This window comes from Pyrgilauda ruficollis, unplaced genomic scaffold (assembly GCF_017590135.1).
Source record: "Pyrgilauda ruficollis isolate IOZ18807 unplaced genomic scaffold, ASM1759013v1 scaffold38, whole genome shotgun sequence".
Classification (NCBI taxonomy): domain Eukaryota; kingdom Metazoa; phylum Chordata; class Aves; order Passeriformes; family Passeridae; genus Pyrgilauda; species Pyrgilauda ruficollis.
This window is the reverse complement of record NW_024525267.1, coordinates 4,668,785-4,812,596: the sequence shown is the minus strand read 5'-3', so window position 1 is coordinate 4,812,596 and position 143,812 is coordinate 4,668,785. Positions and strand designations below refer to the sequence as shown.

The 143,812-nt window shown below is 42.9% G+C and overlaps 2 protein-coding genes across 10 annotated transcripts in view; one reads left to right on the top strand and one right to left on the bottom strand.

Moving 5' to 3' along the window:
* The first annotated feature begins 29,782 nt into the window (after positions 1–29,782).
* Positions 29,783–120,122, top strand: CDC42BPB (CDC42 binding protein kinase beta). Of its 8 annotated transcripts, none has more exons than XM_041476168.1 (38): positions 29,783–30,236; positions 58,409–58,500; positions 70,182–70,265; positions 73,838–73,933; positions 78,225–78,373; positions 80,324–80,417; positions 81,724–81,924; positions 82,804–83,052; positions 83,989–84,068; positions 85,062–85,228; positions 85,317–85,436; positions 87,260–87,393; positions 89,068–89,310; positions 90,839–90,949; positions 91,403–91,647; positions 91,850–91,955; positions 92,459–92,583; positions 93,332–93,437; positions 95,009–95,157; positions 95,810–95,904; positions 95,992–96,071; positions 98,626–98,715; positions 99,153–99,227; positions 99,626–99,731; positions 102,160–102,296; positions 102,885–103,024; positions 104,586–104,667; positions 107,800–108,016; positions 108,410–108,472; positions 110,714–111,310; positions 114,271–114,368; positions 114,480–114,564; positions 114,711–114,831; positions 114,916–115,033; positions 115,958–115,996; positions 116,126–116,234; positions 116,325–116,395; positions 118,395–120,122. In XM_041476168.1, the coding sequence occupies exons 1-38, from the start codon at positions 30,059–30,061 to the stop codon at positions 118,524–118,526; spliced, it is 5,184 nt and encodes a 1,727-aa protein (XP_041332102.1). In that variant the 5' UTR covers positions 29,783–30,058; the 3' UTR covers positions 118,527–120,122. The 8 variants fall into 8 exon arrangements, 7 of the variants coding, with proteins under 7 accessions (XP_041332102.1, XP_041332101.1, XP_041332105.1 ...); XM_041476167.1 differs by having other exon boundaries at positions 99,138–99,227; XM_041476171.1 differs by lacking the exon at positions 99,153–99,227.
* Positions 120,123–126,065: 5,943 nt separating this feature from the next.
* The window catches only part of AMN (amnion associated transmembrane protein), a 20,807-nt gene continuing 3,060 nt past the window's right edge, over positions 126,066–143,812 (bottom strand). Inside the window, exons 4-13 of one of the 2 annotated variants that reach the window (XM_041476381.1) lie at positions 135,165–135,252; positions 133,475–133,710; positions 131,849–131,986; positions 131,649–131,757; positions 130,533–130,615; positions 129,426–129,612; positions 128,498–128,672; positions 126,830–126,831; positions 126,419–126,531; positions 126,066–126,161 (exon numbers count right to left, since the gene is read on the bottom strand). In XM_041476381.1, coding sequence (XP_041332315.1) covers positions 126,066–126,161; positions 126,419–126,531; positions 126,830–126,831; positions 128,498–128,672; positions 129,426–129,612; positions 130,533–130,615; positions 131,649–131,757; positions 131,849–131,986; positions 133,475–133,710; positions 135,165–135,252 — 1,227 coding nt within the window. The remainder of the gene's footprint in view (positions 126,162–126,418; positions 126,532–126,829; positions 126,832–128,497; positions 128,673–129,425; positions 129,613–130,532; positions 130,616–131,648; positions 131,758–131,848; positions 131,987–133,474; positions 133,711–135,164; positions 135,253–143,812) is intronic. The other variant, XM_041476380.1, reaches the window with a different exon arrangement.

Sequence of the window (143,812 nt, the reverse complement as noted above, 5' to 3'; positions counted from 1 at the left end):
CCCTGTGGCTAAATTAATTGGGTCTTACTCCTGCCGTCTGTATGCCGGCAGTACTCCCACAGCACTGACTTTAATAGGAGTGCAGATTGCAGGATCAGGCCCACGGTGTCTTGGAAAAGATGAATAATAATCACTACGTGGAGAAATACTGCAGTTTGCAACTCAAAGAACACTTTAAATCTGCTTAGCAATTTGTAACGCCCACAGTAGCACACTGTGTAAAGCTGCAGTTATGAGACAAATCACTTTTCCATTAAGCACGGCTCCAGGACGTGCCTTATGGCAGCACACAGGGAGCAGGCAGAGATGGAGGGGAGGGGAACGCTGTGTATGAGGTGGTGCAAGAAGCCAAGAGGTTTGCTTTTTCCAGCAGCAGCTGTGTTATCCCTTTACGGTTATTTTCTGTGCTCTCAGCAATTAATCCCCACACAGCCTGATTCCAATGTCCATCCATCTGCAGACCGTTGTGCTGCCTCTCACATCTAACCATCTCTCAGTACTGATGACTTTCCTTCAACAGCAAGCCTGGAAACAGCAAATTATATTAATTTTTTCAAATTACAGTATTTTTCCCGGTTCCAGATCTCAGTGTTGTTTGATGAAGTCTGACCTGGCCACGCAATGTTCTGCCAGCAGTTATCTGACCTCACCTCTGCCTGAAACATCACTCTGCCAAGCCAAAACAAAACAGTGGAGCTATGAAAGCTCATTTTAAGGGCCTTCCTCTTTCTTAAGCCTTTGAAATCCTGCTGATCTTCTGGAGGCAGAGAACATCTCCAGATGCAATGTGTCCTCATTTGACTCGGGGATGTTTCACACTAGCAAGAGGCACTGAGCTGCTTGGGGCAGGTCCCAGTCTTGGCCACCACAAATTGGTTTAACTGGTAGATATAACCCACACTTGCCAGCTCTCACCCTTTTGTCCCCAGCCTCCCTCACTGTCCAATTATAATTCAATTAGTACCAGATGATGACAAAAAGCACCAGCAGAGACAGCACCTGAACCACAACCATCAGTGGCAGGAGGTCACTTGCAACAAATTCCTCACCAAAGGCTTGGACATGGCTGGCTCTGAAGTGCCATGAGAGCAGAGATGCCTGCTGAGCACAGATCTCTACTGAGAAAAAAGACCTTGGACACACTGGAAATAAAAGTGTGGTTTGAAATGCAGGGAGAAGGAGGACAATGAGCTATCTTGAAGCATCTTCACAAAAGTATAATGACATTTAAGCCTGTCTAGGCCAGTGAGGAGATCCAGGCAGACTGGGAAATTAGACAAAACAGCCAGGGTCTCAGTGCAAGCTTTTATCTCATTCTTAGAGAAGGTGTTTGGAGACCTTGAATGAGAAAAAAGGGTAGCAAGATAAACAGAGCAGGCAGCTGAATCCCTCAAGATTTTAAAACAATGATCAAAGGAAAATGCAAATGAGGAACCTGCCCCCAGAAAGTCAGAGGAAAACGATTCACAGCTCAGTGGTGGGAATCAGGTATTAGAAGAGGTATTTCAGCTCCTCCAGGGAATCCAGCCTGTCCCACACCCAGAAAGCATCTTTGTGCTGTAGGAAGAACACAGGCAAGGCTTAACAGATTAGCCAAGTTTCCTTCTGCCTGGATTATGGGAAATCCCAAGTGGTGGATGTAGGATGGCATGGAAGATATGTGAAAAGTAAGATATTATATGTAAAGGAAAAATTATTCTTGACAAGGATAATTAAATGATGAAACAGGAGTCAAACTTCCCCAGTTTTCTCTCAGACTGGGGTCTGTGCTGCCACTGTGAATGCAAGGGATCCCAGCAGCCACTGAGCAATGCATCTCCACTTCCAACAGAGCAAAAGAACCTCTCTACTCTTGCAAGTAGTCAGATATTTTTAGTTTACATCCTAGCTGAAGACAAGTTTTACTGCTGGGTTTGGGTAGTGATGGGGAAAAGCAAGAAGGTTTCATATACTCAAGGTCTCTTTGCAGACTTCATCCTGCCAGCCTCAGGAGTGTTTGGCCATAATGGGTTTCAAGGGTAAGCCCTAAGTCATGAACCCTGTAGCCCTGACTCAGAGCAGAAGGTAGAGAAATAAAAATTAAAATAAACCCCCAAAAATAAAAGTGGAAAAGAAAAATCACACACAGAATCACAGAATCACTAGGTTGGAAGAGAACTTCAAGATCATCAAGTCAAACCCATCCCTAGCACCTCAACTAAACCATGGCACCAAGTGCCACATCCAGGCTTTTCTTAAACACATCCAGGGATGGTGACTCCACCACCTCCCCGGGCAGATAATTCCAGCACTAATTCCAGTAATCCCATGACACAGGCTAGTCCTCAGCGACACCAGTGGCAACATCTGATTTCAAGCTGGTCATGCCTTGGTTATTGAAGCACGGCCAGGGTGCCTTACCTTGCAGCTGGCAGTCACTCAGGGCTAAATACTCCAAACACATTATTACATCTGATCATTATTTCTTCAGAAGTACCTTGAGGTTTCCCTATAGGACAAAGAGTCTACAGAACTGAATATCATGTACACAAAATACACCGTCCCCTCCATCATCATCGTGAAATCTCCCATCTCTTTTCCCCCTTGACCCACATTTTTGTAGCAGAGAGAGTGCTTTTAAATGAAGGAAACAAAATGAGGAGCAGCTGTTTGATGGCTACTGAACAGCCTGGGATGGCAGTAGCAGCCCGAGCTGAGAAGAATTAATGGGCAGCATGCACATGAGGAGGTCAGAGGTGGCAAATAAATGACATTTATCAGAGAGTTACAGAAATAAAGGAATGAATCACATTGCTCGCATCACTATAGATGAGGTATAAATAGAGTTAATCAGCACTGAAAGCATATTAACTCAAGGAGAATTATTCATGCACTGCAGGTGTTTTCCCAATCTCTGTCCATGGAAGTAATAAGTGGGAGAAGTAATTGGTGTCCAGCCCATCTCTAGCCAGCAGCTATTGCCCCTTCTGGACTGAATTAATCTTCCAAATTGCTATGCTGCTTTACAACACATATTTCAACATAATGGTCTTTTACTTATTATTATTTTTGGTAGCTTGTGAGTTATAGAGATTGATAGCATCCTTTGCAAAAGAAATAATGAACCCAAGGGGAACTGATAATTCATTGAACTTTTGAACTGCCTCCGAGTCACCTCTCTGGGACTTGAAAATTATGATGTATTATTTATTCAGCCCTGACTGTGCCTCTCTCAGTGTGGTAGGAAGCTTTGGGAGAGTAATAACATCACAGGCCTGTACACTTTCCCTCAACACTTGCTAGACAGAGCCTGCTACTAATTTGCCTTTCAATAGGGGCTGTATTTTACCTTTGTAGCCACTTTTTAAAATTACAATTTCTGTGTGTCGGTTTCAGTGCAGACTCAAGAGTCTCCCTCACCGTGGTCAGCTGAGCTGCTGCTCCCCAGCTGCGGCACAGGAGGTGTTCCAGAGCCCTCACCGGGAGGTTCACAGGCACTGCTGTCCTCCCCGCTCCCTGGGCCAGCACCACCTCTTCCCACAGACTTCAGCAATACAGGAACAGATCCCCGAATAATTGGATGTACCTCCTCTGGGCCCAGATCTCCCCCTGAAAGGTGCTCAGCTCTGTAACCAGACTCACAAACAGGCTTAAACAGAGGCTTAACACAAGCACGTGCTCACCTTTCTTGGGAGCTTAGAGCTCAAAGGATCATCCCTGGGCAATTCCAAGCCCCATTAATTTCCCAGTGAAGTTAAGAGGTGAAGATTTCAGTGGGTGCTGAGACACTGCTGAGTTTTCTCACCCTCCTCCTCATCCTCCCTCCATGGTGTCAGGGAAGATGCCGGCTTTAGGAAGGCTGACAGGACCATCCCCAGCCCTTTAGCCCCTAAGGGAGCGTGGCCATGGCGACGGGGCTGACATGGAGCCTCTTTGCGATGCCAAAGGCCCGTTTCTCTGAACACCTGAAGCACAGCAGGAGGCGGAAGAGGGGCGAGCACCAGAGGCATCCACCTGTGCCCCTTGTGCCAGGTTTAGCCTTTGACGGCAAAGGTTACCTACAAAATCTCTGCCTGGGCTATTCAGGTGTGTAAAGGCGTTGTTAACCCTTCGAGGGACACCCTCAGCCGCGCAGGCCGTGGTGGGGCCGCGGGGTGCGAGGGTCCGGATCCCCGCGGAGCCTCCGCGCCCCCTCCCCGCGCTCCCCGGGCGGGCTCGGGGCTCGGCGGCGGAGGAGAGGCCTTTGCTTTTCTCCTGGCTCCCTCTCGTGGGCCTTCCCGAGCAGCACAGCCCCGGCCGCCTCGCAGGCCCTGCCTCGGGAACCCCCGGGCCCCGCTGGCCTCCCGGCCATCCTGCAGCCCCGGGTGCATGGGGTGCACAACCGGAGTTTGGGCTGCGGCCCCCGGCAGTAATTTGGGTTTTCCAGGGTGTGTTGGTTTCACAGCTGTGTTTTTGTTTCCAGCAAGAGGGGTTTAATGCTCCTGCCTTCGTGACTTAGCACCAGTTTTAGGGACAGATGTGCTTTCTCCCAAGCAAAAAGATCATTCATAGTCATCACTTCTGTGCCCTTTGCTGCTTTTCCTCAAGCTGAAGGCTGCAGTAGCTGTATTGCTGGATGTGTTGCTGCAATTCCTTTTGTTGCTGCTACCCATGGGATTGCTTGTCTCACGGGATCCTCCATCTACCCTGCAACCTGGTTTAAACCTTCATCTAAGTCTTCAGCTTGCAGCACTTTCAGAGAACTGTCACCTTCCTCCTTGTTCCCAGCCTGTCTGCAAGCTCCTCTGGCCCTTCTTCACCCCAGTTTTCACCTCCCTTTTCACCAGCCATGACCCTATGCCTGCTTGGCAGCTTTTTCCCGTCTCTTGCTTCTCTCTAGACACCTTCCAAACTGTTCTCTGCCAGGGCACTGTCAGCACTGCTGTCTGCTTCTGCCAGCTGACCTCTTCCTTTCACCCCTGTGAAACCAAAACACCTGAAAATGTGCTCATTGTCATTTCCTCCTCTCTTTTATTCTTTCCCCTCGTGTTTCAGTCCCAGCTGTATCCCTTACTCCATAACTCATTTTGAGGCACAAAGAGTGACAAGCCATGCCACCAAAAGCATGGATGAGGATCAGGATATCCCTGCAGCTCCAGGGCTGTGAATTAGGATCTGATTCTCTGTTGCATGATCTCAGGCAGGTTACTGAACCTTCCCATGGCTTTCTTTCCCTTTTCATCTGTTCTCTGTACTTCAAACATCAGCTGCCCAGTGCAGGACAATTTCTTAATCTCTAAGGTGTTAGATTCAAAGAAGTCCTGTTTTTATAAAATTGAAATCTAAGGCCTGATAAAATTTGAATCTAAGGCCTGATAACAAAACAAATAATAATACAGCATATAGCACTTCTGAAATGGTTCTTTGCCAAATTGATATTGTGGAATTGAAGTGATGCTTTCTAGTCTTTCAAACACCCACAAGCCTGCAGCTGCCTCCAGGGCAATTTATTTCAATTCCACCTCATTTTCCTGTGAGATACTCCATGAGATTTAGTGACAGTATGTTACAAAGGAGCTAGAAAACGTTTTGGTGTAGAACAGCCACTGGGCCATCCAATATGCTTGATGTGCTTTATTCAGAGACATGCCACTAGGTATTGAAAATTTATGGAGAATTATACCATTTGGTGATGTGTCTGCCTTTCCCTTCTCACTGGTTGGGTTCCTTTGGGCTTACTGGAGCATTCAGCAAGGAGGAGCATGCGCTGCCAATCGATCCAAGAGCTCCTCTGCCTCATGGCACAAAGAGTGTAAGTGAAGTGGAAAGCACATGTTCTTTCTCTGTGAGAATCACTGTTTACTTGTCACTTTCTCAGAAAATTTTGCAAGGATTACATGTGTTAGAAATGTCTGAAGGCTTTGGAAAACAAAGCAAAGCTATTTTGAAATGGTATCATTCAGACTGGAGGGTTTCTCCATCATGATGGAACTTCACTACTAGATAGCAATGTAGTTCACAGCTGACAGAGAAAATAAAGTTTAGTGTCCCTTTGGTCTGGTCATCCAGGTCTCAGTAACATCAACTGCACATGAGCTGTCCAGTATCATTCAATATTTTGGGTTGGGACTGTTAAAGGTCATCTAGTCCTAGCCCCTGCAATGAGCAGGGACACCTTCAACTGGATCAGGCTGCTCAGAGCCCTGTCCAGCCTGACCTTGAATGTTTCCAGGGATGGGGCATCTACCACCTTTCTGGGCTACCTGTTCCATTGTTTCACCAACCTCACTGTCAAAAAGGAGACAATACAAGGTGCTGGACAGAGGGCAGCATAAACATGCCTTTCCAACCACCCCAATGAACAATCAAGGATGTGCAGGAGGTAAGAGAGGTGAACAGAAAGACCCAGCTTTCTTTTTTAGTCCCTCGGTGCTAGGCCTTTTTCTCCAGCAGATCCTTCCAAAGCACCACTGGCACCACAGAGGAGAGCTGACCTCAGGCAGCACTAGCCACTGCCACTGCCCAGCCACTGCTATGTGCAAACCCTTTCCACTTGAAGCAGAGCTGGGATGCCTCCATCTCTCATGAGATGCCATCATGAGGTGGGAAAGAAGACCCTGCTCCTGCTGTCAGTGCCACCTCTGTGAGGCATGTCCTCAGTGCTGATGGCATGGGGTCCAGCACAGAGCTGGCCATGTCAGGGGGCTCAGCACTACCTTAAAGCAGCAGCTAGGCTCCCATGGAGTCCAGCTGCCAGATTCCCACTGCAGTCTGCAGACACTGGATTTGACCCTTGCTGGAACAAATGCACTGAGGCACAGCCCCTTGCAAGGCCAGCAGCTGCCAAACCCCTTTCCTTGTCCTTGTTCCCGATGCTGACCATCCCCTCTCAGAGCCCTGTGTGGCTCTTACATTACAGAAGTCTTGTGACATTTGTTTGCCATCATTTTCCAGAGACAGCAGCTACTCATGTGGCTGCCGTCTCCATCCTGGCAGCCTGCAAGCCCCTCCTGACACATTCTCTTATCAGAAGGTTAAATGCTGGTCAGTGCAGTTAAAATTTAGGATGTGCTGCTAAATGAAGCAGCATGTGTTCTCTGTCTGCCACTCCCCATCTCCTTTGTCTTCAGTAGGAACTATTTACTGCCCAGGAACAGCAATGAGGGGCTGGGTGTTGGTCTCACAGCTGGAGAAAGGCTGCTGCCTAGGCTGAGCTGTCTTTTGATTCCCTTGCTGTTGGATCTATTTTTATTCCAGATGAGCAGATATTCTCTTGATGTATAATAGAAATGAGTGAACGCATAGTTCTTACCTAGAATCAGTCTCTATGAATTCAGGTTTTTGATCAGCAGATGAAGGGGCAGACGGGAGGTGAAGAAGGGGACATCACAGGACCTATAAGGGTCCTGAGGAAGCACACCCATCGTTGTGCTGTTTCCATGGGAAGGGCAGGGATTTTGATTCTGCTCATCAAAGGTGAAGGCAAGTAAATGAAATTCATTCACTTCTAATTTGGGCAGTAAGTTTACTCATTCCCACCAGGAGCCTGGAGCCCCAGGCAGGGTAAAGTGCTTACTTTTATTCACCACTCTAGTACTGATCCTGGTTCAAAGACAACTTCCTTTTAGTTTTTTTCTCTTCATTTTTCAACTTAATATTACATAAAATGTCTGAACAAAGTCCTGTCTAGCCAGTACCCTGGAGAGGAAACCAGCTGTACTTCAGGGATACACAAGCACATCCTTTCCTTGCCCTGCAGCTGTGGGACTTTGTCTATGTGCACTGAGACCCCCTTGGTGGCACCTCTGAACCTACTGTGTGTGCATGCCACCTTCACTCCACCTTGGGGGCCCCCTGGGAGCTCCTTGGTGGGTCATGGGGGTGAAGTGCTGTGCAAACACCCTCCAAGGGACAGTCCCCTCCCACCCCAATGGGACAGTGGACTTCAATAGGAAACAAAAGCAGAAGACAGCAGCAAAACCATCCCCTTTGCTGCCCATGGTTAACCTCCTCTCCATTCATCCTCTTCACCATAAAACCTGTTAGAAAATTTTGGAGATTACTTAAGAGAGACCTCTGCATTCAATAGGCAGATTTGGGAAGGGATTCCTAGTAGCTGCTAAGGGGGAAAAAGCAAAGTGTAACTACAAGCAGCAGGAGACCACAAATCCATATTGCCTACCCAGGTGAAGCAAAGTGGCGGGGGGGGACAAGGCAGGGTGAATGACTTAAAGACAGAGCCTGGGGTCTGGCTGGAGGAAGGCTTCTGAACCGAGAGGGAAAATGGCATGACCTTGGTGTTATGCCAATCTTATGATGCAACAAAAAAGTTACCTTTCTTTCCTTTTGAAACTTACTTTTTTAAAATTATTTGCAAGGGGGAGGTAGAGAAAGTAAACTGTTTTGGCCTACATCTGGCAAGCTGCAAAGCTGAACCATTAAATCTATAAATGCAGATTACTTAGGGGAGCTGGTGGCTGCAAGCTCGGTGCCCTGCTCATCCCCACAGCCAGGCTTGTGCTCACACGTCAGCTTGCACAAAACCAGGAGTGGCATGGTGACTTGGTCTGCAGCAAACCTGAGTGCTGGAAGCTCTGGCACTCCCCAGGGACTCAGGGCTGCTGACTTAGAGGAGCGTCTGCTGTTAGTCAGAATGGAGAAGTCCAGTCACAGGCAGCAATGTGGCATCTTATTGCTCAATTAATTCATCTTGTTTGTTAATTCTCACAGAGGGAGAGAGATCCTGGAAGGACATAGCCTCTGACAGGCAGGGAGCAGCCAGAAGCCCTGCCAACACAGTTCCTGCTGCTGCAGTTACAGCACAGGGCTGTGGTTAACATCCCCATCACAGTTAGAGGGCATGGTTATGGTCTTCTGCTGCAGCAATCAGGACCTTCAGCACTAAATTTGGATTTAAGGGAGGGGAAAATGGCACTTTGGAAAGAGGGTTCTGGCTGGAAATGATGGAGAAATACTATCACAAGCTCCTGTCCCCTCCCTGGGCTGCTGCTGCTGGGGTGATTTATGAGCTGGTTTATGGACTGAGACATGCAGGAGTGATTGCCTGTTCCTCTGCAATGCAACACAGGCTGCAGCCAGCATCAGCAAAAGCACTGCTGTGCAGTCCCCATGGCTGGGAAGAGACAGGCCCCCACTCCTGACCCCCAAGAGACCCACCCTGAGGTCCTCCTCCAGGATAACATCCAGCCCAGCAGGCACAGCAGTCATACCCTGGCTTCTCACAGCTAGTCAGGGCTTGAAAAATCATATTCACAAGGCATCTGCAATATTCAAGGGGTCAGAACTGTTCCTTTATAAATCAAGTGCAGCTACTAGCTACATCTTCCCAATCAGAGTTCCCAGGGAAAAAAAAAGCTTTTTGCCTGGAATTAATGTTTGAGAGTTTGCTTTATAGTTCTAAGTCAATATCTTTAAATGCTTTGCAAAAGAGCAATGGAAGAGAAAAGCTCTGCAAACTGGCCATGCATATTAAAAGCCTCATCCTTCAGCAGTCTAAAACCAAGTAATAATCCACTCAGCTCTCACTTATTTCAAGCTTCCATTGCTTTTAAAACAAAATCATCAGAATATTTGGAGGCATTAGACAGTCCAGTATCTCTGAACAGGTCACAACCTGCAAACTTTCCTAAGGGCCCGTGTGTGGCTGATGTGATCATTCCCCACCTCCTGTCACTGTGCAGGGCTGTGTGTTGGGATTGGAGCCTGTGTGAGCCAAGGACAGCTTATGGGATCAGATCAGTGGCGTTTTGTTCTGGTCTTGCTTTGCCACAATAAACGCAATCATTATCACCCTAGCGTTATCACCCTAGCTATTTATTATTGTTATTTGATTTACAATTACTATTTGCATTTTTGCATGAGAGCTTCTTTCTATTCCAAGCAGCCACATTGGATCAGGAAGATATATTGGCAATCAGGCTGTCCAAATGAACCAACTCCCTGTGCCTAGCAATGGCAGTGACAGTCCAGCTGCCTCCCTGCTGAAGACACCAGCAATTTCCTCAGCTGTGTGTTTCTTCACTTCACTTAGCCAGTAAATGGATTTTCACCAGGAAGGCAAGGAACAGGTAGGCTCCCACCTGAGCCTGCTGCAGTTGCACAAATGTGAATGGACAGACACAGCAATGCCACGACAAAAACCAGGGAGTTGTCTGGGACAGGCACAAGTCCCCAGGCAGGGGAGAGCTGGAGGAACAGAGATTTCTTCACCCTGGCTGTGTGCAGGGCTGAAAGGAGGGAGGGAGAGGAGAGAAGCCTGGCTCAGGGCAGTGAGCTTTGGCTCAGAGCCCTGCTGCTGTAGGGGCAAGGGGAGAGGGCTCAGGTAAGACGTCACCATCCCCTCGCTTGCCTCATTTCTTTGAAAGGGCAGCTGATGATAGCACTTAGATGAACATTTGTCTGTAACTCCATCACTGGTTTCCATGGAAAATATTGTGTCACAGGGGAGTTTGTGAATTCAAGGCAGGAAGAAGCTGAAGAACCAGAGAACCTGGGTAACAGGACTGGGAAAAGGCAGGTCAGGGACTGTGCCTGTTACTCTGTGGGCTGTGCACACGGTCAGCATGCTTGTACACTCATACCCCAGGCTGCACGGCTGCCACAGACGAACAGGGTTTCCAGCAGCCTACAATGACAAGGCCACGAGTTATTTTCATAAATCCTCACCCTTGCAAGGGTCTCTCCCCCAGATCACCCTGTGGGCTCCCAGCACCTCCCTCGGCAGCCCCGTGCCCGGCAGCCCGGCACGGCTCCGGTCCCTGTGTCACTAGAGGGCACTCGGGTTATTTTTTCCACCAAGCCTTGACTATTAACATTCATAACATGCGCCGCGCTCTAGGCGCGGGTTGGCAATATTCTCTTACGGCAGCGCAGGGTTTTTTTCAGCTGTTTTGCAGGGAGCGGGAGCGATCACAAAGGCAGCTGCTGTTTTCCGAGGGGATGCCACAGGGGCTGCGGGCAGCGCCGGGAGTGGGGCGTGCGCGGCGTGGGCTGCTGCGGCCGCCACGCGTGGGAGCGCGTCCTGCCACACTGCCAGGTGGTGCTGGGGGAAAGATGGGTCGTGGACTGCGTCCTGCCACACTGCCAGGTGGTGCTGGGGGAAAGATGGGTCCTGGACTGCGTCCTGCCACACTTCCAGGTGGTGCTGGGGAGAGATGGGTCCTGGGAGCGCGTCCTGCCGCACTATCAGGTGGTGCTGGGGGAGAGATGAGTCCTGGCCCCACAGGGTGTTCCATAAAGTGTGCACTCCCAGTCTTCCGAGCTCCAAATAAAATAAGAGCACTGACACATCTGAAGCCAGATGCCCAGTGAAGGATGAACTGGCATCGTGGCTTTTGTTTTCAGCCTCTGCAGCAGATTGCTAATGGAGGAGTGAATACACTTCTGTAGGGGCCTAGAAAGGATCCTTCAGAAAGAGATGAGTGGTGATCTGCCTGGACCAAGGGGTTGCACTGCATGTCATGTTTGGATGGGCTTTTTTCCTCTATTTTGACCTGACACGAAGGCTCCTGAAGTCCTGTCCTGACTGGTGTCCCCAGCAGAGCAGAGGACCCAGCCACAGCCCACACACGGGCATGGGGCACAGCTCCAGGGATCAAGGCTGAGAGAGAGGGCCACGGAGGGTCACGGCTCCTGGGTTCCCCCAGCTGATCAGATCCTCCCTGACACAGGGATACACAACCTGTGGCAAATCCCCTGGTGCCTCTGCCACCCACGGCTGGAAACAAAGCTTTTGCTTCCCACGGGATGCTGGAGCTGACACACTGCTGTCACAGGAGGGTGAGGCTCACTGCGACCCTCGAGCCTTCCCCAGCAGCAAAGCACACGCCTTGCCTCTGATTAAGCACATTTCTCTCTCACAAACCACATCTCATTAACAGTAATTCTTTCTAAGCTGTAGCTGGCATTCAAATCGAAGTAGAGTATTTTCCTTTATTTACTGCCACTTTATTTGTGCTGGAGTAGCAGCTAGAGGCTCTGATTGGGACCCCCTCGTGCAAGACATAATGAAAAGATGGTCCCTGCCCCAAAGAGCTTCCGGTTTAATTACAGAATGAGCGACAACAGATGGATGCCCCATACAGACAGGGAGGAGCACAAGGTAACAGGGAGACAATTATGATTAGCTTAATAACCCATGGTCACAGTACAGCAGCTGCCTGCCATTGTCACTAATTGTCACTTCAATTGTTACGAAACAACTCTTGCAGTTTAATCTCAAATTGTTCTCTGTCTCCCAGGGGGAGAAAACCCAGATATTTTCCAACACCTTGTGCCTCACCTCTTTACAAAAACGTCCCACCAACCTTGAGAATGCAGGACATGTTGCCCCAGCATTGGTGCTTTTACAGGTCCCTCCCTGCCCCTCTTTGTTTCCCACATGGCCCTGAGACATGACAGCTGTTTCTGTCCCCTCCACTCCTGTCCCTGCCTGGTCTTACCATAAAATGGGTGGAGGAGTACAAAGAACAGCACCAGCAGGAGTGCAGACAGGGCACCATGCACCCAGCTCACACAGGAGCGAGCAGCAGGAGGAAATCTTGCTGCTGGAGGTCTGGCACTGTCCAACCACAGCCTGAGGGTCTAGCCCACCTTTCTATTTTCCTGTCTTTCTCACCACTGTGACGTGTAAGTCCTCACTCCCAGCATCCCTCCTGTGTTCTAACACTGTGACTGTTGCAGTGTAAGACCAAATTGCTGGCCCTTTTGTGACTGAAGTAATCATCACAATTTAAGTGGTATATAATTGAAAACTACTCCCCTCTGTATCTGTCTTGACTAGGTATTTTCTGTGTATTTCTGTATATTTTCTTCTGTGTGTTTTTGTGTCTGCTTCCAGATTTTGACTGTCTGGATTAATGTTTGAAATATTTCCAGGAATCTGGCTTGTCCATGTCACACACAAATACATGTGCACATATTGCAGGACTTCTCCATGACCAAAGAGGAGGAGAAGTAGGGGGTACATCTGGCCACCCAGATTGGATTTCTGCTCTGACTGAGCCCTAGTCAAGCAGAGAGAGTCTCAGGAGACTGAGGCTGCTCCTAAGCCCAGGCCCCACCAGGCACAGCTGCCCTGCCTCCCCCATTTCTGCAGCCACCAACCATCATCCTTCGTGTGCACAGGCAGGAATTCTTGCAAGGTGAGCTGGCCATGAGGTGACTTGGATCATCCCATCTCCTTGTTCCACATCTGCACATCTTACCTCAGACCAGAGAAAACAGCCTGTAGTGCCTGCTGGGTTACACCCTGGCCCTCAAGGATCTCCACTGAAGTGGGGTCATGAGCTCATGTGGCCATGCCAGCTCTCAGCAGTGTCTCCTAGGAAGGAGCAGAGCTGTGAGCATTGCCTTTGCTGGCTGCAGTGGTCACTGTGTTACAGGGACCTCAACCCATGCTCTCTCCCTTCCAGGGGCTTGCTTTAAGCTTCTTGCTTTAAGCTGAGTTTCCTTTGCAGCTCTCCTCAGGCTGAAGGAGAAGACACCTGTGTAGAAAGCACGGCCCTGGGAGGGAGGATGCACTGGTCTGCACCACAGAGGGCATGGCCCCGGGCTCTCCAGGGCTCAGGGGATTCCTGCAGCATCAAACTTGCTGCTGCAGTGTGGCAAAGTGACAGCCAGCAGTGAGGAACACAGGCTGGGCTGGCATCTCCTGTTTGTGCTCAAAGACTTCTCCAAGAAAAGCTCTTCCTTGGCTCTTCCGTTAGGCTCTTCCAGCCAACAGAGCCCATGGGGAGCCAGGAGAGGCTCTGCTGGCCGGGCCAGCCTGGGCTCAGCCAGGTGAGCAGTGGGCTGCAGCCCAGCCCCGTGTGCCAGCACAGTGTGGCAGACACACACACACCAAAACTGCTGGTTGCCAACACTCTGCTGTGGCTTGCTGTGCCACAGGCCTGCAGATAAGGGGGTTGACAATTTACCAGGTATGATGGAGCCTGGCCAGCTTTGAGGGAACTAAGTGGGAGCACTTGCACCAAAGCAAAGGTTAAGCTCACAAGTGCTGTGGGAAGCTGCTGGGCAGGCCTGGCTGTGTTCTGCCTGTAAAAGTCATTTCAGGGTACTCTGTCCACTTTGTAGTGTTCTAAAAGCAAAATATGAGTTGCTTGAGCCTTCAAGTAACTCAGATCACTCTGTGTCCTTGGATTCTCACATCAGGTAAAGCGTGAATAAATTGTACTTGCTGCTTTCCTAGATATATTGCTTTTGTTGGAACAGCAAACTGCCAGGTTTACTAGCAAGCTGAAGAAAATCTCTGAGGTTTGGTTTATATTTTTATCCTGAGCATTAATAACTTGTTATTTATTCCACTATTATTAAAAAAATATATTAAAATATGTGAAGATTTTATGGCAGCTCCTGCTGAGTCATTTCAAAGTGGAAAAACTCCTTCAGTAAAAATTAGCCCATGACATTTGTTAGCAAGGTTATCTGGGGTTGCATTCCTTTCCTTTTCCTACCTGGTAACTATTGACATGACAAGTACAAGCAAGGTACAAGATAAAGGGTAAATGTAAATTTAAAATAAAGCCTTCTGTGTTGAAAGGTGGGAACTGTGTTCCAATCAATCTGCTGCTACTGTTTTCCTTCTGTTGAAGTGGGTATAAGTCAGGGAAAAGGAAGATGCCACAGAATGTGGTGATGTGCTTGCTGCAGCCCAGGCTGCTGAATGAGGTATCTCAGGGCCTTAAAGACCATGAGAGTTGCAAATGATTTGCTGGCTCATATTTTGCACCATATGTCCCAGCAGTTGAAGTACCTACAAAGTGTGCTTGAGCAATGATATGCTGCCAGGATGAAGGCTGGTGTTCCTCAGCCTTTCAGCAACTCTGCTGAGGGAAATGATGACAGAACCTGCAGAATCTGTTGTTATTTCTTTGTGTTGGGAATGCTGGTTGAACTTGCCAGCCAGCCCAGCAAAAAAGGTGAAAGGCACCAGAGGCAATGAAAGGCAAGTCAGTGTAGAACTTGCAGAGTCCAAAAATACTTGAACCAACCCTGTCAGTGAGACAATATTCCATAAATTGCAGTCAAAAAAAAAAAAAAAAAAAAAAAAAAAGACAAACAAACAAACAAAAAACCCCAGTCAAATAGAGCTGGGGGCCGGGGGGGGGGAACCCAACATAAACATGTATTAGGAAGAAAATACTGTTATTTCTGAAGGATGCAGTAATCTATTTGAGACAGGTCTTGGTAAATCAGTGCTTCAGTGCCTTATTTGCAATGATGAGACAGATGATGTGAAATGATAAGAAGTCTTGCATAACTAATTCACTGCAATACTTCAGAGCTGTTAGTGGGATGATAGCAAGAGAAAATAGAGAAGACATTTTGTGCCAAGATTTTTAAAAGCACTTCATAAAGAGAAAAGTTAAAGATTAATTGACTACTGGCTGTGGTATGATAATGCAGTAAAGCATTGAGTTAGACAGACAACTGGCTTAAAAGCAGCTTATGATGGGAGGCTAGGACTTGAGCACCAGAAAGCATTTGATTTTAAGACTTTAATTATCTGTAATGTCTTGTATTTTTAAATGGCTAGGTTGGGATATTGAAATATTAGTTACAAAATTTGCAGGTTAAGACAACAGTCGGATTTAATAAGCAGGAAGGGAGCTGGTATGTGTGCAATACAGCTCTGCTCTGAAAGGTGACTGTGAAAATGACATACTAGAATTTTTTTAACATGGTTATATTTCAGGGAAAAGCAAATGATTGTTTCATAACCACCTGCTCTGCAAACTGATTGGGAGATCCTTGAACATCAGTAGGAATATTTGGAATATTTGCAGAGTTGGGTGCTTCTCAAAGTGAATCAGGGCATTGGTCTCTGACCTGAAGCCAATAAAGGAGAGATGGGTTTTAAAGCTGATGACTAATGTGAAACAATACATCAGGGAGACGTGCCAAGTTGCAAACAGCACTGTCATGCAATACACTGCCAAATATTTCTGAGTCCTATTCAGAAAAGTTTTGAGCTCATCAGCGTTGTGTGTCACTGCAATAAAACTGGGAGAAATAATGCTGTTGCTGGGGGTACAGAATGCAGAATCTGTGCCATATGGCCTGTGGTAGGTGCATTTTGATGAGACTACAGCACAAACCAAGTGCAGTAGTTCCACAAATGCTGGTTTAGGACTTGTGTTAAATCTCATGAGCTATGATAGGTTTCAATTCTGCTTTTCCATTTAAGGAATCTTTAAGATGAAGTAAACATATGCTTCATATAGGGGAGGCTGCTCAGGAATTCAGCTGTTCTGGGTAGTGTGGTTTTGTCTGGGTAGTGTTTGAGGCTGAGTGACAAGTGTTGAGAGACAAAGAAATTCACAGGCTATCCAGAAACAGACACAAGAAGATATATTAATAGCATAGCCTCAGCAGTCAGGAAGAGAATACCTGCCTTGTGTGTCCCTGTGTCTGTCCAGCCTGAATCCAGAGAGCTGCTCATTTGGATCAGGGCACTGACTGAAAGGCCTTCAGGGATGTCAGCAGCAGCACTGACTCGGACTGTCTTGAGTCCTGTGTTTGGGAAGACCTGGCTAGCTCCCTGCCATGAGGGGTCTGAGTCTCTTGAGCATCACAGTTACATTTTACAAGCCTTAAAGAGCAGCTCATTCTTGTTTTCCTCCCTTCTCCAAACTGGGCATGCAATTCAGGTCACAGTCAACCCTTCTATTATTGTTTCAATCCCCCAAGCCAGTAAAAATAGCTTGTAAAGGCTTTCATGTTATCTCTACCACCCATTTTTTAGTAATTCTGCAGGAACACTGCGCGCTGCTCCCTTGCTGAGCCTGAGCCTTCCAAGTAAATGTCTTTTGCATCTTTTCTTTTTTCTTTTTTCTTTTTTTTTTTTTTTAAATCCTGCTGCAAACAGCTCAGCTATCTGGAAAATGGCCACTTACTCTTCACCTTTGCCCACTTCTCTGTTAAGAACCTCATTAAAGTGTTCCTCTGCCTTCCTGCAGTTGAATTCTTTAGAACTAAAAGCTTCCATTTTTCTTTTTTATCGGACTCACTCCCACTTCCTATCTTCCCTTCACTGCCACTTTTGTAAAATGCTCACATGCTGTTAGGACTCCTACTCTGCCCCATCATGTCCAGAAAGCCACAAAAGAAATATATTTTGCTTCATCCTGTCAGCTTTTTGTACCCACTTTCAGCAATATCATATGGCTCTGCAAGAGGTTGAGCTGGAATTTGAATGCAAACAATCAGTCACACAGCACATTAATCCTCAGATGCTTTTGTGTCATCCTCCCCAAGTTGGGTGTATCTTGTAGAGACCAGGATCTTTCACAACTCTCATACAGCACTCTATCAAACCCTCAAATTCTTAGCATTTCTGTGATGTCCCTTTCTAGATTTGTGTTTCTCAAAGCCTCTGGGGTATTTCTGTGGCTGTTCTGCATCTACTTCTTCATCATGCAGGTATTTATGCTATCAGCATTCTTACCAGTCACAGTCAGAACTCCTCAGGAGCCTGGTGTTCCGGGTTTCTGATTTCCTTAGCAACTGTCTCCTGGTTATGTGTCTGGTGCTCTCCCTGCACCAGTACCTATGGAACCTGATTTCTACCAAATCTGGCAAAAGCATAGAAATGGTTAAGATATTGTCATCCTGCAAGTTCTGTGTAAATGGGTGATTTAAAGAGGAGGGTGAGAAACTGAACTTTTACCCTCCCAGGCAAGACTACCTCGAGGCCTTATCTATTGGGTCTGGCAACCAGCACAGCCAGGATCCTTGTGGCACTCTGTTGAGAGCCCACAGGAGGTAGGTGGAAACAGAAAGGGAACTGGAAATATTGACAGGAATCAGAAGGAAGTGGTAAACACTTTGGCATACTACAGGGCTGGAGGGCAGAGGCATGGGAAGCATGGGTGGGAAAGGCAGGTACAGGTCTGAGTGCTAGACACAGAGCTGTTCTGGGGTGCTGCTATGGAAACGACAAAGAGAATGAGTAGAAGAATGATGGTTAGTGCACAGGGCACAGATCCACTGGAGAAAGGTCCCTTAGTTCTGCAGTTTGTGAACACTCTCCATCCTGGGTCACTACTGACAAATGCAATGACAAGATAAACAGTGACCTGATCTCTGGAGTTCTGCATCATATCTCTAGGTGTGGCACACTTAGCAGATCTCATCCCTTGTAACTATTCACAGCCCCAGGACTCTTTCAACATGTGATTGGTTTCTTCCTCTATTTTAGCACTTAGTTCTCTTGTCCATTTCTTATGACAACTTGAGAAAACCAGCATGTTCTGGTAGTTCCTCTACCAGAACTGGGCAGTTCTTCATAGACTATTCCTGGTTTTTCATCATTCACTTCTGCAGTGACTACTGATAAAGCAGATACCATGCTCCCTTTTTTATCCTGAAACAGCAAATTTATTCACTGAGGGCTTTGAAACTGGTGACTGCTAATAACCCAAGCTCATCATAATACATGCTCACACTGCATATCCAGCTGGCTTGCTTCTCCTACAAAACAGTGGCTTTGCTCATTTTTAAATGAGGGTGTTCCAGCTCTCTGAACTTTTGCATGGCTGTGATACTCCTCTGGTTGCAATGTTGTATTTTGGGGGGTGGCCTAACTGCACAGGATCAAAACATTCCACATTCCAAGATCCACTTGGACGTATTGTTGTTAGGTGATTTCCCAATGTGTATTTGAGTTTCATACAAATTAGGGCTTTTATAGGAGAAATGTTCAGCATGTGCTCAACCTGCACTCTAAAGAACCAGGCTTCTTCACCTGAGCCCTCTGATTCAGTGTGACGAGGAAAGGAGCCTGCAAACAAAAACTACTGAAGGATTAGCTGTGTGCCCATGGGAATACTGAAATCCTTCTGCAGGGTCATACACTAGGTAGAAAGGGCCATTAAAACACCATTAGAGCTCATACTTTGTGCTGAATGAGCCCCACAGCACTGCCTCGGGGTAGTGAAAATGAAGCAAACCTTCCCTGGAGCCTCAGGAGTTTTCTCAAGGGGAAAGGCTGCAGGCAGAAGGAGGTGCAGGCAGAACAGGACAAGCTGTAAACTTGCAGTGCATGTGGGTCTAACCTGAGCTGCAGCCTGGTGGCTGCATGCCAACTGCATTAAAATCAGAAGGATGTAGGCTGAAAAAGATCTTTCAGTTCATCAAGCCCAGCTGTAAACCTCACACTGCCATGTCCACCAGCAATGCCATGGCCTGTCCCACACAGACAGGACAGCTACTCACAGCTAGGAGGAGATGGCCACTCTGACCAGGCTGTGTCCCACCAGCCAGGCACCTTAGATACATGAACCTGCCTAAATGCCATCAGGGACAAAATCCTGGAATAGCTGTCCACCCAGGGCTCAGAGTGGCTCAGACCTTGGGTTGCTGCCCCAAATTCCTGTGTGTGCCTCCAGCCAGTGCTATCCTCTTGCTTTGCTAGGGGTCCAGCAGGACCCCGCAACAGGAGCTGCACACCACCTTGCTCAGTGGTGGCTGCTCGTGGAGGAGGTTTTCCTGCTAGTAACACACCAGATGATTTTGGGGCAAGATGGATGGGTTGACATGACTAGTGAGAACCTGGAAAGGTAAATCCATCAGTTAGCTTAGTGCACTCTTTGTCACTTTCAGAGAGACCCTGTCAGCCCTGCTGAGCAGTGTCTCTGCAGGTTCCCTAACTGTGAGGCCTGGCTGATATCACCTCCCTTCTGCCCAAAGCCCATTTGCCCCAGAAAAAAAGGCAATTACATAAATCAGCAATGCTTCCCTGTGGCACAGCAGGCTGAAGGTATCCTGGGCTGTGTTGGGAGGAATGTTGCCAGCAGGGAGAGGGAGGTGATCCCCTCTGCTCAGCCCTGGTGAGGCCCAGCTGGAGCACTGTGTCTAGCTCTGGGCTCCCCAGGACAAGGCAGACATGGACACAGTGGAGAGAGTTCAGGGAGGGAACACTACAACAATTAAGAGACTGGACCACCTCTCTTATGGGGAAAGGCTGAGAGCCTGTTCAACCTGGAAAAGAGAATGCTCAAGGGGATCTTAGCAATGTGTAATAAAATAAATACCTGAAGTGAGAGTGTAAAGAGAATGGAGCCAGACTGTTTTCAGTGGTGCCCACTGACGAGGCAGGGGGCAGTGGGAAACCTGGGACTTTCTATCTGAACATCCAGAAACACTTTTTTCTCCCTGAGGGTGACTGAGAACTGGCACAGGTTGCCCAGGGAGATTGAGGAGTCTCCACCCCGGAAATATTCTCTCACCCCTATAGATACTGCCCTGGGTCTCTAGGTAGCCCTGCTTGAGCAGGGGGAGTGGGATCAGATGACCTCCAGAAGTCCCTTCCAACCCCAACCACTCTGTGATTCTGTAACAGAAGCAGTGAAGAGCATGTGTAACACCTGGACTTTTAAAAAAAGGTGACTTCAACTTTCTACTATGACAATGAGTGATTACATTTGGAAGCTGTCCCTGAGATTCTGCTTGAGCTGAAGCCTGCTGTGAGTGCTTTGCATTTACTGGTAGAAACTACACCCAGGTGGATGGTTCAGAGACCAAATGTATTTAAATTAGGCATGTGGATTTGCATCTTAATCATGTTATCATGATTAAGTAGTACCTCAGCGTTACCTGAGGCAACCATAGACTACACACCTAAATGAAACCTGAAATAGTCAAAGCCCTTCTGCTTTACATATGTCAGTGCAGCTTTTCACATCTGCAGGGCAAATCATAGATTGGCAAGCAGCATTTTAATGATTGAAAGAGACAGCCTTGTCCGGGACAGGCCCCAATTAACTTCAGTAACGATGAATGCTTTGAAATAATGTATCCTGTTCCTGGACCATCACAAAATTAAATTTAGGTCTTGTCCTCCTCCTAACATAATCAATAACAAAACCTCAGGATCAGATGGACCATCAGTGGATTTCCATGAAGTTATGACTGATTCTATCAGCCCTGAGGAATTTAGTTATTGACAGAGTGAGTCTGTGCAATTTGCTATCAACTGCAATGAAGTCATGGCAATTTACTGTAGCTGAGGATCTACCACCCCCCACCTCCTGCTTAGCAGCAAGAACAAAAGCAGTATCCATTTAGAATGGAATGGAATGGAATGGAATAGGTTTGTTAGGAAGGGACCTATAGTGATCATGCAGTCCAAGCCCTTTCCAGTGTTTGACTACCCTCTCAGTAAAGAAATGCTTCCCAATGTCCAGTCTAAACCTCTCTGATGTAGCACTGAACCATGTGTTATATTACTGGATCTCAAAGAGAAGAGACCAGCATCTCCTTCTCCACTTCCCCTTCTCAGGAAGCTTTGGAAAGCAATGAGATCACCCCACAGCCTCCTTTTCTGCAAACTAGACGGGTCGAAAGTTCTTAGCCACTCCTCACGGCACATTCCTTCCAGCCCTTTCACCAGTTTTGTTGCCTTCCTCTGGATGCAGTCAAGGTCCTCACACCCTACTTAAATTGTGGGGACCAGGATGGCACACAGTATTCAAGATTCTCTCAGAAAGAGAGATCACAACTTCATACACTTCTGCATTGCCTAGCCTGAGCTCTTCAACCTGTGACAATGGCCACCTCAATTTTAGAAAAGTCCCCATTTCTCCATCAGAGCTAGGACTCTGAACAAGTGCTAACCACAGCAGCTGCCTCCTCACACACCATACACCTGCTCTTATATCTCATGTCAGGGAAGCAGCTCTCAAACCCCAGGCTCCTTGGGGAATCCTTCCTTGCTGTTTCTCCCACGGTGTTTGCCGGTCAGACCTCCTCACATGGGACTATGGACTCCTAGCACCATGTGGTAATCACTGCCTGGTCTTTTACCTCTGAAAACAGGGCTTTGATAAGACATTTGTGATGCCATTACATGGATTTTTGACACTGTCACACACTAGCAGATGCAGCCTCTACCCCCATGTTAGTGGGAATTGCACCCACACCTGCAACATGGTGTTTGGTCTTGTCTGGGAAGCTGAAATCCCAACTGAAGCAGCTCATCACAGATTGAATTTTCAGAAATTCAGGTTGCTCTAAAATGTGGGGAACATTTCAACACTATATGGAGAAAGCTAAAAAGAGAATAAGATTAAAGAGCTGGAGCTGCAGATAACTCTATACTGCCAGGAGTGGTTCAGGGCTGGCAATTACAGAGCTGGCTGGAGACCTGTGTGGGACCAGCAGCTGTCCTCTCCTTCACTGAAGCTGGAGAGCCAGCCTTCTGAAGCCATGGGAATGCCCTACTAGGGGCATTGCCAATCACCATACAGCCCCCATCCTCAAATTAGCTGATGCATGTCCAGCTCTTCAGGATCCTCCCAGGCTTTTTGTATGCTCTTCTCCTTGATTCCTCCACAGACTTCTGAAAAGTCCAGGTGTGTGCCACCAGAGGATAACTCATCACTCTTCTCAACCAGAAGGGGATCAACATGGGGAATGACAGAGAGCCAGCCCTCAGCAGGGAGGTGGGAAGTGAGCAGATCAAATATTTCTGGTGGGTGGTGGACTGGCAGTGTCTGGGAGCAGGGGAGCCAGGCAGGGGTAGCATTCACCCTTGCTTGCAGTGCTGTGAAGTCCAGGTCTCTTCTGAAGTGCTGTCAATGTTGTTACAATTCTCTGTAATTGCTAACACGTGAGATGAGACAGAGGCCTTTGGCAAAGCTCCGTGCTGTGGAGGGGTAACTGCAAATCCACACTGAGTGCCTCTGAATGTGCAATGGTGCAGTCAAGATCAGCCTGAAGCTTGGCTGAAATCTTTATTCAGAGCAAATGAATAGGAGCAAAATGTCTTCTTTGCACATTGTCAGAACAATCACTTTGTTTTTGGAAGAGGTTTTATCGAACAGAAAAGTGAGAATTATCAGGAGCAGTATTTCAGGATATTTGATGCTGATGCTGGTACAGTTATTTTTTCACTGTCCCAGGATACTGTGAATTGAAGCCATTTTGGTCCCACCTGTGCCTCTCTGAACAGTGCTCAGAAATTTATAATAAAGCCAATCCCATCAGCTGGGAATGGCTTGCCAGGTCATCATTACTGAAGGAGTAAAAGCATTTTTCTGCACAGTGTCTCCTGCTGCTTTTAGGGCAGTGTACAACTGCATTTTTCCTGCATGCTATTTAGGTTCTGCCTGCATCTTAGAAAGAGATTGGAATATTTTCTGATTTCAACTTCTCATTACCACAAAATTATTATCTATGGATTGTTCATTGTGGAGAGGGAACCAGGGAAGAGAGTACAATAGAACTTGCTCCTTATTTTGATTACACATTTTCTGAAAAATCAAAGAGCACTTTGTCAGAGAAGAATGAAGTATGTATTAAAGTAACATTACTTAAAATGCAAAAATATTTCATTCAAAGCAGATTAGTTCTATTCCTTTTAGAGAGACTTAGTTGTGCTTATCTCCATGGGAACACTACTATTAAAGTCAGTGACAGATTTTTAAAGGTTCAAGAGAGAAGACGGAATAAGTTTTATTTTTCATCTCCTATCATTCCTCTCAAGACATAAAAAAATTAATAAAATGCAGTATTAATTTAAAATGTGGTATGAATAACACTGCTACTCTTAGCAACCCAGGAGAACTAATCCTACAGATTAGTTAAGAAACATATTTCCTATATATTTATTGCACATATCACCTAAAACTCCCCTTATTCTCTACAACGAACAGTACAACTGTCAGCTTGGCTGAACCACGGTGCCAGAGCATCTAGCAAAAAACAAAAAAGCCCACAAAACAAAATCAGATAATCTTAGTCTAGAATCAACCCAGGCGCAAAAAATCGCCTCTAGCAACAATGCTTTTCACACTTTGTACAAAGATTGATCTGACCAAGTCTGGCAGATGTGAAGTTGCAATAACAAACACTATTAAATGACAAAATGGCAGCTGTACAAAGAGCAAGACATGGTACTGTGACTTGCAAGACATCATAATTGTTGAGAAGTATTAGGGGGTTTTAACATCATCTCTGTGCCACTGCGTCCACCTTCTTGGCAGATCCATGAAGAACTATGAGCCTAAGGAGGGTTTTATGTTTTGTTTTGTCACTCTTTCAACACTGCCATGTGCCTAAACAGATTGGAGCATTGAGCCAGTGTTTTCCTTAGGATACTGTGGACTTGAAATCAGAACTGAAATAAAAATGAGCTGTTGTGTTGCCTAAACGTGGTGATGACATTCTGCTCCAGATGTCCACGACAATGACCTCATCTAAACCCATAGCTCTCTACACTTCAGTCTTTTTCAGACAAATGCTGGGAGGGGGGAAAAAAACAAGAAAGAAAAGAACAAGTGATCTCATAATGATTTTGATGAAAGCAGCTGCCCACTTCAGTTAATGCTGCACTCAAAGCATAAATGGAATGGGAAGCTTTTTAATTTGATGGGATCCATTTCAGGCTCCTCAAATGAAACTGCCCATAAGGAGGAAATGTAGATTAGTAAGACCAATGGCTTCCTGAAACACCAGCAGACAGGCAAGATCCCTTCTTTCAGGTGAACTTACGTGGGCATAAATTATTGAATAAGACAACTGGATGAGCATGAAAAAATAGATAAAATGATGTGTTTGGGAACCTGCTGCAGCTAGACTGGGGGAAGTGAGGGGTTAGCATGGCTCCTTTGCTTATTAAGCCACTCTGCTCCCTAAGTCCTGCAAAGGAAACCAGTCAGAAGTGACAGTGTCCCCAAAAGTCTCTACTAATACACCTAATAAATTTTTGCTTCTTTGTTTTTTGTTCTCTTTAAGGAAGCATATAGCAAGTACAAAATCTTTTCACATCCTAGTTTGCTTCACCTTCAGTCAAAATGTTGGATTATGCCATCACTAAAATCTAGATGCTTACAAGAGCAAAACAGAAGCACTGCCAACAAATGCACCCAATGGCAGCAGAACACACTTAACAGGAGGTAACTTGAAAAAAACCCAAAACCAAAAAACAAAACAAAAAAAAAAGGGCAAAAAAACCCCACCCCAACTTAAGTTGATTGAGTTGATTGGATTCAAAAAAACTTTTCAACAGCCACAAGGACTTTGTGCCTTCAGTTCTGCAGATCTACAATGATTCCAGATAAGTGAGAAAACTGAGAACTTGTTCACTTGCCAAAAAACCAGAAAAAACCTAAACAAACAAACAAACAAGCAAGCCCTTAAAAATTTTTTTTTTTTCCTCTCTAACTTATGTTATGGGAAAGCATTTTAGTGAGAATTGGAAATGACCAGACTTTCAGCCTTTCCCAGCACTTTCCTGTGAACAACTGCCCGTTCTTTCCTCCCACTTCATTCATCATCATGTGCAAAGGGAAGAGCATTAGTGAAACTCCCTTGCTCAGATATTGCATTACCAGAGCTGAAGCAGATAGAGCTCCCTGTAAGCTGAAGCACAGTTCTAGCACTCACCAACAAAGGGGCAGAGACTTTGTCTTCTTTGAGAAATTTCCTATGTACTTGCCATCGTGGCTAACAAACCAGTGGCGAGTTTGCTGTTGTTTTTAATATTGACTGCATTAGCCCAATGTTCAGGCTTACATGGTGCAATGTCATCAAAGACAGCCCCCACTGATAGATTATTTTGGCTCCCAGTATAGATGACAGCTGTATATTTACACTGTGTTTGGCAAGAAAGGATTTTTTAGGATATTGCCAAATACAAACAGAGCTGGAAAGGTGACAGTTTCCTAAAAAATAATTCCAGGAAGGAAAGTCATGATAACAACAAGATACAAAGCAGTCGTGTGACTTTTAGACATGCTTAACTCTTTTTTATATTCTACTTTGGAACTCATTACTATGAGCTTTCTCTGATTTCAATTTAATTATCTTTTGCATTCTAGATCCTTAGAATACTCCTCCCTTGTCGCACATTAGTAATTTTCTCTCTCAGTTAAACATTTTAGCTAATTTTCTTAATAAATAGAATATATTTAGGTCTTCTAGCTAGGTTTTTTAGCCGTTTACACTCCCCTTTGTTTAATACCATAAAAACAATTTAGGCAAAAAACAAATAAAATATTGCAACCTGATGCTTTTTTTCTCTTTTTCTAGAATTATCTGTCTAAATGTAACAAAGGAGATGGTTGCAACGCCTTCACTTTTTATTTTTAGCATGGTGTTTCCCTTGTTCATGAGCTATACTTGCAATTTCTGTCCATACTCTATATTTCTTAATTTTCCTTAATTCCAAAATGATCTGTGGGTGGATTTTCCTGAAGTCATAAAGCAGTGACACAGCTATTTCCTGTTGCCATCAAAATTCTGCAACAGAATTTCTCCCTTTACAAGTTACTTGGAGTACAGCCACCAAAAAAAACCCAAAAAAACCAAAACAAACAAACAAACAAGCAAGCCCTTAAAAAATTTAAAATCAGATCTGCTCCAGAAAAAGGGGCTGTATTTTTCCACTTAAATATGCCATAGGAAAAAGGAACTGGTAAGATGGATCATTTAGTTCACTTTAGCCAGATCACATTTATTTTTAGCCTATGGAATTGGCACAGATGAGTAACAGAAGCAGAATACCTTCAGCTACATTTCCAAGTTTACAGACAATTCCTAGTAGGAATACCAAATGTCACCTTTTAGCTCAGTAGAGGGTTTTTTTGTAGCTGAAACCCTTGCTGTAAAAACCCAGAATTACTTACAATGCAGACGGCTTTTAACTCTTTGCAAGGGTTTTTTAAAACAAAAATTTCAACTAACTCTGGAATACCTACAGTATGGCTCATGAATAATCCTGCACGTGCTGCTCTGATGCACTAAAGCTTCCATAGCTGTTAAAGCCGGATTCAATATCATCTGTCACCCATCTGTCGTTCTCCCAGCACCGGACCCGGCTCTTCCCTGCTACTGGCGCAAGTCAGGAGTAGCTCCCGAAATCCCTGAATTCTGCTAATGCAAAACAGACTGAGGAGACTGGAAACAACAGAGCGATTGGTAGGTAGAGATGGCTATTTCTTCACCAGCTGCAATCTCCTTTTATCTTTTCCTTGCTGAAGGAGGTGATGATTATCATCACCTGTAAGGACAGATAAGAAGGGCAAAGACAGATATTGTAACAGGATCTTTAGACCTTTGTTCTCGCTGGCCATCACTCTGATCATCTGCGTGAAAATTACTCTCCAAAGTGGTAATAAGCTGAAAATGTTAGGTTCTCCTTTTAAATAAAGCAACGGCACCAGAAGAACAATTGTGATTGTTAAAATACCAAGGCTCCTCTAAATGAATGTATCTGTGATATGACACAGTATGAGGTCAGATGAAGCAACTGTAACCAAGGAGGAACACCTCGAGAGAACAATGAAAACTTCGAGATCTGCTGCAAAATATTTTTTTTCAAGTGGATGTTTGCAGGAGGAAGTACAAAGAGATAGAAGTTATTCAGGAAAAACAAAACTATTTTAGTCTACTGTGGGTTTTCTTTGTTTTAAAATTATAGCTTCTCTGTGTGATTCATAGGATCTTCTATCAACTTGCATTTTTCAGAATTAACAGGTCCCAACACGCCTGTATCTTCTTGACCCTGGTACTAGGTCCAAATGCACAGGATGGTATTATCACGAACTGAATAGCTTTCAAATGTAACAGGTATCTGCTATCAAAGAGGCCTGAGGGCCAAGGGATCCTACAAACAGGTATTTCTGTGTCCCATGGTCTGCTCCACAATAAATATCCCATCCTCTGCCTGGGTGTGCTCCGGCCCTTGGGAAAGGGCAGCTCCCCGTGTGCAGCCCTGGTCGGGTTTGGCCTCGCCTTTGGCCCTGGAGGTGACAGATGGGCCCGTTCAGGTCTTTCAGCAGTGACTGACATGTCACGTCTGACCGTGAACAAAGCCCAGGCTGGCTCCTGCTGCCCGAGGCAGGCTGTTCCCCGGGCAGACACAGCCAGCTCGGCCGCCTCCTTTCCGGTGCGACGCTTTTGAACGCACAGCACTTCATCTACCTGCCGGGGGAGACAGGCGAGGAAGCAGCATCCTTGCCAGTTCAGCTTTGCATCAGGACCTGACTGGCTGCATTCCTGCAGGAGTAAACTCCCATCCCAAGCTACTCAGCATCTTGCCTTGAGGTGCTGCAGCTTCCAGAGAGAACAGTTCTCAGAATAAGCTGTGATGGGAAAAAAAGCAGTGCTGAGGAAAGGTTTGAGTGCCTTACACCCAGCTCCCTGCTCCTTCAAGGGACCAAGGGCAGCAGCTGTGAACACACAGGGCTCTTTTTGCCCAGGCTAGCTGCTGCTGGGAAATAAAGTCCTGTCACCAGGGAGGTTCTAAAAGGCATAAAAAGCCACAGCTTCCAGACACCATGTCCTGCTGCAAAGCCATGCCTACCCTGCCAGCCCCATTGAGGCAAGTCACAGGGCAGGGAATCATGACCTAGGCTGGGAAAGAGAAGGCCCCACTCCAGGTGTGATGGGAGAATTCTCCCAATGGCCACAGCACCCAGTGAAGACCCGTGGGGATGGTGGCCCTGGGGTCACCACATCCTTCATGGGAACCCATGGCCTGGCACGGCCAGGTGTGGGGCTGGCTGCTCAGGCAGGAGCTGGGTGGCTTGGGCAGGCTGCCCAGTCCCCAGGGCATCTGCCTGACCAGTGGGGAGGGGACTTTGCCCTGGAGCCCTGTCGGGATGGCACAGGCCAGGGCACACACACTGGACACACACGTTGTCCATGAAATGGGAATCATTATCTGGTGTGCAACAAGCCAAGAATTGCACACTCGAGAGAGACATTGATTATTTATCCCAGCGTTGTGCAAGCCTGGGTGCTCAGTGGTATTGCACAAATCAAGCACAAGCCACCGGAGTTTCTGCGCCATTATTCATAAACAGAAATTCAGAGTTAGCAACTTCCCAAGCTCGGCCTCTCTACAAGTTGTATAACCCCAGTGACTTCTACACGTGCTCAGAGAAAGGGCTTTCATCTGGGCAGGGGTCTTTCTGACCTGTAGGTGTGATCTTTAGTATTACACTTAAGATGGTTCAGCAATAGGATACTTGGACCTTGTGTATTTTACCCAAGTTAGCAATGGAGCCCCTGGAGCAGGTCCAGTGGAAAACAGGAAGGATAACTGGGGAACTGGAGCATCTCTCTTCTGAGGAAAGGCTGAGGGAGCAGGTCCTGTTCAGCCCCAAGAAAACACAACTGAGAGGGGACCCCATCAATGTCTACAAGGATCTGAAGGGAGGGTGGCAAGAGGATGGAACCAGGCTCTTCTCAGCGGTGCCGAGCAATAGAACAGGAAGCAATGGGCAGAAGCTGATGCACAGCTGAACAGGAAGAACTTCGCTGTGCAGTGACCACACACTGGAACAGGCTGCCCGGAGATATTAAAGAATTATCTGGATGCAATCCTGTGCCACGTGCTCTGGGATGACCCTGCTAGAGCAGGGAAGTTGGACAAGGCTCCGTTGTGGTCCCGGACCCATTCCGGGAGCCTGTGGCTCTGTGCACATAGGCAGACACCAGCACCGCCATGTGCTGCCTGCCTGAAGCCCCTTAGTGCCAGCGGGTCCGTGCGTGAGGGACCCTGCCTGGCCCTCTCACTAGGGCTCCTCCGTCGTGCTTGAAGGCACACACAGATCTGACACCAAAGAACCTCCTGACTGGGGATAACACATAGACAGACAGACACACAGACACATAGACAGACACACACACACGCGCGAAAGTGCCGACGCGGACACGCAGGTCACGCCACCCCTTGCGCCTCCGTGGCGAATCTGCCGCTACGGGGCGCCGCCCGGCCCAAGCTTCCTGCGCGGCTTCGCGCCGCCCTGCCCACGTCGGAGCGCGCGGGCGCCGCGCGGTGGGCGTGGCCGGAGGCGCTCCGAGGGACGCGCCGGGCCCGGGGAGGAGGAGCGGGATCGGCAGCGGCATCGGCCCTTCCCCGCCGCCGGGGCGAGGCCGCAGCGGAGTGGGGCGGAGGGTGGCCGGGTCCGGCCCATGGACCGTCCGTGCCCGACGCGGAGCCCGTGGAAGGAGCCGCTCGGCCGCGGGAGGCGGCGCGGAGCGGCTGAGAGCGGCTGAGCCCCGCTGAGCCCCGGGGCCTTCGCTTCGCCCCGTCCCGTCCGCGCCCTGCGCCCGCCGCCCGAGCGGCACCATGTCGGCCAAGGTGCGGCTGAAGCGGCTGGAGCAGCTGGTGCTGGACGGGCCGCAGCGGCACGACAGCGTGCTGAGCGTGGAGACCCTGCTCGACCTCCTGGTCGGCGTCTACGCCGAGTGCAGCCGCGACTCGCCGCTCCGCCGCGACCGATACGTGTCCGACTTCCTCGAGTGGGGTGAGCCCGGGCGGGGGCCGGGTGGCGGGGGCCGCGCGCGGTGCCCGCGGAGGGGCGGCGGGCCGGCCGGGGGCGGCCCGGCCCCGCAGTGCGCTCCCTCCGCCGCTCCCGGCAGCGGCCGGAGACGCCGCCCCTGGATGCGGCGCCTCCCTGGGGAACACCCCTGCCGCCGGCCGGGCCTTGACCCTCCAGGTCTCCTCCCTCGGTCCCAGGCGAACCGCTTGGCAGCAGGAGCGGCAGCGGAGTGTCCTTGGCCTGAAACCGTGCTCGGCTTAGCCCGAAACGTCAGGCTAATCCAGTGCTCCTCGGAGGGTTTCCTACCTGGGGGAGGGGAGGAGGGAAGAGCACCAGGCTCAGGCTTTGAAATGTTGCTCTGGTGCCGGCTCCTTGCTTTAGAGAGGGCGTGTGTGTGTGGCTCGAAGAAACAACAGTTCCCGTTCATCATGCTGTCTTTTTTAATTTGGGCATGTCCCCCCCCAAGGACAGAGTATTTCTAGGCAGCCTTTCTAAGAGCTTTGTTTAATGGTTCCCTACTGTTAAGCAGCCTGATAACGAGGGACCTCCAATAGTCGGGAGCATGCTGACAAAAGAAGATGTGGATACTTTTGATGGCACTTAGGATAAAAGTTTTCCATCCAATGTTGGTTAGTTAAGGCTATTGACTAGAGGTATGTGGAGAGCAGAGATCCTTCCCTGCTGCATGTCTAAATGAATTTATGTTAAAACGGCCGTGGTGGCTGACTGGTTTATTCAGCTGAGTAAGTTATGAATAATAATGTATGAGGAAGGTGACTTAACTTCTCCATGGAATAAGAATTGAAGGGGAGGGAGAAGTGATCACTGCTCACGAGAACGTTGCCCCGTTTATCAGCTGTTCCATGCATGTACAGTTAATTAAGCTTTAAAAGAGCACTCTTAAAATATCAAAAAACAACAAAAACCCCCAACCAACAAAACAAAGGATTTCCTAAGGGAGAGGGAGGGGCAGATTTACTTCAGTAAATGCAAATGTGTGTCTTTAGCACTAGAGACCAGAGCACTAACATGAAGGGACAGCTGGTTCTCCTTAATTTCAGTGGGGACCACCACTCTTTGTCATACACTAACAAACTAAGAGGATTCACTTCCTGGACTCTTCTATTGACGTCAGTAATGCGATTGCCAACTGAATAATTAACCACTTTATCACATCTGCCCCGCAAGGCTGCAGCCTGGGGAACATTGATTATTTGTTTTGTCATGGGAGCTTTGGATGTCTTCTGCAAAGAGCAATCAGTGTTTTTTGTTTTCAAGCTGATGGCTTGAAGGAGTGAGCACCAGCAAATTGTTAAGTGTGATAGATCAGAGTGCAGCATACTTTGAAAACTGAAGTTGCAAGGATTTGGGGCAGGCCAGAGAATGATATGCTTTTTCTATAGCACTGCTGGTGGTTGTGTCTTACTCACTGATCCCAGCGTTGTCATTTTTTGTGTGATGGAGAGGCCGATTATCCAATTGTTTATAAAATTGCTTCTTTTAATTCTATTTATTGTGTTCACTGAATGTGAAAAGGTTACTGACTTGATGAAAAGTATAGCTCGCAATAAAAACAGTGTGTAGGTTTTACTGCAGTGTGGGATTACCCTGGTATAACAAAGTGCCTATTCAATAAATAATTGAAATGTATGTGAGCTACCATCTGGTGCTGCAGAGTAGGGATAAAAGTTTGTAATCCAGGCTCTTGATGGTAAGGGGGTGGACCTAAGTCTGGACTGTATATTTGTGTTCCATCAACAAGGGATACCCTTAAAACCAATTACAGTTAATACTGTGAGTTCCTTCCTTTCCTTCAAGCTGCTAAAAACAAGTAAGTGCCAGCAATGAGCCACCTTTTATCTGTGTCCTAATGCCCTCACAGTGTGTTTCCACTGACAAGGAACTTGTTTCTGCCTCCAGCTAATAAGGAAAATATCATGCCAAACATGCTAATCTTCCTTATGTCATGATGTGTCTTAATTACAGCCTGATTTGCTGCTAGAAGATATTCTGGATTAATGTGCAGAAGTTTTCTGTGCTGTTATGTGTCTGTAGAAGCATGAGAGTGTAGTTAAATATTTGGGATATACTTTGAAGATCAGAGTTTCTTTATCAACTGGAGACAGAAGGAATTTCCTTTTGACGAAATGGAGACTTACCACTGACAATGGAAATAAGCTGCATAGGTATTAAATTTGAATTAACATGAGCTATATAACAAACATTTTTTTTACAATTGTGATTTTAAAACTGGGTGTGAGGTATCACACATGTAAAATTCCCTTGAAATGATTCAGGGTGGCTAATGGACTTGCTTGCCTTCTTCATTGGCTAGAGAAAATAGAGTTCAGGCGTGGTAGTTGAGGCTGGGCTTTTTCCTGGCTGTGGGGTGCGGAGAAGATTGTGAGTTGTGTGGTGTAGTTGCTGGATATGGATATCTCTGCTTTCTGACAGAGCATGGTGCTGCTCATACTCTGTAGCTGGTGGATGCTGGAGAAATGGGGAGTCCAGAAAACTCCCCATTTAAAAATTAAGTTCCATGTTCATGTTGTGAGACTTAGGCCACCTCCTCTCTCAACATCTGCAGAGGCCTTGCACCTTACTTGTGCAGGCTGATGAACTCCAAATGGTGCATCCCATTGCTTCTGTCCTATTAATTCCTCTGCTGCTTCCTGGTAGGCCTGCCACAGGCTTAAATCTTCTTCCTATTTGCTAACCATAGAAGAGTGCAGGGTGTGGTCCTTTGCCTTGAGGCAGCTTGTGGCTTCCATTGCTTTACAAATCTTGTAAGAATCTGCCATTTTAACCTTGTCAATTATAGCTTTCCCATGGTGAATGGAGCTTTCAAAAAGGCTGTTCTTTCCCTATACTGGATGTATAATACACATTTCTTTATGCCAAGTGTCTTTGGAGAAGAGCTAGCTGAACTGCAAGTGAGGAGTCCAAATTCCTTTTCTTTTAGTTATTTTTATTTATAACTTCCGTTGAATAAGCTCGCACCCAGTTGGTTATCACTGTTATATTGTTTATACAATAGATATTGAAATAATGCTCAGTATTCTTAGTGGGAATTGAATCCAAGTCTGTTAGGTAACAGACCCATGTCTGCGTGTTCAGAAAGAACTTCCCAAGTCTGTGCTTAGTGTCTTTTAAACTGTTGCTGCATCTGCTGCTCCTAGAGTGAGAAATAGTGAGGAGTCCTGTTTATTCTAGTTGGCTTTTCTCATTCCTCTCTGAAAGTGGGACTGCCTGAAGCTGTCTGCATGGACTTTGGACTTACCTGATGGACTATGGGTGCTGCAGTGTGTATTGTCCATACACTGCAGAGGGATGTCCCAAGAGACTTTTCCTGCAGAAGATGCTGTTCCTTGTTTACCCTGATAAGGAGAGAACTGCAAGAGTGCTGGAGCAGCACAGTCACAGCTCAGGTGTCTGCACCACCTGTCCTTTAGCTTTCAGGTACAGCATGTTCCTCCCCATGGAGCCTCTTGTTCTCTCACACTGAGACATCCAAGTCTTGCATAACCCTGTGCTAGAGTGGCTGCTTGCAGGGCACCTTGCTGGCTGGCATCACTTCTGTGCTGGTTTGACATCACCTTGTTTTTCAGGAGTTATCTTAGCAGGCTTTGGCTGGTGCTCACTGCCCCTTCCTTCCAGTCACCAGGGACTGGCGCAACCGGCTGCTCCATTTTTGGACAGCTGCTTTGTCACAGTTTACAGCCAGTAGTTGAACATGTTCAGAGGAGAGTCTCAGGAGTGGGCCTTATTGGTATTCAAAATGATCCTGGTCCTGCACAGCCTCTCTTGCTTCAGCCTTTTGTTTCCTCTGACCCTGTTTCATACTGCTGGTCTGCTACAGAAGGCAGGGTGGCACGTGTCCCCATACACTTCATTCAGTGTTGTCTCACTCCCAGACTATGTAGTGGCTGGTTCTCTCTGTGGCAGCACCTCAAACCCCATGTCAGAGTAGTTCAGTAGTTTGTTGTTTTTGTTTGACGCAGGCTCACAAGATACTTCTGTGGACTGTTTCTCCTTATTTTTTGTGAGCTGTCAGTTTGAATGCTGACTTACCTTCCGTGTTCTCAGTTTGTACAAGGTCTGCTACCCACCTAGAGTGGTGTTCTGCTTTTGGATGGTGATGGTGGAGTTTTTTGTCTCTGTGTTTGTTTTGCTTTTTTACTGAAAGGAACTCTAAGGATGGTGAAGCTGTGGGGAGCATGAAGAAGATGCACATGATTAGCACAAGTAGGCCAGCTTGACACCTGCTGCTGAGCTCTTGAAGATAGTCTGGCATAGTAGACAGTGGATGCTGGTGTAGTAACATCAATATATTCCCAGTCTGGACTAGAGGAGAGAAAAAATTTACACACAGAATGCTCAAAGCAACCTCTAGCCTAGCCCTGAATTGCCACTTTCAGGTACATATTTGTTACACTTGAGTGTGGACCACAGATGGAAAAAATCATACACAAGAGCATTGACCAGGAAGGGCTGCTGTGCTGGTAAAGTGATTCACAACTTTAGGTCACTGTTGGGACTGGTGCTTCAAGTTTGGATCTTGCCATTTGGAGGGGCTCTGTGAGCTCTGTAAGTTGACTCCGAGTCCTCATCTCTCCTCCTTTCAGTTCTGCTTAAAGAGACACCTTAACCTTTCAGATAAAAAAAATACCTAATTAGGGAAGGGATAACCTTGCAGGGTGGCCTTACTGTCAGAACAGTGTAGAGCCTGTTCTCTCAGCCTGAGAGCAGTTGTGTTCAGAAGTGTACATGTGAGGCTGAGAAAGGGTCTTTCCAGCCTGCACTGGAGCATCTTCTAAACTAGCTGCAGGGTTGACCTAGTCCTGTGTCACAGGTACTGCTGTACTAGAAAAAGTACTGGGTAAGAGCAGGGGCACAACGTGTGGCAAGTGTGCTGCTAGCATAGGAGGCAGAACTGTCCTCAAGTATTTTTGAGATGACCTCAGAGCTGATGGACTTTAGACTTTTAGGGTTGCTTATGAGGATTTCTTGGTCTTTTGGGGTTATACCAGGAAAAACTGTCACTTGATAACATGTCATATCTCTTGACTTGAGGGCTTAAATTCCTCTCTTCCTTCCCTTTGGCATTCCTCTCCCTCCCCTGCTTGCAGAAATACACGTAAAAATCCAGGAAGGGGCCTCAGGCTCTGCCAGCTCATATAATGTCCTTCTCTGTGCAGGCAGAAGCTGTGCAGGGAGTGATAAGCCTGTTGGGCATGAGTGTGAAGTGACAGTAGTTGGATAATGAAGACGGCTGATGAACAAGAAAACTGAATTTCAGATTTTGGCTTAGTTTCCTCTACATCATCCTCTATCCACCAAAGCCTGTTATGTTCCCTTATACCAGAGCTAGTGGCAGGAGGGTGTGGACTGAGGGCCCACTGGGGCAAGGTACAGCTACAGGTGCCTTGCAGATGTTCTGGAAAGGTGAGTGGTGGTGACCATGGGGTTTTTTTGTGCAGTGTGGATGCAGCTAGAACTCTTCCCTGCTTCTGAAGGCTTTCCTGTGGTCATAGATGGGGCACCATAGCTTGGATCACCTTCTGTAACAAGGCCATGATGGTCATCTGGCAGAATAGTGTGACCCTGGCTGCTGAATCCCAGTTTCCTGCATTTTCTGATGAAACTGGTTTTGTTCTTTTTAAAGATGTATGTTAGGGTTAATTCATGTTGAAGTAGCCCAAACTTCCATGTTAGCTTTGACAGCATTGTAGTCAGGGCTAGTGACATGAGGGCAGGTTAAAATCCTGCTGCTGTATGATGCTGGACTCTTTACAGGACATCTGTTTTAATCTGTTGTTTTTAGAATGAGACAGAATCTTTTAATGACTTTTTTCTGTAAAACTTCATGCTGTGAAGCATTGGGACTGAATGTTGTAGTCATGTTTTAGTAGTGGCAAAGTAACAGGGTCTGGAGGATGAGAGGCCCATTGGCATGTGCTGTTAAGGTGACAGATGGCCTGGGTGAAGATTGTCTTTTGTCCCATAGAATGAACTCAGTATTGCTTTTCTCCTGTGGATGAAGGTGCTAATAAAGAGCACCAGTCTTTAGTTAGGGCTTGAGGAATTATGTGGTATGTTGAAGGCTGTGATCTATATTTTGCATTTAAATTTTGTTTATCTATGAAAACTCAGAAGGGGGTAAATAAGCCACTGATAAGTTTGTCTTCATACAGGAAAATATGCGTGCAGCTAGTAGCTTCTAGATGGTACATGATAAAGTGTAACATTATAATGCAGAAGATTTCATAAGCATCCATAAATCTAACTTTTTTCTGTCTTGTTTCACTTGCAAATCTAAATTATTTTCATATTGATTTTTCACAGATAATATTAAGATATAATATTTTGCAAAAAAATCACTCAATTTGCATCCTTAAAACTTGCACGATCATCAGAGTTACACATTATCAGTGGAAATGTCTGGAAAGTCAGTTTAGTCAACAGATCTAGTATAATGAATTTTTTTATCAAATTAAGTTGAGCTAATCTATTTTTGCAAACAATTAATGTGTGGGAATGAGTCAGTTTCTTCCACACCTACTAGGACAAATGATTTTAATTGTGGGAATCAGAACTGCAAATACTTGTTTCATTAGCTGTTTTTAGCAAGTTACTTCTACTTTATGGTTGTATATTAATATTTTAGGTTTTAGGAGTGTTGATCTGTAGTTGAGATTAGCTGGGAATGTTAAACTACAGATTCTTTAAATTTATAGAAAGTTACGCTTTTTCTCTTGCATGTAATTTGAGGCAATTCATGCAAGCTGGTTTAAGATGGGTATTACAAAAAGGAAGAATTATAATACTTAAAAATTGCAAATTTATCTGTGCCATTAACAGAATGCAGTGCCTAGGATTATGAAAAATTTTATGGGTTCATCATTTTCATTACCAAAGTCTGAAAAAATTAATAGGACAATGGACCACAAATAAACTGTTTAGAAAACTAGAAGGGACTTGTTAAAGCTGTTTAATATAATTTTGCTTTTGATAATACTTTAAATAGAGTTGACATTTGTTTCCTAAGTCTCATGAGGTAAGCTTGAGGGTTCCAGTGTATTCTTGATGTTACCAAAGGGCTTGTGTCATGCTCGCTGTTATATCCCACTGAAGTGCTAGGGGGTTTTGCATTTTATTTTATTTATTTATTTATTTATTTTAAAAAGGGATTTAATTTAAAATATTCTCCAGGTCTGAGAATTTTTATGTACATTTGCTCTGTGGTTCAATGTGATCTGTTAATTTTTTGGCTGTCTCCTAACACTAAAAGCTTCCTGCCTATTTTTCGCATCAGCATATGCAGATTGCCAGAATGTAGGCTTTCATTTATAAAGATCTTGTTCACTATAATGAATGTAGCTTTCTTCAGTAGGAAACTACACACTGTTTTCTTAAGCCCTGATTTTGCATAGACCTCAGTAATCATGTCTGGAGATATACTTAGAGTGCATTCAGATTAAGTGTGTGCATCCATCATTTCCAGCTGAGGCCTTAGGCATCCTGAAGTGCCTGAGATCTTAATTTCTATCATTCATGTCATCAGGGTCTTAACACTGAAAAGTGTTATTACTTAACCATGGCCTAAAGCTTCAAATGTGATTAGTTCCTCTGGATACCCAACCTAAGACATCTATAAAGGAGTCTGAGCTTTAGAAAATGGTGGGGATATCTTTACCAAGTATTAAATCATTGAAATTGTATGGAATTTATTAATCAGATGTGCCTTAGTGAAGTCTGAGGTATAGTTTTTAATTTTGTTAAATGCAGTGCCATTGAAGGGTGAATATGTATGGGTGCCTTTCCCCAAAGGGCCGAGAAGAGGTCAGAAGCAGCACCAATTTCAAATATATCCCAAATTATTTTCATAATTTGTAATTGTTCTCCAACGTAAAAATAAACATGGATAATTGCTTTGTGAAGTCCTGCTTGGAATGTTTATGCCAGTTTAGTGAGATATGCGTGCTCAGAGTTTTGGAAAAGTCAATACAAAAATCTGTCTGGATTTTTAATTCAGTTTAAATCTGAGTTGTGTTGTTCTAATTGTCATCAAAATATTTGATGAAAGGTGGAATAACAAGTAAAATGACAGCTGTTTTAAACTCATTTGAGTAGGTATATGGAAGTCAGTCTTGAAGAAGTGTTGCAGCTGTTCTGGCAATATTGTACTTTTATTTGGGACTGTGTAATTCATGAGATGTAGATTAATTCTTTTTACAGGAGGTATAACTTTGCCCAAAGCACAGCAACCACTATAGAAATATGTGGGGTTGTATATTATGATTTCCCTGTCAGTAATGGTCCCTTAGCCTAAGAACTAAACTGTATGCCTTTGAAATCTCTGTCCTCATCTGAGGAAGGACAAGGTTTCTAATAATTGCATGGTAATACTTATGGGACATCTGGAATCTTTTTCCTACTCTTGAGGAATTCCTCTGTCCCTGGTTCCCCCCTCTACTTACAGAGATTTGACATGTACCTTGGGAGTGGATGGGCATTGTCTCCATTTGCCTTGTACACCTCAGGATTTCTGATGTTTTTATAACATGGCTTCTCTGATCTTCACTTTGCACATCCTTCCTCAAAAGTTGGCTTCTTCATGGAGCTTTTCAATGTGCTGCCAGCCTTATTGCTGCCCGTGTGACTTGGATTATCAATACAGGAAGCTGGAATGTTTGGAGTGCCTTTTATTTTACTGTAATTAAGGCACAGCAGGAGGGTGACTCCAGGCATGAAGATCCTATTATATAATTTTGAAATATGTTCCCAAAGGTTTGCTTTTTAAGATGCGTGTTTAGTCTTTAGATTTAGCCCTTTTTCTGATAGGATTAGTTAGGTTGTCATGTGTTGTTCCTTCTACCCCCATTTCTGTATATCATGACTGCATGGCTGTGGTCTGTCTCTTATGAGCCCTGAGAGATGGACACCCAGTGTGCAAGCTCTGCAGGCTTTGTTCTACAGGCTTCTAGTTTTTGGACTCTGGATTCTAAGAAGAATAAGCAAATTTTTCCTGTTGTTAGGTGTTTTTCCTATAGTTAGGTGTACTTGAGTAAGACGTTTGTACTGACACTTTTAAATTAAGGATTTATGTTTCTGGGTCTAGACTGTGATTGCTTGCATTATGTCAGCATGAAATGGGAACGTAATATCTGACCACGTTTTCTTTCTTTTTAGTTTGTATGCTCTTGAAGCCAAGGAGGGAATCTCATTCTCCCTATCAGTGGCTACTTTTAGGGTGGCATTGTTGCCCTGGAATGCTCTCAAGTTACACATTTTGAAGGAAAAGACATTTTTGTGATTTAGAATCATGGGACTTCTTCCAGGAGGCTGTGAGAAGAAAAGTTTTATATGTACAAGAGGCTAAAAGTGATCTAGACTTCATAGTGGAGTAACTGGTAGGTGTTGGGTTGTAAGTGCAGAGTGAAGACTGGAGCCTGTGGTATTTAATATTTATGCCTTTATTGGGTAAAGGTATTTTTCCTAAACTCACAGCACTTTGTCTGTCAGAGCAGACTTTCTGAGAACTTGCAGGTCAGCTGTGTCACAGGGAAGATGCACACACATTTTCCTTCCAGACCAGCTTTAACTAGTTGTAGCAAAACACCTTAGGTCATGTGGCATCATATCAGTGCATAGAGTTAAGTTTGACTGTGTTAACTTACTCTGGTATGTAATTGAAGATTTCCATTACTAGTTAGTTCAGCCTTTGGTTTCCTGAACAGTTGATATTTAAGTTGGGAATAATTGTCAATATACACACAGCTGTTTTTAAACTGTGGTTCTTCTGGCCTGGTACTCCAGATAACGTGGGACAACAGTGTGGGGATGCCTAACTGGAGGCTGTATCAGACCCACAGACTGTCTTTATCTTACCCTAGAAGTATTTACTGGTTATTAAGGCAACTGAACTCTGGTTATCAGTGTGTATTTACTACTGTGGGCCAGCAGGATTTACTGGACTGGATGTAGTGCTGTACCAACAGGGCTATACTGGGCTGGCTTGACCCTGGTAGGCATGACCTAGACAGGTTTACATCTGTGGCTAGAAATTATCAATCTTTGTGCATCCTGAAGTTTGACTTTGATGTGAATTGTGAAGATAAAAGCCCTGACATTTTGTGAAGGAGGGAAGTGGGAGATTTTTAATTAAGAAAATTAGAAGCTATTTGTGAAGAAGCTTTTACTGCCCTTAGGAAAGGGCTTTGCAGTAATTTTCATCAGTGTTAAAGGTATGCATGCATTTGAGTGGCTCAGACCAGGAGAAGTTGCCCTGGTTTATCCTGACAGAACCAAAGCTGTAGGTTGTCTAGGTACAGACTTCCTGTTCTTGTGGGTAGTGTTAAACATCATAAAGATTGTGTTTAATGTTTGAGGCATGTTTTGAAGGTGGGGATAGCAGATACTACATTCCTCTACCTTTTGTATACAGCATTATACTTCCCTCACACTGTGAAACATGACAAAATTCAGCATGACAAATGCAAAGTCTTGCTATGTGGAGCTGTAAAAGTTGGGGAATGACCATCTAGACAGCAGCCTTACAAAAAAGGATTTGTGGATCCTGGTATACAATTAGTTAAAATAGTCAGTGATGCATCATTATAGAAATGGAAGTCCTATGTGCAGGACTGCATCTGGAGAATATAGCCAGCAGGCTGAGGGAAGTGGTTGTTATTCTCTTTACACCGCTCTTCCAAGGCCATTTCTCTTGTACTGTCTAGTTCAGGGCTTCCCAGTACAGAAAAAACACTGGGCAACTGAAGTGAGTCTAGGAGTAAACCACTGGTGTGGCTGAGGACCTGAAGTACGTGAGATGCAGCAAAAGCCTGACATGCGTGGAGAAGGGGAACCTCATCGTTATCCTCCACTGCCACACGTGTGGTTAGGGAGAACAGAGAGAGGCAGATGCTTCCTGGGTGCGCTGCCAAGAAGGACAAACAGAGGACACAGGCTATGGCAAGGAGGATTCTGACTCTGTGAGAGAAAAATTAAAGCACTCCTCCTGACAGTGGTCTTGCACTGGAAGAGTCACCCAGAAAGATGAAAGGCTCTTTATCCTGGCAACAAACATCAGTTGGACAAGGCCTTTGTCACCTGATTGAACTTTGATGTTATCTCAGCTTTGACTAATTTGGATGGATTCTGATGTCCAGAAGTCTTTTCCAACGTGTGTTTACTCTGCGGTTCAGTATATTTTTTTTCAAGTTAGCAAATATATTTAACATCATGGCTGCTCTAAGAGTAAATAGTTCTTCATACTTCTCAGAATTAAAAGCAGTATGTAAAATAGCATCTTGTTGCTGTAGCTAAAGTAGCTAACACAACTTGGTTTTTTGGTAGTCTAAGGTGGTCACCTTGGTTGGCTGGCATTTTACCACAGTCTGAACATAAGTATTGACAAGCTTTTAACTAGGCTTGTTAAATTAAGGGAATTTTGTTCATGTTGTTCTTCCATGTAGTTAAAGAAAGCACCAATTTCCTTGTTCCAGTGAATTTGCCAGAACAGGTTTTAAGAACTTTGAACCTATATTTTATGTTTAGTGCCGTCTCTCAAGTGTGGTTTCCTTATGTCTAGTTAGCCTTGATAGCACTTGGATATTTTAAAGCATTCCTCTGGGGAGCTGTCAGAAGAGCCTGCCCTTCCTGCATGACTGTGAGCCTGAATCATCCTTCATGAAAAGTACAGGTTTAATTGTTGTACTAGATATGTTCTCATATCACAAAGGATCTCTATCTAGTAGGGCTCCTAATATGCGTTTATATCTGACACTACACGGAGTCTGGCTAAGCAGTTGCTAACAGCAAGGTGAAACAAGTGTTCCTCATAAGAGGAAGATGTAATGGGAGATACTAGCTGGGGTTTTTTGTTTCCTCTGTAAACTGAGAACTTGTATGGCTTACATGGCTTACTCTTATGGCAACATGGTTTTAATGCTGATATTCTTGATTGATCATAGTAGACTCAGCTAACCAAAATGCACAGCAAATTCGGTGTTTCAAAATCATGTTGGTATATGATAGTACTCATATCATGAGTACTATCAGTGATGAGGATAACAATGTACAAATGGGACAAAACTTAAGAAATGAATCCTTTTTTAGTGCTGTTTTGTACTTAGAAGGTATCCAAAGTGGCACTTGACTTTCCATACAATGAATTTATATCTGTGTCATTAAGTATTTTGCTTACAGCAAAACCCTGGCAAAATAATAACATTCTTCAAAATTCTTACATTCCTAAATGCCTGGAAGACTGGTAGATACCCTTCTCAGAGAACATACATTGCCAGCTATGTCATGAAGGCATTCATTGAGAGCACTATGTAATGCAATGGTCCACTGCCCTTCTGGGGCAAGGACTGTGTCTGTGTCTGAGCAGTTTATAATGTGTGTTCATTTTACAGAATAAACTTTTCTCAAAGTGTTGTGTAGTTGTTACAGATGCTTTGGTGCTTGCACACTGTGGAGGTACCGTGGGGGAAAAAGAAGACAGTGAAATAATGGCAGTAACTTTTTTTGTGGACTGAGTCTTGCTGCTTAAAACTACTGAGAAATACCATTCCCCTCCTCTTATGCCTGAATTTCCTCTTTCATTTAATTGTTCAGACTCTTCACTTTTCGTTTCTTAGTTCTATTTAGAGAAGGCACTTTGCAGTGATGTCTTTAAAACAGCAGTGCACACTTGTGCACACAGGGCAGCAATGATCTTTTGTGTCAGTGGCTGTAATATGTCCTTGTGCATGTTGGTAATGATAGCTCGCTCTTCAAGTATATGCTTGATAACTGCAGAATAAATAATACAGACCTCACTGGAAAATGTGCTCCAGTAATTCACCTTTAGAGCTCTGTGGGTGACAGCTGGTGAAAGATAATGGATTATCTTTCTGCAAGAGGAAAGCATGGGCAAGACCTACTTCTTACATCAATCTCCTTGCCCTCATCTCTTCCTCCCCCCTCATGTCCCATATAACACTTAAGAACCTGTCCTCTCCATTTTCTGAGGGACTTGGGTGGAGATGGCTTGTTATCACTTTTGTGTTTAAAAAATAATAAAAAAAATTAATTGGCAAGGAAATAAATTTAGTTGTGCATAACAATTCATGGAAGAGGAAATCAACACTGTCTGCTTGTAATCTTTTAACACATATCCAGAAATAGATTGTTGGAGAGTCACAGTATTTGTTTTAAAATTTATAGTATTGCAATAAAAAATAAGCAGGTCTGTGAGTTAGAAACAAGTGGAAAAAACATTATTTAAAGCCCAAGATACTGGTCAATATACTGCAAACATTGGTCATGCCAGATGTCTTTACCTGGTGCTTCCAGAAGTTCCTGTACGTTTAAGTAAACTTTGAGATTTTTTACTAAAATGTCTGTTAAGAAAGTTTTGAAGGAGAAATGGAACTGATGGTACTCAAAGAAGAACTTCTCACATGAGATAACAAAGATTCTTACTAAACTTGCGGTTTTGAGTTGTTAAAGTTTGTTCCCACAAGAAAGGTGAGATTCCAAAGTGACTTCTTGGTTCCTTAAAAATGCATTCCTTAGAGAGTGGCTCTTCAGAAGAGTAATTCCTTAAATTCTGATTTCGTGTAATACAGTTCTAAGTGCTCCTGTTTTCTTTCCTTCCTTTAAAATACTGAGTAGTCAGTTAGGGGTGAGTTTTGACCAACAACTACATAAACTACTCTGGTATTGTAAAATTTCTTTAAACAATTAGGTACATTTTTGTTCCTGTGTAAGAGTAGTGAGTGGTGCAGTCTGAGCATAGTAACAGACATAGTTGCAGCTGCTCATGCAGATAATGCAGTGGAGTAGTTTAACACATGACTGTTCCTTCTTTTTTGTCATGGCTGATACTTGTTTTGAAAGATTTTACGGAGCTAGGTTTTAGTTATTTTGTCTTTTTTGTTTTAATGATGCTTCTGTGGGCTTGTTTTAAAATTCAGATTATATAGGAAACAAGAGTTAAAGATCAAGAAATTATTGTAAAAGTGAAATATTGGGGCTATTAAAGTATAAACAGTAGAACAGTTGCCAGAAGCACAGTCTTCAAGGCTTTTTAACTCCTTTACAGACAATTTGATGAACTAAAAAGCAAGTTTTATAAGCAGTCATCTTTCCCCCAATGCTGTGGGATGTTTGTGTCCTGCAGACCATTGCCACAGATCTGCACTGTGTGTACCTGCTCATGAGAATCAGAGTGAAGCTGTATGTTAAAGACCATGAAACTACCAAGAGATTAAAAACATTTTTGGTAAATGTCATGTCCTTCCTTGCTTGATTCACAGTGGCAGTCTAAAGAAGGAATAATGTATTACTGAGCACGTTTTTCTTGACGCTTGGGGAAAAAAAAAAAAAAACCCTAAGTGACATGTATATTGAGTATCTTATGTAAAGGGGAAAAAAATAGACAGCTCTTCCAGACTTTTACATTAGAGAATTCCAAAGAAGTTTATGGAAGAAAAGGATTACATAGCCTCAGCTCCACAATACTAGTATCAAAATTGAACCTAGCTTGTCTGAACTACAGTATCAACGATGAAGAGTTTGACAGTCTTTATAAGATTGTGGTTTGGGACTGAAGGTGTTTTTAAAGTGAGTCGATGCAAGTGGAAAATATTGCTGAAGAGCTAAAACAATCATGAAATGGGCAAAGTACCCAAGGTTTACTTAGATGACACTGGAGACAAATTAGTAAAGGAAAATACTAAATTCTATATGGAAAAAGAAAAAGGAATGGGGTATAACTAAAATGATGTGTAAGAAACTAGAAGGGCATCCATTTGGCTTTTATCTGTGTAAATATTGGCTCAATGTCTATAGTAGTTTGCAGTTGCATTGAAGTAGATTGAAATATTTTGTAGATTGACTGAAATTCCTTGGTTTTCTGTTTGTGGTCACCTCTTCTGCTTGCAGTCTCCTCAGAGGTTGAGTGCTATGTTGGAATATTTCTGGAAAGAAGTTAATGCATCTTTACTGATTCCTACTCTGGAAATGGGAACTTGTAAAAGCACATCTACACCAGTAGGGTTTCCCAGCTGCATCTGTACTGGCATGCAGGTGCTCACCCTGGTGTTGCATAGGAGCTTCCAAATGTTTGGTTGCTATTTCCAAGTATGAGTAAAGACAAGGGTTGGAAGCCAACAGAATGGAGCCTGAGGTATAGATGAAGATTTGAGATTGCCAGCCTACTACAAGCTTGTTCTGAATGTCTTAGTACTTGATTTTCTGTTTTGAAATCAACACACCTGTCTAGGTGGACTGTAAATGAGGAAGAATAAAGGAATTCTCCACTTAAATGCGTGGAAATAAATCTTAAAGCAAAAGACTCATGGATGTAGTGTTTATTAAACATAGATGGCATGTGGATAATGTTATACCTTAAGTAAGAGGGAGTGTACAAAACTGAAAACTTATGTTCAAAATGACAAGCTTAAAACCAGAATGCTTTAAGATACTGCACCTGATATAAAAACTTTCTGGGATGATCCTCTCTTGATATGCCTATCTTGAAAAGCTGAGGAACAAGACGCAGAGGTTAGACATGGTATGTGCAATTGTGAGTGCAGCAATTGCACAGATTTTTGTTCCCTACTGGCTTTAGGAATATGTAAGAAAGAGGAAGCAGCTAGAACCCAGGGATCTTGGCCTGCTGCTGATCATGCTGAAGTGTGCAGTAACAGGAGCTATGATCTGGACTGGAATGGAGGATATAAGATTCCAGGAGCCTACAGGAGGTTTGGGAATGCCTAGAGTCATGTCCATTAAACAGTGTGTCATGTGGGCTGGCAGTCTGTTGAGAGCTTTTCTAAAATCATGATCCAGAAGCTGATTTAAGAATTTCTGAAAGATATCATGGCAAAGATGTTAAGAAAAGAAGGGCTATAAATACTAAATAAAACCAAAACTGTTCTTTGGTACACAGAATACTGAGATAAGGGGAAAGAGCTTATTCAGTGTACTGTACATAAATTACCAAAAATTTGGATAGGAAAGCATGATAAAAATACAGAATGAGGGGGAGGGAAGAAGGAAGATCTTCATCCTGCCTGTACTAGAGAAAGCAGAATTTATAATGCTTGGAGACTTGGAAATGTCTCTAGGAAGAGGCTTGGGGTTCTATTTTTAGTTTCCTGGTCCGTATGCTTTGCATACCCATGCGATGTTAAAGCTCTTTAGTCATCTCCTAATTCAGTTAAATTTTAAAAATTCACTCTTAACTGTTCCAAGATTTGCCTCCCCTAACAATGACTTTTTGATTTGAAGGAGAGTTTAAAAATTTGATTCTGTATAAACTGTCATATGTCTAAAATTCTAGGTTATCATTTATCCAAAATGTTTTGTTTCATGGATATTCACTGTGTGTTTAAAAACCAAACCCTGTTTTAAATGGATTTTTTTTTTTTTTAATTGCAGATGTATTGTCCTGGTCAGGCTGAAACTTCAGAACAATTAGCTGATGCTAGCAAGCTAATAACTGATAGCTGGTAAATCGGCAGTATTCTAAAACAGAATTCTGCAGGTTCTTGGTTTATTTCATTGGTAATTAAATTCTTTTGCTTTTTTTTAGCCATAAGCACTTTAAAAAAAAATCTGTACTGCTAATGATCTGTTATCATACAGTTTGACTCCATTTTTTGAAAGCTGCATCTAAGGCCAGGGGTAGGATTTTCTCAGCTTTCCAGTAGATTCTCGTCACTCTTGGTAAAAATGTAGACCTTTCTTTTATCCATTTAAAATTTTAACTGTATTATATGGAAAGCCTGGAAATAGATAGACAGATTTTAAAATATGCTGAGGCAATGTCACATGTTAAGGAAAAGTTGCACAGTGAAATTAGAAGCATGTTGCCTTATCTGCGTGAAGTTTTCATCATGCATCGGAAGGCTGAGAGATGTATTTCTCTCCCCTTTCGACTTTCTTTCCATACTGTCTGAGCAAATAATTTGTCAGGAAGCATCCTGATCTGCCCTCTGGAGATGTGCTTACCTTCTGAGTACCCCAAACCTCAGTGATTTTTCTGTTGCAGGCAGCTGGCCATGCTCCTGATGCCCTGCTTGCCCTGAATTTTGTTGGGAGTGCCCTTTGGCACTTGAAGTCAGTGAAAATAGTGTTGCTGTAAATGGTCTTCCCCTTGCTTGTTGCCAGCCAGTGGTATTGGAATGAGTAGTGGAAGACGGAATACATTTGGCTATAGATTCCTGGTTTAGAGGGGGAAGTGAACAAGAGTTATAAATCCTGAGAATATTTATAATAATAAAAGTGGCACTCTGAGCCATCCAGTGTAATGTGTAGCAAATCTTAGCATGGGGCTTGTTAGTATTCTATGCAGATTTAATAGTATTCTCTGCAGATTTAAAGACAGTTCCCCTCTTCTCTGCTTCTGAGTAGCTTGAGCTACTCAAAGATTCTTGTGCCTGGTTACAGTAATTGCTTGTCGCATGTCTTCATGGCCTTTTCCTACGGCAAAGATCTGACTTTCAGTGACCTTTTAATTAGATCTCAAGCTCCAGGCAAGTTTTGAAACAGGGTGAGTAATGTCTGAGAAAATGTCCTCCTGCCCGCTGCCATTTAGAAGGAAGTGAAGAGAAAGATGTGCCACACCTGTTCTTAAAGTAGCTGTTGCTACCTGAGCTCTTAAAATTGAAAAACAGCTCAGGGTGTTTATATGTGTAGTGTTGCAGCCTTGAGTTGTTAAAAAAAAAAAAGTCAGGTGCAGTTCTGTAGCACTGGTAGCTCACCTAATTGTCCCATCCCCTTAGTCTTGTATTTCCTAGTTGATGGTGTTGATCTGGTTGGGAGCTGAAGTGTCAGGCAAAAGGTAATTGTCATTTGGCTGTGCTTCCTTACCAGCTTTCCATGGAGCTCCCTGTTAGCAGCAAGGCAGGCCAGCTCTGCAGCAGCTGGATGCGGTGCGAGGCCGCGGGCAGCTCACCACAGCCTGTGCCCCGCCGGCAGCGGCTTCGGGAGAAACGCTCCGCTCCTTTACCCTCCGTGCTTCTGCTGCCATAGCAGCCTCTCCCGACCCTTGTTGATTCAATTTCTTCAACTACAGGGTGATAAATGTGTTATGTGTCTTGGGATCCTGCTGGTTTAGTGAGTAGGATCAGGTCAGTGAGGTGAGACCAGCTGGGTTTGTTGGAGCTGATGGGAGAGAGCAGATCTGTGGAGCTGCCGCTCTGGTCACAGCGATCCACTGCAGTTGTGTCATTGAACTACTTTACTCTAAATTTATAAGCAGAGAAAAGGGATGCATCATAAGGTGGATTTCACTCCTGTTACTGTCATTTGTGTAGGGTGCTTTGGCAAGAAGGATTTACTGGAAACCTCTAAGCTCTAGAAATAAAGGAGGTGGTGTGTGGTAAATACAGCACCAGCGTGAAGTGTAAATTGTCTTATTACATAATGCACATATTGTGTTTATAGTAACTTGAGAGAAAAGTTTGTGTATCTGGAGAAAAAAACCCACCATGCATTTACAGTAAGTGATTGGTAAAACAGCTATACAGCTTTCCTGTTAAGTTTTACTTCTAAGATGAAATAAAGCATGCAGTCAGGAACTAGAACTTTGCTCATACATTGATGATGTAAGTGGTGGCTTAATTAATGTAAGTATATGTATGCTTATATCAGCACAATGTGGTCATCAGATTGGAATTGTTTTATTTCTTAGGATGTGCAAGAGGTGCTGGGTCTGATGAAATTTAGTTTCATCCTATGTTATTAAAATTTGGGTGAGCTCAAATTTGAGATTTTTTTAATCTCTACTTTGAAACCATCTGAAAAATACCATTTTTTTTTCTGAGCAGATGTAGTTCTCAGGCTATTCTACAAAAAATTACTAACTATGCTCTTAAGATTGTTCATCATGCAGTAAAATAAGTGTATTTTAGCAATATTTACAGTGTTGTTATGGAATAAAAAAAAATTGAATCATTGAAATTTTACTGTTTGGAACTAGTGATTCATGTAAACCCCCTGAAACAATTTTTCCATTACTGATGTGCTTCAATATGTGATTGCCATTTGCTGTGGCTTAAATGGCCTCTCCAACACCTGCAAAATCTGGCCCTGAACTAGGGATACAGAAAAATTGAGGCACGAATAAAGCTAAATTAAACAGATACTGCATTCTGTGGTGTTTCTTACAAAGTTTTAACATCTGTTTTGGAGGAGCCTGTTCTATTGTGGTGTAGGCTGTGGTATAGCCACTTCCATGGTTGCTGTGCTCCACACCACATTCACCTCACTTCTGAAAGCTATTTTGCCCTTCTGCAGCCTTGTCCTGTTCCCTGCCTTGGGCTGGGGCTCCAGTGCCACAGCGGTATGGGAGTCACATTGGGTGAACGGTGTGGTGGGAGGGGGTGAAAGGGGATAGACAAGCTGGCTTTTGCCTGGAAATGTTCCTTGTTTGACATACCACGTGAAGGCTGATGATCCAAATAATGGACTGGAGCGTGGTGAGAAGGAACAAGCAGGAACTCCTTCAGGAGTAGAATGAATTTCCTGGATTGAAGTTGTCCTGTAGTTCCCTATTCAGTTGTCTCAAATGTCTGGGATGTCAGACAGTCCCAAGGAAAATCTGTATATGGCTTGATGTACATATGTCTTCCAGGCTGGGTACTATCATATTGAGGAAAATAAAAGGACTGAAGATGAAGCTTATGAAGGCATTGGATATCAACAGTTATAAAGAGCAGAAATAGTAATCTTTTCTTTGCAGATTTTTAGCAAGACTTAAGAGGAAAGAAGCTACCATCTTTGAAAACCTTGTGAAGTTTGAGTAGAAGCAAGGTCCATTTGTTTTGGTCTCTGCAGAAAGTGCCAACTTGCAGATATTGTTGGACTTCTGCTCAGTATTTAAGTCAGTGATGGTTCTAAGGCTGAAGAGGCTGATGGACCATCAGGGAATCCATCGTTGGTATGTAGTCTGATGAAAGAGCTGGGAATCTTAGGGAAAACCTTAGAAAAAGGTTAGAGAAACATGGCTTTTCCTCTCCCAAACAAATGTGGCAAGTTGGAAAGAAGTATGAAATACTGGACTACCAAGTGCACCCAGGAGCACTGTTTCTCTAAGGGCTTTCTTCATTCTCCCATGAGACTCAGGCTAGAACTGAATCTCAAGTTGCTGGGTGTTTTCTGAAATGCCTTTATGAGTACTTACAAAGGTGCGGGTCTTCTTGTCCAGTCTTTCTTCCTGCTTAAAAAAAAATCAGTGTCCTGACAGCAGTATGCTGAAATATTACATTTTGTGAAGCTTCATCAGGTTTGTGTGCACAGTAATTCACTTTTTGGCTTTCCTGAAGTCAGTGCTACTTACAGTCACATTCTTCTTCAGTGTTAGTACTAACAGTTTAATCTTCCAAGATCAACTTCAATATTAAGAAATAAATAAGACAAACTCTGTGTGAATTTGTTCTAGAAATCAAGGAGCCATTCCCCAACTTTGAATCATTCAGTGACAGTAACATGAATAAAGAGAGAAATTGGGTAGTGAGCTTCACCCTCTGATACTGATGCAAGCCTCCTCTCCTTGTACATGCATCCCTTGTAGTACTAGCACACACCATGGTCTGATTGGCATGTGGTTTTTATTTTACCTATTCTTTTTCCTTTGGCAAAGAAAGGTCTTGCATATATATGAGTACAGCAAATAGTCATTTGGTGTGTTTCTTCGGATGTGTGAGCCAACTCTTACTTCCTCTCACCTGCTAGAACTCTGTTTAGTTCTCAGAAACACACAGTGGCCTTGGCGGGAGTTAAACTGGCAATGTGTTTTGTCACTTGGACTACTGGAAACCGTCTGTGTGTTCCTCAGTGCTTGTCTGTACAAACCTTGAGTATTATCTTGGATGTCCTTTCATTGTAAGCATGGAAAGCAGTGAATGGGCCGGGCAGGCAGATAGCCAGCTATTAAGTGTTTGTGGTAACATTCATCAGCGAGCTGGCATATTGCTGCTGATTGAGTCCTTCTCTGTGGCACTTGCTTTTGGGGCTTGCCACACAAAAAGAATAACAGTGAACACAGATGATATTTTGAGGTAAGTGCCTTGCTCTTCTGATGGCAAATTTAGCAACACTAATAGGATCAACATCAGAATTACTACTTGATATTTTTCTGGAAAGCATTTCCCAATGCCATTAGCCTTCAGCTTGGTGATAAATTTTTCAAGCAGTTATCACAGACTAGTGTACAAATGCCAAATGCCAGAATCAGTTCTTCTGTAACTGATAAAGCCAGTTACAGAGCAAGATGCAGAAGCTACAGACACTCGGTCTTGGTTTATGCCTAAAATTAATGATGTTTTTGTCCTTTTAAACCTTTGAGGGGTTTTGAGTGTAATTATCAAATCCAAATGTTATCCAAATTCATAGTTCTGTTAAGTGTCAGCACAGTATCTGATTGAAGGTGCTCAGATGCTCTTTTACATATGTCAGAAAGCTTTCATAAAATGAAGCAAAATCCATAACTGGCTGCAAATGGATACCTTTGTGCAACAGTTCTTCAGAAAGCTTGAAGGCTTTTTAAGCATTTATATACCAAATAAATTCTAAGAATTTGACATTTAACTTAATAATTGGTTACCACCTTCTGTCTTGAAAAATCAGCCTCAAGAAGACTCAGAGTTTCTTGTTGTTCTGTTCATGTATGTGTTTCTTTTGGCATTTTAGTAAATGCAAGTGATACTGTTATAAGAGAACAGTACCAGCCACTGTAAAACTGGCTGGCCTTGTTCATGGAATAAAGAGGATTCTGACGGTGTGTGAAGCAGTGTTGTAGCAACAGGCTGTTCTGCAAGGTCTGCAGGCACTGTAAGAGGTAACCAGATTGTGCTTCTCTGGCTTTAAAGCCAGTGGAGTTTGGTTTATCACTATCATTGTAGTGATAACCAAGAGTCTTGCCCCACTGCATGGGTCCAGTGGATGTTGATGGGTGATGAAGAATTGGATCACTGGGCAAGAGGCAGACAGAGTAACTGGAGTGTGTGTATGTATGTTGTAAAAATAGGAGGGAGGGCGTGACAACGGCCCAGCAGCAAATGTGTCAGAGAACACAGAATGTGTCACCTTGACTTGTAGACAGCAGAACTTTGGTGAAATTTGTCTTCCTGTATATTTGTATTTATCAACTTTACTAGGCTCAGTGGAATAACTGCCTGCCCTTCCCCCTGCATGAGCTTCTCTTTTCTGCTGCACACTTCCCTTTCTTCCCTCTTCTGTGCAGTGTTGTCTCACTGTCCCTGCATGACTGTGGACAGTGAGGAATGTCTGCTTTGCGCCTGGGTGTGTGCTGGCTGCCAGCTGAGCAGGTGACTGCTTTGTTCCTGCTGCCGCCTTTCCCTTAGCAGAGGTGATACCATGGGTGTCTCCTATTCACTGCCATTTTTAAAATAAAACTTGTAGCAACTTTGTATCTTTGGACAACTTCAGAGAAATTTGGTAAAGGGGATATGAAGGGACTTTATTGGGATCAAAAGGTACCAGGTGAGAGGAATGGCCTCAGAATGCCCCAGTGTGATCACACATACCTTATTTCCTTAGGAAACCAGACTGAAAAAAAACATTCACAGAGGTAGACAGTAAGAGGAAACAGGCCAGCACAGGAAAAGGGAAGCAAGGATCTATATTTGGAAAAATTAAAACTGGAGTCAGCATAGGATGGAAGAATAAAAAACATTTGCATTTCTAAAATACAGGGGAAATTTCACAATCTGATACCAAGAGGGTTGTACTTCTTTAAAACTGAAGTGTGGTTTGTAACAGGTATTTATCACCTTAGTAAGCAGGTTGAGGCTACCTGGGTGTGGGTATCTCCCAAGACATGTATACAAGCACTAACTTGTTAAACCTGCCAGCCTGCTGTTTTAGTAGCAATATCATAGGAGTGCTGTTTCTTTGAAAAGAGTGCACAAAGGGCACACAAGTTACTTGATTTCTAGAATGTAAGTTGAGGGCTGGCTGAGGGAAATGGTAAAATTTGCTGCTCTTTCATGTTCTTCCTCCAAAGAAAACATCTTAAAATACTGGATCTGCCTGGTGGGAGTATGGCTCCACAGACAGTTATCTGCGTCATTTTGTTTTTCCCTGACATTAATATTTTGCAATTCACATAGTTTCCTACCACAATGTTTTGTAGAGGGAATGAGGAGATAAAGGGAGCATGGTGGCAGATGAACTTGTGTCTGACCAGACAGTTTGGACATACCTTCAGGGCAGAGCCACCTGAATGTTGTTATTGTGTTATATAATGACTTAAACCCCAAATCACTTACAGCATCAACTGTGAAACTATCTGGTGTAGGCAGTCTGTTATATGATATGAACAGGTTGTCCACAGAGCCCATGGAGTCTCCATCCTTGGAAGCTTTTGAAACCTGACCAGGCAGAACCATGAGTAACCTGGTCTGAAATCAATATTGACTGTGATTTGAGCAGGAGATTGGATTAGAGACCAGCTAGGCCCTTCCAACCTGAATTGTGAGTCTGTATTATTTTCTTGCCGTTGTCACATTTATTTAAAACTTGGAGCTGCCAGTGATACAAAACATCAGGTGTTCTTGAACATTTGGCAGCTTCAGTTAAGTGATTTTTGTGAATTTCTGGAAATTTGTACTGCCCAGCAAAATTTGGATGAGTCCTCAAATAAGAACCCTGGGGTAACTCCACCACTGAAGCAGCAGTGATCATAATCCAGCGGATTGTCTTTTGCCCATTGCAGTGTAAGGGTGTTAGCTTTTGTGATTCCAAATGGTAAATTATTGACATAAATTGAATTATCCAGAATATGAACAGAAAATAGAAATTCAAAACATACCTTGACACTTCTCATTTTTAACGACATTGCAGGTGGGAAGAGTTGACCTATTATTTTTTGAGGGTGATGTTGACAACACTGGTATCCTTCCCTGACCTGCTTTCAGAAATGAGAGGAAATTTGACATAAGAGGCCAGCATGCACCCATTCCTGGGGTAGAAGTACAGAGTGCCCAGCCTGCTGTGTCAGATCATCTCTGCTGGCATTTCCTGCAGCTTTCAGTCATTCTGAAACTGCCTCCAAATATTTTCTGTTAGGTGGCATAATACACATTGACTGCAGTGTAGATGCACCAGCTCTCAAACCTAAATCACAAATCTATTTACCTGTGAGCAAAACATTTAAATTATGTTTTTACTTATTAAAATTTGTTTTCTTTTTGCAAAAACAAAATATCCTAATCCCATCTATCAGTTGAAGAGGAGAATATGATCAGAATAGAATTGGTGTGTGGAGAATTGTGTCTTTCACATGTACCCTAGTTTTCAAAGAGGAAATAAATGCTGGCATTTCACTTCTCATTACAAATCAAAACATCAACTGTTACTGTTTTGTATATTTTTTTGAGAGCATACATTACTTGGCTTGTGAAAATTGGTTGTTTGGGTTTGTTTTTTTTTCCTTGCCTGGCGGTATAGAAAACACCCTTCTTCCAAACAAGACTAAGCACAATAATGCAAAATCAGCTTGAGAGAAAAGGCAGTGGTGCATACAAAGATACTGTACATAGAATCTCCATCCCAAATTCTTATTACATCCTCACAGTCGTGAATAAACAGACTCTTGCAATTACTTGCAGCTAATGTTACCCTGACAACAGTGTGTATATATAACAAAATTCAGTAATCACTGCCAACAAAACCCCCAGTACAGCTAATGCTTCTGTTTGCCAGGATGAAATATTTTCATTAAGGATTAAATAAACTCCAGATCATAAGTTCTGCCTTCAGTATTGGATCAAAAGTAATTATTCATTCCAGTATATGGAGATAACTTTGGTTTGAGTTCCCTGTTTTTCAAATAGTGGTATGTAAAGGGAGAAGCTGTAACTCTCTTTACCAGTTAGGTAGTGATAAATCACTTGGCATTGTTCTGGCAAGCACAGTCTGTCTCTGATGCCTTTTGGTGCAAGTTTCTCCTCATTCAGTTTTGCCAGTTCTGTGCATGCTACTGATTAGCATATTTGCAGTTGAGGAACAGCAGCCTCAGGAATGCAAATTGGAAATATTTTTGATTTAATTTACTAAGAGATAGAAATTGTGGAATCCAGTACTTAAATGGAGCAGGTCACATCCTGATGTAAACAGGGTTCTACTTCAAAATGCCAATAAAGTATATATCAGTTTAAATAAATTACTGGTCTGTTGTTTCCTCTGAGCTCTGATCTGTAATTGCTGTTGTAGTGTCTGTGATCATTAGATTCTTTTGACACTCAGTTTTATTTTCAAGTTATATTTACTTTTAAGGCATCTTAGATGCCTTGACAAAGACTCAGAATTTTTCCAGTTCAGGGCAAGTCCTGCCAATTTAAAGATTTTTCTGTCCATTCAAATGTTCATGTTTGGTGCTTTCTAAGACAGAGACCACTGAAGCTGCAGTATTTCTGAACACCAACACCTACTAAATACTAAAACCAAACATTAGTTAAGTGCACAAATGGTTTGTAAAAACAGTAACTTCCTTCTAGGAGTGAATATTTCTTTTAATTTACATATGTTAAACCAGTGATTTTATTAACAAGTACTTCAGTTGACCAGTTGAGTTGCAAAAAGCAGGACCAACCTAGGACTCTTGTAGATTTTATCAGAAATGTTGGTCAAGAAAATGGGGGCTGCTCATCCTTCCTTCTTCAAGGATACAATTTCTAGAAAGATGACAATAATGCCCTTCCCTATCTGTTCTGTTTACTGAAACTTAAGTGTGTGCTCTGCTCAATACATAATGTTTATTAATATTAAAATACAAAACTAATCAAATTGACTTGCTCTTATACAACTTTATGCATTTCTAAACTGCATTCCAATTTTAGTGGTATGAAGTTTGATGCACTTTCAAGTGGGGAAATTTGTAGATGAAATAATAAAATATTTTGTCACCAGTCAGCAGAAATGTAAGATATAAGGGAGTTGGGGTTTTTTTGAGTGTACAAGACAGCTTGAACTTACCACGTTTGTGTCTCCTGGCTTTGAAAGTTGCTTGTGATCGATTTACAGCACCAGAGCTTCTAATACTTAAAGCAGTTATTTTACTGCCCAGAGAAGTTGTGGATGCTCCATCCCTGGAAGTGTTCAAGGCCAGGTTGGATGGGACTCTGGACAACCTGGTGTAGTGGAAGGTGTGCTTGCCTATGGCAGAGGGCTTGGAACTAGATGATCTTAAAGATCCCTTCCATCCCAAATCGCTCTGTGATTCTCTAATTTTGATAGTCTGTTTACTTAGTAGAATTATTGCTAAAATTTGCTGTTTATTTAAAACAAATGTTATTATTGGGTTAGTGTCCTCCAGAAATAAATACTAGATTTCATTTCCCCTTGAATTTTAGTAACAAAAGCTGTTGTTCTGCAAAATTAGTTTAATGACCAGCATTCTGTAGTAGCAAACCCTTAAGAGGGGAACTTGCATCTTTATTTCTTGTCTGCAGTTCTGTTTCCTCCATCTGTGTTCATTTGATGGGAAGGAGGTGAGAGAACCTTGCAAAACAGTTGATAATACCACTGCTGACAGCTGTGTACTGTGCTTGTACAGGTGTCTGACTGGTCTGGTACAGATCTCTAACTGGTTTGGGGTGGTGGTGCTGGGGAGGTTCAGTGGAAATTATTTTGGGTTTGAGGTAATAATCTCAGTGACGTTGTGGTGAGGAAAGTGTGATTGGCATTTCTGCCCAGCTGAAATAGGGAGTCTAGCAGTGTCTCATTCTTTAAATTTCGTACTGTGGATAGGCAAGAAACTCTCAGTGAAAGGCGTATTACTTCTGGAGGAAGCCTTTTCAGTAACACCCTCCTAAATACAAAGCAGCAGCATGACTGTTCTTCAGTACAGCTGTTTCTTCATTATTTTAGCAGTTAATGGTTTTTTGCCGAGTGGTTTTCAGGCATTCTTGCTTAGACTTCTTAATGAAGTTTTCAGTCTCCAGTTCAGACTTCTGTATCTCTGTGTGGTTGTAAGGTTTGATTTCTTTGTTAGCATCTGAAATACACCATTAAGGTAGTGACCCCTCTTGTAGGAATTCTGCTTGGCTTATAACTTACTAGCTTAATCATAATGTAAGGTGAGGTAAAACATGAGTCTGGGCTGAATTACAAGTAGTGGTTCTGTGATGTTTTATTCAGTTGCAGATAGGAAAAAATACATGTACTGGAAAAGTTTGGTCCTTTTAGTCTAAGTGTTTGTGATGAGGTGAAGAGCAGCAATCTTTTTGTGCTTAGTTTGAAGAGTAAACTGCTGCTGTGCTTGTGCAAACTCGTCCTTGTGCAGTTTGCTTGCACTTACACCACTGTTTTTCATTATTGATCTGGTCTTTGGAGTAGTGACTTGTAACAAACGTTCTACCTAAATAGTGATCCACATATTGTTATATACTAGAAATAAATAAAGTATTCTGAATGGGATCTGGAGAGACGAAAACAGATAGATCTACAAGTATAGTGGAATTTATCCACCAAATATTTTGAGAAATGTGGGACCACCAGAACAAAGTGTAAGTTAGTTAATCACTGGACATCTTTTTAGACTACAGCCCTTCACTACTTGGTCTGATTGAGATCTGGTGAATGTTGCTTAGCAGAAAAGACAGTTCAAAGTAAAAACCTTAAATTAGCCACAGATCTTGTGGGAAATGGTTTCACTGCTGTTGAGTAGAGACAGCTATCTCTTGAGACTGGGTTGTTAAAGCCTTAGTTGGTACTAGCTGAAATAATAAAAAGTAAAGCTGCACTCCACTTAGGAGAGAATTAATCTAGTGCCTGCAGCGTAGGACAGATTGTCCGTAGGGTTCAGCAGTAATGAATGAGCTCTCCCTTTCACGTGGTGCTCACTGATTCACAAAACCCTAAAGAAAGGGAGGAAAATCCTTCTGAAAGACCACTTTGCTCTGTATTCTTACTAGCAGCAAGGCAGAACCATTCATGTGATTGAACTTCTAAAAAAATGTTAATTGTTAATTAAATAGTGTAATTAGCTTTTTTCCCCCTCTGTAGTTTTAATAGTTGAAAATGTGCTATTGGGTATGCAATGAATACTTTTGACCTCCAGTTTATGGGCTGGCTTGTGATGTTTCTCTTTGTAATTGACTTTTTTTTTTTTTCTTTTTTTTGTTAAACAGCAAAACCATTTACAAAATTGGTAAAGGAAATGCAACTCCATCGAGATGACTTTGAAATTATAAAAGTGATCGGAAGAGGTGCATTTGGAGAGGTAAGAGATTTTAACTTTCAGTTGTAGTAACAAAACTTTCATTGTTTGTGCATCTGATTTCTTGTTACAGTTGACCTGGGGACAAAAGGTTCACACAGATGTGCTAAAATACTTCCAAATGTGGGATAGGTACCGAAGTACTAGATACCTAATGCAAGGTCCCTCTGAAGCAGGTTATTCAGTGTCCAGGTGTGCCATTTCTGTGACTGGCTTTCTGACTTCAGTGTAGCCAAACAAATGTCTCTTGGATGACTTTATGAACAGGATGGTCCCACCTAGCAGCTGCACAGCTGAATTTGGGATCCCTTCTCCCACTTGCCATATGTACTGCTTGCTGCTGCTCTAATTTAACACAGAGCTGGGCCGCTTCTATGGTAGGAGCGTGGAGGCTGCTCCACCCATCTGCCTGTCTCTGTAGCAATCTGGTAATGCAGAAAGACGCATTTGGCTGCCTCAAAGGCTGTTCCCTGTCATCTTTGAAGATCAAAGGCTGCTGGATCTGTTTTTTGGACAGCAAGTTGAATCATGCTGGGATGATAGGAACGCCTTGTGTTTTGAGGACTCGCCAGTCCCAGGACCCTGGACTGAAGCTTAACTTCTTAATATATTTGATGAAAGTCTCATCAATCACACAAGCCTGGTAGGGCTTGCCACTGGCAAAAGCATTCACAAGACAGCAGGCATAGGGTACCCGAGGCTTCTGGAGGACCTCAAAGACAACCTTTTCAGCATTTAAGAGCAGGTAACTAAAGTGATTTTCATATCTGTCAGCAAAAGAGATTATTAACTAGAGAATTTCTAGAAGTAAAAACCCCTTCTGTTTCTTTCAGGAAACTTTTTTGAAGTAGTGCCACACTAAAGTGAAATGCAGAGACTGCCATTAGTGGCTCACTTCAGCCCGTGAGCACTCAGCTGCACCTTCTGCTGCTGGTGGCTAAGGAGAAGCTTCCTGATCCCCATGTCCTGTTGTCTCACAGAGAGCAGGACTCTGCCATGCCAGGCATTCCTTCCAAGCATGGTGTGCTCTGGATACGGCAAACTCTTTCATTTAGGGTTTGAATGTGGGACAGGGGCAGTAGAGGGCAACCAGAAACTGAGCTAGAGAAACACCAGGACCCTACTTGACCTGGGTTCAGAAAACAACGAGGTTTCTATGTGCATAGGCACTTGGTAGTAGGTGAAGTAATGACTTTATATCCACGTAATTTTAAGCTACTTCAGAAACTTGATTTTGAGAAAAGTGGACACCTAAGATAGAAATTAATGTTTCAAGAATATCTCTTCATGTGTACCATCATCTAATGATGCAGTAACATGTAGTTTACATGTAATCATCATGAACACAGCTGCTGAAGGAAGTGGAGCATTTTAATAAAATGTCCAGATTAACAATAATGCCTTGCCCTGTAAGACAAAAGTTCACTTTCTAGTGGATGTTGAACTTGATGAGTGCAACATTTGTTACAAAAAAGGAAATGTTTTCTCAGAGTAATGGAAATACTGCATGAAAATCACTTATTTCATTTGAGTGATTCACTTCAGTATTATTGGAACACAAATTTTAGAGAAAAAAAGTTACTGTAAAAAGTTTGTCAGGAAAAAGCAATAATTGAAAAAATATTGGTTAGTCTAAGGGAGGACTGAGAGCTACAAACTGAGTCCAGAAAAGAAGTCTAAGGAGGAAGGTTTATAAGTAGATAAAAGACCTAAAGAATCAAGACAGTAGTGGGTACCTGTCTGTCTCTCTGTTAGGGTTTTGGTTCAAAGCAGTGGCACAGTTTTGAAGACAATGCCCTCACCTAGTGCCTGAGGATTTTACTCTCCATGAGCTGGGTTTCTTCTGGAGGAAACTAACCAGAACCTCCATTCCAGGTGTGCACCAAATGGCCCATTGGATCCAAGGAGTGCATAAGCATCAATCACTGGGTTTGACTCTCCTAACAGCTTCAAAGCATGTTTGGTCCAGGAAATCAGGCTAGATAGTCTGAAACAAAATTCCTGAGCTGGATACAATATAGATGGGAAGGCTCAGCACAGGATACTTTGATGTTGTTCTGCTCTTGCTGTGCCAAATGACTTGCTATAGTGGCTGTGACCACTGATATCTAAAGAATTTTAGATTAGCATTTTGGCAGTTTGTCTTTTGGCAGGATTAGAAAAGGTTTCTGGATCTTTTCAGAACTAGACTTGTGATTGCTTTGGCTATCAAAAATGGGAACCCTTTATAGTGACTTGCAGATGGAGTTGGTGTTGGGAATGCCTTCCCACAGTATAATATTCAAGGAAGGCTTGTTTTCCACAGTACTTGTTCTGTTCTTTTTCAAAAGGTGCTCTTCTCTACTTAAAGAATTGACCAGCTGGAAATCTCAGTACAACAGTAGATGAAGTATTTATATGCATTTCAAGAGACTTCAGTTTATATTTGCTGGGATGACCTTTCTTAGCTTTGGATCAAAGTCTTAAGGTGCCTGAAAGATACAAATGCTGAGTGGAAACTTGTGTTAATAGTGTTTGCAGTGCCAGAATCAACAATGTGTTTCATACTCTTTCATTTGGAAAAAGCATGGAACTTTACAAAAGCAGCTCACCATCCCATCCCCCCAGTGGAAATGAAATTTCACAGAAGTGAAATGAGAAAGTATCTTAATTTCATCCTTCTGTTGGAGCTGTGAGTGCTCACAGAGTCAGTGGTGTCAGTTACCTGTCAATATCACATCTTGTTCATCTCTTATCTAGAAAAGTTTTAATTTATAATTGCAGCAGCTTGAAACTTTTGATCAGTTTAAATTATACAGGAATCATTGATGTTAAGTTCTTTATACTTTAATCCCTCTTGCCACAGAATATTTTGTGCTTTTTGCTTATGAAAGAATCCTTTGACCCTTGTATATACCACACTGCTATAACTGCCAGATTTTATAGGTATTATAAAACAGTAATTATGTAAAAGTTGACATTCCATAATAAGAAAATGAAATGTAGTTTCTTGAAAGGAACTGGTGGCATCTGACTTGTATAAAACAACACTTGAGAAAACTGAATGGAGGAGCTGTGAGTCATTTTTCCATAATACTTACATACATACATGGGAATAGTGTTGGAAATTACTTGATGGGCTTCATGTACTAAAAATCCATTTTAAGAATACCTATAAAATATTTGTTTAAATGTATAAAGAAATTATTCAGAATTAAAGTAAACAGATTCCTGTTAGAATGAAGTAATTTAATTTAAATACTGAACAGCTAAACAAGGTAGACTTCAAAAAGGATGAAAATTACATTCCATTCTTCTCAATTTAGCTTCTTTGGATTTTTTTGGAGAGTGCCAGGGGCTTTATTCTTCTCAAAGAACTTTTGCATAAATCAGTAGCTTTGAAGAAATACAGTTCAAACAAAATAAAAACATGATATTAGTTATTAGTCAGGATCAGCGGTCAGTTTTTGCCAGAAAAGATGTAAGCCAAGGAAGAAAACGTGGTATTTGACCAGAGAGGATTGAGAGCACATGTGAGCGTATCCCTCTGAACACAACTGCAAAATCAGTATCTAAGGCAGATTGATATAATCACCAGAACACATCTGTATTGGCATGTCAGTACCTTTTTCTTTCTTCTTTCTCCTTTGCAGAGCTCAGCTTGGTTCTTTACACTTTTTCCAGCAGCATGAGAACAAAACCCAATGCAAAACCACCTTAATGAAAGTTCTTGTAGCATGGCATGTCTGAGAAAGCAAGAGAAAAATGTTTCTTAAATTGTTGTTATTATTATGCTAGGGGAGAAACAGCCTAGCTTAGAGCCTAGAGATTTCCTCTGTAGCCACCTGGACATCTCCTTTCACATAAAGGAAGCCAGCCACTTTGCAATCAGGGTGAACTGAATGTCTGAATATTCCTTACAGCAGCATGTAAGGCTCTGACTCAGGAAGTCACTGGCTTGAGAACATAATTTATTTTTTTCAGAAGTTTCATAGTTAGGAAGAAAAGTTTTACATGTTATTTGAGTGTGTGACAGTTAGAATAGCTTATAATTTGAAATGCTAGAAGGAGGATAAAGTGCTCATGGCTCTTCCTCATCTTTAGTCTGTATTTGCCTGGGTATATACCCAGCTGGGTGGAGCATTTTCATGAGTGCCCCAGTGTTACTTTTAGTTTTTCATTTTCTGGGTCATACAGGCAGGTAACTCAGGGACAGAGGGACAACCTCCACAAGGAACAAAACTAATAATAAGTTAAAAACCCCCTGAAATAAATTCAGAAGTAAAATGGTTTTCTGTTAACTTAATTCTGGTTTCTATTAATAAAATGACTGTAGAAATCTGTATTTGTAGACAAGAAAGAGTATTTTGTGTAGCATGAAGTATTTTGTGAACTACACAGAAAACACACAAACTACACAAGAGTGAAAATCACTTTTGCAAATTACACAGAAGTGAAAATACAGTCTTTAGGAGATATAAAGAATATCAGCATAGAATGCAAAACTCTTTCAGATTTTCAACCTTTACAAAACCATACCAAAACAACAAAGAAACCAAAAAGCAGTCGAGCTGTGGTTTGAAGTTTGACTGTGCCTGACTATTCCTTTCATCTAGAAACACCATGGACCGTTACTTGAAATGAAATGATGTCCTGAGAACCTGTGCCTGGTGGGATCGTGCTTACCTGGGAAACTCAGGCCAGCCTGGGAAGTGCTTTCTGTGTGCTTGGTGTTTGGCTGCACATGCCAAATGAACTGGGAGCATTTGTGCTTAGAGCAAGCAGGTTGAGAGGGATAGGAAGAGGACACTGTACATGGGGACTGTGGCTCTAAACACTTGGGTGTGCTTCTTTGCAAGGTTCAGCTGCCCTCAGTAATGTGCTCATATGTCTTTAAGGTCACATGTCCTCATTTTGTGTAAAAGACCATTTAGGCACCCTGCTGTAGATCAACACACTCCAGTCAAAGAGAGGTTGTTGAAGGAAGAATGAGTCAAAATGTGCTTTGTTTGAGAACTTGCATTGTATAACGTGGCTGACACCTCCTGGAAATTTGGCAGCGTGGGACTGAAACAATTGTCTTCCTTCCCTTGTTTGTTAGCAAGGATTTCTTGAATGAGCAATGCTTACTGTGATTCCAGCAGAAGGGTGGAACTGCTTGGTCTTGCTTAGCACAAAAATAACTAAAACTCTTAATGTGCCCCACCTAAGTATTACTGTTCTGGATGGATTAGAAATACCTTCTCATGTAAATGCTGTTGTGCACAGACTTGATCTGTGTAGTGTTTGGTAATAATACGTCACTTCAACTCGGGATGCTTAGTCACAGTCTCAGCTGGGATCAACAGACAGAAAAATGTGTTTCCAGAAGAAAATAATGGCTGAGAGAGAATCAGGCTGATCCCCTGTGTACCACAGGTTCTGATCACTGATGTGATTTCTAATGAGGGAGATGCTGGCTGAGGTTGCAGTGGGAGTCAGAAGTGAATGTGTAAAACCTAATCTCCCCCTGGTCCACTGTGCTGGCAGTGAGAGGCAGAGAGCTCTTTGTGCCCTTTCCACCTTGTAATCACAGCTGTAGGGTACTGAGTTCAGTGTTTTGATGTGCTTCTAGAAGTTAACCTGGGGCACAGGAGCCTATGCACTGCAATTAAGGCTGTCTCACCCATTCAGAAGCTTTGGTGGTTGCTGTTAGGTGCCCAGCAGGGACTGTACCTTCCTACACTGTAGATTAACAGAATTCCAAAGTATTGCACACCACATATGACACTTTTCATTCAACTGTTCAGAGAGTCAAAGCATTCAGAATACGATGCAAAAGAAGTATTTAATTAGCTCTGCTTTTCTTTAATATGCTCTTCATGAAAAAAGAAAATTAAATCAAAGCAAGCTATTTTCTGCTGTGGAAATGCATGAAGAAAGAAGCTGCTTTGTTTTGAAAATGCTTCAAAAGAGCTGGTTTCTATCTCAGTCCTCCCAGCTCCGTGTATGTTTGTGTGGCAGCACCAAGTAACTATGGAGACAGGCAGGTTGCAAGGAGCCAGAGACACACACAGTTCATTGTGGTGCTGCTGTGAGAGCAGACATTCGTCTCTGCAAACCCCCCCGGTCCTGAGGAACAGCTTAGGTGCTATTTGGGGCCTTTATTCTTCTTCTGCAGAGTCGTTCTGGCTGGGACTTGTAAGGGATTTCTTATTTGCACAACATGAAGATATACACTGCATGCTCAAAAAAACCTGATTTTGCTTTGGAAATCTGCACCATGGCATATGAACTCTATCAAAAGACACTTCGGTTTTTAAATTTATATGTAAAGTAGACTTAAAAAAAAACCAAAACTGATAGAGCAGCCCAGACCAGTTTTTCCTCAAAGATCCAGTATTAAAACTATCAACTAATGAGCTCTATATCAAAGACTTTTTCCTATCTGCAAGTGTCAGGAGGATAAAGTAGTTGCTGCAGTGTTTTTGCAGTAGCTGGTGTGCAGGGTATCAATAACATGAGACAGAAATAGTAGAGTAAATGTGGCATAAACAAGCTTTAGCCAAAGGAAATTAATGTAATATTCAATTATGAATCTGGTAACAAGACATTATGGGTAAATTGTTTACATCTGAAATGACATTTTGTCTCTTCTCCCAGTTGAAAGGCTTGACTAAAATCTCTCCTCAAATGTCTAAAGCCTTTCCAAGTTCCCACCAAAGGTTAATTCATGGTATTTTACACTGTTTTATCCATGTAATTTTATTGTCTGTTAGATTAAGGAGATCTTCTATCATCCACTTTTATTGATGCCCTTCCTTGCAATTTTATTTTTAGATAGAATCATAGAATGGTTTTGGTTGGAAGGGGCTTTAGAGATCATCTCCTTCCAGCCCCTCTGCCATGTGCCAGGGACACCTTTTACTAGAGCAGGTTGGTCAGAACCCCATCCACCATGACCTTGAATAATAACAATAATGTACACTTTAGTTTTTCTTTTTTTAGCAGGTAAGGCTCTTTCTATTCCCAAACTAGCATGAGAGGCTCTTTAATTTCTTGATCACCTCAACTGTCCTCTTTCACACCTGCTCCAGATGAAGTTTATTTTTCTGAGGTGTGGCTGTGTGTGGTTTCCCGTGAAGTTTGTGTTGTAAGGCAGTAATGTTTATCCATCCCCAGTGGTGTGTATCTGCTTCTGATTTCCAGATTCAGTTTGCCTTTTTTCTTAACTACCTGCCATTATGAGCTGTTTGCACAAGTATTATCACCTATATGTCTGTGTTCCTCTTCTTTTCAGCTGAGAACATTTTGCAGTTTCACCTTATTCCTGTAAGTCCAGTCCTTAAAGATAAGTTTTACCTGAAAGTTTAAGGTGCCATGAGCATGAATAGTGTCCTAGTGAGTATTTTTGTCTTTGCTTTGAAATTAATGCCAGCATGATTTCTAAGAAATATTTGTTAGTTGTCTTAATTGTTTTCTGGAAAGCCAGTCTTATATTTAAATGATTTCTGCACTTTATTGCACCATACTTACCATTTACATAAAATAAAATTTGTAACTTGATGCTGCTTACTAATGCTGATCATGTCACTCAGAGGGCACAGTACAGTGCTGGGAAGTTCTTTCCTGTCTGTAGAGGATGATTTGGCTCAGATTTGCACCCTGTAGATTTCATTGGAACACTGGGAAAGGTGGAACTTGGCCTGGGATGGCTTTGCACAGTGCAGCCCTAAATGTCAGTGAGTGAGTTTTGAAGATCAAAACATAGGAAAATACTCCTATAAAACAATTCAAGAAGCAAAATACTAACTCTTGCTGAAGTCTAGAAAGCTACTTTAGCTATATTGGGTCTTTATTTTATTTTATTTTATTTTCTTGCACTACAAGTGAAACAGAGCTTTGAGACAGAAAACATGGCAAAGAAATGCATGGCAGAATCAATACAAATGTGGTGGGGTGTTTTGCCTTGTAGTTACCATAGATGGATCTCAGTTATGCTTTAGCCCCTCTTGTCATACTTTTTTTTTTTACATAAATAGTTGGTTGAAGTGAAAGCCCTAGGATTCATTAGGCTGAAATCCTTGAAGAAACATACTTAAGCTTTATTGCAGTTTTCCTGTTGCCTCAGTCTTGAGCATGAGAAGTCATGGTGATGCTAATCAAATCAGATGGAAGGAACCATTGCACCTGCAATTTTTTCTTGTCACATTTTTAAGACTTAATAAAACAGAATCACCTAAATATCTACCGGACTACTTTGTGATTGTTGAGCATTTGGCCCCCCTGATTCTGCATTCCAGCCTGGCATTATGAGATGCGAATTGGGAATAAGTTTTAATTTCCTTAGTTTGACACAGGTATTAAAGGTGGTAGTTCTGGGCCAAAGGTGTGTGGATTGGTTAGCCCATGTCCCACCCTTTGGCCAGGTAGAGAGATGTAGGAAAAAAATCCAAGAACGGAGCAAAGCTGAATTCTCACAATTTCCAGAGGCTGAGGGTTCAGGGAGTTCCCAGCCCACCCCTCTCACTCAGGGGTCACTGAGGCCCACAGTGCAGTGTGTGTTACTCAGGTATTAAGCATGTCTGTATTTAATACATTCTGAATACTTAGGTGGCCACAGCAACCTGTGGCTGAATTCCAGAACTTTTTTGTGACAATAATACTTCCTTAATCTTCTTATATATTTTTTTTTTTAAACTTGATGCTTTTCAATGTCTGTGTTATGAGAAACGGCAAATTATTGTTCTCTGTTCATGTTCTCCTTGAGATTCATGGTTTCCTGTGTCTGTCATAGCTGTTAGGCCTATAATATTCCAGGCCTGGAATATTATAGGTTATTAAATCTTCTTGAGAATGTGTTTTATCATACCTCTGCTTGTACATTTTTTCCTTTCATTATTCTTAGCATACTTTTTTTTTTTCTTGAACTTCTAATACAGTGTAAATTGCATAAGGCTTAGAAATGGAGAGTGAAAACCAATATTAAATCCTAGTCTGTGCATAACATGAGCACTTGTTCAGCCACTAAACTTTTAAACTCTGAAGATAGAAACAATGCTTTTGTTCTTAAAGCAGGCATTTGTAGCAGTGTACAAATCTATGTCCTTTGGAATACCTCTGAACACCAGCTGAATGGTTTTTCCTGGCGTTAGTAGATGTGGTGGATCGGTATGTAGGATAAAAACCATCCTATTTAAAACCAGACATCTTGCATGTTTTGCACAACTGCAGTATAAGAGGCCTCTGTTTGATCTCACAGAGTGGTCAGTGTGGTTATTGTAACTGAATTTGAGGTATGCCAGAGAAGGAAGAATTAATACAAAAGTAAGAAAAAACAACTCTACTGGAACGTCTCAGAAGGCAACAAAGCATTATATGACAAAAGTAAACTTAGAAATGCTGCCACCTGATGAGGAAAGTAAAAGAAACGTAACTCAAGGAAATGCTGAGGTATTTTATGGAAGAAAGGATCTTTTCCAATACTGTAACAGTATTCTTCCATATAACAGCACTGAGTTTATCAGGGCATAATTTTATTTGTGCTTCCGTGTTTCATTTCAAATATCATTGAAGTTTGCGTTATGCTTTTCTGTTTGTTTTCTTTTAAAAAAAATCCTAATTATTTGAATTTGTTGAGGAGTCAGGTCTAGTCAGGCAAAAATTCTGTCAATATAAATATTGACATTACGGTCCCAAAATACTGGGACTGTAATGTAATGTGAGATATCTTCAGCAGTCCTAGGATTTCTTTCCAGCGATAAAATTCATGGAGAATTACCTAAGTAACCTCTCCCCTGCAGCAGGTAACCTTGGTGCTGCTCTGTCCCTGTCCCTGCAGTGAAGGTGTGGGCATTTCCTGAGTCACTATGTTCTCTCTGGAACAGTTTAAAAAGTGTAGTGGGTAATGTCAGCATCTTGCAGTTTCTCAAAGCTTTTAATGCGCTGTTTGACTTACAGTGTGCCTTCAGCTGGATCAGGGTAATGACCCAATTAAGTGTATGGAGAGAGGTTTTTACAGTGACTTTTAACTGTGATGAAAAGAGGAGCAAGGCTGTTTACATTTAAGGCTATTACAGAAGGTCAGTTGAACAGTTTCATATGTGCCAAGGAACCTCGTGTGTTTGGTTTGAGACTTTCTTGTCTTGCTCATCCTTCCCCCGCAGCATGAGCAGTTTCTGATTTGTGTTTGTAGGCCGGGAGACACTGGGATTGTTATGTAGCTCTGGATATTCTGCTTCACAAGCTGCTTCTTAGTGCTGTGCTTTTCCCAGCTGTGTCCAGGGCCAGATTCCCATGTCTTTCCTGCAGTTGGGTACGTTTTTTCAGAGCTATGTGTCTGTCACATGGCTGTGCAGGTGTATACAAGGTGCTGTCACCTACTGTGTGACCTGGTGAGTGGAACTTCACTGTTTGAGGGGCGGAGGGCTGAGCTATGTACCTGCAGGCTGAGATGTCCGTGTAAATGTGAATTCCCTGTTCCTGTGTTACTGGAGAAGCAGTATTTCCCTGCCCCTCACTTGGAACTTCTTTACTGGTAAGGTGCAGGGTGATACTACATTTCCCTCTTCCCTCCTCAAGACTTAAGACATTTTATAATGTTGCTGTGCTTGACGCACTATTCCAACCTGGTTTTGGTTTAGTTAGCAGCTTCTTAAAGCTGCTGTAGGTGAATCCTTTCTAGATAAGAGTTTTTAAACAACAGAAGAGGTGGGGTGATGTCATTCCTTTTCACATGGCTATTCAGAGCTGTGTTGGAAGCAGTGAAAGCTGGTTGGTTTTCTGCTTCTGAAATAGAGATGAGCTGAGAAGCAGTAGAAATAGCAGTAGAAATATTCAAGCAGTCCATGTATAGTCCTGTGAAAATGTTGCTGTGTTAGTCATGATGCCTGTTTTTCTTTTGCCAACTGGAAGAACTTTGTGGAAATTACAGCATTACCACAAGAAGAATTAGATTTGGTCTTTGAGAATACATTGACTTTGGTCAATGACGGTACATTTTCTTGGTCAAAATAAAGTCTTTGCATTCCTAAGCCTTGAAGTTTTTGTATTCTTGTTTTTTCTTCCATTTACAGCTGTGTGCAGAGCTACTGTTCATAATAGATCAGTGTAAGCAAGTCTAATACACAGCATGCATAGTAAAATGCTGTAAGCAAAATGTTGAATAAATAAATGAATATTTTTTTATTTTAAAATATCTGCATAAGGTACGCAAAAGCATGGTAATTTGCAAATATCTTTCAAGTTTCTGAGACCTGAAATGTGAAAACAAATTAGTCAAATGTAGTGTATTTCTATTGACAGCAGCCTTTCTTGTTTTCTCAGGCTGCCCTTTTAAGTATTGCCCCACTGGCTGCAGGCATGACTACAAGCCCCACTTGTTCTTGGGAAACAATGCAGCTTTACTGCACATCTTCATATGAAAAGCTTCATGCTCCTCCTGTATCATCCCCCATGTACTTCATCATGAGCTCTTGACCACACAGGGTGCATCAAACACATAGTAGTAATGCTGGAGGAATGCAGAAGGAGCAAAGACGCAGACTGCAGATCATCAATGTGTCAGTTGATCACTGATGACTCCTTAGTAACTTATTTTATGGATTTGTGAAATTAAACTGTTTGAAAACTGTATTTCTCTGACCATGCTTTTGTGTGAGTATTGATTTCTTTAAATATTGTATTTTTCTGACCATGCTCCTGTTAAAGATATCTTAATTTTTCAGGTTGCAGTTGTTAAAATGAAGTGTACAGAGCGCATTTATGCAATGAAAATTCTAAATAAATGGGAAATGCTTAAAAGGGCAGAGGTAAGTAATGTTTTTTTAACATAGAGAATTTTTAAAATGACATTAGAAAGATTACATTGAAGCTCTTCCAGATTAGGAAGAATTATTTCATGAGCATAGGAGCTTCGTTCTTTTCTCTTTTTTTTTTTTTTTTTTTCCTTAAGCTGTTTTAATGCAATCAAGTCTGACAGTCCCTTCCAGGCATCTGTTGTTCTCAGCATTACTGTGTATTCATTTACCAGACAGTCTGCCCTAGTTCTTACCCTGAATTTATTGGCCAGATTTTTGTTTACAGTAAAGGCAAGTTAAAGACTACATGAAAGCTGAGATTGGTGCTACTATGACATTCACAGCTGTAACAAAAACGTTATGAAAAAGGTCTTTCTTCTGTTCCATTCAGAAAGCATCCATTAAGGAGCTTTGCATCCTACAGTTTGTAACAGGATTTATATAGCTAGTAAAACTATAGCTAAATATTTTGGAATCACATTCAGATTGTAAAACAAAGCGTGTTAAGAAGGTAAATCTGTTTAAGAAGGGGTTTTTTTGGCGAAAGGGGGTGTACACTGTCACAACAAATTCTCTAAATCTGAAGGCAAATGGGTACTTCACACATTAGGAAAAGAATACTAAGAATACACAGTGGGAAGCAGCTTTCTAGGATAGGTATTTCTAGGATACATACTCCTCCATGGTAGAGGAAAACCTTATGGCACATATATAATATTATGTAAGTTTGCAGATAAATGAGCAATAGATTTGAAGAGAAAAGACATGTATTGCATTAGGACTTGCAGCAGTTCTGTTAAGGGGCAAGCAACAGCAGCTTTGCTGAGGTCTGAGATTGCTGACCCTTCCTTGTCTCATTCTTCTGTCCCCTTCCTGACACCTCCTCCCCCCAGCCTGCCCTACCTAGTCCCTCCCTTCCTTTCAGTGAGTCAGTGCCAGCCCTTTTCCTGTCACAAAATCTCCTCCCTCTTGTTAAGTCCCTCTTCACCACTGCCTTTGCCTGATTTAGTCACAGTCTGTCCGTCCATCCATCCATGCACTTCTTTAGAGGCGGCAGCAGCCGCTGCCACCCGGCTCTCCTTTGAGCTGTCAGGAGATTTCACACCCTGGGCTGTGCTGCATCAGCGGTTCTGCATTAAGCCTTTCCCTGTAGGAGGGAAATTTGGTTCCCTTTCTATGCAGATTTTAGCTGTGCTAATTCATTGGTCAGTACAGAATTATTTTAAACACAAATATTTGCAGGGGTCTTCCAAACTCAGATGGAAATACAGCTATGCTGCCTTACTTCAGTCATTTTTAAAGTGATTTCATTAAGTGGCCTAAGTAGATGCAGCTTTTGCATGTAGAGAAGATAGCTGTTTACAAATTGTGTTCTAATCATGCAACTAACTCGTCTTATCCTCTCAGGCAGACACTAAGGATGTATAATAAGCAATAGTTTTCCCAACTTAGGAAAAGTAACAGTCAAAAAAAATCTTTCTCTCTGCTGATTTTCCTCATCTACAAAGGACAGTAAAGGAACTGTCTTTTCTGCAGGACCACTTTGTCTTTTCCTGATGAGTTGGATTGCTTGATTTGGCTTTTCTGGATAAGCAGGATGTTACAACCTGCATATCAAGTTCATGCAACATCTGGGTGTTAAAAATTTCCCAAATGTGGTAAAACCTGTTAGTTTTTAAAATGAAGCCTGAAAGAATACAGTAGCTTCTTAAATGGAGAGTTCCACTGAAAAAGCAGACTTCAAGTATTTTATTAATCCACCTCACCTATTATTATATAAAAATATTATTATTATGAGTAGATTAAGAAGCATGTTGTTACACTGGTTTATGTTTGTTGTGCATGACATGAAAGATAGCAAGAAGTTAGCAAAATACTGCTTATTCATGTACTTGCTGCAAGAAAAAAAATCCCTTATGGTTGGAAGCCACTAAAATAAAAGAAAGGTTAGTGAATATCACCTGACATCCATAAATGGGTTGTAAGCAAAAATAGGCAGGCCATTTATGTTGATAAGGACTATTTGTATTCGTTGTTCTCACAGCAAAATACACAGTCATTAGTGTATTACTGTTGACAGTTCCAAATAAGTCCTGACTGGCTGATTAGGTAGCCTGTCATGCTTTTTCAAGTCACGTCTCAAGGCCTTTTAAGCTAGTGTAAGCAGAGGAGGAGAATTTTATGCTCTGAATTCATGATGCAGTGTTCAGCAGCATTACTGGGTTTTCAGTGTTCATAACGTTCTCTCGCTATTTGAGGTTGCACAGTGAACTGGATCAAGGGACTGATGTCTTCAAAAATAAACAAACTAGTTCTCTGTGTTGGCAGCCTCCTCACATCGTGCTGCCAGGAGAGCTGAGAAGTGCAATGCTCTGGTGCTGTGGGAAGGGGATAGGATTACTTGGAGCTGCTGTAGCTGCCAGCCTTTTTTGCAGAGCGCTACTTTGTCCTTGCATTCATAAACCGTTAAACCCCTCAGCTGGCATTTAATTACAATTTACTTCTCTTTGCACCAGTGATTACTAATTTACAGTGTGACCACAGCATGGTCTTCTTCAGTAAAATTGTGGATTTAATTTTGCTTCCTTTGAGGGAAAAATAGTTGGAGATACATTTGTAAGGTGCAGTCAGTATATGGTAAGGCTTGGGCTTCCCAGGCACATTTCCATAGTACATTTTCTAAGACATCTGTGGAAGTGGCAAAGACCAAAAAAAAAATCAGTTCTTTTCTAGAGCCCAAACACTTCAATCTGTAGCTGTCAAATATCCTGATAATGCCTCTCTGGATTGAGAGTAGTAGAAGCGTCCCAAGGTCTGTTTCATGATGGTTCTGATCCAATAAAAACATTAATATATTTTTATTGAGGAGAACTCTCTTGAAGTTTATGAAAGTTGGTTTTATGTAAAGATGCTGAGAAAACCTGTTACACAGAGCTTGCAGTGTGTTGTTTGAAGTTGAGGAAGGATTATTGAAAATGAAAATGTATTATACTGGACAAAAATAAGACAGTAATAGTAAAATCTACTTATTTCCCATAGTGTGCTAGCAGTGTCTGAAACAGGGACTGTAATGTAATAAAAGTATACATGTAACTGTTTTCATAAAGGTCTTTATCAGAAGAATCAGACTTACTTTCCTAGAGCCATTATCTTTCTGCTGCAGATGGTAGTGACAAGTTATTCTTTTCTAACTTCTAAAAATGTTTTGTAAAACAAAGATTTAGCTTTGACTTGAATTGGCTTGTGGGCGTTTTGGTGTTGGGGGGCTGTTGTGTGTTGGTGTGGAGTTTTTTGGGATTTGGTGGGGGGGAGGGGAGGTTGGTGGGATTTTTTTATTTGGTTTGGGGTTTTTTGGTTTGGTTTGGTTTCGTTTTTTAAAGTCGCAGTCAGGATTAGAGTGACTGAATGCCTGACTAAAACCTGCAGAGATTCCCTGGCATGTCACTTGTGTAGACTGCATCCAAATGAATAGAGACCTCTGTTCAGTAATTTGAAATAATCCCATAAAACATCCATGTATATTCATCCTGTGAAAACTACTTGTTGATGTTGACAATGGCTTTTCTCCCCCTCTCTTCCTTTAGACAGCTTGCTTCCGAGAGGAGAGAAATGTCTTGGTGAATGGAGATTGTCAGTGGATTACTACATTGCACTATGCCTTTCAAGATGAGAACTATTTGGTATGTTTGTTGTGAAAGAACTTTATTTTCGGTATATTTAAAAAATATAAGTGCATTAAATCCGTCCACCTCATGCCTCGCAGCAGTGTTTCAACATTCTTGTTTTCTCCTTGAAGCAAAACTTCAAAGGGACTGACTGTAACTCCAGGAAAGTGAGAAAGTTGTGTAGAACTATAGTATATAGAAATTTAGTTAAGCATCTTAAATTAACTAATCTCCCCTTGCATAAAAAATACCATGTTCAAAATTAGTATTTTGGATAAGGTTGCATTTAACTAATCTGAGATATCTTAACTCTGTGAAAGTAAGAAATATTATATTTTAAACTTTCATAATGTCTTTTAAAGCAAGATTTTGGTTTAAGCTGGCAAAATTAATTTAAAAGTTTGGTATTTTAAAATCCTTAGGGGAAAAGATAGCCTATTTCTTAAAAATATTTCTATAAAATATGTTTTTAAATCAGCAGATTGGTCTCTCAGTAATTTGAGGGACTTTAGCAAACATTTATAAAGAAAATCTGTAGTCCTGTGACATTTCTTTATGATTGGTTACTAGAACTGTGGCATACAAGCCTGTTTACTTTAGTCACAGAATACACCAGAGTACTGGTTAGGAGCAAAGTCAGTAAAGCCCCAATATCCTGCAATATACTGAACCATACAGCTTCCCCGTGGCTACTTCAGGCTGGGTTTGCAAACCTGCTGTTTCTGTAACATCTGACATGGCTGTAGTGTGAAAGTTTTCACCTTCTTAACACTTTAGTAGCAGGTCATGAATATAAATAAGACAAAATGTAGAAAAGACTGCCAAAGAGTTCAGGAGCTAAGCAAGAGTTAGTAAATACTCAAACATTTCCACAGATGTTGAGACAAAACACGTTACTTGTCATGGTTGGAGTATTTTTAGAATACCAAGCACATAGTAGGAAAATAAGCAGTCACATCTTGGGCCCTCATTTACAGGCTATTTCCATTGAATGGTTTGTGGTAGGTCCAGATTTTCAATCTCTGGCAGTTTAGTTGTCTCCAGCACTGCCTCATGATTTCAGATCAGCTTGGAGTTTCAAATTCCCACAGAGGCAACCTTCAGACTTGTATGAAAAGCATCCTGTTTTGTATTTCCAAGTAGCTTGTAAGAATGGAGCTACCGGAGGAAAAATTGTTAGCTGTGTGAGATAACAAGCAATAGCAAAGCCAGCATAGAGGGGGAATCTTTTCCCAAAGTTCCCAAAAGTGTTTAGATATTGAAGTTTCACTTGACAGCAGAATGTAGACATCTAATTTAAGATGCAGTATCTAAGAAGGCAACAGTTCTGCCCAGCAGCCAAAGTCAGCAGATTCCCAGCTTGCCTGAGGTCTGCTGCTGCATGTGCTGAGGTGCTGCCTTCCAATTTGGTCTGTTACTCAGAAACCATCTCCTGTAAGTGTCTGGTGCTCACAGATGGAGTGGATCCGCATCTCAGTCACCGTTGTAAATGGTGCATGAGGAAAAGGTGAAACACGTCAAGAAATCAATTCATTCAAAAAGCTGGACAGAAGGTTCTCTTCCAGACCATCTAGTACTTGTCCAGGGACTAAGGGACCTCTGTTCAATTCTCTTTGGTGCTTGAAGAAGTTTATAGCTACATTTTTTCCTCATCCTAGAGAGTGCTGCCTTGTTACAGAGCCTGAGCAGATTTAGTTTGCTTTTTAGCTGTGCTGTTCACCCATGGTCTTTGCAGAATGGAAACAAAGCTGAGAACAAAACAAGAACAGACAATAGAGCTTGGTTTTCCAACCTGGTCCTCTGCAAGAGAAATCTCTAGGTTCCAGTACTTTCTCCCAGTGATGTTTGTGCATTATATCTAGTGATTCTTAAATGCAAAACCACATAAGCTAACCCTGAGCAGAGGGAGAGCCTTGTGTCTTCTCCCACCTAGTGCTCTGTCTCCTCTGGCTGTATGATAAAGGGTTCAGAACAAGAAAAGAAAAAGTAAGATTCTAACATAGAAAAGTAGTACCTGCCTTTGGAGAGTCTAAAAGTAGCTAGTTTTATTCTCTGCCTTTAGTATTGACAGAGCATTTGATAATGCAGAACTTATATTTAAGCAAGAAATACAAAATTCTATGAAATACATATGTTCTGGAATTCATTTTCTGGTTGTGCTCTTGTAGTTTTAAAACCTTTCAAGTAAATGCACCATGCATTACTGTTTTCTAAACAGCCAGTTCTTAAATTACATTACATGGAAATGCTGCATAAGTTTTTTCTGGTTCTTAAAAAGCTTTCATAAGAGACAGCCCGTGTCAAGATTAAATCAGGGTTAAATCAGCCTTTGGTGATTTAGCTGAAGCAGATATGATGTAAGTGAAACATAGTCCATGAATATTGAAAACTTGCAAGGAACTTGATGTTCTCCATCTCTTCCAGATTTAGATCTCTTAATTTTCTTACCTGGTCTCATTCATGAAAAAGGGCATATGTGTATTTCCGTGCTGTCAGCCTCTCAAAGGCTTCTGGGTACTCATGAGAGTATTTTGATATCCTTTTTTCCTTTGATTCCTAACTACTCTCACCGTTCGATGTAGTCACTTCCCTGGCAGAAAATGCACTGCTGCGAGATTTCAGCATCAGAATAGCTTTTATTTTAACCCCATAAGAAGGGTGAAGCACCTCTGGCAAGCAGATAATTTTGAATTGAAAGATTAATAAAGTTCTGCTTCCTCAAAGACGAGATATCACCATGTTTCTGTGATCCAAGTGCCTTCCTTCATGGGTCACCTGAGTTCTTGCTGAGTTATAAATGCTTTGGGAGCTGACAGAAGTGCATTACCTTGTCTCTGACAGGGAGGATATTTCACTTCCCACAAAAGGTTCTATAAAGCCTCTTTGCCTTGAATGTGAGAGAAAATACTTCATGATAATATCCCTTTTAGAAGACTGGTGGTTTCTGTCTGTAGCATTTTGTTTTCAAACATAAGTGTTGCGCGTGTACAGTGTTCAGTACATGTTTAAAGTTCCTTGGAGCAATACCCACAGATTGATTTCAGCATAAATTATGCAATTTGCTTATCAGAGTAAGCGGCAATTTGAGTAAAATAGAGAACAATATCAAAACTTGTGGCTCTTGGAGTTGCTCTTTTAGTGCAAAAGATAATGAGGAAATGGCTAGAGTTACACTTCATGTTCTTTGCATTTCTGTCTTCTTTGATTAGTTTCCCTCGTGGAAGATGAATCTGTGGCAGGGACAGTGGATTCTAGATTGCTTTAGTTTGGGGAGAAAAATAAGATGATGGCTTTGAAAACTTAATTCCAGAATAAGCAAAGTGAGTCTTAAAACCACATATCAAATCATCTTGGGAAACAAAGAACAAAATGGCTCAAGACTGGTAGTACTAGATGAAGTCATTATACTTGAAGTAATGGTCTGGATTTAGGTGGATATTGCTAAGACATATCTCAAACATAATCCTTGTTTTGTGGTATAAGAAACAAATAGCATGAGTCCTTTCTTTCATGTCACCCTGTCAGTATTGGTCCTTTCCATGAATAGGATGGTGCCTGATTGGCCTAGGAGACTGTTTACTTTTTCACTGAAATGCATTCAAAAGAGCACCAGTGTTTGACTTTTAAATTTCCCACTAGTGCCTCTGGCTTGACAGTGCTTTTGGCTTGTTATGGGCATCCATGTATTGTGTAGTAATGTATGGTGTCATCAAACTCCTGCCAGTGTGTTATGCATCCATGATGTGGAATGTGCCAAGATGAGTATTTGAAGATGTTGATGTTATAAGTGCCACTTCAGGAACAACAAGTAGTATTGAATGGTGCCGTAACTAAAAAAGTAATAAAATGTGTATTTTAGACTAAGCTGCATCAAATATTGATTTTAACTATACTTTTTTTTTTTTTTTCCTTTCATCATCCTCGGGAAATTTTCAGTTTAAGAGTTGATAACATGCATCAGTTTTGGTGATATTAGATAATTTTCTTTATGATACTAGTTAAGACAGAAATAAACTCATCCTGATTTACTTCTTTGTTGTTGTCATATTTTGTTCAGGTTTTTTTTTAGTATAGGAACTAAATGCTGATGTGCCTTTCTTACTGTGATTAATAAAGGAATGTGATACCTTTTTATACTAAGTAAATAATAGTAAAACAGAAGACCACCAATTTTGACTGCTTTCCACAGGCACAGAAAAAAATAATGAAAGGGGGTTTTTTTCAGGGGTTAACTGATGAACTTTAATTTTCTTTTTTCTTGCCAGCTGTCTCTCAGTACTTGATTGCCTTATTTCTCTATTTTCAGTATCTAGTGATGGACTACTATGTTGGTGGTGACTTGCTGACACTTCTCAGTAAGTTTGAAGACAAGCTTCCTGAAGATATGGCTAGGTTCTACATTGGTGAAATGGTGCTTGCTATACATTCCATACACGAGCTGCATTATGTGCACAGGTAAAATACCTTCTCATTTGGCAAAAAATACAAGTACAGTTATTTGAAGTTAATCCCAAATTTACTGCTGTGTATATACAAATGCACACAGTAGCCAGAAGCAAACTACTACAGGTACATGCTTACTTCATGCTGTATAATAGCTGTATAGGCTACTTTATTTTAAATATCAAGGTTTGATGGATTGGTATCAGAAGCAGTGACATTTATCTGACTAACTTTTAAGGTCTGTTCTATTTTTAATCAGGGCTCTTGACTTATTCTCAATTCACTTAATAAATATTTATGTGCCTTTGTCCAAGCAACCTAGAAGTTTGAAGCAGTTTGAAATGGTTTTAACTTTCTACAGATGTTTAGACATTCTGCAAAATTTATGCACAGTAAGCCCGTGATAACATCAACACATCTACTTACCTGAGATCATCCTCAAACAGGTTTTCTAATCAGTGGGCATGTGCTGGTCTAATTGTTCTTGCACACAAGATGTGTATTCTGAATCAGTGGCTACCATCACATAAGCTTAGTTTGTTGTTGGTAGTAGCTGTACAGTTGAAATTCAAAAAGCCTAGGGAATTCTCAGCTGTAATGCTTTGAACTCTTCTGTTTGCACTTTGATTTCTGTTTTAAATATTGAAAAGATGTTTAAACTCTCTAAAACTCCTGTGAGTAAATGTGGACAATATTTGGGGATTTTAAAATGTCACAGCCTCACAGAAGTTCACTGGAGACACCATTGCACCAATTTCCAAGGAAGGTGGCCTGACTTACTGAGCAGCTACATCTTTTCACAGGGCTGAATGAAGGTCTGTTGTGGCAATAGGAGAGTGTGGCTCTGTGGCCAAAACACGTGCTTTGAACAGGACGTGTGCCAATGCCCAAGAAATCACTGCTTGGCAGCTGGAATGGATGAGGAGGAAGCATGATTGCTCTGGAGAGGGTTTCAAGGACCCTTTAAGGGCTTATATGACCTGTTAGCTGCAGATAGGAGACAGTGGAGCTCAGAGAGGAGGCATTAAGCCTTTCTGAACAGCAGTTCTGGTCCCTGAGGCAAGTGAGAGCTGCATGCCAAGCACAGATTGGCTCATGCTGCCAGTGCCACTGTCAGCAGCGTTCTTTAAAAAACAAACAAATTAGTATATAGTTGTATATTAATTTTCATAGTCCACTGCAACTACTGAGCTTGACTTGTGGTTGTGGAATGTTGACAATATCTGGAACTGAAATGTATGGAATAAGTTTAACAATATAGAATTACTAATTATTTTTTGGGGAAGCGTGGTGACATAGTCCAATTTTCTCAGCACATATTTTTTGTGTCTTATGACGAGTAAATACACATTTAACATTTAAATTTATGTAGACAGGCATAGATTAGCATTTATTATTTTGTATTAATACTGCTAATGAGCAGCAGTATTAATGACATTTCAGTAATTAATTTCAGAGCATTAGCCTTCGGTTAAAAAAGGTTAATTCAAGTTTGTTTTGGAAAAATGTATCAATTGGCAGGCTTTTTACAAATATGAGGACCCTTTGTTAAATCTGTCACAGTTTTTCTCACAAATGTCAAGTGTGAAACTGGAATTCAGCACCTTAAAAATCAGCCATTGTCAGCTTCCACATCTATGTAGCAAGGTGTATTAGAGCACCTTATTTTTGTTTACTCCTAGTAATTCTAGTCTCCTTCTCAAAGATTAAACTGAAGGTGTAGAGTTTTTAAGTTTTTCAACACATGTAGTAGCATTTGGAACTTCACATTTGAAAAGAAATGCAGATTTTATGGTGCAACAAAACTGGTGGGTTTAAGGTTGGTCAGGGGGAGAGAGTCATAAATAGTACCAAAAAGAGTTTACATCATTGGGTAAGATTCTATGTTATTTTGATGCAAGATTAATCTCTACAAGCACAGCTAATACTGTGTGTTTAAATCCTTTCACTTCTGTCTAACAGGGACATAAAGCCTGATAATGTTCTTTTGGACATGAATGGCCACATACGACTGGCAGACTTTGGGTCCTGTCTGAAAATGAGTGAAGATGGCACAGTATGTATGAAGCTACATTTATTTGGGTTGCTGATAGTGGGACCTTCTAAGTGAGTTGCTGGTTTTAAAGAGATTAGACATCATCAGTGTGCATCAGGGGTGTGATAGATTGTGAACTTTCTGACACACTAAAAATTGAGGGGGCAGTATAACTCAACATACTTAAATGCATTTTTGAAATCTTCCATCTCCTTATTTTACAGGCTGCTAAGTTTTCAAGTTATCCTTTGCTATATTTTTCTGGTTTTCACTTTTTCTTCTAATTTGAGTCCAGGGAGGTAGGGTGAGTCACCATCCCTGTAGGTATCAAAAAGATATGTAGATGTGGTACTTGGGACCACGATTTAGGTGGACTTGTCAGTGCTCAGTTAACAGCTGGACATAATGATCTAAAAAGTCTTTTCCAACCTAAATGATTGTCTTGATTGTACAATTAATAAGCAGTTTGTTTTATATGCCTTTGACAAATGGAACAGCAACATGATGGTAATTGGCCATCTTGTGCAGCAGATTGGATTTACCTCTAAAAGCTGAATTGCTTGTGACAGGTTTTGTTTGTTTTGCCTCATTTTGGGCACTTCCAGGGGTGCTAGTCCTGCCAAAGTATGGCATGCACCATCGTTCACTGGTTTTGGCACAAACTCACATCTTGTTGATGTTCTTTAGTCATAAAATGCCTGTCAAAGCTTTACCATAAAAAATGTAAAATGAAAGAGCCATTAGAATTGAGAACATATTCCTAGAGAGTAGTCTGTCCTGATGGTCAGGGCTTCTCTATTACTTGTGCACAGAGTAATTTCTCCACCTTATTGCTGTAGTACATCCAGTTGCACATTAGGCAATAAACATTTGACTGATTTCTGACGTAATAAAACTTACCCAGGAAATTTGTTCTATGATCTTCAAATGAAACAGTAAAATTCAGAGGTAGGACCTGATCTCCCTACTTAGTCATTTTTCATTTCAACTTCTGGGCAGCAAATTGCAGTTTTAAAATATAAACAAACACAAAGGCAAAATATATTTTGTCTTTCTGCTTTCACAGTATCTGTGATTATTTTGGGTTTCTGCTGTGTTCAGAATAAAACATATCAACTGATTTTATGTAGCAGTAGAATGGAACTTAATCTCTGTAGTCTTTGTTACTTTCTTAATATTTCCTTTGTTATGTTACTGTGAATTTATGAATCTCTTCCTTCTCCAGAAGTATGTTGTAGTGTCTCTATCAGAAATACTAGTGTTTGAGTAAAACAGTTGCTGAGAGAAACTGGAAACTTATGAGAATTATGTTTGCCTTATTTTTAAGGTACAGTCATCAGTAGCAGTGGGCACTCCTGACTACATCTCTCCTGAGATACTGCAAGCAATGGAAGATGGAATGGGGAAATATGGGCCTGAGTGTGACTGGTGGTCACTGGGTGTCTGCATGTATGAAATGCTCTATGGTGAAACACCCTTCTATGCAGAGTCACTAGTGGAGACCTATGGGAAGATCATGAATCATGAAGTAAGAGCTGTATTAAATCTTCTGTGTTCTGAGTTTGTGTTTACAGAGAAACTTAGCACTTAAGGATATTGAAGTGATGGTAGTTGTTTGCTCTTGCACAGTGTTTTAGATTGATGTTGTGTAGGTTTGTTAGTTCAGGTTTTAGGAAGCTTGCTTCTCTGAACTGCAGAAATTTAATTCTTCAACAAATTGAAATTTTTCCCTAAATGCTGTTTTTCTTGTTGGAAAATCTAAGTCATCACAAAATCAAAATTAAAATCTACTCCAATTTCTTCAGTCTAGAGTAATTTCAGTTGTTAGTGGTAATTACAATTTTTAGATCTTAGGTTTATGATAATAGAAATATTTTCTAAATGTAGATTATATTTTGGTAAGAAAAACAGGTATTTAATCTATATATTAGAAAAATACATTCTTAAATATGACAACATAAAGAACTGACTAACATCATGGGATTTTAAGAGTAGAAATTAATTTAATCTCAAGGAGTACATCTCCAAGAGATCAGTGGACCTCTGACTAAGAATACCAGTCTGTCTTTATTGTATGATCTTTAATGTATTGTAGTGTGTAAAAATCCTGGTGTGTCTTAAAAAATGTTTGCTTTTCTTAACAGAGTTATTGTAATCACAGATCAAACAGATCTGTTTTAAAGAAATTGAAAAATGATTTCTTGTACTTGAAATCCAATTTAAGACAAAAAGTCTGTCATTGAATGTATTGAATTGAGCTCTGTCATTGCTCACTGTAACTAGAACAATATTTGACTATTAATTTCCAGGTTTATTGGTGTAGTTAATGTTTTTTTTTGAAACTACAGTTGTAAGTTTTGGAATTAATTCCTTCTCTAAAAAGTTCTCTGTTTGTTTTGTTTTCTAGGAACGATTTCAGTTTCCATCCCATGTTACAGATGTATCTGAAGAAGCAAAGGATCTTATTCAGAGACTTATCTGCAGCAGGGAACGTAGACTGGGACAGAATGGAATAGAGGATTTTAAGTCTCATGCATTTTTTGAAGGACTTAATTGGGATAACATCCGAAACCTAGAAGCACCTTACATTCCAGAAGTTAGCAGTCCTTCTGACACCTCAAACTTTGATGTAGATGATGATGTACTAAGAAATCCAGTGAGTCTTTGTTTTTAGATATTACTAATGGAAGTACGCATCCTTGCTGCACCGTTACTTGAGAATAAAGAAAGAGATGAAAAATAAGTCATTCCAAATGTGCAGAATTCAAGTTTTTCATCTCTTGGCATTTTGTGTTATCAGAAATCATGAGCTGCTTTTTTAAGTGGTAGCACTTGCCAGACTGCATTACTGTTACATGGTCGAAGTTAAAATATGTTTAGGTAGGGAAAAAGGCCTCTTAGTTGCCCTTTCAGTTTACCTGGACAGGGAGCTAGCATTTGGATTTATGCTTTTTCAAAGGTGAAAAAAAAAAACTGTGTTTACAAGTACACATATATTCTCTGTGTGGCTTGCAAGCTGTTCAAGTGAGAGAATTCGTCCTGCTACTTCTCCACTGACTTAAGAAGCAGGAGGTTGGTTCTTGGGATGGGGAACATTGGTGTTGTACTCCTCCATTTTTGTTTCTTATAGTTTACAAATGGTTCAGGAGGAGTAGAGACCTTCTGTGGTAATTTTTTCACCAGTTTGTACTCCAAGAAATAAGAGCTTTTGGCACGTTTTTTGATTACATGTCTGACAGTAACTAGAATACTAAGACTAACAGCATGCATTTTGGTGCCAGGTCACTTTTAATTAGGAACTTGAAATTTTGGGTTTCCTTTTACTGGCTGCACTATGCTTTGAACTTGTTGAAATGCTGCCCTTTCCAGTGCCAGTTCAAGAGGCTCCAAAATTCAAGTCATTCTGTTAGGCGACCTAATCTGAAATAAAGCTTGTCCGGGGGCAGTGGAGCATAACTGCCAATTGTCAGTTGGTGTATTAAGAAAAATCTTTCCATTAGCTGTCTCTTTTTTAGCTGTTGAGGCTCAGTGAAATGCCTTTCACTCTGTATGGGTTCTCTCTTGAGTTTTCATGCACATTGTTTTCATGCAGGAAGTGGTGCCACCAAGTTCTCATACAGGCTTTTCTGGATTGCATTTGCCATTTGTTGGGTTTACGTACACAACTGACAGGTAAGCAAAGGATATGTTTTATCAAGGAAACTTTTTTCCCAAATGCAGCTAATTCCTGGGAATTCTCATTTTTATAAACATATAGAAAGGTTGATGTCCATAGGTATACATGCGGCCCAAATTTTATTACTTGTTTGGTTTTTTTCCCAGTGTCTGAACATATTTTGATCCTGTGTGCCAAGATTAGGTGCTTTTGTATTTAATATTTTTTGTATTTGAAATGAAAGAAAGTTGAGGGACTAGATGTGTCAATTGCAGTTCCTGCATTGAGAAGCTGAGAGCAAGTCTTGTCCACACTGGACATCTGCCAGGAACTGTTCAGGATTATCTCATTGCTCCACTGTCCTGCTGGTAGACCAAATTAACATAGAGGGTTCTGAGCATGGACAAAGTGGCTCACTTTGCATATCTTTGAAATGGCCTCCATCTGACTTCAGAGATCTCTCAAACATGTGCTTATCTCTGGTCTTAGGGTATTCAGACCTGTTTGTTATTCCATTATTTCTCTTCGCTGGGGTTTGTTACCCCATGAACCCAAAACATGTATGTCATTCTTTTCACAGTGAGATCATGTGAAACATTAGATTAAATCCATCTTTAAACTAAAGCCATGCTTTAAACCAAACTTTTGGTGTTGTCCCTCAGCTATCTCAGTGCAGGTACACTTCAAAGCGGGTACCTGCTTCCATTTCTGCCAGGTACCTGTAACCTTTGGCATGGGAGAGTTAACATTTTCAGTAATTTAGGCAGTTTGTGAAGTCAAGGTATATCTGCATCGTTGAAGTTCTGCATGCAGGTATCTTAGTCTACAGCAGCATGCGCAGTTGCTAGGGTGTAATAAATTTACCCTGAGAATTGTCTCTACAGTAACAATTACTGCACTAATTGTACTTGTAAATTTAAGGTGCATATTTGGTGGAATCCCAGCATGTCCCAGCTATAGACTGCTGTGAGTATTTATTAAAATGTCCTAACTTAAGTATTTCTTTTCAGCTCTTTGTCGGATAGAGGCACTTTAAAGAGTGTGCTGCAGTCTGACACTGTAACCAAAGATACGGATGTACAGCGAGACTTAAAGAACACTTCACAAATAGAAGGCTATGAAAAGAAAATACGGAAATTAGAGCAAGAAAAGCAGGATTTGAACAGAAAACTGCAAGGTTAGTGGTTTATATTTGTTTGGATTCTTATTCTGCTCATTGGAATATATTCTATTGAAAATCTTTTCCTTTGTTTTTGGATTTTAAGAATCTACACAGACAGTGCAGAACCTCCAAGGTCCAGTGTGTGTTACAGCAAATACAAGCCGTGATAAGGAGATTAAAAAACTAAATGAAGAAATTGAACGGTTGAAGAACAAATTAACAGGTAAGCCTCTGGCATGGTAATTATAGTAATGCAATTTATTTTGCAATAAGTAGAATTAATGTTCTTGAGCTGTTTAAAAAACAGAGGGTGTTTTAAAGCCTTGTTCAATATTAAGAGGCGTTTCATTTTTTTTCTAGATGAGTGCTTAACTAGTTCTTCCACTTGCTTGGCTTGATAACACATGGGAAGTCCAGAGTGTGATGAATTGTGTGGATGGATCTGGTTAAATATTTTGTGTGATATTTGTTTCCCTAAACATCTCAGGAGATCCTGTTGTCTTACTCCTCCATTTGGGGAGGAGTATTATGTTGGAGAGGTTCTACTTGGAGGCAGGTGTAAGAGACAGGAGATGGAAGTCTGGTTGCTCTTTAGTAACATAAAGGAGTAGATGGGGGATGTGCAATAGTAGTTCACATTTAAATATTTCTGAGCTTCTGCTCCCTTTGTGTTTCTGTGTTTGGTGATGCATTAATTAGGAAGCACTGAGCATTGCAGAAAAACAAATACTGGCATCTGTCCTGAGGGAAGACTGACTCACCCATATCACTGAAAATCTGTTGCTTGACAATGCTATTAATTTATCCATGCAAACCTCCTGTTAGCACCTAATTTTTAAGTGTGAATCAGTGATAAACAAAGTGGTAGTTTTGAATCCTAATGACTTGGCTGAGAGTTTTGTAGAGGCCTGTATAGTGTGAGTTCAGATGCTAAATCGCTGATGCTGATTTTTTTAGAATATTATTTCCCAATTTCGTTTGACAATATACTCTTTTTGTAGGTGTATGCACTGCAAAAATCAGCTCTGTTCTCCTACACAGATTATCTTCCCAAAAAAAGCTATTTTTGTGTATCCTGAAATTAGGTTTGTGTCACAACAGTTAGATTAATGTTCTGCTTTTTCAAAGGGTTCAGGTTTATGTCATTCTTCTACCAGTGATGTCCTGTTACATATAAATTCTAACAGTATGTTCTTATTTAAAAAGAAGCGGCATTGGTTCATGTAGGATGGGAGGAAGTTTGTTCTGAAGTGAGGAAAGGAATAATACTTCAAGCATTATAACAGTGCTTGGGATCCTGAATACTTAGGTCCATTTTCCTGTTCTGCCCTAGATATCAGTGGAACTTGAGTGAGACAGTTACTCCCTGTGAAATTTCTTATTTATTTGTTTAATAGAAGTGGTAATTAAAAGCAAATAGAGAATGGCAGTTCATTTTCTTTGAATTGGTAAGACTGAGCAGGAGTATATAAAGGTGGCTATGTTGGGTGTTTTGCACTTAAAACCAATAATTTCAAATCAAATTTGTTTATTTGTCATTGAAAGTAAAGTGAGAACAAGCTGCCAGGACTATGGTCAGTCAGGTCTCCAGATTACCTTGTGCAGGATGGTATTTCTTTCCCAAACTATTCATTAGTTCTTATCTAGAAAATAAATAGTCCTTGCTTGTCTTGCTGGATGCACTAATGACTCTTGCCTTTTTGTTGCATAAGGAAAACTCTTTAGGAAACACATTACTAGAGCTGGAACTGGAACATTTCAAGTTTATTTTATGATTTTCTAGGGCTAGAAGTTGTGTTCCTCAAAAACAAAACAAAGCCTTGTGCTAAGGCTTTTTCCCTTAGAGATCACAATCTTTAGGACTGAGAAAAATAAAATTTTTTTGAGGTATCAATGTCCCAAAGTTACTTTAAACAGTCTAAAGTGGTGGGAATAGGAAAGAACTTGACTTTCCAAGCAAAGTGATGCAAATTTGCATGACTAATGTGGCTTGTGTTATTGGTGTTAATTTGGGACCAGTTGCCTGTAATATGTATTTATCTACAGATATAAGTAAACTGGAAGCACAGCTTGCGGATGCAGTGGCTTTTCGACAAGAGCATGAAGACTCCATACACAAATTGAAAGGACTAGAAAAGCAGTGCAGAGTACTGAGGCAAGAAAAGGAGGACCTTCATAAGGTACTGATCCAAAGATAGATATTTTTTTAAATTGCTATGTAAAGTAGTTCTAGAACAGTTACGTTGTGATTGCAATTCTAGTGTTTTAAGTGCTGCTTTTTAAAACTATGCAGAGATGTTAGGGAACCTGTTCAGCAGTACAGTAGCTTTCCAAATGATCACACTTTTATTTTTTGGAAGGTGATGGGCTTACTATTTCAAATGTGTTCTGCTAGATGAAACAAACGCCTAAAGAATGGTTTTAATTAAGCTGTTTAATTAATTCTGAACTGTTTCAGTAGAAGTCTGGGGGCAATCAAGAGAGACTTCAGATCTTTGGGATGACTTGTTAAGGGATCAGGAACACAAGTATTATGCTCCTCTATTCTTCCAGTTTCAGGGAATGATGAGGGAGGAAACAGACCCAGCAGGTACCTGTTTGGTATCCCTGGCAGAATTAGGGGTTTTTGACTATGGGTCAGTTTACAGCATGTGACACCAGGGCCTGCTGGTGACATTTGGGGTACACCTGTCTATTTAGGGGAAAAGGATCTTTGCACAGAAGTTAGCAGAGCTCATTGAAAGAGCCAATTTCTCTTTTTTAATATAAGGTTAATTATTGCCTAAGGTTAATGATGACTTTTATGTAATCATTGAGTTTATTTGCTGCTGTGTAGATTATCCCTTTGTTTGCTTCATGAAATTTAGCAGTACTTCAGATTTAAGTCAGCAACATATTTTGTAGTAAAGTAAATAGGGATTTGCATATACTACCTACCACTTTCAATAATAGTAAAAAAAGCTACCTGTATTGGAATAACTACTTTTGCAAAAGTCTACCAGCCATGTTGTTCTGAGCATTCATATGGATCCAAAAGTAACCCATGGGCCAGAATTTCTGGGCTGTTTCTACACTAAAATTTAACAGTTTCTCTTCTGTCTATTAACCACCGGTAGGGATTATTTGCCATAGTGTATAAGTAGCAGAGAAGGTGGATCTTCTGGTCTGAGCACATGCTTTTGGGAATTTAATCTTCCTGCAATGCTCATACTAATGGCAGGAATTTTTAGAATTCCCTTGTACAGTATACATTTATTTTGTTGTGTCATTCTGCTCTTTTTCTTATTTTTTCCTCCAACTCTCAAATGGTTTTATGTCAAACATTCCATTTGTATTTTAATCCTGTTAATTTTTGTGAACTACTTTCTGTAAAGAAAATAGTTTTTATATTTTTAATTAAAGTATTAATAGTTTCACAATTTGTTTTAAGGAATCTTCCTCAGTTTTCTGAAAAATCTCACATTTATTGCAGCCTCCCAGTGCTGATACAATGTATTTGATTTTGCTCCTGAATGTCCTGTCTTCTGAAGCATTCCTTTAAACAAAAGGTTACAAATGTGCAGGTACTGGGTGGTAATCTAAAATCAAGTTTTTTGGAAGTGAGGTGACCTTGTGTAGTCACATTTATAAGAAAGACTTCTGGGATACCAAAAGTAGCTTCGGAGCTGCCACACTAGAAGCAGAGTAATGGCTGTCTTTGTATGTCACTGCAGCTGCTTAGCTAAACAATTGTGTAAAATAAGAATTAGAAATCTTTAGTAGTTACATGAGGTGGTCAGAACAAGCTTATGTAGGTCCGGAAAGAATAGATGGAATTCAAATTACTCTTTTTTATTATACTTTTTTAAAACCAGCAACTTGTAGAAGCCTCAGAGAGATTAAAGATGCAGTCCAAAGAGCTGAGGGACGCCCACCAACAAAGGAAGCTGGCTGTGCAGGAGTTCTCTGAGCTCAGTGAGAGGATGGGGGACCTGCGCTCCCAAAAGCAGAAGCTGTCCCGGCAACTTCGCGACAAAGAGGAGGAGCTGGAAGTGAGCATGCAGAGAATCGATGCTCTGCGCCAGGACCTCCGGAAATCAGAGAAGATGAGAAAAGAGGTAACTTGATAAAACACTCGTGTTTCAGCTGCTGCTTACCCTGTACCTCATATGTGATTGCATGGAGAAATTGGGAGTGTCTTCTGGGGATCTTTGTGGGGCTTTTTTGTGCGCTCAGACTGATTTGAATCTTGCTGTATGCCCAGTTTATTAGTTCTGGTGTTTGGATTCTTCTAGAGTCTTGACTCACAGTCAGCTTGAAACCTATAAAGTTCAGTGAATGTCTTCATGTGCTCTGAGGCTGGAGTATTCTGGCTTCACTGTTTTTTTTAACTGAATGTTTCTGTCCAGCTGAAATGAGGAATAGTGATGCAAAACTAAATATGTGGTTTTCCTTCCTCTGTAGTTAAGTCATTGTAAGAGTAATATCTTTAAACAAGCTAATTTCCAATTAGTATTCTAGGCAATTTATAGTTTTACATGAGATGAAGTGGATAGCCAGAAGAAAGCATAAGAAAAAAAATTACTGTGGTTAATCTGGAGTATTTTAATCACTGAAAAATCATGTTTTCTGTATTCTCTGGGTGAAAGAGAAGAGAAATTCAAGAGCTCTATAAGCATTGCTAGAAAACTTCTGGCAAATTGAAGGGTAGTCTATGAAAATGTAGTAGATAATGAAGATTCTAAGGCTTTTCTCCATGAACAAGATATGATAGTCAACTAGGAATTGATGAATTGGTGTGGCATCTCATCTCTAGAGCAAAGTGCAGTAGGCATTCAAGTGTTGTTGCTAATGCAGTTAAATACTTTCATGCAGAGCTTTAAAATCTCCTGTCTTTGTTCTTGAAAATGCTTCTGTACTCCCTTTCATAACAGTTGTATCAATCTTCTATTCAGAGCACAGTCTAGAAGTTCATTATCTCATCCCACAGTTCTAAGTACAATCCTTTTAAAAACAACTTTGCTAGTTTAATTTGAACACAGAAAAACAAATCTTACTCTTCTGTCGGGGTTTGAAACTGCTGCTATTGCTTGAATTCCAGCAGTTGCCTTAGTTGCCACTAAATCTAAATTGTCTTTCTGATAAGCTTTCTGAAGTCAATAAATGCATGATCAAGCTTATTTTGTTCCATAATTGCAAAGTAAAAATATTCAGTGTTCATATTTAAAGTGTTTTGCAGTAATTTGGTTTAAAGTTTGATATTTTTAAGCTGCCGTACTTAGATACTGAGCCATGGAGCTGACCTGTAAATGTGGCAGACTTTTCTCTTTCTCAGCTGCAGTGTCTTCCTAGTGCCATTTCCTTCTCTTTTCTGTAATAGAAGCTGTGCAGTTATCCCTGAATGGGCTTGATGTAGTTCACATCAGTACAAAGAGTCATAAAATAATAGTTCTCTGCATGTAACAGATGGATGCCTGAATCACTGAAGGCAAAACAATTATCATGACATTCTGAGATGGTTGTTATAGTGGTGTAACTTAAAATAGAAATAAGTAAAACTTGCTGCTAGGCCGTATGGAGGAAAGGAAATGAATGATCCAGATAGTGTTATCTTGTGTTGAAATGACCTAAAATGGCTCTTCACAGCTGGAAGCCCAACTTGAAGAAGTCGTAGCAGAAGCATCAAAAGAACGCAAGCTCCGTGAGCACAGCGAGGTTTTCTCCAAACAACTGGAAAATGAACTGGAAGCTCTAAAGGTTACATGGTTTTTGACAAATATTTACTCATGGCCTGGAAGTTGCAATAGTTTGGCTTACTCAACTGTTGATACCAGTGGGAGAATTAAAAACTATGGCATTACTAGAAATCTGACCTAACCCATCCAGATTTATTTGCCTTTTTTGCTTGAAAGCCTTTAATTGCTAGATACTAATGTCTTGAAAATGCTCAGTTTATATGATTTCTAAGCAGCTAGTAAATAAATGTGATCCAAATTTGTTACCTCTGCAAGCCATTTCAACCCCTTATTCGGGTCATGTAAGCAGAGCAGTTACTTACAATGCTTGGGGACAGGCAGCTTTTAAATCACTCAGTGCCCAAATAAAAATTTTTCCAAAATGCCACCAACTGGATAATTCTGACTTTTAAGAATATATTGAAAATATAAAGATGATAGCTTCTCCCTGATGGCTTCTCCTCTTGTTTTGCAGTTGAAGCAGGGAGGCCGGGCAGCTGGTGCCACACTGGAACATCAGCAGGAGCTTTCCAAAGTTAAGTCTGAGCTGGAAAAAAAAATCTTATTTTATGAAGAGGAGTTGGTCCGACGAGAAGCATCACATGTTTTGGAAGTAAAAAATGTGAAAAAGGAAGTACATGATTCAGAGAGCCATCAACTTGCACTCCAGAAAGAGATCATGATATTAAAGGATAAATTAGAGAAAACAAAGCGAGAGAGGTAAGGTTTTGGGCATGCTTCCCTCACTATGGATTTCTTTTTGTTGTGTGTATGTATTGCATTGCATGGGTGCCCGTGCAGTCATTTCAACCTAACTCTGTTTATTAATTTTTGAAAATCCCAGTTTATTCATTGTTGAAAATCCCAGTCTACAGGTTCAGCAGTGTGACAGTGTGTTTCTATTTCTTGCCCTTCTCTTTAGGCACAGTGAAATGGAGGAAGCAGTAGGAACAATGAAGGACAAATATGAGCGTGAAAGATCTATGCTCTTGGAAGATAACAAAAAACTAACAACAGAAAATGAGAGGGTAATTATTTCAGAAAACATATAATTCTTACTTCATGAGTCTCTGATGTTGAAGTAGTCTACTCACTGATCAGAACGGGATCTGTGAGTATTCAGGCACTATCTAAATTTTAAAAACTTCATTTTTGCCATATAAATATTAGAGATTTGGCTACATACTAACTTTAGCATCTTGCTACTCTGCTCTTTGGGGGATTGATTCCCACCACTCTTTTTGATTCTTCTTGAGGGCTGCAAAGAGAGGGAATCATTGACACACACTGCCTGCCTTCCTGGTGGTTTACAGTTAAACCTTATTCCTCTCTGACCTCTACACTTGCTTTTTTGTTTCCCTTTGTTTTAAATTATTTTATGTGAACTGATAGTTTCACAAAAAGGAAGCCCATCCAGATAGCCCAGGGTGGTCTTGTTTGTTCAGGTTCTAAAGGTGTGTGGTTGGCATATACATATATAAAAAGTCTGAAACTGGCCTAAGTCACAAGTGAAGCTAATGTCTTGTTTCAGCTCTGCTCCTTCGTGGACAAGCTAACAGCACAGAACAGACAGCTGGAAGATGAGCTCCAGGATCTAGCAGCAAAGAAGGAGTCTGTTGCTCACTGGGAAGCTCAGATTGCAGAAATCATTCAATGGTATGTGCTGGTTAGAGATCCAGATATGGCCACTTTCAACTTCTGAAATAGTGCTTGGCTTTTCTTTTCTTTTTTTTTTTAACATATAGCTAGGCCTTGTCTGTGTCTGAGACCAGCAAAAGCATGGTACTTCTGAATGCTGATTTTGTTAAAATTGCCAGATGCCACTGAAACAAGTACAAAGCAGAGTCTGGGTGTCAACTTTATTCAGTCTCTAAAGTGATTGTTAAACCATCCAATTTGGAATATTTTGATAAATTCATTCAGGAAGTTGGTCATGATTTAAAAGGTCATCATTAACATACAGAACCTCACTAGCTGTGAGACTAGCACTTAGTACTTCCACTCTTCTCCCCTATACAATTCTCTGTTCTAGCAAGCTGTGTGCAAGAATTTCAGTGTGCAAAACAGAAAGGACTGGAAGGTAGCCCTCATAAAAATTGAGCAAGTAATATGCAGATAAATTTCATATAACAGCAAATCTCTGCAGAACTCTTGCTAATGGCAAAAGGGAGATTTCAGTTTCCCTAGCAACTGCCACAATCAAGAAAATCAGATAAAAGAAAAATTTAAGGCAGGCAATCTGAGATGTATTCAGTTTTCTGTTGCTCGGAGAGTTTTCCCTGCTCTGTTCATTCCTGTTACGTCCCTAAACCCAGCCCAGACACTCTGATAATTTGGCAGTACAGTATTTGGTGCTGTGAGCCATGAAACTGCTAAGTTGTGGGTTTTTGTAATTGCACAACAGGGTAAGTGATGAGAAGGATGCTCGTGGCTATCTCCAAGCATTAGCTTCCAAGATGACAGAAGAACTAGAATCGCTGAGAAGTTCCAGTCTGGGGTCACGGACACTGGTAAGGAAATAGGAAACATTCAGGATGTTCTGGGCATGTCTGAGAAGCTGCATTTTGTACCTAAAGATAATTAATCCTCTGCTCTGCTTTATAGTTTTTAGGTACTGCTTGCAAATCCAGCTAGGTAATCTGATCAGAATTTGATCATTACAGGGGGCAGTTGCTTCATACTAATATGTGCCATCACAGATATTAAACACTACAGAGGAGAAAAGAAACAATAACTTAAACCATCAAAGGGGAGTACAGAAATACACCTTACCATTTTATGCACAATTGAATAATTGCTGTTATAGTGAGACAACAAAGTTTTCTACTGTGAAAAAATAAAAAACTATCTGGCTTATACCAATAGGAACTAGGGACATAAGAAGCATGTGGCTTTATTTACATGCAGAACAATGAGACCTTTGTGCCATAATTTTCCCATACAGTAGTAACATGAATTCCCCAAAATTTAATAGAAGAGCTCTCATAAAGGCTTATGGTTTCAAAGAGAAAAAACACCTGCATAAGGAAAGGAAGAGCCATTTGCAGCTTGGCATGGGAGCCCACATCCCTACTAATGCCAATCACCAGTCTGCCATCCAGAATCCATCTGCTGCTGGTTTATGCACTTGAGAAATTGCTCACCCCTTCCAAACCTATGAATATGAGAGAATAAGAGAAAGTTTTATTTCTGTGAGCTGCCATTTGTTTGCATCATCAGGAGACTATATTATAATATAGAGAGGTTTAACGGGAAGAAAGATTGGATCAAATGCAGTTTGCATTTTTATCTTAGCTACTGCCAGAATAAAGAACACTGTCTGCTCTTTATGTTATAACTAAGGCAGTTACTTCTCAACATAAAAAGTGCTTCTCAATTTTCATGACTATTATTTACAAGTTCATCTATGACTAGAGAGGTATTCATTAGGGAATATCAGAAACTTAGTCTACACTGAAAAATGCCTGGAAAAGCTCAGAATATTAGCTTTTGGGGTAGTAGGGAGGAATTGCATGGTGTATGCTGGAGTATAGCATATGTTGTATGTATGTAGCATATGTTATATGTATAGTAGCTTATATAGTATATGCTACTTAACAAGCATAAGACTTGATTAGGCAAATGTTCTGGCTATCTTGAGCATCTCAAGACCCAGGTTCTTTCTTCCTTTTTTCTTCTCATGGTTTTGCTACTCTTGGTATGTTTTATGTTAGTATGTTTTACATTAAATGTTGTCATTTAACTCATATTTGAAAGGCCATTATATCACTGTGCAAGTTTTACACTCAGTTCTAGACTGGACAGTGAAAACTAGTCATTTCCAGTGGGTTCTGTCTGACTTCCATGCTCAGTGATCCAGCATTTTGATTTCCAGCATATTGTGTTAATGGTGTAACCAACACTAAAATTGCTCATTACTTAATTTTTGTGTCATGACACTGACTGTTGACTAATTTTCATGCAGCAGGTATGCTGTCCTTAACTGATTAAAAGAGCATTCTCTGAACCAGTGTGAAAGCTAATTTAGAACAGAAATATCCTTAGACAGCTGATATTAATACTCAGTAACTTACCGCAACAGGATCCACTTTGGAAAGTGCGCCGCAGTCAGAAGTTGGATATGTCAGCAAGGCTGGAATTACAGTCAGCTCTTGATGCAGAAATTCGTGCCAAACAACTGGTTCAAGAAGAGCTAAGGAAAGTTAAAGATGCAAACATATCTTTTGAAAGGTAATGAGGGTTTTGGTTCTGTTTGGGGATTAATGTGCTGATCTAAACTGCTGATTAGAATAGCAGCAACTTCCTTAAAATGGCTCCTTGGGCCTGGGTATTGGAGTCTGCCAGACTGTAGAATGGGATCCTACAGACTATGCATTTCTTACATAGTCAAATGAGAACTGTAAATATTTCTTCAAGTAAGCACTTTGCTGTTACAGTAAGTTACCAATCTTGGGGGCATCTGAGAAAAAAAAAAGTTGTAAGAGCAAATTCAAAGCAAATTCACTACCATTTCTTCGAGTAACTGGAGAGTTAGACATGTTCTTGGGAATTGAAAGTCAATGTACTATTAGAATAATTTTGTTTGGCAGATAGTTGCAGTGATAGCAGAATTCTTAAGTACATTTTTAAATATCTAGTCAAGTAGTGAGGTGTCGGTTCAGGGAAAAATAAAATTAATCATCCTTAAAATAAAATCACTTAAACCCCAATGCCCCTCAAAAAAACCCAGCATAACCTCCCAAAAATCACAAACAAACAAACAAACAAAAAGGGTTTTTCTGAAAGTCTGAGATGTAGAACCAGAAATTAACAACTTTGTGTACTGGCATTCCTGCCTTTGAGGCATTGCAGATTACATTGTGATCATATTTTTTTTCTTTAGTAAATTAAAGGAATCAGAAGCAAAAAATAGGGAACTGTTGGAAGAGATGGAAGGTTTGAAGAAAAAAATGGAAGAAAAATACAAAACAGATTCAGGTAATTAAATTCATTATGTTCTAACAGAGTTCTAACACAGCCTGTGATGTTGCCTTTTAGCTAAGCCTGTTCTGCTTTTGGTTTTAGGTCTCAAACTTCCAGACTTTCAAGATTCCATTTTTGACTATTTCAACACCTCTCCTCTTGCACGTGATTTGACTTTCAGAGTGAGTTATTACATGAAATAACTACAAAAATGAGATAACCGAATTATATTTTTATTATGTAAAAGTATCTCTTAGGCACTGTATGGCAGATTGGTATCTTGCATATTAGCCAAATCAGTGTGGCACCGAATTGGATGCCCAGTACTTGTCAGTTTGCTTGGCATTTTGTAGAGAAGCTGGCACCTCTGGGAAATAATCTCTGAAGTTCAGTTTAATTATTTCCCATTCTAGCTTCTTTGTTTAGGTTAATCTCAAACATTTGCTAGATTAAATATATTCAGAGTTTTTTGGAAATGTTGGCACACCCTGTTCCAAATAAGGAATTAAATGCTTTGCAGTTGGAAGATGCTGATTATTACAAGCAAAAGTGTTCACACAGTTCAAGGAGTGCTTAAACAGATTTGTAAAATTGTTGGCTCCAGATCTTAATGGAGTGGTTAGAGGAAAGGGAGCTGGGAAGAGAATCAGAGGGCCCACAGATGTTGATATAATAATTTTATTGTGACACACCCTGTGATCCTTAGAAAACTAATCATTCAAATCACAGCTCCAAGTAGGCGTTTCACTTTAAATGGTTTGTGCATTCCCCGAGGAAGCAGCTGTTAAATGCAACATTGAATCACATTTCCTTACTTCATGAACTCTTGATCCTTGAAGATCTTTCTGGGGTTTTTTTTTAATTTTGTTTTGCAAAGCATAGACAGTTTAGGATAAAACCAAGGGCTTGAACTGAAACAATCTGTTGATGAAGTGGAGTTAAAGGGGTTCAGGTTAAAACCTTGTCAGTCTGGTTAGATTTTCTATCTGAGATGTCTATTCTCACGTTTTTATTTTTCCTTTTTTTTATTGACACTGTTGCTAAAAACAGTGGACATGCTGTAATATTTTCATACAGTTTGTGTATTTGCTGTTCCTAGTCACAAAATGTCTATGCTGCCTTTCTGTTGAAGCAGGAAGATGTGCTCTATGGGTGACAAGGAGGGAAGAGAGAGAAGCATGATACATGCTACTTTCTTAATACTAGGTTTTATCTACTTACCTTGATATTTTAAAACATTGCTTTAAAAAGTACCAGATAGATGTAAAACAGTAATGTGTAAAATATCAAGCCCATAACTAAATAAGGTTCCATTCAATGGATCCTGAAATAAATACATATTCTCTATGGTAATACAGGTGGCATTTTCTGATTAATTACATTAAAATTGCTGATACCATGCTTAATACCATACATTAACTTTTTTTTTTTTTCACATGTAGTTATAAAGATATTTTGTATCATCTGCTTTGGGGTTAATTCAGTTTGAATTAGTTTCATTTGGCCATATAAAATTTTATTTAGCTAGTCAACTGATATTCTATCTGAAGTTTTCCTGTGGGTGATAAGCGATCGTTTTTATCCCTCATATCTGTTACAACAAAGGATTCTGTTTCTTCTTCGTCTACATCTTCTCTGCTAGCCTTTTGGGAAGAAGTAAGTTTTTGCTAGTAGTTTTGTGTCCTTATTTTGTTGTGACCTGTCTTAGTAAGAATGGCCATCTAAAACTAGATATTTTGCTTCCTTAATTTTTCTGTAACTTAATCCACTAAACCTCTTTGAGGCTTCCTGTTTTATAGTTTGACTATCTATATAGCTAAAGCTGAATCACGCAGTATTTTGAAATTGCTCATATTACATAATAATGCAATTTGATCTTAAATGGCCCAGCCCTTCCAATCAATTTGGAACAAAACAAAAATAACAAGTATCCGAACAAATTTAGTGAGCTGACTGGAGATATCTTCCTGTCTAAACTGGCTGGGAAGTGAGTGATTCATTACTTGTTGCCTTTAGTGCTAATTACATCATTGATGTGAAGTCTAATCTCATGTTTGTTAATCACAGTTTTCATGATGTCCTGAGAATACAGTAATACAGAATCCTACTTCCACACCCAGCTGCTTTAGCTCTGCAATTGTAGCATACTTCCCCCTTGTGCTGGCAATTAGTAGTTGCTAATTTAAGTGTGAAATTAATAGATGGCTTGTAATGGATGCTAGCTTTAAATGTTAGTGAAATATAAGACACTGTGATTAATTAGACATGATTCTTTTAATGACTGAGGCCAATCATTCTTAAACAACTTTTTAAAAGATGGAGTATTACTACTTTAAGATTTTTTTTCTTGTGGCAGACTTGCTGGCTTCTGTATGCTAGAAAAATCCTAGTGTAGTAAGCTACCATGAGAAATCAGCTATTTTAGGGATGATTGCCAAGCTACTCAAACATCATTTCATACCTGCAAGCAAGAGATTAGACACAGCCTTGCTGGGAGAATACAACTGTTAGAGCATTTATGCTGTCTACTATGAGATTTTGCATTTCAGTCCTTCCAGCTTTTCCATCCGGTGTCAGGGTTTGTTTTGAGGAAAGATCTTTTTTCAGAGTGGATGTTAAATGTATGTGTACTTCATATAGAAATCAGCACCAGGTCTTGTTTCCATTTTGTTGACACGAGGACACTTCATCAGATATGTGGTATCTAATGTAACATGTTTGCTGTCCCTTTTGCAGACCAGCTCTATTAGTGAGCAGGAAATGCAGGGTCCCAAGTCAGAGGTTTCACCATCTACTTCAATTGTAACTGCAGAACAGCAACAAGAAGTAAGAGACCCGTTATTTTACCCTGAAGAGTAATTCACCAGAAAGTCTCTCTGTCTTGCTCATGATAAATACATACTGCAGCGTTCATTATGAAGAAGCAGGATTGAATGTTGCATATTTGCAATGTCTCAGTGTTAATTGCACCTGCTTTGAGGACGTTGCAAATGAAACCCTTTTCTGGCTTTGTATGTTGATGTACCTCATTTTCATGTTTCCTGTATTGCTGCTTGTTTGTTAGTGTGCAGGCTTTCCTGTGAGTGCTTTAAAACACAATCTGTTTCTGTTAAATCAGAATGGCAATGTTTACAATTATTAATTTTTTTATAATTTTCAAAAAAGGAAAAAAAAAATCAGAACAATAAGCTTTGCCACCCGTGCAATCTTGAAACAAATTCTTGCAGCCTTATTTTGCTCAATTACAGTTTCTTGTGATTCAGGAACCAATTCGGCTTCAGAGGATGCCTGCTGCTCCTTCCCCCACCATTCAGTCCATTTCTCTAGCTGTACCGAAGGTAGGGGGACTGTGCTAACCTTATTCTAAAGAACAAAGGAAAAATATCATTTATAAATTAGCCCTCTGTGTTTTCTTGTCCTGTTTGGGTTTGTCATGTGTGTGTTTTTGTTAGGTCTGTGTTTTTAATCAAATGCTTCCACATGCATATCAGTGAGTTTTGTTTTGTTGGAGGGGATGACAAAACGTGGTTGTAGTTTTGATTCTGAGTGTGTTTTGGAGTTGGAAATAAAACTGTCACTGTTGTCTTGCAGCACCTGCTACAAGATGCAGGTGCATAAAAGAAGCCCAGGCTTCATAATGTACACACTGATATACTAGAGGGTGGTGGAGGGAGGTGCTTGCATTACTTAAGTCCAGAAAATGAAGTTATTTTTTTATCCTGAATGTATCTTTCAGCCTAAAGCTCACCAGCTCAATATCAAGTCATTCACAAGCCCCACTCAGTGTAGTCACTGCACCTCTCTTATGGTGGGATTAGTTCGACAAGGTTATGCCTGTGACGGTGAGTTGGTGAAACTTATTATAAATTTTCGGCAAGCCCCTCAAAAAAGCATCCCAATGTATTTTAAGACAACCATTTCTTTGGGGAGGAAATGAAAGAGAAGATGTCTGCTACTGGATGATTTTCCTTTCTGTTGCATCACAGCATGTTCCTGAAGTGTCTTTAGAAGAATGGTGATGTATGATGGAGTATGGTTTCCTTGCATATTGTTAATTCTACTACCATTTGTGCAGTTATAGGTGATGTATGATGGAGTATGGTTTCCTTGCATATTGTTAATTAATTCTACTACCATTTGTGCAGGGGAGGGGGTAGGGAAGGCAGGACGAGTTTCTTTTGTTGTACTAGAGAAAAGTGCAGGAATGATCTGGTGACATGAATCTGATTATGTCTATTTTATTGTATTCTGGTCATAAACCCCATATGTTGGGAGGACTGTTTGCTCTGTTACTTGGCCTGTAGCCTGTCTTTCTGCTCATTAGTTCTATTTAAAATGCTTTCTTTGATGCATGTATCACTACTGAATTCCATGTTCAAGTATATGGAGGTATTTTCATTTGAAAATATTTACTGTATATTGATTAGATACATGAGCTCAGTTAAATAGGCCACAAATCCATGTAGTATACATACTACAGTATAAATAACTTTATTTCTGTGCTCAGCTCAGTTCTTGCTAGTGGCAGTCTCTCCACTGACACCCTCAGTATCACATGTAGATTGCCTCGTCTGCCCTTCAGGGCTTTTTTCCTGGCAGATCTTCTGGTGGCAGTTCTTCCCCAGGAGGACCTATCACTCTGCCAGCATTTGCCCTGGGGCTGCCTTTTGTCTCCTGTTTCTGACAGTTCTGAGCTCTTGTTTTGCATCTCTTCTTGCAAGCTTGAAACTGTCTTTTTCCTTTAGTGCAGCCATCGGCTTCACTCTTCTTTTGTCTTGTGTATTTTGATTAAGCTCTGCCTCGTTAGTTTTCCATTTTACCTAATCTACAGCAGTTCTTGATTGCTAGAGAAAAAACTAAAATCACATTGATATAAAAATAGAGATGACTGCAATAGAACAAAACTTTGCCAAACATTCCCCTCTCAATCACTTGCATTTCCCAGTTCCTCCTCTTTCTAATCATGGAGACTATGGATACAGCTACATTTACAGAAGACTGGAACTGATTCTGTCCTGTGGATTTTCCCTATTCTGTAACTGCTGTACCTTGATATCCATGGTCCCAAATAATCATGATGCCTCCTCAAAGAGCTGAATTTATTACCTGATCTTGGGGAGCACCTACAGTACTTTGTGTGTATGACTATTTTGTACCCCCTGCCCTCCTGGGAGCAGACAGTAGCTCAAAGAACAAGCCAGGCAACCTGATCTGGGCTGCCCCCTCTGCTGTCTCTTCCCTCAGGCATCATGAGAAGGAGGTTTGTTGCCCTGATTGTGGCTGTAGCAGAAGCAGGCTATTTCCAGGTTTTTTTGAATCCTTTGAAACTTCATAACTATAGAACAAGATGTACCTAGGATATCTGCCAGATTCCCACTTCTGAGAATATGGTTAGGAGGAAACACAGGACAGCTCAGAGTGTCGTGCCCCTCTCTTCCTGCCTTCCCAAGTCTACTGGTAGAAACAGGGTAGCTGGGACAAACAAAGCAAAATCTCTGTGGAAGGATCTCACCCCTAACCTGTGGGTCAGATGATATAACACATTAACTCATTCCACAGTTCTTTAGTCTGTCTCATGTTAAATGGCATGTATTATGAGGTTTTTCTGTGTACTGCTTCTGTGTGAAGATCTGTAGACAAGATCTAGAGACCTCTGTCCCTTGCTGGTGCAGCACAAAGTGGTGCAAATGCAATGCTAGTTTCCTCCTTATTTGAACTTACTGGAACTCTGGGCAATAGGTATGTACGGCTCTTTCATCATGCAGTATTTCAGTCCTTGTCCCTGGTTTCTACTTTATTTATGCTTTATTTATGTCTATGTTTTGTGTTTAATAGTTTAACCCTTTCTGTTTTTTGATCAGTTTAGTTCTATTTTGTCTTTGCAGTTTTCTTGCATACGTGGATCAAATTAAACACCTATTAGCGCTACCCTGTAATTTTTATTCCTTCTTTATTAATTCTGTTTCTCTTCTGTGACTGGCTTAGTTGGTGCTTAGCACCAGCAAGGCTGCCCAACTCATTTTCCTTGAAATGTGGACTCAGATCCTATCCTTCATGAATGTAATAGGCTAAAAAGAGGAAATAAAAGCACTTTGGGGAGTCTCATACAATATCTAGGCGTGTTCACTCCTTCAGCATAGTGAGCTATTGCAACATTTGACTGCCAGTTTCAGTGTGATTAATTAATTTGCTGAGCATAGACTGTGTTAATCACCTGTTATGATTGACTCATACATGTATTTCACTGTGAATTTTCTCTTTTGTACTTAGTGTGTTCATTTGCATGCCATGTTTCCTGCAAGGATAGTGCACCTCAGGTCTGCCCTATACCCCCTGAACAAGCCAAAAGGCCTCTTGGAGTAGATGTGCAAAGAGGAATAGGAACAGCCTACAAAGGTTATGTCAAGGTAACAGTCTTTTCTTCTTGGACAAGAGAAGAATACTTAACTTCACTTACAGCTCTACAGCTTGGAACCTCTAAGTATGTTTAAACACATCTCCTAAATAGTGCTAAAGCCTTAAGGCTTTGTGTGCCATCTGTGTAACTTATTTAACCTTCATTGCTTTAGATGTGGGAGAAACACTTGGTTTTACTACAAGAGCTGAAGGTCAGTAGATTAGTAGCTACAATGTTCATAAGCAGCAGGGGGGGGGAAAAGAATGGTTTAAGAAAGAATTTCTGTCATTTTTTATGTAAGCATAATACAGAAGTTAAACTGTCCTACCGTTTTGGCATTGGTGGAATATCCAAACCTAATATCTTTATACGAGTCTTCATATATTTTTTTAAGCTGTAACAAGGAATGGTTGAACTTTAAAAGAGAAAAAATAATTGCTTGATTACTTGGTATTTTTCATCCTATTTTGAAGGACAAGTAGAATGTGCTCTAATTCCATTTATCTAGTTATACTTAGATAAATATTTCTAAATATTCTGCTTTCTGTGTCTTCTACATGTGCTTACACATAATAAGCAATCAATTCTTTACCTGCAGGTCCCAAAGCCTACAGGAGTTAAGAAAGGGTGGCAGAGGGCTTATGCAGTTGTCTGTGACTGTAAACTGTTCTTATATGATGTGCCTGAAGGAAAATCCACCCAGCCTGGAGTTGTGGCAAGTCAAGTCTTGGATCTCAGGTTTGTATTGTTACGGCAGAGTAGAAATCCTCTCTACTTTTTTCTTAACAGGAGTGCTTATTCCTAGTACACAATAAGAAATTACAAGATTTTGAGAGCTCTGGCCTAAGAAGATTCGTGTATTGTGTACATAAACTGTAGCTGAGTTTAGGCTGATGAGGTTAGCTCAACAATAAATTATTTAAGTGACTTTACAGTCACTCACACTGCAATCACCAGTATTCACAGCATTGGCATGCTTCTTCCTAGAATTCCATATGCACCTGTAAAAAGCAAGTGTGTATTGGTAGATTGCTTTTCCTATGCACTCTGACCTCAACATTGAGTCACAGATCATCCCATAGCCAATAAGTTCAGGAATGTTAGAAAAATTGAAGTAGTCTTCAGAAAAGCACCAACTAATTTCCACTGCAAACGGCTCTGACCCTGCCTTTTACAGGAGTTATTGCTTCAAGGGAAAACATCTGAACCAGTGAACACTGTCTGCCAAATATCTGAGACTTATGTTGATCAGAGTAACCAAGGAAATTCTTTTATTTCAATTTATGGAAATACCAAGAAAGCATGATACCTTTTAATGTTACAGCACCTTTGTACCTGTGTTGAATGTAAAGTTTGCATTCACAAGCACCTTGATTTATATTTTTTCCAGACAGCAGTACCATGGGGTTACCCAGTACTGCTGTGCTGGTCTCACACTCACTGGGAGCTGTCAGTGTCAGCTCTCTGACATGCTGGCAGTGGGAGCAGGAACGTGGAAGTATTGCAAATAGCAGCATTCCCATCAGTACATTGCTTGAAGCAACTCAGCCAGATACCATATACCAACTGTCCCATGCTTTATCTGCTTATTGTAGCTGCCCCTTTGAGGCTGTCATCTGAGGGTTCTTAGATGTTTTTAATAGATGTTAACCACCACAGCTATGAATTCTAGCACGGGCAACTTTCAGACATTAGTGTCATCTTTGCACTAAAATTGGCAGTTATGGTGATCAACTTGGTCAAATTCAGTTTAAAAAGGCTAGTGCAGACAAGCCCTCTGGAGTGGAGCACTCCAAGATGCAAAAGTTGTTCTGATGTCTGTTTATTTTACTGTAATAGAAAATAAAATCTAGCTGTTTTGAAAACCCTTATTTGAAACCCACAAACTATAATTATGTTGCCAAGAGCTTTTTATGTGATTTTTCTTTTTTTCCAAAGGCCCCTCTCTTGCTACACATTGAGGTATGAATTATTAATTTCTAATGTGTCTGCTGGGCTGGAAGAGCAATATTCTTGCTTCTAATTGTAGAATAGGTGTAGTTGGGACACCAAAACTACACAAAACCACCCTGCTTAACTTCAGGTGGACTGAGATACACATACCAGATGCTGTAGAGACATAACTGAGGCTTGAGAACTGTTTGGGTCAAGGATGGTTAGAGCATAACAAAGCAGTTGTGACCTCTGTGCGGTGCTAGGAGATTGCAGCCTATTGAAACCGCGCTGATACCAATTAGATTTTGCTGAATAATCCTAGTGTGTGCTTCTATGTGATGCTCTTGTTCTCTTTTCTCACTAGAGATGAAGATTTTTGTGTGAGCTCTGTCCTAGCATCAGATGTAATACACGCAACTCGGAAAGACATCCCGTGTATTTTCAGGGTATGGCTATGCACTGACTCGTACAGAAAATACCTGATAAATACCAGTGGTTTGCTTTGATAATAGCAAATGCTGGCCATATCTAATATTGATTAAGTTATGTAGAAGTGTAAGAATTTACAAGTGCTGCTGACATATGTAGAAAAGTAATATGGTGTTCCTCTTATAACTAAACTGTAAAGAACAAAGTTCTCCTTCTTTAGCTCCTTCCTTGTATATAAAGTTTGTCACTTTTTAAATTTTCATTATTATAATTCAGTATATTTTCTTTTTCCGTTGGTATTACCAGATTCTCTTTTTTCTTGCTTTAGGAGCCAGTGCTGTAACAGAATATTCTGAAACTGATCTAGTTTCCTTAATTTCATATTTAGGTATAGGAGAAAAAAATAAAATAAGAGAAAATAATGAACTGAGCTTTAATATCCCCTTTAGTGTATGTTCTATCTGAATGCTATATTTAGTTTTTAACAACAGGAACTTAATTCCTGTGTTTTGTGTGAATCATATTAAATCTGGAGTTCTAAAATTTAGAAAAGAATACATTAGTAGCCAGTATCTATAGTCCCTTACATTTGAATACAGATACTCATAGTTTTCAGCACCTCTGATCTTCATCCATTTAGAATCAAGTCAGGAAAACATGGAAAGCAAAGAGGTGTCAGTCAGTTGCAGTCCCTGTCATTTGGTCCTTCAGGATTTTACTTGGGAATTGTCTTTGCTACTTGTCTGTCTCTGTTTTTCTGCTTTTTTTGTAAAAATATTTTCTGCGGTGAATTTTCATACTTTGGTTTACTACTACCTTTACCTTAAGTTTCCTCTTGTTTGTATTTTGGTTTTTGGGTTTTTTAGTTCCCATCTGCCTGTACTCTTCTTAAATTAGCCAACATGGAATACTGTAGGAAAGGACATCTGAGGAGAGAAAATATGCTGTGCAGAATGATGGTTCATTCATTTAAGAACAAGGCATCCATACAGTTCAGCCTGCTTGACTTGCTGCTCTAATTTCTGCCTGCAGTTTTTAACTGAAAGGGTATCTAAATAATAAAATTCATTTTTGTCAAATATCCCTGTGTAAAAATACTTGTGAGGATATACATGACCAAATATCTCCATGGTTTGATCAGACTATCCCCTAGAGAGGGATGTGATGAATCAACTGGAAGCTTGATGTGTGAATATATCCTTTTAGGTAGGGGGCCAGAGAAGCTGCTGAATTATACCTCTTTTCTCAGTTCTATGTCCTTCAAAAGCAGGAATTTCTAAAACTGGAAGCCACTAAACCTGGTTGGGAGAGTCTCATCTCAATTTAATTTAGTTCTGGATCTACATCTTGCTGACACAGTCACATAGAGTAGCTTGTACAGAACAGTTTAAACTGTTAATTCACATCATCTGTGTAAAAATGTGATCCTTGTTTTGTATGTGTCATTGCACATAACACGTGGTGATATTGGTGGCCTACAAAAGACAGATGCTCATTTCTTCTGGATATTCTACCAGCAGAAAACAATACCAGAATGCTGCCAAGCACTAAAATATTCCCACCTCTGACCCCCCGTGAATTCAAGAAGAGTAAGAATTTGTCTCAGATTCAAACATTTCTCCTTGGTAACCAGATTTTAAAGCTGGGTGTTAGGCCATGCTGACATTCAGACACCACAGTCTGAAGCTGCCATCGATTCACATTTCTAATAATAGTGTAAGAGTTGGCTGTAGTGGAGTGCTCCCACGGCTTAGTAGTCCAAGTTAAGAAGCCTTGAGTTTCACAGCAAATATTGGATTTTTCTATGATGAATAATGCAATGTATATTATGACCAACTGCTCACTTTTTTTTTCTTGCATTTGACTATATGTAAGTTGCCAGCTTGAAAGATTGAAGAGTAATACATGGTGGTACTTCCAAGGGAAAACCATTGCTGGAATCTGGTTTGGTTTTGTTTTCTAAACATTATCCATTATGCCTCCATCTGTCTTTAAGATATTAATGCTTAGTTACAGTTTAGACAGGAGCAAACCTTTATGCAGAGTAGTAAGAGCTATGAGCAGTTGCAACTACACAGTTCTTTCCCTACCTCCCTTCACCTCCACCTTCATCTTACTTCTGAACTTCTGTCTTTGACATGCTGTTGTCCCAAGTTTACTTTTAGATATATTTTATCTTCAGGATGAGTGTTACTGTTTCATTCTCTCTTCCCGGAAGTGTGTGTGTGTTGCATACCATAACATCCATCCTTACAATGATTTTCTTTTAACAGCATGTAGGCTGAATGTCTGATATTCCATGTTACAGCCTTCAGATTTGCACTTTGACACTTTTTGTTGCCTTTTTTCTGTTCAACTGTTGTTACTCAGAGTCTGTGGTGAGGGCTGATGCTGGCTGTTGGCCTGTTTGTCTGTGGCTGAAAGTATAGTTCCTGTGATACCATAAATCCTTCAGTCTCTTCATGCAGTACAAAACCCCAAAATGTTAAGAATTACTGCATGCATTCTTCAGGCAACAGAAGTTCCTGGATAGTTTTTCTATGTAGAACACATTCTGCTTTGAGGTCAATAGGATGATTTAACTGAAAATTAAGTGAAGCCATAGTGATTTTTCTTTAACACAGGGACGTGGGAGAATGCAGTTCTTCAGTCTCAAATACTGCTTTCCTCCAGAGCTTTGAATGCAGATATGATGTGCTCTTCCCCTGGACTAATGTTTGGAAAATTAGATAACAAATTCAAAATGTAGAACTGATGGTAGCAATGCCTTTGGGTTTCAATGCATCTGGTTCACAAAGCCTGTGTGTCACTCTCAGTAAGTTATGGGTGGGTGGGATCAGGACAAACAATGGTTCAGAGCAGGAAGGAGCCTTTTACTGCCAGGTATTGATTATTGTAGCATTCCCTGCCCATATGTTAGGATTCAGAATATGTAAGCAAGGCTGAATATTTCTAAACAAAGCTGCTGTGGCTTGTGCAGTGTTTGTGTTCTGGTAGTTTTTTTTGAAGCACTGTGTTACCTGTGTTGTGTATGCCCCTTGGGTGCATCATTCCATTGTCATGAGAAAGTGTAGTTTATTTTCACAGTTCTGTGATAAAAAAGGGCTTTTATTACTCTAACTAATTTTACTGTCTCTGTCTGTTTAAAGGTGACAGCTTCTCTCTTAGGTTTGCCTTCAAAGTCTTGTTCTCTACTGATCCTGACGGAAAATGAGAATGAGAAGAGAAAGTGGGTTGGAATCCTAGAAGGGTTGCAGTCTATCCTGCACAAAAACAGGCTGAGGAACCAGGTTGTGCATATTCCACAAGAAGCCTATGACAGTACACTGCCTCTTATTAAAGCAAGTTTAGCTGCTGCTATTGTAGGTATGTTTGTTTTAACTTTTTATCAGTGTATGAAGGCTGATACTTTTGGAACTTTTAGATGGGCTTTTATAATGAGAGTCTGACATCTTGAAATAAATTCCTCAGCTGAATTCCTTCATAGGAATTTAATAATGGGTGAAAAATGCTAATCTTGCATTGATACTCAGGTTTCTTCATCCACTTGGAGAATATAATACTGTTGAGTTGTTCAGCATGTTGTTTTAGCAATGTGGTACTTAGCATGCTTTTGACAGACTGTGTGAATTCAAGTAAAAATGATTTGCTGGTGAAAATCTGTTTGTGGAGAAATTTTTTCAGCTGTTCAAAACAAACAGCCTGTTTTAAAGATAAGACCAAGCATAGCTGAATTAATGGCCTTTTTTTCCCCCTTAGATCGAGATAGAATAGCAATTGGTTCAGAAGAAGGACTGTATGTGATAGAGGTGACCCGTGACGGTAAGTTAGGCCTTAATGCATGCAGTAATTACATACAAAATAATGAGCTCCATAACTTTTAGTGCTGCTGTAATATAGGTTGCACAACAGCCTTTCATGTATAGTAAGTATTAAGCACTCAGTTAATTGATGAGAAGGAGAAGTGAGTGTGAGACATAAGCACTAATTTGGTCATTATCGTTACATTCAGGTGAATGGCTGAAATTAAAGGGATGAGTTACTGGGCATATCCTGACACATTCTCACCTTAGCTGTGTTCCCACAGCAGGTTTCAAAATGCTTCAGCTCACAGAGCATGCACAGCATGCACAAAGGGTGTAGGCATCCCTTTAAAACCTCCATGTCTTATCTGGTTCTTCCAGAAATTTGACAACCACTCACATTCTCTTGAAGACCAGTGGTGTCCAAAGCAAATGTGTCTTGGGGTGCGAGTCTTGTCAGGGATTTTCTCAATTCTTTCTTCTGTGTAATTTAGTTTGTGGCAATGTGAAAGTTGGATTTTACTCATGCTAAAGCTTGCATTTCAATGTAAAATAAAGCAGTGAATACAGGTTTTTAGAGACTTACTTGACTTCCAAAATTAAATTATATCAGGGATCTGGTTTTGGATCAAAATAAAATTATTCTTGTTTAGAATAAGATATTGCCCAATTCCAGGAGAAACTGCTTTATATATGGAGACAGCAGATATTTGGAATTCTTTTTAGCAGTAATGAATGCCATTCCTTTGAGTAAACTTCCAGTGGTCACCATTCTTTAAGTAGTTAGATATAAACATAACTTGAGATGCAAATAATTCCAGGAATTCCAGTAAAGTTTCTTGCATAAAAGAAAGTTGTAAATTTAATTTGAAAGGTCATTTCCTAAAGGAACAATTATCTGTATCACCGTGTTATATGTAAATGTGAAAATTAATTACCAGGTTTGGTTTTAAGTTAAGAGATGTTTAGCAGGAGTTTTCTATGGACAGTTCTGTGTGTTAATAGCATTTTTATAAATTGCAATCTGTTTTTCATTTTATGGCAGTTGTAATTTTTAGTGTTAATTAACTGCCAGCTGTTTATAGCAAAGGTCTTTGGTTAGAATATTGCTTAATTCTTGACAAATAAGCTGGAGTTGGAGCTAGGAAGCAACCATTTCTTTGTGGCAAAGCCAGTTATTTCAGAGAGCATTTCTTCAGACATTTCATCTATTTATTCAGGTGAGGGTACACCACAACTGCACTTTGTAATTTAAACAGCTAAAGTCTTATTGCCAAGTTTAAAGAATTTGGTAGCTTTGGCTACATTACTCAACTGTTACTGAAAAAAGGCAAAGAATTTCCAATGAACAGTTCTCTTTTTTTTTAACTACAATTCACAAATATTTTTAAAGCATTCAGCTAGCAGAAAAATTAAAGTTACAATTTAATTTTATTGGTTTATGCTTATTAAGTTTCCTGGTTTAGAATTGCTCTTCTTTTGTACCTCATTAAATACTCACTGCATTCTTGAAGTTCTTGTATAGCCAAGATCCCCAAAGAGCACACATTGTACCCAACCTCCTTAGCTGCCTCTAACCCTGCTTTAAAAAGAATGCATCAAACAGCAAAACTCCCCATGGGTAGCCTGACTAGTCCTTGTTCTGAAAGGGTTTTCCTGGTGCCTGTCCTGAGCCTCTCTTCCTGCAGCCTAAGCCCATTCCTTCTTATCCTTTCCCCATCACAAAGAACATTTTTTGCCTTTCCATATGTGGGTTTTACACCCCCTTATTGTACTGCTTTTGTACCTGGCTGAGAGATCTGCCAACAGTACAGCATTTTATCTCCTCGCTTATCAGGATTAAATACTTTCTATTTCTTCTCTTTGTATTCTGCTAATTTGGTCTTCCTCCAGAATTTACTGAAGATGCTGATGTTTTCCTGGAGGTGGGACCCACTTCTGAAGATGCAGCATCTTTCACTGTACAGATACAATTATATAAAGAAATGTCTCCATTTATCCTGCATATTAAGCAGCATTTTCCCCCAAAGTGTTGTTGAGATTTTTTTTTATGAATAGAGAGGGTTACAGGAATGCTTTGTTTCATTGTTTGCTCTGAGAATTAATAACAGAGAATCAAACATGTGTAATAAGTGCTCTTCCTCACCTGGTACATGTCTGTGTTTAGATTAATTTTCAGGCATCACTATGTAGCACTGCAGTGTTTCTGGGCCTGGTGATTTTCCTCTTTAACTTACGGCAGCTCTTGCTTCCTTTGCAGTGATAGTCCGAGCTGCTGACTGCAAGAAGGTGTACCAGATAGAGCTTGCTCCCAAAGAAAAAATCATCATCCTCATCTGTGGTCGGAACCATCATGTCCACCTTTACCCCTGGGCCTCTCTGGATGGGTCAGAAGGGAACTTTGACATTAAGCTTGCAGAAACTAAAGGCTGCCAATTGATTACAACTGGAACGCTAAAGAAGAGTTCTTCTACTTGTTTGTTTGTGGCTGTCAAACGACAGGTTTTTTGCTATGAAATTCACAGAACTAAACCTTTCCACAAAAAATTCAGTGAAATTCAGGCTCCAGGAATTGTACAGTGGATGACAGTGTTCAAGGACAAGCTCTGTGTTGGCTACCAGTCTGGGTTCTCTCTGTTGACCATCCAGGGAGATGGACAATCTATAAACCTGGTAAATCCTAATGACCCCTCGCTTATCTTCCTCTCCCAGCAGTCTTTTGATGCCCTTTGTGCTGTGGAGCTCAGTAATGAGGAATACCTGCTTTGCTTCAGCCATATGGGAGTTTACGTCGATTCGCAAGGTCGAAGGTCACGCATGCAGGAACTAATGTGGCCTGCAACTCCTGTTGCCTGTAGTATGTATATGTTTTTCTGTTGCCATATCCCTGTTGCTGCTTTACTTGTCAAAAAATATTCAGCATTGTATTCAATTTTGCTTCAGTTTGTCTTTGAATATCAAATTTAAGTTTTGGTGAGTTAACAGACACATGATTCTTCCTGATGGTAGTTTTGGACTTGGAGATTCCTGGATGCTGCTAGAAGTGCTCTGTCTTATTACAGGACACAGAAGAGTAAATAATGGAATGCAAAATAATTTTTACAGAGTGTAGTCCTGGATGCAGGACAGTGCAAGACTACCTGTCTGTGAAATTCTACAAAGATTTTTGTTCACCTAGAGAGCATAAATGTCCAGTGGCCTGTAGGGGGTCTTCTGTGTACTGCACTTAAATTACAGTAGAAAGTTGAAGAAGAAATGTAAGTGCAAGTCTGAAGGTTCATAAAGATAGTAAGAGATAGAAATTTTCTCCTTTTGGTTTTAATTTTAGGGGGACAATACCCAAAAATAGTATAGCTGGAGGTTAATATTTGAACCACTCTGCTTGTTTCAGGAGCATTGGTTATCAGCTTGGTAGAACAGAGACACATGCAGAGCATTTTTCAATATTCAGTAGTCAAAGGCAGTTGATGGTAAATCTGGTATTTCTATTTGAAGCTCAAATAGCAATTAAAATTTTTTGAATGATTGAAGGCAATAAATAGCTTTTTGTTTAAGTAGTACAGCAAGGAGTTAGGTGCATGTTGGTTTGATCAGACCAAGCCCTAATAGGAATGTGTTTAATTGTATTTGATTTGAACTGAAATTGTTTGCTTACTTTACTCTGACCTAGTTCTGTACAGAAGTCTGAAGCAAAGTCCCAAGGAAACAATGTAGTGGCAAATTTACTTTAAAACACTATTAGCTAAAACTAATGTTTCCTTTCCCTTAATCAGCTTTACAGGTTTTTGCATTTCAGCAAACTAGACTTGCTAGTTAATGGTTTTGTCTGTTATTATTAGAAGTGTTCTTACTGTAAACTATTTTATAACATTCTTGTATGTGCAGTCCTGAGTAGTGCTGGCCTAGGGCTGTTTTTGTAGAAAGAGCAACATTTTCTGCTGCCAAAGGAAACTGAATTACTTCCCTTTTCATTAGGCTTGTCCTCACTCCTCAGTCCTAGTGTCTTTCACTAGTGATGGTGGATTTTTTTAACTATCCCGTCAGGAGGTTGTAAAATTACAGAATGGTTTGGCTTGGAAGGGATCTTAAAGATAACTACTTCCAATTCCCCTGCCATGGGCAGGGACACCTTCCACTAAACCAATTTCCTCAGAGCTCCATCCAACCTGCCTTTGAACACTAGCATGGATAGAGCAGCTTCTTCCACAGCTTCTGTGAGCAGCTTGTTCCAGTACCTCACCACCCTCACAATAAAGAATTTCTTCCTAATATCTAGTCTAAACCCACTCTCAGTTTAAAGCCATTTCTCCTGTTGTATCACTCCATGCCCTTGTAAAAAGTCCCTCTCCAGCTCCCTCGTAGCCTCTTTAGGTACTGGGAGGTGCTGTAAGGTCTCCCCAGAGTCTTCTCTTCTCCAGGCTGAGAACAACCCCAGCTCTCTCAGCCAGTCATCGTAGGAGAGACCAACAAAGTGGAAGTGATTCTGCTGTGTAAAACACTGTGTTGTAGAGAGGTTTTGGGCTAAACCAGAGAATTTGTGTCTGGGGCATTCAGTGCCCTCGGCCCGGGAGAGGGCAGGCTGAGCCCTGGCCCAGCTCTGTAACCCTGGCTGGCCCATCAGGGTTGTCCCTGCAGCAGCCTGGTGCTGCTGTGCTGTGCTGAGCCAGCGTGGGTGTCCTTGGCTCCCGTGCTCCTGGTGCAAAGCCTTGGAGCCAGCTGCTCCGGCGGGGGAGCATGGGCCAGCCCAGTGCAGGCACTGACACAGCTCTCTGGGAGCCTCTTGAGACCTGCTCGAGCTCATCAGCTCTGACTGGCAAGTGCCAGCCTTGGCTGCAGGTGGTGTTCCTGCCTGGTGCTCGCTTCTGTCTCTTGATGTGAGCATCCAAGCCAGCTAAGACCTCATGTAATAGATGCTTGACCATAAATCACTTTCGTGTTACATTTTCATGATAGCTGTCCAAGGCATTCTTTTAATGAATTTAAAAAATAGCACCACAACTGTACTTCAGTTCTTCTAAGAAGATTCTGTGATGTGTTTAGTGTCCTACTGGGTTATTTTCATTTTGTTTATTGAAGCATCTTCTCTCTATTAAATCCCTTAAGTTTCTAGTAACTGCTTTTTATATCAGGAAACAGTCTTTACATGAGCAGAAGCATGTTGATACAAAGCTCTAGAGATCTCTGCTTTTTGTTTGACCTAAAATAAACTTGTCTGCTGATGCTTTTTATGCCTTAAAAGTAAAAAGTTGAAAAGAGAAAATGAGTTACGGGCTTTAAGCACTGTGACATTTTTCTGTCGACTTGATGAAAGTAACCCATAAATGAATATCTAAAGCTAGAAAATTGTAAGCAAAAGAGAAAGGAAATTGAGAGCAGATCTGCATCATGAGTTCATGACCCAGCTCACAGATGGTGGCCTCTCATCTCCTCTGCACTCAGCAGATGTATAGTTAGTTTGCTTCTTCTGAAGTGAAGTAATCCATAGCAAAGCTAGCTGCTCAGCTGCTACCACCTAGCGAATTTGTATGCATCTGAAAACTTCAGATGCCATTTCGCAATTTCATGAAATGGCAATGTGAAGTTTTAAAAAATACTGAAAGGGTCAAACTTAAATATTTCCATAATGCTGGTGGTTGTTATTAGCAAATCTATTCTCACAAAATAAATCTGTTTGAAACTGGGGCTTTGAAAATGTGTTTTAAAATGTATTTTGCACATAGTGGAAGATATGTAACTGTTGAAATCTGCTCAAATGTTTGTCAGTTCTGCACTACTGAAATGACATTAAGGTTTTCTGTTTGCTTTCAATCAATGCAGGTTGCAATTCTTCATATGTAACAGTGTATAGCGAGTACGGTGTTGATGTGTTTGATGTTAACACTATGGAATGGGTCCAGACTATTGGCCTGCGAAGGGTAAGTAATTTTCTTTGAATATTGAACTTAATTGGGTTATTTTCAAATGAGGTGTTTCTTCAGAGTGTATGCTAGACTTGAGGTAATTCTCTGTCTCCTTCCTCAACACAGATCAGACCATTAAACATGGATGGCACACTGAACCTCCTTAACTGTGAGCCGCCAAGGTTAATATATTTCAAGAACAAGTTTTCAGGTGAGTCCTGAACAAGGGGAGAAATGGGGAACTCATTCTAACTGGCTAATTTTCACCATGTTACCTTTGCACTAGATGAAATTTGTGTTGAATGTGTCTGGGTCAACCTGTACCTCTGTAAGTGAAATTGCTTTGTGCTATTACAGCAGGTGCTGGCCTCAGTGTACCAGAAACCTCTGACAATAGCAAGAAACAAATGCTCCGAACCAGGAGCAAAAGAAGATTTGTATTTAAGGTTCCTGAGGAAGAGCGGTTACAGCAAAGGCGGTAAGAATTTATTTGTAAATTTGTAAAACATAACTGAATATACATGATGACATGCAGAGGTAAAAATCACTCTTGTTTTTTTAGGGAAATGCTTAGAGACCCTGAGCTAAGGTCAAAGATGATTTCTAACCCAACGAATTTCAACCACGTGGCTCACATGGGACCAGGAGATGGAATGCAGGTCCTCATGGACCTCCCACTGGTAAAATACATTTATAAGGGAGGGATACATATGTGCATTTGTTCTTGCTCACAAAAGCTGTGAAGATGAGCTGGATGGGCTCAAGTACTATCCCTGTACCGAATTCTTCTTTAAATCCTTTTGAGAAAGGTGAACCTTCCTGCTGTGCAATGCTTCTAAATCCTGTGCAAGGAAATAAGTTAGCTGACTTATGAATGAGACACTGAAAGACACATATCACTGCCAGGAGCTTGTTAGTAGTTTTGTATATAATCAGTCTCTCCTCCTTCCTTTTTCTTGTTTGTCTTAAAACAACAGAATGAATTTCCTTTCCCCTCATCCTCTCAACATTCTGCTCTTGGTATCACCCCCAACAGGCTTTGAGCACGTCTATCACATGAGCCCTATCTCTGCTGAAATCTCTCTCCAGAGTGACCATTCCTCACTGCAAGGCTCCCTTCTGCTTTCTTCCTCTTCCTGTCCCTCCTCTGCTTCCCTAGCAAGGGTAGGAGTAGCTGCAAACTGTTAGGAACTGGAATATGGTATGCTTGTGGCACGTCACCAATTCTAGAGCAATAACAAGGGGGAAAAAACTAATGCTGTGGAGGTAACTAAAATGCATGCGACTTGCAGTGCTTTATAGCATTTTATTTTGTATTTAACTAATACAGCATTTTATGAGCTATTTTAGTGTTAAATCTACAAGAGGAAGATGTGAAGGTTCACTTTTATGTTCTGGATGTACCCTCCATCCTAGAGCTCTTAGTCAGACTTTCTCTTGTCTTTCTCAGATAGCCCAGATGTGGGTCAGGCATTTGTCATTTCAGCAGGAGGAGGAAGGAAAGCAGAGCTGTTAGTACAGTCCCTGCCTCTTCATAGAGGGTTTGCTGGCTGACAGGTTCCAGTGGCTGCTATGGGGCTTAGTTCTTTCTCTGTCTTTCTCAGGGTTTGTGTCTGTTACTGAAAATATGTGGATGTGGTCAAGTAAGTTCAGTTTTTCTACCAACACTGGGTTGTAATAGATTCAAAACCACAGTAAAGTTTTCATGAGTAACAGCTTCTTCTTGGATAGCTTTTGTTGCTGGCTAACAAGGTGTTTCATTTACGCTGTAGAGTGTCCTACCTCCTGCCCAGGATGAAAAATCCTGTCTGTCTTCAGCTAACCTGCCACGGCAGCAGCAGCAGCAGAGAAACAAAACCTACATCTCATGGCCCTCGTCAAGTAAGGCTGGGAGCAAGCTGCTCACTTCTGAGCTGTAATCTGTGATGTCAACAGGAGCTGTAAACTGCCTTTGTCCTTTCCTCTCTGCAGGTGGCAGTGATGGGGGAGCAGCCATGCCTTCCCGAAGTATGTCCGACCCTGACCAGGAGTTTGACAAAGAGGTAAAACAGCTTCTCTACACAGAGACCAACAATATCCTGTTGGCACAGATTGTTCTCCTTCCAATAAATTACATTCCCAAGGAAATACTTCATAGAGATGTTTATGAGACTTTTTCTTTCCACAAGTGTTTTTCCCAGCAAAAGTTAGATATGCTAACACAAAAGCAAAGCTGTGAAAAGATCTTCTTATGGTGATATTTTAAGAAGTGTAATGTCTTCAATTAAGCTTTATAGGCAACAGAAATTTGACTAATTGATGAAATGTCCTCAAAGTTCCTAAAAATGTTCTCTGGGATATTAGCATAGAATAGCAAAGTAATATGACTAGTTAAGTAATTTTCTGTGCTGCCTTAAGGAAGACTTTTTGTCATAAAACTTAAGAAAGAATCAAATTTATAATACATAAAACTGCTTTTGGCAAGAATAAGAGTATGTGCCAGCAGTTACCAAACTTAAAATGTCCTGGCTCTACAAAACTGATGTTCTTAAATCTAAATAGAGAAGATACATTATTTTTGTATCTGTGATTTATCATGTGTTTTCTTCTAAGCTTTGTTAAAGCACTGTCTGTGCAAGGAAAGTGTTAGGAATTATTCCTGGGAAGCAAAGTCCCTGATTAAGATATTTTTAGCGCTTTTTGGTATCCAGCTGCAGGTCCATATAATGCTCTGAATTTTGAAGCATGTTTTTGTGAAGCCAGACTTTTGCTGGATGCCTTAGCACATGTCAAGTCCAGAGTTTTGATGACGCCTGTGGTCTGACTTCCTTTGTAACCTTCAGTTAGCCATTAAAAGCACATGAAAGTGGGGATCTCTAAACGTGGGTATTTTTGAAACAGTCTTGATTTTCAGAGGTGGTTATGACAGACTGTGTTAGTTATTCTGCTCACCCTTCCCAAACTCCATTATGTTCCATGCTCTAATGGTAATTGTTGTTTGTAGGCATGATTAATGATGGATTCGAAAGGGATTTTTTACAATGTTTTCTCTTTTTGGTAGCTCTTAAAATTTCTTATGACTTGTTAAATTTTAAAAAATAGTAGTTTGAAACTGGAAAGAGGCTCTAATAACACCTTTTGACTTTATACTATTTCCCCCATGGCTTTTGACTTTATGAACTGGATCACATTAGGATAATCTTGTTATAGATTATCTTATTTTTGTTCAAGCCATGCAAAATCTTCTAAACAGCATTCTTGAAGGATGTTACCTTTCAATCTATTTGCTAAGTATATATTTCCCTTTCTTGAAAATAACTTGCTTCAGTGGTAACAGGGTTTTTTTGTACAGTATTTCATTAGCTGTGAGTCTGTGCAGTGCTCAGAATTCTAACACACCAAAATAGTGGGAAACTTGCCAGCCATCCTGTTGAAGTGAGACCAGCCTGTGAAGGCAAATATCCAACGACTAATCTCATACTGGGGAAATAACTGTGGATAGTCTTTATTAGATATTGACGTAGGACGTAGCCACTAAGTGTATTCTGTTTCCAGATCTCCTGCCAGATTCTTGGCAGCCTTCACTCGTTTGTCAGGCACTTCACAGGCTTGTTGCTGTTTTGTAAACAGTTCATAATGCTTGTTTGCTTCCTCCTCACCAAGCTGAAGATGATTTGACTATAGTTTTGATATGTTTACATGGGCAGATAAAGCTACTCCTGGGCTATAAAATTGCAGGCTGGTAAATTCTGAACAGCGGTGAACAGATAGATGTGTTCCATCAGGAAAGCTTTGCGAAGTCTATAGGAGAGGAGCCAGAGATGTAGCAATTTCCACATACTTTACCATAATTCCTGTTGCGTCAGAGGTCACCTTTGGGACTGCACTAGAGCCTGTTGATGGTAAAGGGAGTAATTGCTTGAATGTTCAACTGTGGATTTAATCCAATGCACACTGCTTCATAGGTGTTGCTCACCCTCATTTTTGAGTGCCTTTGAAAGCTTTTGAGTGTAAAGAATTCACTTCAAGTAAACGTAATTCTTTAATACTTCTCATTAACAGCCTGATTCAGACTCCACCAAACACTCTACTCCATCGAACAGCTCAAATCCCAGTGGTCCCCCAAGTCCCAACTCTCCTCATAGGAATCAGCTTACGCTCGATGGACTGGACCAGTCGACCTGTGATGCGTAACGCCAGCGCTCCCGCCGCTCCGGCTCCTGTCACCCCCTGCTCCCCCGTGCTCAGCAGCAGGGCAAAGCCGTCTCAGATGCTAGTGCCAAGACTGACACAGACTCTCTAGTGTTGTACAAGAATAATTATATATCCAGATTGTAGATACAAACTATGGAAATGAAGAAAATTCTTTACTAATAGCGATTGAGCTTTTTATGCAGAATTGTTCACTGCTCGGTTACGGTTGATTCCTTTCTGCACAGCTGTGACAGTTTTATTGCATAGGAGCATTTAAGGCCACCGGTAAATAGTCTTATTCTTATGGTGAAAGAGAAATAGAGTTACTGATAATGTTGCTACAATATCAGGAATATTATTTTTCTATAGAATGATGTAATGTCTGATTAGCAGGAAATCCTTTTAGACAGAATTTGGACTTCTAAATAGGAAATGTGAGCAGGGCTAGTTACATCCTCAGATAAATACACTTTTCCCTTTTTCCTGTAACTGTTTTTTTCTTAAATCTTAAGGAGAATGGTAGGAAGCTGTAGGTCGTTTCCAACATCAGTAGAGTCACCAGGAAGTCAAAGAAAAGCTGGTTATAGTTTTGTGGCCTTTTAATTCATTTCACCATTACATATACAGCTGCATAACTGTCTTTCTATCTTTCTACCAACTTTTTAGTCTTGTACATAGGACTACTGACAGTTATCTCATTACCCATTCCCTGCTTTTAGTCCTCATCAGTCATTAGTCAGGGCTTTTAAAATACTGCTGTGAAAGAAATTTTACTCCTAGTTTCTGCCTTTCTCCTCCTGAGAAGTTGTTTCTCCTGGGTTTTTGGTGTAAGGACACACTACGCTGTTTAGCTAGCAAGCCTTCTTGTGGACGCATTGCCCTCGGAGTCTGCTTGACCCAAGGGACTGTATCGCACTAAAACATCAGTCTGTTCATTGGTTACCAAAGTGGAACGTGAAGGATGTGTAACTGGGGGTGCTGCTTTTCTCATTAATTGTATCCTCACCTGCATGAAGACCCCATGATTATTAATCAAGTATTGATCATGTAGAAAAATGCACAACACACTCCTGTATATTTTGCGATGGCCCACGTGCGGTGATGTTTTGCGTGTATATTTAATCTCATGCTTCCATGTATTATACATTTAGTACTCAAAGATTTGTGACCATGTTTCATTAAAAGCTTGTAATTAATTCAGTGGCTGGCATATCCAGTTTGTCATTGTTACACTAGTGTGCCTTCTGTGCCAATTTTATGACAGTTGGATGTCACTTATTTAAAATTCAGTTTAAATGGGCTAATGATATACCAATGGCTAATGTTCTTTTCTGAAACACTGTATAGGACGTGCACTTATCTTTAGTTTAAACTGAGTGTTCTAGTCAACATTTAATCCTGTTACGTTAAGTGTTCGACAGTACTTGCTCTTTTTCTCAGATTCTTGATAAAGGGGCTCAGTTAGAGCTGGACACTACTGCTTTGGGGGTTTTCTGGTTTTTACTTTTTTAATGTAAGTCTAAGTCTTTGTAATTATTGAATTGTGAGAACATTTTTGAACAATTTACATGTCAATAAAGCAGAAGAGGGAGGTTTTAAAGTTTATAGTTGTCTGTCTTGACATCTGAACAATCTACCACTGACACTTGCTTCAGTCTCATGGTAAATTGACTTTGTTCACATGGATATTTGACATAAACTGAAGGTATTTTGGAGCTCCATACCCAAACACTACAAGAAAGGTGCATATTGCTGAAGGTGAATGAGTGTTCAGGAGCCATGGAAGTCCTTTGGTGGAATACAGCACTGAAATTTTGTGCCCTCAGTTTTGTTTTAGTGTTGTCATGTCGTTGATTTGCTGGCCCTATTAATTACTTTTTAAATTATTTATATGACTCATTACTTAGAGCTGAAGCATGGTAAGGAGGCTGCAGGGTCTATCCATGCATCTTAAGTACCATAAAACAATAAATATATTTCACTTGTCAAAGCAGTACTCCCAAGGAAAGCTTAGGAACATTTCAAGGATTGGTGTGTGAATGGTGCAGCCCCTCAAATAGGGATTTTTTTTACAGCTCTCCTCATGCTCTGGTATTTGAGCACCATGGAGCCCACTGTAGCTAGACAGTGCCAGCATCTCCTCTAGGGTGTCCTAGGTAAGCATCCCTCATCCCTTACGGAGTGCCAAGTGTTCCTGAATTCCTTCTTGGTTTGTCTTGCCCTTCACAGGAAAGGTCGAGCTGGGTGTTTTGGCCCCTGCTGTTCCTTGCCTGACCAAACCCACGTGAGCAGGCTGGGATGGGTTGGCTTGGGAAAGTGCACCCACACTGTGTCCTGGGGATGGGGGATAGCTGACAGGAGATCTGAGGGCTGTGTGCTGGAAGCCCTCTCACAAGTATTCATGCTAATCAGCCTTTGACTTTTGAAAAACATTTCTCCTCCTCTTGAGCTGATTTTTCTCTGCACAGTGAGGGCTTGGGATGACAACAAAGTCTTTAATTATGGCGGTATTAAATCATAGCACTCAGCAGTGCCAGGGCTTGGTTATAATTTAAGCAGGAGAATGTTTCTAGAAAAATTAATTAATTGCTCATATGAATACATTATTCTTTTTTTTTTCCTGCTTAAGTCTGGCCAAGCAGAATTCCTTCCCAAGTCCTCCACCACAGCCCTTTGCAGATTATCTTTTCCCTTACGGATTTTGATTCTAGTTACCTAAAGAGTCCTCTTGAGCCCTCAAGAAAATGTTCATAAATGCAGGAATTCAGGTGAAATCATTCTCTGACAATGCATTTTCTTATCCCTGGAGGCTACCAGTCTAGGACTGAAAGTGAGGAATTGAACTATGCAAGAAATGAGGGTAATTTGGTGTCTGCCTGTTTCTCTGCTCATTCCATTTTCACAGAGGCATGACATCAGGTCCTGAAGCTGGAGTGGTGGGTGTACCACTCACTGGAACAGTCGGTCACTTCTAGCACAGATCTTTTCCCCAAAAAGCTGAGTATTTTAGAATACATCATGATATCACTTGCCACCCAAGAACTAAACTCGTCTGCCACCATCTCTGTCTACAGAACAGGCGTGCTGAGAATAAACACCTTCCTAAATAGGTGCAATCTGCTGGAGAGGGGGGTGCATAAAAGCTGGCTTTGTCTTTGCAGGGTAAGTGCTTAACACAGCCAGGTCACAGAGGGGGGACCTCAGTGTGGAAATGCTGGAGGTGCTGCAGACACCCTTGTTCTGCACAGCACCAGAGTGGTGTCCCTGGGAGAAAGCAGATGTGTAAAAACCTTTAGAGCTGGCATTGGTAGCCTAAAGCACTGAGAAGCAGGGAAGTATTTGAGGGAGGAGATGACTGTGGGAACTGAACTGCACCTTGAGGTGCAGTTAAGCCAAGTGTTAGTGAACGGAAGGTGTTATATCATGATCAGAACCCTTGTCTTGCTGAGTTTAGCTTATATTGAAACAAAAAGAACACATGGCATTCTTGCATGCCAGGCTACTGGAGCATCTTGTGTTCCAGTTTGCACCATCTGCTCTGGATGAAGCAGCTCTGGCAGGCAGAAGGGAGGAGGACAATCCAAAAATCAGTGTTCAGCTGCCCAGCCCTTGCCTTTCCCTGCTGTGGCAGCAGCTCTGGCCAACCTTCTGCCTGCTTGCACCCCTGTAAATGTGGCTCCCCTCTCAGCTTCCCCTTAACATTCCTTCCTGGCAGCCTTGGAACTCCTGGCAGCTCATGGGCTCAAGAGCTGCCACCCTCTCCCAGTGCAGGGCAGCCTCTTCCTGCGGGGTGAGAGCTGCTCTCGTGTCCTGGGCTTGGTGCTGGCAGGGCAGCGTGGGGCTGGAGGGGCTCTGCTGGAGGGGAGAAGGTTCCATGGACACAGGACCACATCAGGAAGACAGGACGGAAGGCACAGTGCCAGCATGATCTCAGTGCTTGCAAGATGCCCTAAACATGTTTTTGGGAACAGGGTGTGATGGTGAGACCAGGTATCAACTGCAGGCCTGGTGTGGGATTCCCAGGAAAGCCAAACGCTGGCAAGAGCAGGTCCCAGCAGTGCCTGATGCTCGGACCAGCGCTGCCGGCAGGGTTAGCTGAGGACAGGAGCAGAAGACAGCAGGACGTGCTCAGCCAGCGGGAGCTGCAGTGCTGTGCTCCAGCCAGAGGAGGAACCTGGACTAAGGAATCAGCCCCTTCCCTGTCCTTGCAGCAAATATTTTCCCTGCTCCCCAATAAGCTGCAGCACTTTTTTGTCATCTGACTGCACAGGTTCATGCAGGTTTATTGATGCTTTCTCATAGATAAAACCCTCCGATTTTTTTCAGCCTCGCCTCCTTTGCTGTTTCTTACGCAGTCCCTGCTCTGCAGTCCCGCGGGGACGAGCAGTGCGGAGCCCTGCATGCTGATGGACACGGCCGGAGCTGCCACCCCGCAGTGCCTTGGCCAGCTCCTGCACTCCGGTGAGACCAGCGCCTGCCAAATGCCCTCCCGCCACTGCTACCTCCTGCTGAAAGAGATATAAAATAATGCATTCATTGAGCCAAGTCTGTCTTTAGGCTCAGGGATATTTTAAGGACTGCCACAACCTGGGTTTGCACAACTTCCGTGAGCTGCTGTATCATGCAAAGGGAAGGCACTGTGCTACGAGTTGGTGTCCATTAATAGTGTGCAGGTTGCTTTTTCTTTTGACACCCTAAGAAGCAATGACTCCTGAGATCTTGCCATTAACACTAATGCAGTTTGAATTAGTCTGTCACAGTGGGGGACCCCTGACACTCAGGATCAGAAACAAAACAAAGCCATCAGGTGCCCAGACCTGCCGTGCACAGCCTCAGTGACATAAACCACCCATCTAATGTGCTGCTTACCAAGGATGTCTGTGAATTAAACTCCTTGTTTAGGCAGGATCCCAAGAGACATTTGTGTACCAAACCCCTTTGCTCTGCCCTGCGTGCGCCGTGGGCTGTGCGGGTCGGTGTGCAGCAGTCATGGATACAATCACGGATACAATCACGGATACAGCTGTTCTTCCAGCAGCTCTCAATCCCCAGCATCACAAACTGACTCTGGTGCTTCATTTTGTTTCTGCAGAGCTCCCCCCTCCCTGCGGCGCGTTCTGTATGAGCGAGCGGACGTGGCTCCTGAAGGAAAAGTACAGACTGTGCTCTGCTCGTGCACTGACAAAAATTGATCTCTGCATTAATTAAAGCCTCTATTGTAAGTGACCTCGAGCTGCTAATGCATTTTAAAAATGAAGCTTCGCCAACAGCAAATTCATACACGTAGGGGTGACCAGGTGGAGAATCCTGCCACAGGCTGGTCTGCCTCCCTCCGTGTCAGTGATGTGTCCCAGGAGGTTGTCCGACTCCACAAGCACACCCCAGCCTGTGGCTCACCCTCAAATCCCTGTGTGTCCAGGCAGGACACAGAGCTGATGTCCTCAGCCACTTGGAGGGGAAGAACACCATCCTGACACCATCTCGTGCAATGGTCCCGTTGCCAATGGGTTGTCTCTTCTCCCTCAGCCTGTGGCCACGGGATGCTCTCGTCTTTCCCCTTCTGCACAGGTTGTGAGCATGCAGCCATCGAGACCCCTCCCAATCCTCACATCACAAAATTCACACTCACAATGAGCAAGGCCCAAAAACAGCCAGGGAGGGAAGAAATTCACTCTGAGGTGGGGACTCCCTGGGGGTTGCCCTTGGGCCCCTTGATGGGCTGCCTGGTGCAGTGGCCTCCAGCATGCAGCACTGCATTGGCCCCAGAAAGAAAATTCCTCTGTGCGTGTTTGTATTTGAAGGCTTGTGGGCTGGAGTCACCTGCAATGAACTGATGTGAAAGGGGAAAAGAAAACAAAAAGGCCCTCACAGGAGACAGGAGGGATGTAGCTGGTGGAGGATGTGGCTGCTCTCACAGGCACCATGGTAACACCACGGCTGCTGAGCTGCACCGAGCCCTGGCCGTGCTGGGCCCTGTGGGGTCAGCAGGAGGGTTTGGGCTGGGGATCCACCCTGGGCTCACACCACAGGAGTGACTGTGTGCTGTGAGGCGAGTTTTTGGGTACTGTCCCTGGGCCACGGCTCCCTGCAGTGATGAACTGGTTGTAGCACCATGGGATGGTGGGGATTGGGTATTCCCCATGTCAGCTGCTGCAGGCTGAAGGCTTCCTCTGCTTTTCAACCTGCCTGGTGACCATTTCACCCAGCAACAAGTGCCTGACAGATGCAGCAGAAACTCCTTCCGAAGCTGCTTTTCATCCCAGTACTGGTGGAGGAGCCCCCTCAGGAGAGGTGAAATCTTAAGGGGGTGTGTGCCCTGAGCACAGCTCTGCCCCACTTGCAAATTCACCGCAGCACCAGGAGCTCAGAGGCCTCGTTCCCTGCTTGCCCTGTGCTTTTGGCCTGCCTGTTTCCAGAGGGCAGGGCTGGTCCCAGCACCACATGCTGCCTGCTACCTTTCGTCAGGGCTCTGATGCACCTAATGATGAATTCCCAGCCCTTTGAGAAGGGATTATGTCTTCCAGAGACTAGAACAAAATATTATAAACTTAAAATAGCTGCTTCCTTATGGAATATGCCAACAAGCCCTACTGAATACTCAGTAGAGTGTAAATTTGCATCCATTTGCATACATATCCATAATTTCTGCCTCACCCATCAGCCCTGCTCCGTAAAGATGCACTGCCTGACATTGTGGGCAGATGATGGTGTTTGACACAGGCCAGCACTAACGAGGCCCCTCAGTGCCACTGCCCCAACCCTCATCAGAGACAGGGTGGTGTGACTGTCCCCAGCCCTGGCATCATTCCTTCCCCTTCTACCATGAGAAGACTTTCTCACCTCGAGGAATAACAGAATAAATTCCCAAAGGTCCAAGAGGGTTTCTTACCTATCAGTCCAGGCACAGAAGGAAGGAGCAAGCTCCAGAAGTTTCCCTCGGGATGGAATTGTTTAACCAGGACAGCACCTCACCAGCACCCAGTGGACAGGAGTGAGAGGAGGAATGGGGACCTGAGCAGAGATCCCCAGCACTGAGCACGCTGCTGGAAAGCAAAACAACCTTGCAGCTAATGGGTCCAGGCCCTGAAGGCTCTGGGTCATGTTCTAAAATGTGTTTGAGCACTGAATTTCTGTCATGCATCCAGGAAGGCTTCCTTCAACCTGCTGTGTGCCCTGGGGCAAATCCAGCACAGTGCTGGCTAAAGCATGGGGTGCTGAGCTAGATAGACCCCAACTTGTCTGGATACCATCTGAGACCCAAATCTCAGTGTTGAACTACCTAAAAAGAACTGACACCTGCAAAATACAGTTTAAAACCCAGAAGTAACACCAGGGAGGCCATGTCCATGTGACTGAGTCCCAGCAGTGAAGGTTTGCTATGGTTTCCTTCACTGCACAGACACTTTTATTCAGGTGGGATCTGCTTCTGGCTTGAATCCCACCAGGAGTGATGTGAGGGACTGTGAGGAGCTGTGAGGGTTGGAGAGGTGGTGATATCCCCAAGGGAGTGGTGTCTACCCACAGCATGAGTCCACAAAATCAGGTCTCTGTCTCACTGGCATTGTACAGAGGGTTGAGGTAGAAGACCTGGAGATCTTTGGGTGTCACTTCTCCAAGGTCAACATCTGGAGGCTCCTGCAACAGCAAGGGAGGAAAAACAAGCAATGGGGAAGAGAAGCAAAACGCTTGGGCAAAACCCACCCAGGGCTGAGTCCCTGCAGCAGCCGAGAGGCTGGTGAGGGAGAACAGGAATGTCCCACAAAGCCCTCCTGGCCTGGGGAAAGCAGGGCCCCTCTCAGGGTAACCCCAAGAGGCTTTTGAGAGTGTCACAGCCCCCAGCAGCTCCTGCCCATGCCCCGAGCACCCCGGTGTCCCTGGCAGTGGTGACTCACCACGCTGAACACGGGGTTGTCGAAGCCTTTGTCACTGGCTGGTGCAGGGGACGCCGGGTCCTCCATTCTCTCCCAGGGGTGGGTCTGGCGCAGGGCAGGAAACCTGGGAAGAGCTGGGCATCACCATCCACATCCCTCCCATCCCTGCATCTCCCCCAGCTGAAACACGGCGTCTTTAGGAGGTGGATGGGAAATTATACAGGGGGAAAATGTCAGGCTGTTATTGAAATGGGATATTTGTACCCCTTCCCAGGGAAAAGCAGCAATATCCAGCAGAAATCATTCAGCCTGGAGATCTGGGACCTGCATTCTGGAGGGAGGAGTTTGCAGAGGCAGACAACTCTAGCACAGGCTTCACTCTGGAGGAATCATTCCTTCCCTGTGGCCTAAATGAATTGCCACAGAGCTGACACCTGTTCCCAGTGTAATCTCAACAAGTATTAATTACTTTTATCATTACTTTTATCATTACTTTTATCACATTATAATTTTTTCATTTTAATCACCATCACTACTTGTATTATTTCCTTCATTACTTTTATCCTAAGGGTCCCAGTCACTGAGGACTCCCCTGCACTGGGCACCTGCTGCAGGCGGGCTCGGCAGCAGGTCCATGCACATCACCTCAGGAGCTCTGAGGGAAGCTCTGCCAGGCCCCTTTCAGTGGAAATAAGGGGGACCTGCAGCACAGGTGGGACAGGCCCTGGGCTCGTGTTCAGTTCTGTCTCCTGTAGCTACCGACTGCTAAATTCCCTCCTGCTGCTGACAGAGCTGGTTTCAAAGGCCTGTCCAGCATCCAAAGAAGCATCAGTGAAAAATAAATCATCAAGTAGCAATTATGGGTCTGGGAGTTTTATTTAGAAATTAAATGAAGGCATGGTTTACTGCTAGGAAATATCATGTCAGCACGTGTCAAGCAGCAGGGCAAATGCTCCTGGCCAGAGCCACTGCTGCATGGTGACAAAATCCCAGTGAAGGAGGCAAGAGGGAACAACCTGACTTGTGAGCCTGTGACACAGCAGCCCCAGCACCAGGGAGCTCAGCATCCCCTGGAAGACACAGGTGCACTTTGCACATGCAAATTTAAACAATTCCTGGCCCCTGGTTATCAAGTGTGTGAAGTCAACCCCACTTGCCCACAGCTGGGTACCCTGCAAAACCCTCCACAAGTGCATGTGGGAGCAGCAGAGGTGGGTGTCCCAAGCACCTGCCATGGGCACTGCTGGCATGCCCTAATCACTGCCAGGCCCCATATCCAAGCTGTGAGGGAAAATGGTGATGGAGAAGGGGTATTTCTGACTAATTCCCAGCAGTGGTGCAGTCAGGGGCACCCTCCAGCCCTCCCCTGGGACCTGCACTCTGTACTCCATGCTGTGTGAACAAGCAATGCACCAGAAGCTGCACTTGCTCTTGGATGCTGTATCCCTTTAACAGTTATGAAGCTGTGGGACAAGTATTTTGCATTATTTTGATGCATTTCTATTGAGCTGCTGGCAGGTTCAGTCCTCCCCTCCCTAGCAGGGCTTCAAACTAATGGTGCCAAGGAACAGGAGATGTCACCAGGCACCATGACTAGGCTGTGCAGAGCTCCAGCCAAGCTGCAGCAGCCCTACTCCCACCCAAGCACACTGCACCCTGCCAAGAGGCAGCTCCTCCTGGTCATGGAGGAGAATGAATCAACAGTCCAAGAGTACAGAAGTGCCTTTCAGCCACCTCACCTCCAGAAAACCATGAGGAGCAAGGACAAGTTTTCAACTGACACAGGTTTAGATTAGATATTGGGAACAAACTCTTTACTGTGAGGGCAGAGAGGCCCTGGTCTAGAGGAAGGTGTTGCTGGCTATGGCAGGGGGTTGGAACTGGATGATCTTTGATGTCCTTCCAACCCAACCCATGCTGTGGTTCTGTGAACAGTAATGTTGGGGGTAGCAGGGTGCCAGGGCATGCCCCTCTCCATGGGAGTTCTGGGCAGCACTGTGTGCCCCTCGTGTGCCAGGCTGGAAGGACAGCCTGGGCTGGCAGCTGCTCCCAAGCACAGGCAGCCTGAATATCTGCTGCTGGCAGAAGCCCCATCCCTACCTCAGCTTTCCCTTTCTGTAGAGAAAGAGGATCCCTCCAAGGAACAGGAGACTGAAGAGTAGCCCCATGACTGTCCCCGCTGTGATCCTGCTCACTGGGAGGCTCCCCACTTGCCCGCTGGCAGTGCTGCCAGTGGCCACTTCCACTTTGCCACTTGAAATGCCGAGAGCTTCACCTGGGAAGAAAAAGGGATGAGGATTGTACAGGACAACACATCCCCACACCCATGACAGAGGGAGGGTTCAGCTGGGTCTGGTCCTGCCTGCCTGGTTGATTGCCTTTCCCTGGGAACAGGGATGGGATTCACAGGTGGATGGACTCAATGGGGACAAGCCCCTGCAGGTCTGCCACCCACACAGTGACCACCAGGTCCCCTGGCTGTGACCTGTGTGCCCATCAGCATCTGCCATCTTCCATTGTCTGCCTCCACAAGCAGCATTCTGGCTGCAGAGCAGCTCTGCAGACAGGGACCTGGGGGCTCTGGCAGGCACCCAGCTGGTCATGGTCAGACATGGCATGGAAGCACACCAGTATACCAGGCTGCAGGAGGAGAATTGCCAGCAGGGCAAGGGAGGTGACCCTTCCACTCTGCTCTGCCCTGCCCTGGTGAGCCACAGCCGCAGCACTGAGCCAGGCTCCTCTCAGCAGCACCCAGTGACAGGGCAAGAGGCAATGGGCAGATACTGAATATAGTAAATTCCACTTAAATACCTGTATTTATCTAAGTATTTATATATAAAAAACTGGTTTACTGCTAAGACGGTCAGTTGTGCAGACAGGCTGTGGACAGATATTGGCCAGTCTCCATCCTTAGAGACATTCAAACCCCACTGGCCATGTGGGCTGCTGGCAGGGAATACAAAGCTCTGGCCAGCAGTGGGTCTGGGTGCCCCTGTAGGGCACCTGCTGAGGAGGACAGGGGTGTTACCGTGCTGTGCTATGTTCTGCATGATGTCTGCTGCCAGCTGCTCCGCAGCGGTGCCCGCCTGCACTCCCGCTCTGTCATCAATCAGCACGATCTGGATGAGAGGAGCAGCGCTTCGGGACACGATGCCCAGGAAGGTCTGTGCTCTGTGCACCTTGGATATGGCCATCTGCACGCCAGCGTATTTGGGCTTCCCAAAACACAAGGAGACACATAAATCCAGTGAGAGGGTAGGCACAAATTAGTCCCATCTCCAGACAGCCACGAGGGGTGCAGCTGCAAGGCCCACCTGAACCTTCATGTGAGCCCCAGCACAGAGCTGCCATCCCTGTCACGGCAGCGCCGCTGCATTTCCCAAAGGAGAGACTTGTGCATCCCCTCTCTCCCAAGCTGTGACCAGCACCCAGCATGCAAAGAGCCCCCATGGAGGACAGCATGCTGAGAAAGCAATGTCATGTATCACACCCATTAAAAGCTGTATTAAGACGTGTGGCTGTAAGGAGGGCAGGCAGACAGCTTTCAGCTCAGGATCAATAGAGCAATACCCTGGTATCGAACCTCCCAGTGCAATGCAGAGCACACCTCCTCCCCCGGCAGCCCCTGGCAAAGAGGAGGGATGTCATGCTGTAAGTGATGCTTTGTAGGGCATCTGAGAGCTGGCCAGTGCCAGTCACCCACCCAGTGCTTGCCTGCTAGGGAATAGAAAAGCAGCCCAGTGTTGGCCAGAGGTCAGGGAATGCCCTGCTGCAGGTTTGCACCATCCCAGCTGGGTGCACTGAGCTCCCCTGGGACCTAGACCTGCTCTCCTCTATTTTCTAGAGCAGCAAGCCCCCTGCATCCTTCCCCATTGCAAGCCAGCAGCTCTTCCTGCCCTGAGCTCAGCAGATGGTGGGGCTGTGGTGGGGAGCAAGGACCCAGCTTCCACAGCAAGCAGGCACATCCAAGAGGTCACATGGGAGCATGGGTCCTGCAGGGTGGTGGGGAGTGAGCTGCACCCCTGGCACTGCTGGGACTGCATGCCCCAGACAGTCCCACAGCCATCAATTCACCGGCAGATGTGGCCAGTGGCTTGTGGTTTCATCAGTCCTCCCAATCTGACAGGCTTAGTACCTGGCTCAGCAACTCTTGGACCAATTTGTCCTGGTACTTCTGCAGGTCAAAATCAGGAGTGAAATCCAGGTTAATGGTGGCCCCTGCAGCCAGAAAACAGACAGACATCAAATTCACCACGTGTGGGCAGAGAGCAGCCACAGCAGCACAGCTCTGACTGCCACGATAGGCACTGGGGACCCTCTGGTACCCTGTTCAACTGCTCTGGTTGGGCTCAGAGAGAAACCTCCCCTGATGGTCTTTTTGTCAGCTGGGTTTGATAAAAGGCTTTTGATTTTCCAACATATTCTGGAAAGTTTTCTCCCACTTATCCCTCTGGGAAGCTCTTCATGTCCCTGGTTTTGGGGCCATGAGGCTGTGGTGCAGCAGCACTACCCTGGCTTTTGGGGGGGAAGGCTGAGAGGAGGAAACACCTGTGCTTCCCCGCACCACTGCACTGCAGTCATGGAGACAAATATTTTCCTGGGAAAAAATACAATTAAGCATTTGCTGAAATTTTAAATTGTCCTAAAGACTGTAAGGGACTATGCTTTTAGGAGCATGTTGGAGAAACATATGCCACTTAATGAATTTGGTATGACATACCAAATATTAGATGCCAAGTATCCAGGTACAGTTGTGCATGAAAAATTGCCCCTAGCAACATTTCATGCAGATTAATGGAGGAGCATCCATTGTAGAGAGAACACTGTCAATCTGCATGCTTTCATTTTAAATGAAATTAAACAAGCTGGCTGTTGGGAAGCTGACATTACAGTGGAAAAGGTTGCATTTCCTCTGCGTGTTTTTGGCTGCATAAACTCAGCAGAGCCCTATTAGCTTGACGATCTGTGACATCCTGACAGGATAAACCAGAAGCAGGGACAAAGAGCTGAGACTCAGAACAGGCTCCCAAAAGCCAGAATTTCTTCAGAGAGACGCGCTGGGAAGGTGGCACAATGGGATCTGCACATGGGACTCACAGATGGGACCCTTGGCAGCAGTGATAAAGCAAAACTTCAGCTTACAACGAGCAGCAAGAACCCCCTGCTCCCAACTTCCCCCATGGAGCCGGGTAAGTAGGCTGGGGCAGCCGGCATGGCAGGGAGGAGGAATAGGACCATGTCCCCCACTCACCACAGACCCCACAGCAGTGGCCAAGGGGCTGCAAAGGGCTCTGGCACGCTGGCTCTGGGCACTGGCTCCCTGATGCCCTGAGCAGGGCTGCGCAGATGCGGGGGCCATCCTAAAGGAGAGCAGGGCAAAGTCAGTCCCACAAACTGCAAGGGACTGGAGCACTGCACTGGAGCCCCCAAAATGGGAAAGGGAAGACTCACCAGGGCGTTCCCGCAGGCACAGCCAGACTTATCAGGACAGCCAGTGCCTGTCACCTGGAGAGTGCCATTGCCATGAAACTGCAGCGGGGCAGAGGGGCCCCCCAGGTACGCAGCCCAGGATGATGGGGTGTTCAGCTCCTGTGCAGGGAAGAGCAGCAAAGCAGGTGAGTACCCCAGGACAGGTCCCAGTGCTGGCTCCAGGCACCCAGCCATGCTGCCGAGACACCTGGTGTCACATCTGATGGCCATCACTGGGAAGCCCCACTGCAGGCAGTGATGCAGCAGGAAAACCCTGCTAATGCACACATTCCATCTTTTCCCCTGGACCAACAGAAAAATTCTCTCAAACCAAAAATAATGACAATGACATGGCTGGGCCTTTTCTTCTTTTGCTTTCCACCTTTCTGCTGGCTCAGAGAATTCAAGTTACCAGCTTTTCCCTACTGGGAGGAAGGGTGCTGGGTCTGAGCTGTTTTCCTTCTATCTGGGAAGAATTTCTATGTGCTTGGCATTAGCAAAGGCTGAGCTGGACTGACCAGCCTCATCCTGCCAAGTCACCGGTGATTCCCTCACCCACTCTCTTCCACAGGAAGTGTCTCCATGCTCTGGCACGACAGGCAGATTTCTCAGGCCCTGGGATGAAAACATTCATCACAAAGCACAGAGTAGGCTGGCTACAAAGGGATAGAGAAGCTCGTATGGTCAGTTCATAAAAAGCACCTTCTCCTTCCATCTCATCGCTCAGCAGCAGCCCCTGCCCTGAGGGACAGCCAGTCCCTGGGTGGGATGATGTGCTGTGGGGTAGTCTGCAGCATCAGCAGGACCAGCATCACTCTGAGCATCCAAGAGCATCCACCTCTGCATCCCTGGAGCTGTGTGCGCTTGGGGTGAGTTCCACTGGGGTGCTGCCTTGTTCAGACTCGCCTGCACCCGCCTGGGCACCGACTGAGTCTATTACTCAAAAAGCAGCTACCTAATGCCTGGCCCTGAAATGGCAGATCCCAGCCAGCACAGCAGCAGAAATAATAAATAACTTATGAAACGCCTGCCGCATCTCCCACTCCTGGAAAGAGCCTGTGTTTACCGCTGCAGCGCCTGTGATCTTCTGCTCCTCCGACCAGGAGGGACAGGGCTCCTGGGGAGCCTGATTCCCGGGCTGAGGCACAGCAGGCTGCCAGCACTTCTATAATTATCCCTCCAATCAATTAAAGAGCGGTGCTGAAGCAAAGCTGGGAGATGATCACTGGGCCACAGGCCATGTTAAGGTTGGGGGCAGGAGGGAGGTGTTTCCAGAGGGTTCCTGAGCAGCACGGCTGCAGACACATGCCTGGGAAGGGAGCGACCCCTGGGAGCCAGAGAAGCTGCCATGTGCTGATGGTTTGACCCGTGTATATTGGCGCTTTTTTAAACATGCATAGTGAGACAGCCTGCACTCCCAAACTGCAGGGAGGGAGCAGATAACAAACTGGTTGATGCAAAAAGCCATCGAGGCCATTCAGAGCAGCAGCAGCAGCTCATGAAGCTGCAGCCCCGCGGGTGTGCCCCATCTCCCTGTGCAGCGCTGCTCCCCCACTCGGGGCTGCGCTGAGAAGGTGTCCAGCCAGCTCCTCTTCCTCCCCGCCTTACCTGGCCCATGACAGAGATGCTGCGGAGGTGAATCACGGGCTGCGATGAGTCGGTGTTTACCCGGAAGGAGGTTTCGGGCTGGAAGATAACATCATCGTAGCGGCACGGGACGCGCTCCTCGTGCACGGAGAAGATGGGCCCGCTGGGCCTGAGCTCCCCGCCGGGAAGGACATCCCGCCACAGCGTGGGGTCGAACCACGCGCGGTGCTCAGCGTCAGCGAACCTCGCTGTTCCACCTGCAAAAGGGACAGAAAAGGCTGAGCATGACCACGACTCAAAGCCAAAGCCCCAGCAGATGCATCTGGGTTGGTAAAACCAGGCACTGTCCGGCCTGAAGTGAAGGCTCTCACCCTGTGGGCAGGGAGCCGAGGGCTGGCCCTGGCATCCCCCTCATGGGCACCCACTGCAGGCATTTCCCAGAGCTTGGCAAAGCTTCCCAGAACTCAGGGCTGGGGTCTCAGCCCAAATCCCACATCTCCCTGCAGGCTTCCAAGCCCAGATCCCACAGGACATTTTTTCCCCCATTTTTTAAAGTTCATCCTTCTGGTTAAGGAGGAAAACATCTGCCTGAATGCTGAGTAACAGCTAAATCTGATAAAAATGGCTATGATAATTCATGTCCCAGTTTCCCAGCAGCCTGGCAGGTCTGCAGAAATGTGACCAGCCCTATTCCCTGCAGCAGGTAACCCCAAAGCCAGTGCTCAATTTAACTATCAATTATTTAACTATTAACTATTTCCCTGCTGGTTAGTCTTATCATGCAGTGCCCTGATTCCTTCTCTCCCTTCCCAGCAGCTGAACCTTTACCAATTCAGCCAGCATGCAGGTATTTAGTGACTGAATTACTTGCCTTCATTTTGAAATCATGCTTTAGAGAAGTCCATTTGTGAAAGCTGTCCCAGAAATGCCAGCTGATTTCAGGGGAGCAGTGCATGGTCAGCAGGAAAAGCCCAGTGCCAAGCACAGATGCTAGAGCATCCCTGCTGGGGGGCAAACAGCCCCAAAACAAAAAAAATATAGGGATGAAGGATTTCAGTCTTAAGATACAATCCTTCCCCTAGGGAGACTGATTTAGACTTTTTCTCTCTTTTTTCTTTTTTTTTTTTCATTCAGAGTGCAGGCACAGGTGCTCTGTTTGAATACTTCCTTCCCTGTAGGGGAACTAAAAAGTTACTTGCTTCTGAAAGCATGGGGTAGTTCTTAAGCACCCAAAATACACCTCCCTAGAAAACAGCTTTCAGATAAAAGCAGGCACCAATGACACAAAGCTGCTGTCTCAGCCATGGGCTGGGGGAGGGGAGGATGTGTGTGTGGGGCCGAAGGCCAGCTTGTTGTGATGGCCATGGTTTGGCTCACCAGTGTGTAACTCCTAACTCTTTCTTTAGAAACACCATGGCAGAGAAAATAAGGGCTTTGATGTGGCTACATGCTTAATAGACAGGGGAAAATACAAACAATATTTGCCTCTCTGCTACAACTTCAAAGGCTTCCCTACTATAATTACCTTTTAAGAAGACAGGTGATCTAGGAGGAAAAAAAGATCTCATGTGAGGGAGGTCATCAAAGGAAAGGCAAGTATTGAAGAGGAGTGATTCACTTTGCTCTGAGGTAGGACCTTTGTAGAGGCATTTGGGCTGAATTTACATGATTCATCACAGCCTGATGGGTGCCTGGTTTGGGCACTAAATACCTGAGTCACAGCCTGGATCCCAGCTGCCATCGAAAGCTGTGAAGGCTGCACCAGCTGCCAGCACGAATTCTCCGTTCAAGGGCAGGTACTAGATGAAGGATGCAGAGTGTTACTGTCCTGCTCTCAGCCACCCAGGCTCATTACCAAATAACACTGCTAATTGTTAGGCTGCCTATTACACTCACAGTCTCCGAGGCACTTTACAGTTATCAGGAGCTACCCTTACCATGCCCCATGTACATGGGAAAGCATCAGCTCCTGGTTTTATGGATGGGGATCCTGTAATGGGGAGAGGCAGTGTGATGTTATCCTCCAAAACACAGAAAAGCATCCAGAGGAGCAAGAATAGGAAAAAGCAAAATAAGCTCTTTGACAGTTTCTTCCTCCTCTAGTACACACTCGCAGCAGCTCAGGAATGGACTTATACATGGTTGGTACACCAAGAAAAGCCCAGTCTTACTCTGCAAGTGCCAGATGCTCCCTCACTTAATGGATTCCCACCTCCAGGGGCTGTGCTTGCCCCACAACATATAAATCAGGGGCTCAGGTTATGCTTGGTACAGTGTCATGAAGTGAATTTGCACTGAGCACAAGCTAAGGGAAACACACAGTGGCATTTGGAGCAGCTTGCCATAGCCAGACTCTCTTCTTGTTGGGTAGGACATCACCAGCTGGTAGTCAGGGTCACAGTACTGACCTGGCTTCAACCTGCAGGGCCCACCCACCGACAAACCTCAACAGGCACAGCTCTGCATGGGAACCTTTCCAGCAAGAAACTGTGGCCACCTGGGTCACCAGCCAGCACTGCTAACTCTGGGACAAGCCCTGACAAAAGATCAACTCAGGCAACTCATCCACAGCAAACAGGTTATTCAGCCCAGCCCATCTTATTTTACATTTAGAAATTGCAGAGGGAAAGTCATGGTTTCTTCCAATATTTTAGATGTGATGCTCAAGGCATCCTTCTCTAATTTGGTCCATCCAGTGTTTTAGCATCACTTCCAACAGCAGCTGAAAGCCCTCCAGGACTGAGTTATGCCAATGTACAGGGTCATGTGCTCAGGTAGAAAAAGTTAAATGGGATTTTAAGGTTCCTCTACTTAATTGGTCTTTAAATATGTATGTAGGCTAGAGAAAGCAAGACTTATGACTGACTGCTGCATGGTGGCCATGACAGCTCTCTGTCCCTGGCCAGTCTTGCCTCAGGATGCTCAGTCCCACTCAGAGGCCACCATGGGGAAGGGATGGGGAGGTGGACAAGACAAAAAGCTCATCACCCCCAAACTGTAGGTGGGCACCTGTTAAGAAGTTTAGTGCCCTGTTGGTGCAGTGCTTTGAAGGCCTAAGCCCTGGTGCCCCTCTCTTGGCTCAGGAACCATGAGAAGCCAGGATAGAGAGCAGAGGGTGGCTGTCACTAAGATGAGTCCCACAGTGCTCCTCTGCACCATCTGCTGTGGACCCAGCAATGCCATACATTGGGCTGGACAAGAGGGGATGACACTGGGAATAACTGAGGCTGGGGCAACGTGCCCCAAGGGTGTGGAATCTCCCCCCAGCCAGGAAGAAGCCTTTGTCCACGGACACTGCTCCATCAGACCACAGCCTGTGTCCTGCCATCAGGTTCTCTGAATTTCTATTACTTTTGAGTAGAGGAAATTTGTCCAATACCAAAGCATTGAAAAAGGCTGAAAGGTCTGCCAGGATACAAAAGGCATCATGTCCTTTAGCTGCAGATGAAAAAGCCATCAAAACATGTCTGTTTTGAAGCTCAGGACTTGGCCTGCATTCAGCTGGGTGAGGGCAATGCTACCAGCTTCAACCACAAAATGCTGTACTTCAGTTCAAGTGCCCTGGCTTGTTTTCCTGTGAGCTCAGGCAGGAGCAGGTGATGGGACATTTTGGAGCAGTCAGCTGCCACCCATGCTCAGGCCAGGGCCAGCAGCACTGCCAGCCCCGTCCCTTCTTCCAGACTGGCTGGGCCATTGCAGCCTGGAGCCCCTGGGCGCTGCCTCTTGCCTGGTTTGCAGGCTGGCCCCTGTGGTCGGCTGTGCACAGCAGGGCCAGGCAGGAAGGGTGGCCAGCTGGCTGCTGCGCCATCTGAGCTGCTCAGAGTGGGGCTTTGGATGGGATGCAGCAGATCCTTTCACTAGCACAGGGTACCAGCTCTTCACAGCAGTCAGCTCTGGGCATCCTGCACGTGCTGGGGAGGGCAAGCAGGTCTGGATGGGCCAGCAGGACACAGCACCAGTTCTACTCAAGAGGAGAGCTGGGAGAATTGTCTCATGCCAAATCTGCCTCATGCCAAATCTGCCCCATGCCTGCAGCACCTGTGCTCTGGAGACACTGGCCTCTGAGCTCTCTGGACAAGATGCAGCTTCTCCAGCCACCACAGGAGATCCCCCTCCACTACTGAGGCCAAAATCCCAGGCTGGCTGGCCTTCCAGAGGAAGCTGCTCATGTGTGTGTCAGTGTGGCAGGGAAATGAGAGTGAGCACACATCATGTCCCTTCACACCCTGGGATTACCCAAACACTGCAAGCACCAGCCCTGGAATTAAAATGCAACACAACACGATGTAAGACAGGGGACAGAGTCACCTCAGCTCCACAAACATTAAGTTCAGGAAGAGCTCTGTACTTCTGCTTCACCACAGGAATTTCTGGGGCTGGGCCCTGCAGCTTTGGCTCCCTGCCCACTGAGGCAGCCATGCTGCACATCCAGCACCAGCCCTGCCTGAGATTCTCACCACTGGGCAGCGTTTCAGGAGTGTCCCCATCATCCAGTGGATCTTTGTAAATAATCTGCCCTTTCTTTTTTCCTAACATAAGTTATGCATCTCAGCTCACTGCAGAGGACAAATAGACACTCTGGTTGGGCAGTGGTTTGCTACCTTTGGGAGTTTAGTATAGAAATGGCATACAGGTTGGGCCACTTTCCAAGTACATTTTGAACTGAGCAATGACAGGTACGAGTGGACCAAAGCCAAAAAGCTGGCAGTTTCATCTGCTTTCCCTTCCTCCTGCCAACCTGTACTCCAGGGCCATTAATACAGCAAGTGTTTAGAGTCCCATTAGTCATTTTCCATCCCTGATACAGGTAAATCACTTATCTCCTCAGTTATCATTATCAAGTGTAATGACAACCAAAGCACAGTCATCATTTTTCTTATCAAAGTCAGGGAAAATAAAAAATAAAAAAGAGGAAAGACCCCATGTGGCTCTTGGACCAGCCCCAGCATTGCTACACTAGAAGGAATCTGCTCCCCCAATGCATAAGTGAAAAAGAAACTAACCTCCAAAATGTGAAATAAAAAGCAGCAAAGTCCTGAGAGATGGCTTTCCAATCAGGTGGCCTCTGATTGGAACCAGCCTCTGGCACACCCTTGAGTCACAAGCATTGGGCTGGGATGACTGACAGGAGCACTGTGACTGGCATGTCACCATCATCAGACCTGGAAAAATGCAGCACTTGTGCTTTAACCTGGGTGAACAACACTTGTGACTGCAGCCAGGTCTTCCCCCAGCCTTGCTTTTATTTGCAGCATCAAAGCATTTGAATTCCTTGCTGGGACAAGATGGTGCCACCATCCCCATCACTCAACACTAAGACTGTCTGGGCTCACTGAGCTCCACAGTGCTGCCTGCACAGCTGCACCAGCAGGCAGGTCAGCAGCCATCAGCCCCTAGGTACATCCCCTTGCCTGGCACCCAGACCAGGAGCAGCTTTGGCCCTGGTGCTGCTGGCCCTCCACTGAAAAACATCACTGGGACAGGATGCAGGTGGGCTATGGCTCCAACACAGACTGTTATAACCCACCACAAGCAATAATGCACAAGGGAAATGATTTCCATTCCATCTTTCCCAGTGCAGCCCTGCTGGGGCAGTGGCAGCAGCAGGCAGCCAGGGCAGCAGCTGGGTGGGCCCTGCTCATTCTGCCCACAGGTGGGAAAAGCAGGGATTTTCCCAGTGTCTGCTGGGGCTGGGGGTCCCAGCACAGCTGGTGGTGATGCCTGGGTGATATCCAGCAGTTGGCTGACACCCCAGAAACAGACATCCCAGATGGCCAGGATCACCCACAGGTGAATCCCTCTGACAATTCTGGAGCATTGCCAGGGGCTCCCTTGCAGCCCAGCATTTCTTGGGTTCAGTACTGGGGCTTCAATTATTAACTTTCTGGTCCAGGTGAAGCTTTCACCTACAACCTCAGGACAGTGTCCTTCCCCTCAGTCACACATGCCACCCTATGTCCCCAGTTTGCTGCCAGAGCCAGCCTGTTCCTGCCACAGCCCTAGATCCCACAGCAGCTAGTCCAGGTCCCTGGCAAGGCAGGATGACCTCCTGCTTCCCCAAGACCTCTGTGTGAGGGTCACCTGCTGCTGGAGCAGCACCTTGCTGCCCAAAGACCTCCCTGCCCAGGCACATGGTCCCATGAGGAATAAGGCTTTAACTTCCCAAACAAACCAGGCCAGAACTGCAGCCTGTAACCCCAAGAAGCCCATGCTCGTGCAGGCTGGTGCAGCATGCCTGGGGCACAGAAGCTGGTGCTGCTGACCATGGGCCCCACCAGCGGTGGTGGGGGATGCCCACAGCCCTGCTCTGACCCCAGCAATAGCTCACCCCTCTGCTTCTGACCCAGAGCAGGCAGTAGCACAGGAGTGGCATGCCAGGGGATATCATCATTTCAGCATCATCCCCTGCAAGCTAACGAGGTGCTTGGTTGCTCTCCCTCCCCTCCTGCCCAGCAGCAGCAGCACAGCTGTGCTGTCATTAGTGCCAGAGCCAGCTCTCCTGCCAGGTCTGCTCATCACGTTTCAGGTTGTGTTTCAGCACACGGGCTCCCCACAGCACCTGGCCAGCCTGTCCTTGCCACCACATCCCCTGGCACAGGGGTGGCCTGACACATCAGGTTCCCAACACATCACAGTCCTGCCCATCCCTACAGAGAAGCTACAGCTCCTGGCCATGCCACACAGCTGCTGCCTGGTACAGCACCTGCCAAACCTCCGCACAGGGCCTAGTGAAAGCCATGGGAGGATAAAAAAACAAACAACAGATCCAAAAAGCCCATTAACTTAATTGCAGATGCCCAATACAGACTTCTAGCTGAACAGGTCCCAACAGTGTACAGAAATCAGTTGTCACAGGGACATGGGAAGCCCCTTGGGTAGCTGAAGACATTGAGCTCTGTATGCAGAAGACAGAGAGAGGCTTAAAGCCATTTGCCAAATCTATTTCAGATTAGTTAAGCTCCTTTTCCTGAACGTTCCTCTACAGACAAGGTCAGAGAAAGCAGGAAGAGGTTTGAGGTGTGTGCAGAGGGGCCATGCCCAGCAATCAAGGGATGGCAGACGGTCCATGGAGCAGCTTTCCCAGCCAGACAGGCTCCAGCATCCGCTGCAGCCCAGGATGCTGGCAAGCTGCTCTGCTCATCAGACTTTAGTAACTCCTCCTGCTGGACACCAGCCTGAAATGAGCAAATAGACTCAGGGAGATGAGTGTAAATGGCTGTTTTACCAAACTCCTTTCCTGCACACACCGCCATTGTAACCGCTGACACAGGAAAGACTGCAGGATTCCATCTTGGAATTATGTGCTGGCACACACACCCCTGAAATTTTTTATCTTCATCTTAGGGGAAGGAAAAATAATCCCTTTTCTGGTTATCTCATTACCCTGCTGTCTGGGAAGAGGTGGGGGAGGGAGCACCGGTGGCTGGGACTAGCGCGAACTGTGGCAATTCATTAGAGCCGGTGCCCCTGGAGAGCAATTGGCATTTCAAGATCAATCTCTGCCAGGAACCGAGCGGGAGCATCCTGCAGCAAAGCTGAGTACATTCTGCTCTCGCAATTAGGCAGCTAAAAATATAAGGCTGGGGGAGGTGTCCCTGGTCAGACCCCAGTGCCACTCCAAACCCTTGCCCAGCCTTGCAGCCCCTCGTGGGGCAGGCAGCGAGGGGGTAGGGACAGATGCCACCCCACAGCAGAGCTCGGGGATGGGGCAGAGCTAGAAATGTGATGTCAGGGCTGCTGAGTAACCCCAGCCAGTGTCCTGACCCTGGGGTCGAGCAAGGCTGCTCTGTCCATGTGAATAAACCCGACTCCTGCCACCCTGAAAATAGAAGCAGCAGCATCCATCCCTGGCCCACATGTCAGTGCTGGCCGGCACAGGGACAAACTGCACCAGGGCTGGTGTTACTGGGGCAAGCACCAGGCTCACTGCTGCAGCCTGGCCTGGCTCCCTTTGGAAGCACAGACATAGCCAGAGGGCCCACTCACTCTCAGGAGTCTTTCTCCTCCATCAGGAGACAAACAAATCCGAAGTCTGCCTTGCCCTGGAGCACCCATGCCAGGCATCATCAGCTCCATTTCCATCTTTTCTGCACATTTAGTCTCAGGCACCTCCAAAAGCTGGCTAAATACTGATCTGCATCTTTAGGCAGCTAAACACTGTAGAAAATCCAGCCTAATCACAACGGTTGTGCATCAAAGCCACTTATGCTTTAAGCTGGATTTGGATTTAATGTGTGACTGAATTAGGGATCCATTTGACACTTCAAATAACTGCTGAGCTGGGTGCTCAGTGGGTGAGCTCTGAGCAGGGAGGCAGGCTCTGTGCCCCAACAGCCCTCTCCCAAGAAAGCATCTCCCAGCACTTGGCTGGTGCACACATGGGATGGATGGGGAGGGGAGCTGGAGAGCTTACCATACAGAAGTGAGCTTTCACATAAATGTCTAGGACAGGAGCGATGGTGACACATGAGGACTGCCTGGCACTCCACTCAGCTGGGGAGTTGGGATGGGAGATCTCATGCTGTCCCTCCACCACCAGCACCAAGCATCCTCCCCTACACTTGCCACAGTGGGCACGTATCTTCATGAAAGTCACAGAGAGCCTAATCCCTCCTCAGCCATGAATTTCCTTCTATGGTACTACAGCAAACAACATTCTGCTTTTTTTTTTTTTTTTGGCCAAAGGCTGTATAGCATCTCCATGGTGACTCTAAAGCTTAATGTATTCTTGCTGATTTAAGTGATTAATGCTCCAGCGCGTGTGGCTGGCAGCCGAACAGGTGCAGCCCAGCCTCCCTGCAAAAATCCTCATGACCAATTCATTTTCTAACCAGCTGGTTGCTAAATTTCATGCCATTTGCATGAGTGGCAGCCTAGCTCAGGTGGTGCGTTTCATTCCTTTTTCATCCCTAACCTTGGCAGTCCCTGTATCACCTGGTGACAGCAAAGCATGGCAGTGAACAGGAGGGAAGTGCCTGAGTTGAAATTACAAAGAAATATTAACCACCTCACTAAGAGACATGCTGGGACAGTTCACAGGGAGTGGCTGGGGCAGTGATGCTCAGCAGGAAGCTGTGAGCTGCAGTACAGGTTATAGGCAGGGCTGGCTGCTCACGTGCAGTGCAATTCAGTGCAGGAGGGGAATGGTGCCCTCACAGCCCATGTGATGCTTCATTCCCTCACGGATCCCCCTAGTAGTCCTCCCCATCTGCACAGCACTGGATTCAAAATCCACTGTAACCCCTGGAGCCTGTGCAGCTGCCTGCCAGCAGAAACCCCAAGGCAGCAGAGGGTCCCCACTCTGGATCCTTTGACAGTGACGATCCAGGGCTCACTGGGGCATCCTGACCCATCCCTCAGTTGCAATAGGACCATCCACCCGAGCAGGGGGCAAGGCCATGGATGTTGGTTTGTGTTTGCAAAGGTTGTGTGGATCTCCCTCTCCCCAGGCTGCTCAGCTCTGCTCTCCAGCTTGGCTGCAGGAGGCTCAGCAGTAATGACTGACGCTGCTCTGCAATTATGCACTTTGCAGGAGTACTGATGAAAGTACTTTAGAAATATTATACATTCATCTGTAAGTAAAATAAAATCTACTGGAGTGGTATTTTGCTCTTCTCTTCTCTGGGTAAATTCCACATCATTTATTACATTATATTTGTACGTATTTCCCCAGTACATTCTTTCCTTCAAAAATTCATATTTAAAATGCCATATAAATAAAGTATCTTTTCCAAATATTTGTAGAGGGATTAAACGTGGCACATGGCGTTATTAAAGCATCAAAACTATTAGTGGCGTAGACAGCCTGAACAAATTACACCACATAAATTTCAAGGGCTTCTTCAAATTTAATGGCCAATAAAAGAGCAAAGCTGCCCTAAAACCAAGAGAGGAGCCTCATCCACAAGCTCATCAGGTCTAGAGGAGGAGGTTTTCCAAACAGGATCCAGCCTATCTCTTCCTGACCCAGCACTGAGAGAGGGATCACTGGTGACCCATCCCCCACTGGCAGGCTGGGGCAGCGGGTTTGCTCTTCCCTTTAATTCCTCCCTGTTAAATTTTACCCTCCAAACCACAGAGATTAAGAGCCCAGGTTTCCGTGGCTGCCTGTCAGCCTGCTCTGGGGCAGAGTTCCTCATGTGGGGCAGGTTGCTCAGAAACCCACTCTGAGTTGAGCCCACCCCCCCCAGTCTTATATCACTAACACACACATTTCAGCAAGGTGTAGTGCCCATCCTGACACAGCCAGACTGATAATACCACCAAAAAATATAAAACCCAATGGCACTTGAAAGAAAATTTCTCAAGCAACATTTTGGGATTTCCCAGAACAGTCTGTTTTCATTTCAAGATATTTTG

Coding starts and splice junctions, on each gene's coding strand:
- CDC42BPB (XM_041476167.1), top strand. CDS start 30,059: ATGTCGGCCAAGGTGCGGCTGAAGCGGCTGGAGCAGCTGGTGCTGGAC. Junction 87,394..89,067: donor AAAAGGAGGACCTTCATAAG/GTACTGATCCAA, acceptor TTTTAAAACCAG/CAACTTGTAGAAGCCTCAGA. Junction 91,648..91,849: donor GAGAAAACAAAGCGAGAGAG/GTAAGGTTTTGG, acceptor CCTTCTCTTTAG/GCACAGTGAAATGGAGGAAG.